Source organism: Cygnus olor, chromosome 1 (assembly GCF_009769625.2).
Source record: "Cygnus olor isolate bCygOlo1 chromosome 1, bCygOlo1.pri.v2, whole genome shotgun sequence".
Lineage (NCBI taxonomy): Eukaryota > Metazoa > Chordata > Aves > Anseriformes > Anatidae > Cygnus > Cygnus olor.
Genome location: NC_049169.1, coordinates 30,682,335 through 30,797,803, shown reverse-complemented (window position 1 = coordinate 30,797,803; position 115,469 = coordinate 30,682,335). Strand labels below are relative to the sequence as shown.

The 115,469-nt window shown below is 38.3% G+C and overlaps 2 protein-coding genes and 1 long non-coding RNA gene across 13 annotated transcripts; 1 reads left to right on the top strand and 2 right to left on the bottom strand.

Moving 5' to 3' along the window:
* Positions 1 to 11,514: 11,514 nt before the first annotated feature.
* On the bottom strand, positions 11,515 to 48,535 carry PNPLA8 (patatin like phospholipase domain containing 8). Of its 9 annotated transcripts, none has more exons than XM_040550833.1 (11): positions 48,454 to 48,535; positions 48,035 to 48,129; positions 46,383 to 47,600; positions 45,794 to 45,943; positions 44,431 to 44,582; positions 42,680 to 42,774; positions 37,081 to 37,252; positions 33,662 to 33,719; positions 31,143 to 31,337; positions 12,746 to 12,941; positions 11,515 to 12,383 (listed from the first exon to the last, which is right to left on the bottom strand). In XM_040550833.1, the coding sequence occupies exons 3-11, from the start codon at positions 47,502 to 47,504 to the stop codon at positions 12,109 to 12,111; spliced, it is 2,415 nt and encodes an 804-aa protein (XP_040406767.1). In that variant the 5' UTR covers positions 47,505 to 47,600; positions 48,035 to 48,129; positions 48,454 to 48,535; the 3' UTR covers positions 11,515 to 12,108. The 9 variants fall into 9 exon arrangements, with proteins under 9 accessions (XP_040406767.1, XP_040406785.1, XP_040406758.1 ...); XM_040550851.1 differs by having other exon boundaries at positions 46,383 to 47,236; XM_040550824.1 differs by lacking the exon at positions 48,454 to 48,535 and adding an exon at positions 48,337 to 48,441.
* Positions 48,536 to 63,498: 14,963 nt separating this feature from the next.
* On the top strand, positions 63,499 to 66,613 carry LOC121066947 (arg8-vasotocin receptor-like). The gene is made up of 2 exons (XM_040550799.1): positions 63,499 to 64,414; positions 65,469 to 66,613. The coding sequence occupies exons 1-2, from the start codon at positions 63,499 to 63,501 to the stop codon at positions 65,666 to 65,668; spliced, it is 1,116 nt and encodes a 371-aa protein (XP_040406733.1). The 3' UTR covers positions 65,669 to 66,613.
* On the bottom strand, positions 64,097 to 79,509 carry LOC121066954. 3 transcript variants are annotated; one of them, XR_005818039.1, is made up of 4 exons: positions 79,259 to 79,509; positions 77,392 to 77,508; positions 65,522 to 65,642; positions 64,099 to 64,184 (listed from the first exon to the last, which is right to left on the bottom strand). It is a non-coding gene; the product is annotated as an uncharacterized LOC121066954 (long non-coding RNA). The 3 variants fall into 3 exon arrangements; XR_005818037.1 differs by lacking the exons at positions 64,099 to 64,184; positions 65,522 to 65,642 and adding exons at positions 69,846 to 70,138; positions 70,679 to 70,762; XR_005818035.1 differs by lacking the exon at positions 65,522 to 65,642 and having other exon boundaries at positions 64,097 to 64,184.
* Positions 79,510 to 115,469: the final 35,960 nt, after the last annotated feature.

The following is a 115,469-nucleotide window of genomic DNA, read 5'->3' as shown; positions in this document are numbered from 1 at the left end:
AGGAATGTCAGAGGTCAAACCAGACATCCCCCGGAGCAAAGCTTAAAAAGGAAAAAAAAAAAAAAAAAAGGAGCTCTTCAGAATGGGGAACAATGATATCGAAAAAATAATAATCTTTCCTGGTTTTCTGGGAATGAGAAAGAGAAGATCTTGAAGCAGAACTCTAGTAGGAACTCATACAGAAATGCTATCATACATTTTGTCCCTATGGGAGTAAACCTACACCCTGATTCACAATCAATATTGTTCTAGACCTTCAAAGCAAGATGAGAGCGCACCTTCAACAAGGCAAGATGATTTGTCTGAGCAATCCCATGAGATCCCAGACACCTTCGCAGAGATGAGGAGGAGCAGATGCGGCTGAGTGCACAGCTGACTACTTGCCACCATGTGCCATGACATCTTGTTTTCGTAACGATAGAGACGTATACGTTGAGATTAGATACACAGCTCTGACACATGGACCTGCATAGAAGCTCAAAGATGTAAGATACTCACGGTGAACCTTCTGTGATCTGATTTTGTGACCTTCAGAGTAGATGACTGCAGAAAAGAGGGTAACACTAAAATACAGACTAGCAGGTATTGTTTAATGCAAGCTAAATGAAGGCTGCAGTGGTGTATCTCTATAAAGCTATTTGAGCATGTCTGCATCAGATTAGAAAATGAGCAATATTCAGTCATTTTCTAATCTGCTGTTTACTGTTGTGGAGAAGGGATTTATGAGATGCAGTGTGTTTGCTTTTACAAATAAAGTCTGACAGGATGACTTACCTTCTGAAGAAACTCTTTATTCTTGTTTCGTATTAGGTAACCGGGAAAGAAAAGCTGTCCAGGAACTGTCACGATAAACAAAGTACTTACTTCTTAGCTGCATTTTAGAAAGCTCTAAGAGAACCTAATTAGAAGGTCTGTTTGCTGCTTCATGCAGGCTCTATCTGCTTTGCAGTTTCAGAGTCCTTCTCTGCAATGAGGAGCACAAGTTGTCTTCTCTTAGTGTGCCTCTGGCAGCAGCCATAAACAGACTTGTGGTTCTGGAGAATGACCCAGCTGATGTCCTGGGACCATGCTCTTCTCGGAACAGGACTTTTACACCACCTTGCAGGACACCTCCTCTTGTGGTCCACAGTGCTTTGAGACTGCCTGCACATATTCCATGCCACCACCTCTATGGTGCATCCTTCTGCCCACACAGATAGCCCCTCTCTGTATAAACATGGCAGCACTGGCACGTTTTGGGACCGGTTATGCTTTTCCACTACTAAGGGGACAGTGCCCTCTCATGCTATAGAAAATTTGGTTACGTTTGGAACAGCAGCCTGCTTATCCCCATGTCACTCCTAGATGACAACCAAAAGTCATACAAGGGGCTTGTTGGTTTAGCAGAGCAGCATCATGCTTGTCTTTTGGCTTGCTCAGGAAACACGCTCCCTTTCTCAGCACACCTGAAAACATTCTCTAACATCCCCCAGCCCAACACTAAATCTAGCTGGGGAACTTTGCTGTCTCATTGTAGAGTAGGCAGAAGGTTGGCATGGGAGTCTTCTACTCCTGAACTGCCCAGGGCAGAAAGCAGAAGGCTCATCACCAGCTCCATGTGAAGAATTAACTCTCTGCCCATTTGATGAACAGCCCTACACGTTGGGCATTTGATGCCCAGGGATGAGCTCTGTTAGGGGTGCTCCTGGTAGAATAAGCTTACCGGGACAAGGTACCTACTGCCAGCTGGAGGTTGATTTGTTCTGGGGATTCTGCACTCCTGCAGTGTTTTTGCGATGGAGAACTGACCATGGGGACCTTCTGCAGAGGGATCTCTTCAAGCTGCCAGTCTTTCACATTGCCTTTAGAGTTTGGCAGTCTAAGCTCCACTGGAAACCAGACATTTCAAAGTAGCCTGGGGACCTGAGAAATTGTCCTTTCTGGTACTTTTAGTGGCTTTTAGCTGCCTCTGGGCTGTTGTGACCATGGGGTATTGTTTTCTGTGGCCAAGAGCTGCTTCTTTACAAGTAGCTATTGTGAGCAAGGAAAGCAAAGGCATTGTGTCCTGAACAGTAATGATCTCAGTCTTCTTCCTCATTATCTCCAGAAGGAAGAGAATAATATTTTTCTGCATGGCTTGCTTTTTAAAAGGACTGACTACTAATATGAAGTAGCTACAACTCTAATGTAAGTGAATAGCTGCTGAATAAGTGATTGCTGCCTGAGCACAGCCACCACAGCCCCCCGTCCATTCCCGGAGTGACCACGCAGCACAAACTGCATGGAAGTGATGCTGCTTTCTGGGTCTGCCATGGCAAGAGTACATTACAGCAGACTCCCTCCAGTTGCTGACAAAAGATGGTAGCAGCCCCCCAGTTTTGCTCTAACACATGCTGGGTATTTTCAGTTCGGGAAATTATTCTCTTTTTTAATAATGTTTGTTTTACGTTGAAATACGATGAGCCTGCTGAATTGGTTTGAAGAGAGATGACATTTACCTGAGAAGCTGCAGTGAGCTGAGCACTGCATAATAGATGAGGGAAAGCTTTCCTTTCCTCAAAGACCAATTGAAGTATACAGGCTAGATGTAAAGTGCATAGAAACAGCAAACACGCTGGAAATATTTCATCTTGCTTTTTTCTTTACTTTCTCCAACATACACCACCATATATATACATGTGTGTGTATATGAACCCACACAATATACAGCTGTTCAGAGCACACTTGCTTCCTGCTAATCTCATCTGAGCTTTCCTTACTGATCTGTAGCTCTTCCCAAGGATTTATGACATATCTAGAGTAAATTCATTAAAACACAGTCTACTAAAGAAATTTTATTGTCTTTCCTGCTGTATTTATACCCAGCGATTTTTCAAAGCTTTGTTCAATTTGCTTGGTGAGAGCTTTAGGTCAAGTATGCAATAAGAAATAAATCAGCTAGAACGGACAAAGTGCTCGGGTTTTGAAGTTATGACATGCTTATGTCTTAGTAAACTTTGCAAAATAATCCTTTAGGGCCAGATTTAGTAGTAGCATGGTTTTGTCCTGTGACTCTACGTTTAAATAAAGCTTGATATACCTGCCTTTCCTTGTAGGGGGAAAGAAATACTCCCTACCTGGTTTTTAAGCTCTCCAACATTTGTGATTTTTTTTTTCTCTGTGATGTCTGTCATCTTGTTTTATTATTAAGAGTACTCCATGTCTTCCTGCCTGGAAATGTATTCAAATGAGGTGTACTTACAGAACATATTTCCAGGCTGGACTGGACATATTTCTGATTTCTACAGAGCAGCCAGCAAGGAAGCACGAAGCGACAGCAGTTTTTCTGAGATTATGCCCAAGAGTGAACACAGAGCAAGTTTTTAAGAAATTACTTTGGGGAGTTTGCTATCAAAATTTTGAGGCATTCTGAAAGCATGCTAACAAACAATACTTACTGTGATGATTGTTACCTCATTCAATAATGAAATAACGGTGTGAGCACAAAAAGCTGTTCCTTTTTCAGTTTACAAGGTTTTGAAAACCAAGAAAGCTCTTAATTGTTAAAATCAAAAGTTTGCTGAGCTCAGGCATTGCATTTTAATGGTCTCAGTTATCTGTTTTGTTTGCTTTCATGGTTTAATATGAAAATACTGTATTACAGCTTTTTTCTGAAAGATAAGGATTTGGGGATATTGGTGTGTATTTTTTTATGCTACTGCAACTATATGGTGAGATAGCCACAGATGATAGTCTTACGAGAAACTGCTTAAATTAAATGAAATTGTAAATAAAAAGCAAAATTGCATTACTACTAAAGATTAAACATACATTACCAGGGATATAAGTAGGGAGCTGTTACAGAGCTTGTTTTATTTTTATATTGTTACGCTGAAATCTTATGTTAGCGGTTTCCCCTTCGTGAAGTCTGCCAACCTTATTAAAATAAATGATAGAATTGACTTCATTAAAGCTATTAAAAGCTTGGGGAAAAAAAAAAATTGTTATACAAGTAGCTGCAAAGAGTGAAGACCATCAGCCAAGTTTTGGACCAGGTGGCACACAAGGACTAAAAGGTGCGTACCTGGAGATACACGACTGCAAGCGTGGGAATGAGGAGGCTGGGGGCGAGGAGGCTGAACTGCGAACAGGTAGGACATGATTCTAGGATATGATTTCAGTTGCATTTAATTAGCCAAGATGTTTATTTCTGACATTTTTTAAAAAAACTCTCGGGGGACAGCAGCCCCCTGAGATCACACCTCAGTGATGTGGCCTTTTGGTGGGGCTGGGGCAAGGAAAGAGCCTGCTCACCTTGCTTCTGCAGTGTGTAAGGAGGAGGGACTTGGCACGTTTATTTTTCTTTGTAAATGATGTGATTACACAAAGAATATACTTTATTGTTGGCATTGAACTGTCTTTCAAATGGAGCAGTTCTGCAGGGTCTGAAAATTTGACTTTTGGGGCCAAATGGCAGAAGTGAAAAAAAAAGTATTTTTTTTATTTTTTTTTTTAATTCTTTTTTTTTTTTTTTTTCTTTTTTTTTTTTTTTCTTTGTGCCTTATCTAGTTGAATGTGAAAGGCTCCAGGCTTATATCACAGCTGTGCCTGGGAGTCCAGCCCTTAGCAAGAACAGGAAGCCTTAACACAGCCCCTCCTGCAGAAGATTAAGCTTGTATTTAACACTGGTCATTTTGAGAGCAGTCTTTTAATGGCAGAAAATCGGGACTATTTGTTGACCCAGCAGCATGTAAGTATTCTAATCTCTGATGAAAAATTAATGATGCTAATCAGTAATAAGCACTTGCCAGATTTTTCCTTCACCTGTCATGTGCCTTGTATTACTTCAGCCTCTGTCAGCTCCCTTTACCAGCGAGGCAAGGAAAGCAGGATAAATGAAATGCTCTGTAAGTGATGGATCAAAGATAAGACATAATCCTCACCTATTAGGCCTAAGGAGAAGGAGCTGCTGAGGGGCCTTTTCTGAGACAGAGTAGTTTGGAGGCATATAGGGTGCAGAACATCCAGATTTACTTCTTTCTATTAGGCAGCGTTGCTTCTTCTGAAATTAATTGCCTTTTCAATGTCTAGGCATTAAACTGCTTTTGCACAAGGGAATATAGCCCAGGACAACTGCTAGAAGAGGCTGAAGGAAGCATGGCTACCTCCATCGGCTTTGCTACCGCTGTGCTGTAAGCGCATCCACAGGATCCAGAGAATGGGTGCACAATGGAGCCAGAGGGAGGTGATTCCTCCCCTTGCTCCCCCTTTTTTCTGGGCTTTACAGGGTAGCAGGGTACAGGTATACAGCACACCTTTCCCCTCACGCACACTTCCATAAGCCTACGAATTCTGCTGTATATAAGGGGTTAATGAGCTCTTTCCTACCGCAAGGGTTAAAAGGGCTTCTGGTGGCCTTGGAGCCTGCAGCCCTTCTAATATTGCATTATAGAACCCCATCCATGAATTGTTTTTAAAACTTACACTAATACAGTGTCTTTTGCCCCGGTAATCATTTGCATAACTCCGCAAAATTCTGCACTTGGAACTTTTTTGTTTTCTGTCTAAATTTAATTCTGGTCAGTTTAAACACCCTTGGTTTTATGCAAGTGTTGTCCCTTAGTTTATTACCTCTTCCTTCTTGAAGTATTTTTGAACAAGAGCATATATCCTCTTCCCAGTTCTTGTTTTCTGTGATGAAACAAACCATGCTCTCTTCATCTTCCCTTTGGCAGCCCTTCTTTGCATCTGTTTTAGTCTGAATATCTCTTTCTCTAACAGCAGTGACCAAAACTATAATTATATTCAACTGCTGCTGTCTGCGCCCTGTGCAAAAGAATTGGTATCTTCAGATTGCTACTGGAATTGCCACTGGCAGGAAATACCTTAAAATCAATGCCTCACATTACAACATTTAAGTTTTATTTTCTTTCCTTTGGTAATGAATCATCTTTCAATTGAGATCTCCTTCTGCATAGATAATTAGAAACTAAGACATGGTGTAGGGGTGTTTTCTTTCTGATATTGCACAAAGGGAGATTATTTTATGTCTTTACCTTTTCATTTCCTGGTCTGGTCTCTTTCTTCCTGCCCTTTAAAATCAGAGCAAGGACACTATGTCAATTTTGCAAAGATTTGACATTATCACTTTCTAAATTAAAGTATGAACTTCCTGATTTTTTTTTCCAGCGTGCAAAGCTAGCAAATTCAAATGTGAACATTCATCTGGGCAGATGAACTTTGCTGTTTTCTCTGACAACGAGTAACCTGGTATGGTTATCTACTATCTTGTGATTTTTTATTTTCTTAATTTTAGATTCAAAATTCACATCAATGCCTCATTTTTCAGGTTCACTCCCATCTTCCTGCCCATGGAATTCTCCATGGTGCATCGATACACATCGATACACATTGATACACATACTTATTTTTGTAGCTGTGAATTCGCTGACTGAATTTCAGTTTGGAAACTGGATAAATGCACATCATTCCCACGGGTACTTCTTCAAAGCAGGATTCCTTTAACTTGATTTTCTGCATTATATTATTATTCCTTCCATTGTTGTTATATTTGTATTCTTCAGGGGCACTTTTTTCATTCTAGCCTCTTTTCTCCTTGAATTCATGCTGCTCTGAACTCCCATTGTTCAAAATATTCATGATCCCTCCTAGATTCACCTGTTAATTATCACGTTCGTCAGTCCATTGATTATTTAGAATATGCTAGTATTTGACCCACAACTAAACCGTCTGCTCTCTATCAATAACCCAACCCCCCTTAATTTAAAAGATTTTTTCCTTGTCTAGCCAGTTCCAATTTCCCTATTTCATTTTCTTCTGTTTTAGAGTATCACGTGGGATTCCACACCTAATGCCTCAATAAACTTCCTGAAAATAATTTTACTTTATACTCTCTGCTATAGGAACACATCCATGATAGTTAGGAATCCCTACAAGCTGCTAACGTTTTTAAAGTAACTTAAAACTAATTACAGTTAGAGTGATAAATCTGTTGTGCCTGCGCATTTTAAAGTGGTTTTGAAGGGAGCACAAACTTCTAATTAGTGCCTGATAGTGCAGCACTGGCAATGCTGAGGATCAAAGAGTTTAGTTTGAAAGGATTTGATACATGCATCCTGTGAATTTATACACACAGTGGCCTAAAACAGTCTGAATTAATTACTCTGTAGCTCAACTCAATTCTATGTGTATTTATAAAAAAACCCACACCTAGTTAGAGCAATAAAGAATAGAGGAAAAAGGGCTTCCAACAAAAAAAGCGTATAATTTGCAAATCCAGATCTTGCTCTGAAATAAACACCTCCTTCCCTTTCCTGAAGACAGCAATATATACAAAAATTAGCAGGTTTTGGCTTTTAAGATGAACCAGAATCCTTTCATAGAATGAACCTCATTTAAACACAGGTGTTTCTTGCTCTTAATATTTAGCCTCAACCTCATCAACTTAAGAGCTATGATTTTTTTTTTTTTACACATAGTCAAGAATGAACCCGTGTTTCACGTGAGATTTATGCACTATTGATGCTTTATATGCATGTGCTCCATCTCAAACATGTACATAGTTCCGGACCCAACTTCCCTTACTGCACACCAGAGATGAAAATTGAGCTTTACAGAGGTCTAAAATGAAGCTTGTGCTCTTCTCATGTCCTTGCTTGTGGGCTGACACTGGGATTTAGCAGCGAGAAAGCAATCAGTTGCAAGTACCATTTTGCCTTCACTTCTGTGAGCTGATTAAATGCATTTATGTATATCCATTTGGAAAGGACACCTCAACATGGAGACAAAGTAGACGTCTTAGCAAGTACACTGTAATTTCTTAAATATGGGATCTCAAAAGTCAGCCAAATAGCTGCACTCATCAGACTACTATGTGTTTAATGTATTCTTCTGAAAGGCTGATGAGAAAAGCCAAGGCTCTGCGCCGATTGTTTTTTTTTTTTTTTTTTTTAACAGAGCTGTGTAGTGGAAGCTTAAAAGACAGTTCATAAATTAGAAGAAATAACCCAATATTTAAATGAAGCTAATTTGAGATATTCTGTACGTATTGGAAAGACTGGAAGTCAGTCTTCCAAGTTTAAGTTCTTTAATCAACTTCTAGTAATGTTAAAGTTTTCCATGCAAAGAGCACTCAGAGAACTTTCGAATGAAGAAAAACTCCTGCATTACGGCAAACAGAAGTTATATTCCACCTGCAAAGTCATTTCATATTAAGAGACTAGATTAGCATATACACTTACCCACTCTCAACACTAGTAACTTGCAGATTTTATTCCTGTAAAAATTAAATGAAATTTTATCACTCTGTTCACTAGAGGTGTTTTTAAATAAGTGCTTATCCCAAAAAGCTATGACTGGAAACTTATGAATTCATAATAGTGTTGTTAATATCCCTATGGATGATGCTGTGACTTTCCTCTTTGCCAGGGGAGGAAGAAGTGTATTATGTATGTTGTTACTGGACAAGATCCTGCGTTGTCTATTATGATTTAGGATACTGGCAACACATCTCAATGCTATGCAAAGTGCCTTGATCGACTTTTTTATGCTTAAGTGATCCCTTACCAACTGGAAAAGGTTGATCTCATTTTCTTTTACTCAGTTCTTAGTAATTGGATTGAAGAAAGGAAGCTGTATAAAGTACAGTTGTACCAAGATCATAAAACTTAAGCTTTGTAACTTTTTTTTTTCCCTTCTCCCTTCCTCACAGACTGAATGACAAAGGCTTATTTAACCCTTATGCGCCTGTTTGTTTGCATTGTGAACTTTTAAAAAGAAATTGAAGGCTACAGCACCTTTTTGCTAATGGCACTTACTACATTTGTTGACCAAACTAAGTCATAAAATTGAGGGAACACTAGAAAATAATGGGTATGAGTACAAAAAAAAAATCAGAAAAGCACAGGTAAGAGTACTTCTCACATTAAAAAAAAAAAAAAAAAAAAAAGGAGTAGTCCAAATCAAATGTTTTCCTGCAAAGTCACAGAATACTATGCTACTATGCAACAGCTCCTGAGATACCAAAGGATCTCAGATCTCAGTTGTCTTCTTCCAAGTCCCTTCCTTAAAGGTAGCCTAAATCACATTTTTGATGATTTAAGAAGACAAGTACAGAAGGTGACTATCAAAGTGTTATTTTTCCTAAATAATGCAATGGCACTTGATTACTCCTGAAAACCAAATGGACAAATGCACTGCTTTTTGAGGAAACTGGACATTTTATGTAGTAAATAGTTTAATGTAGCTGTATACTAATAGGCAAAAACTGAGAAACTAGTCAAGCAGTCTTACTGATGGGTAAATGTCCCAGCGTGTGACAGCAGCTAATTCAAATTTCACTGCAGTCATATTAAATCATAGAATTATTAAGATTGAAAAAGACCTCCAAGATCATCTGGTCCAACCATCCCTCAACCACCAATATTACCCAATAAGCCACGTCCCTAAGCATCACATCCAGCCTTTCCTTGAACACCCCCAGGGACGGTGACTCCACCACCTCCCTGGGCACAGTCCCAATGTCTGACTGCTCTTTCTGAGAAGAAATGTCTCCTCATTTCCAACCTAAACCTCCCCTGGTGCAACTTGAGGCTATTCCCCCTGGTCTTATCACTAGTTATCTGTGAGTAGAGGCCAACTCCCAGCTCCCCACACCTCCCTTTCAGGCAGTTGCAGAGAGCACTAAGGCCTCCCCAGAGCCTCCTCTTCTCCAGACTAAACAACCCCAGTGCCCTCAGCCGCTCCTCACAGGACTTGCGCTCCAGGCCCCTCACCAGCTTCGTAGCCCTTCTCTGGACATGCTCCAGGGCCTCGATGTCCTTCTTGTAGTGAGGGGCCCAAAGCTGAACACAGTACTCAAGGTGAAGCCTCACCAGAGCAGAGTAGAAAGGGATGATCACTTCCCTGTTCCTGCTGGCTACCCTATTCCTGACACAAGCCAGGATGCTGTTGGCCTTCCTGACCACCTGGGCACACTGCTGGCTCATGTTCAGGCGAGTGTCAACCAACACCCCCAGATCCTTTTCCTCTGCACAGCTTTCCAGCCACTCTGCCACAAGCCTGTTGTGCTGCATGGGGTTGGTGTGACCAAAGTGCAGGGCCCAGCACTTAGCCATGTTGAACCTCATCCCACTGGCCTCTGCCCATCGACCCATCCTGTCCAGGTCCCTCTGCAGGGCCTTGCCACCCTCCAGCATATTGACACCTCCCCCCAACTTGGTGTCATCTGCAAGCTTACTGAGGGTGAGTTACTCAATTCTGCCATCCAAATAATCAATAAAGATAGTAAAGAGAATGGGCCCCAACACCGACCCCTGGGGAACACCATTGGTGATCGGTCGCCAGCTGGATTTCACTCTGTCCACCACCACTCTGGATCCGACCGTCCAGCCAGTTTTGAACCCAGCAAAGCGTGTACCTGTCCAAGCCATGGGCTGCCAACTTCTCCAGAATACCATGGGAGACTGTCAAAGGCTTTGCAGAAATCTAGGCTGAAATCATCAACAGCCTGTCCCTCATCCACCAGGCGGGTCACCCGGTCATGGAAGTAGATGAGGTTGTTCAGGCAGGACTTGCCTTTCATGAACCCATGCTGGCTAGGCCTGATCCCCCAGTGGATCCCCCACATATGCTGTGTGATTGCACTCAAGATGACCTGTTCCATCCCCTTTCCTGGCACCGAGGTCAGGTTGACAGGCCTGTAGTTCCCCAGGTCCTCCTTAACGACCCTTCTTATAGATAGGCGTTACATTAGCATGTCTCCAGTCACCTGGGATATCGCCATTTGACCATGACTGCTGATAGATGATGGAAAGCAGCCCAGCAATCACATCTGCCAACTCCCTCTGCACCCTCGGGTGAACTCCATTTGGTCCCATGGACTTGTGACAGTCCAGGTCGAGTAGCAGGTCTCTGTTTCCACCTGAATCATGGGGGGGTTATTCTGCTCCCCATCCCAGAGTTCCAGGAATACCCCGAGGATAAGTGGTCTGACTAGTAAAGACAGATGTAAAGAAGGCATTAAGAATCTCAGCCTTTTCCTCATTCTCAGAAGTCATGTTATTGTTTCTAAGAACGCACTTGTACCTTCCTGTTGTTGAAAATGTCGCTTTACTGATGTCCAGTATTGCCATTGCTTACCACACCACCATGCTCGATGCAAGCAGGAAGTTGCAAAGAAATGAGCAGTAAGATTGTAGTACGCTGTAAATAAAACTTTGCAACTCGAACAATTTCTAGAGAATTCACATATGAAAGCTAAAAGATAAAATGCATAATTTATTATTTCAGGTATCAACTGCTAAATTTCTCTTGCCTAGAAACATGTGAAGTTTGGCATCCAAAATTGAAGCTTCTATAATAAGCTTCTCACTCACATAAAATTTTCAAACAGTTCACTAGTTATTTCTTGTATCCTCTGACAGGAATAGCAGCTCAAATGAAATTTGGGGGTTTGGGATTATTTTCAAAATAATGAATGAACCAATGTGAAGTCATTGAATAAAAACAATAAGCAGCAAGTCCCCAGACTATCAGTTAATTTTGATAATTTAATATGCCATTTATAGTCATCCAAACATCTTACTGAATATGATTATGTACAAAAACATTGGAAATAATAAAAAAGAACTTCGATGTTATCTTTCAAACGTAAAAGTGCAATTAACACAGGAAAAGTGTTTGTAAGATGTTACATTTCTTTATATTAACTGGCTACGTAAGAGCCTCAACAGGTATATTGCCTACTCTAAAGCGAATGAAGATTTTATTTTTTGTTAATTTTGAACAAGGCTGGTAGTTGATGAATAAAGGCTCACTGCCACCATAATTATGGTACATACATTGAAAAATGTATAGCACAATTGTTTTCATAATTTTCAGTTTTTACCAACTTTAACAAAATTAAGTAGAACAACAGTAAGATCCCTAGAGTTCAAAAAATAATTAACACCATAAAACTTTATATCAAGTAAGTGTGCACAAAACAGCCATCCTGAACTGCTTTCACCAGAACTCTACGGACAGCTTTCCAGAGATGTTATTTACCCACAATAAACATTCTTCCTTTACAGTACTAGTTGAGTTTTCTGGAATAGGATTTACATTTACAATCTTCCATGCATTACATATTCACAATTTGGAAAGAAAGGGAAGGCCTTCATACATGTCAGCCTTTAATCTTATCCAATCATGAAACTTCTGTAAAGTCGATTTTTCTTGTGTTAATATTTTTGCAGCTTTTTTCAGTTTTTCTTCATTTCGTTCTAAATAACGAATTCCATCTGTCTGCAGCTGATTGAGTTTCTCTTTCCGACTTTCATCCAGAGGTATGTCTTCGTTCATAAGAGGGTTAAATCTGAAGTAAGTATCTGGTGGTAACAGTGCATCCAGCATGGTGTGAACTTCTGTATTTAAAACAAATGTACGAAACTGTTACATTTACAGGAGAGAGACACAGTCCTACAATCTGAACACCAAGTGCTTTGGAGTGACACAATGATTGTAAGTATGTGCTGCTTTGCTAAGTAAACATCTTTCCACAATTGCCTTATCAAAATAAATAAATAAATAAACCACACACAAAACACAAAAAAACACCTTTCTCATTAGAATTTTGCAAACAACCCTATACATGTTTTTTTCCTCTGGAAAATGTTTATCGTGTATTCTAGGACAACCTCAGTTATGATAATCAAGAATGATAATTCTAAGAATCTTAAAAAAAAAAAAAGTACAGTACAGTACAAATGCACCTTAAGACACTAACCTTCTGTATCAGTTGCGCTGCTGATAACGTTTGTGAGTTTGGCTTTCAGACTAGTGTATGTGACATTCGTCTTTCCTTCACTTTCGTATCGACCAGTACCCAGCGATATCAGACACTGCAACGGAACATTTGGCCAAAGGCACTTGCACTCGTGAACTGCCAGTGCAGAAGGATTATTTAGAAGCAAACCTCCATCCTGTAAATTAAAAATAAAGGTTTAGCATTATATATAATACATGGTCATAAAAGAAATTACAATGATAAACTAAACTAGCAATAGCATTAATATACAAAACTATTTCAGTGAAATAGGCATTGATTTCCACCTTCCGTGCAATTGTTCCGTTTGTGCTATGCAGCAGGTTTCCTGGGCTTCTGGACTCTCTCAGAGTACCTCTTAGGTCTCTGGTCAGTTCTACTGGTGTGAGTGTTGTACGGAAGAGATATGTTGAAACAGTACTATTCACTGGAAAATCTGAATGAAGTCATGAGTTCATCTTCTGAAGATCTTTAAGCTAAAACAGATAAGCTACTGAGAATTTTTTTAACCCAGAAGTCTGCATCTGAAAATATTTATTACTACTATTACAAGGTTATATTCTGTAACAAAATCCAAACCTGCAGATCCTAAAATAAAAAATGACAAGAGCTAAGGATGCTCTATAAGCACAGTAATTACATAGGATGCTATAGCCTGGATTTAAGACTTGGAAAAACAACAGAATGGTTTAGGTTAGAAGGCACCTATTGAGATCATCTAGTCCAACCCCGCTCCTCAAGCAGGGTCAGCTGCAGCATGTTGCTGAGGGCCACGTCCAGTTGGGTATTAAATCTCCATAAATGGAGACTCCAAACTTCTCCAGACAACCTGTTCCAGTATTTGACCACCCTCACAGTCTTCTTCTGTTCAGATGGAATTTAATGTATTTTAATTTATGCCATTGCCTCTTGTCCTTTCAGAGGGTACTACTGGGAAGAATAAGGCTCCCTTTTATTTGTACACATGGGTAAGATACCCTACGTAAGCCTTCTCTTCTCTAGGTTGAACATTCCCAGTTCTCTCTGTCTCTCCTCACGTGCGAGATGCTCCAGTCCCTTTGTGGCCCCGCACTGAACTTGCTCCTGTATGCACATGTCTCTCTTATACTGGGGAACTGGACACAGTACGCCAGATGCAGCCTCATCAGGATGGCAAGTGAAGATCATCTCCCCTGACCTGCCGGCACCACTGTTCTTAATGCAGCCCAGGATGCTGTTGGCCTCTTTTGCCACAAGAGTGCATTGCTGGCTCACGTTCAGCTTGTCCACTAGGACCCCAAGGTCCCTCTGCACAGCTGCTTTACAACCAGTCAGTGCCAGCATGGGTTGGTGCCTGGGGCTATTCCTCCCCATACGCAGGATTGCGTTTCTCCTTTTTGAACTTCATGAGAAGTCTCCAGCCTGCTGAGATCCCTCTGAGCAGAGACACAACCAGCTGGTATACCAGTGACTCCACCCAGGTAATAATGTATGATCCGCAAGCTTCCTGCAGGTGCACTATGTCCCATCATCGAGGTCATTAATGAAAATGTTAAACCATACTGGCACTAGTACTGATCTCTGGGATACATCTCTAGTGACTTGCTTTCAACTGGCCTTTGTGACACAAACCTCTTGGCCTGGCCATTCAGCTCATCTGCAATCCACCTCACTGTCTACAGTGTTATGGGAAATGATGTCAAAGGCTTTTTTTTATTGTTAAGGTAAACAATATCCACTGCTCTCCTCTTGTCCACCAAGCTAGTCACCTCATTGTAGAAGGCTATCAGGTTGGTCAATCATGAGATGCCCTTTGTACAGCCATGCTGACTACTCATGAACATGCAGAGGATTTGGGTTTCAAGATTTCTGTAGTAAATTATAGCAGAGACCAAGATTTTTTTTAGCTATTCAAAAATCAATACAAAAAAACTCAAAATATAGAAGAGAAAGAATATGGACTACTATAAGCATTATGCAAAAGCTCCTTCAACTCCCTACATCCTATACCTGACAACCATATTACAAGAATAGGAAAAAAAAAATGAATCAACTCAGCTCAATAAGAGTTTGGAATAAAAACTGTTTTGGAATCAGTGCACGCTTTACTGAAACTCCTTTTAACTACAGCTGTGCTAGATAAGTAAAAACAGGATTACTGAGCTTTGATTTTTTTTTTTTTAATTAAGCTTCCATTTCAAGCTACAAAAAGATCTTTGAACTCCTTCTGGACTACTGTCCACTTTGCTCAAAACACTGCTAAAATGAATAGTCTTTTCAGTGCCTATTATCGTTACGTTTAAATTAGATTCCACAAAGAAAACTAAATACAAGGATGTTTTTGTCCTTGATAAATTTCCCCATGAATCTTAATCTGAAATCTTAATACTTATCTTTGTGGTGCCTATTTTCTTTATATCCTAGATGAAGAAATGCTTACCAGATAATTTCCACTGAGCTTGTCAATATAATTTAATTAAACATGATTTTTTCCACCATGGGAAAGATTAGTGTTATCAAAATACACGATGTAGTTAATACTAGAAAATTACTGCATTTTTGTCAATTTGACAAATAAAAGACCAAAGGAATGTATACTACACATATCAAATGTGCACTATGATGACACTACCAGCTTCATGCAACTACTTCCATACTTCAACATTCTCCAATTTAGGTTTATTGGACTGACAGTAAATATCCACTCCTAGTAATTTTTGGACACCTTTAATATAATTTGTAGCATTTATATAGATATATGTAATTTTTGGCAAGTTTTGAGTAGGACTCAAACGGAAGGGAACTGATTTCTTTTCTTCACCTGCAAACAGATTACAATTGATAATGACCCAATCAATATCGTGTTTCAAATCAGCTTACTCTGTTAAACAAAGGTGTTCATCCTGTTGCTCTTCTGCTTACAATGATTGACTACTGAAGCAGTAAATAATGTTACTATAAACTGGACTTCTGAGGACTCAATGAAGAAAATACCGCAATAATTTATCTCAGAAAGCTCCAGAAAGCTTAGAACAAATTATGTCAAAGAATTAAATCTCGATGTAAAAAATATTGCACAAGTTGTAAAATTGGTTTCCATGATCTCACATGTATGTGAATTATAAGGAAAACTGTAAACAAACAAAAAATCCAGGTCTAAGTTTAAAAAAGTGACCTTTCTGATTCTGAATAATTGTTTGCTTTCTTAATCTTCATAAAATTGCACAAAAACTCTTCCCTGAGAAATAAATTGACTATCAATATTGAAAGACACTGACTATCAATATGAAAGATTGAATTTTAAAGAAAGTAACAATTTAAAGAAATCATGACATATCTTTCTTTGTGTTCGTCCTTGGGACACTGGAATACAATTCCAAGTGATTCAGTCTGCAGTTTCGTACAGAAGATACACTGAGATCACAGGGATCTTCACCGATCTTTGCTTAGGAATTCCCCTGCGTTCAGACTATCAATTTAATTTGGAGACCCACTGCATTTATTTGATGTCTTTATTTTTTTTCAATTCTATTTAATATTTATGTAATTTTATACAAAGTGATATAAATTATTTATAACTTACCAATTAAAATGTTTCTATTTTAAGTGTTAAGCTTTTTAAAGATATATTAACCAAAGTGCAGTATAACCAGGAGACTGAATGGCTGCTAGTAGTATGCAACGTCCCTTGAATAACACAATAGCTTCCTCTTCCATTATTACTTTCTATGAGCTTTCTTGCCACTTTGAAAAGTTTCATACAGTTAAACAGCTGGAGATAAATGATAAAATAAATTGGCCTTGTTTATTTTATCTATAGGTAGAGAGATGCCAGTTGGCCAAAATCTGATTCTTGTCTCTATTTCCAGAAGGACGTCATTCAGTTTATGGGTCCATTCCATTTCAAATGCTATACTTTCTTGGTACAATCTCTCATCTTTAATCCACCTATTTTTCAAGCTCAGATTTAAGTGTTCCACTTAGTAGGAGGAAAGAACTAGGATCTACGCAACACGCTTCTGCAGCAGGGAGGAATGACAAACCAAACATGGTAATGCAGAAGAAAGAAGTTTCACCGAGGCATTTAAACGTACTGATGAAGGACATAGACAGGACAGCCATGGCAGGGGAACGTACAAACCAAACATTAGTAAAATACTTTGTAAAAAAAACAACAAACTAGGTAGTTGTGATGTGCTATGGGGAAAAAGTATGATATCACTGAAAAGATATGGGAAACTATGTATCCTAGTGACAAGCTGCACTCAATACTTCATGTAATGGCAACTTCTATGTGCCTGAGTTTTCGCATTATTTTGTAAATAGTTTTATGTGTGTTTTACGATGTTTGAAAGTATGGTGATTAACAAATGTTGACATTAGCAAGACATGCAAAATGCACTGTGACAGAATGCAACCTTCAAAGTGTACGAAAATTGTTGTATCCCTCGTGTCCATTATCTATTTTAATTAAATATATTTTCACAACATTATATATAATGGAAGAGCAAACATGTAATGGATCCATGCTAGGATAGCACAATTCTGCTCTCCCAAAGCCTTCATATAAACAAAATAAAGTAAATAAAAAAACATTTTTATACCACATATAGCATCACAAAAATCTTGTTGACATAAAGTGATAGTTTAAATTACACTATAAGCTTCAGATGTAATTCCAGTTCTAGAAAGCAGTGTTTTGTGTGGTCCTAAACCTTTTCAGTTCCTAATAAATTCAGCTTCTTTTTGACAGACTAAAGCATTTCCAAGTACTGTGGTGCACCTTTTATCTACATTACTAGATAAGAGCCATACCACAGCAGTAATCTGTGTACATATAGAAAAAACAACGTGAATGGTTTATTAGACATAATACTATATTATCAACACACATTTGCATGAATGAATATTAATGACGGTAGGTTAAAAGCATAACCAGTAGGTCGAGTGAAGTGATTATTCCCTTTTATTAAGTACTCGAGGTCACACTGGGAATATTGTGCCCAGTTACAAGATACTGAGAAACTGGAACGTGGACGGTAAAGAACCACGAAGATGTTTTGGGGGCTGAACATGACAAGTGAGAAGACAGGCAGAAATATGGGTTCGCTCTGCCTGGAAAAAGAGAAAGCCAAGGAAGAATCTAATCAGTCTTTTACTATTGAAAGAGGGAAGAATACACAACCAGACTCTTTTTAAGAAGTGCAGAACAGAGTGCAGATAGAGAAAGCTGTAGAATCTCCATTCTGGGATATTTTCAAAATTCAGCTGGGTGAGGCCCTGCCCTGAGAAAGCTGCCCTAACTTTGAAGTTTACCTGCTTTGGAACAGGAGGCTGGACAAGACTACCTCCTGAGGCCTCAACCTCTTTCGATTTTCCTAAAGTTCTACTCTACTTGAAGAAATAGCACATGAAACATTGTAAAGGCATGTTATTTTAGCTGTAAAATCAACCCATTTTAAAAGCCATTCTTACAAGAAATGGGACTTTGTCAGTACCGTCAGAAGTCTTATAAAAACAATATATATGCAAATATGCTTTTTCCACTTGCTGCTCTTAGTTTGGAAATGAACCGAAACTTACAGGAACTCTTTAAATAACTGAAGTGCTGACCGACATCCACAAAAATGTGCAATTATCTGAAGTTCTGACTATGTGCTAGGCAAACAGCCAGAGTAGAGCAGTGCCTCAGTGTTTGTTCTCCCGTTCTTAGATCGTTTGTCCTTGACTACGTTTCACCGTCTTCTCTCGTTTCATTAGTTCTCAGTGTAATTGCAATCTTTTTCACTTCCCAAACATACATGAGTCACCCCTTTCCTTTGTGTTTTGTGCTGCTGCGGTCAATGCGCTGGCATCTCCTGTCCACTTCTTCATATTCTGAACTCTGCAAAACCAATCCACACTTAAGGCAACTTCATTTGCTGGCAGCACACTGAGCACAAAGCGCCAGAGTAGGAATGTCACTGCAAGCAAGTGCTGAAGAAGGGTTTATAACTTTCCTAATGACAGTTAACAGTAGAGAAGGCTTAAAAAAAATCCAGTAAAAGTAATTGAGGAATTTAAGAATCAAATCTTAAAACAGAGACATGTATAAACAAGCTTGCTTGTGATAGCAAAGCAATAAAGTCACTCAGACATTACTTTCAGTCTTTTGCCAAAGGCTTTCCAAGTGGCAAACATACAATTATTATGCTTTACTCAACCTTTTATCAAGTAATTCCTAAGTGAAGTTTATGAAATGTTCTCCCCTCCCCATACAGATTTTTCTAGAACTTTCCCAATGCAACTGTAACCTTATTTTTAGGGCCTAGTGTTGGTTAGCTAGAGTCTAAAGCTATAGCTAATATTTTCTACAAGTGTATTTAAAGTTACAAAATAGTCAGGGAAAGCTCCCTTGTCATTTGTCTACCAGATCAAATTATTTAAAGCCCCCAAAATTCACTTTTTGTAGGCACATGCTCCAATGAAATCTCTTTGCTGAAGATACATGGCTTACACGGTTCTAGTGATAAAGAAAAGCCTGGTTAAATATTGTCAATTTTTCCTTATTTATTTCATAATCAGAAGGAAGACACGAGGAGGTCTCAAAGAAAGCAAGTGCTGCAGACCACCTGGAGCCTGGTAACACAGAACCTGCTGAAAGTCCTGTCCCATATAAGTAGGTATGGTGAAAGCACATAAAATCACTACTCAGAGATTTATCTCAGTAATTTAAAACCAGTTATTAAACTGATGTTAAATAAAAATCGGTTTGAACCACACTTTACTATGGACTTTAACTGAAGTTCAAAATACACCATACGTTCAAAAGCTATCATTACATTTCTTAATTGTGTCAGACTCAAGTTGTGCCTTGTAATTGCTCCGTGTAACATCCTGTGTGCTGAAGTTTCACTTAAGTGATGTTAAGCTTTGTGGAGAAAATAATTTAGCATTGGGTGAAGGATATATGACTTAGGAAAGCCAAGTCTGATATTTGGAAGCTGAGTTTGTTGGCTCCATAGTAACCATTTCACCTCACTGCCTATGCAGACATGCTTTGCATTTTAGTTCACTTTTACAGACTTGCTCTGTTGTTTACTTTCATTGTATTTGTGGAAGAAGTGGAGACAGAATTAGTACAAAGCTATCAGAGGCTAAGACAAGACAGGCTAAGATTCTGAACAGACTTTTGACAAGTGTTTTTCAAATTCTACGTTTAAAATCAACATAAAAATCATGAACAGACACGGATTAAGGCTAGGGCTTACTGTTTCAAATGAGGAGTTTGAAGAGTCTGCACTTTTGCAAGTGACTACTTGGTTGAAAAAGTAAAATACTTATTCCAAAAACATTTACTAGAGTTTCCATAGATAAAAAGGTATGTCTTGCCGAGTCAACAGCAAATTCAGTATGTTTACATGAGTAGCAGCGAATGTTCTCAGAGTAGAAAACAGGAGTTAGAAACAGGAGGGTTGTTTGACTACTTGTAAGATCTCCCATACCGGTATCTTCAAGATTCAGATCCCAGTCAGTCCTCTGATTGCACTGGGCACCCAGCGCTGGCATGATACTATTTGTATATTCACATACGTCATGGCTTGCTCAGCCAAACGTCACTGGGCTACCAAATTACAGTTCTTAATACATACATTGTGAAAAAGGAGAGAGAGTGTGTGCATTCAGATTTAACTGGACAATAAGCCAGCTCCCACAGTGTTCAGTACAAGTATACTCTCCTCAGTACAAAAGTTAATGTTTAACAAACCAGGGTAATCATGTAATCTAATATTTCAAACTTTTTGTCTTATGGCTTTCCTCTTGTGAGTAGTCAGTCACAGCACTACTGAGGATGACTCCCAGCAAGCACAGGAAATCTTTATGTCCCTGCACAAACTATTTTGACCCTATAAAATATTGTTATAAGCAGTAAAGAGCGCATTAGTAGAACTGTTTCCTCTCTATTGGTAGCAATGGGAGGCAGTGCCAATATTCCTAACACATCTCTAAAAGGTACGGTGTACCAGAACAATTTGTTTTAGCTTCCTTCTAATGGTGGGTCTGATTTACTTTCATGCATGAAAGATGAGTGAGAAAACATTTTTTAAAATAAATCAGATTATCTCCTGTACAGCATACAATGACGTACAGTTAGCTCTTTATACAAATGCCTCATGCACTTTAAGAAAAGCCACCCTTGCCTCACAGCCATGCTAACAGAGATGTCACTGGGTCATCTATGTACAATTTATAATGTCTTCTGTGCAATGCTGCTTCCTAACAGAGGCCTTGCTTGGTGAGAGAGGTTTAATGCACTCCTCTTATACACCAAATTTCTGACTATTTCAGAATGAACAGATGTCACTACTTAAGAAGAGGCAGAGATGTTCCCTTAAATTTCCTCAAATAAATGTCTTCTGATCATTACTCTATAAGGCTATCAATTATTTTTTTTTCCCCAGACCCTAGAAAAACTAATGCTCAAACAACTGCTCCAGTGGCGACTGGGAAACGGATTCCACTTGAACTGGCTAATAGAAAAAGTCTTTAGAAGGTGATCATACAGAAAATTTAAATTAAACACATTTGCATTTATATTGTTAAATGGCACTAATATTACTCCTGTCTTTGACAATTAAAAAGAATTTAAAAGCTGCATTTGTACTTCTGCTACATCAGTTGTAAAAAAGAACACCCTACATTGAGAGATCACATTACATAAAAGATAAAAATATTAGTAACGATTGAAAGTTTATTGAAAAGGTTACTGTTCTCCCATACCGTACTTACTTTTCTAAAAATTAGCAGTGCCATACTATACTGTTTGTATACACACAAATATCATGTTAAATGCTTCTGAGAGCTACCAGTACTATTGCCATCATTAAACATTTAGTAATGTATCTTACGTTTTTTTCCCCCTACACTACCCACGTTTGCTCTTGACATTTCTTTAGAATGAATGGTTGGCTGCGGAAGACTACTAGGTGATTATCTTAAATTATTAACTCATCCCAGCTAGTCATTAATTCATGGAAAGTGACCAGCTGTTCTGAAGACATTATTGAATTAATGTTTTTATGTCAGATAAAGAAAATGTACTTGCATTGTACTGATGAAGATTTATTAGATATTGACAGACATCATGAAAAAATAAATAAAATGTAGTCAGATATTTCATTAAAAGCATAAGCCACGTACCACATTTAATTACACTAATTTAGCAATGTCACTAGGATAGTACATATTTAAACTGGTTCCCCAACAACGAACAAGAGAGGATTATAGAGTGCAACCCAAGAAAAAAAATAAGCTGGCCTGTGGTTGAATCTATACTAGCCCTAAACACATACCCCAGCTTGAGAAGCACAGGCAGTGTTCAAGATGAGTTTTGCCTTTCATATTGTAATTCCAAACTGAAATTGGGCTTCCCATATATATATTTTTTATTTAACAGAAATCTATGCAAGATATCTGAATTATTTAATATAATTTTATTCTTTATTTGTTGACTCAAACATTAGATTTCATTGCAATTGGAACAAAGCAGGTTCATAACTAAAGGATTTGATCTTAAAAGGGACAAAATTTGAGAAAAAAGAACTAATTATTGTAGATAATTGCTATGAAGGGTTGGGATTTGGATATGAACTAGTTGGTATTTGCAGCCCCAATGAGGTAGAGAGGGGAGAAAGAACTGAAGGAAAGGTTCTGCACCCAAGCAGAAAAATAACTCCTTTGAATAACAGAATCATATCACACAGAAAACCTATGGAGAGGGGAAAAAGAAAGTATTGAGGGTCAGAAAATGAAAAGGAATGAAAGATTCATTTGTTAGAACTTATAAAAAATTCTTAATGTTTTTATGAGTAATCTAAAGACAGAACAGGGAACAACTTAAAAGTGCCTATAATTCGTGCTATGTTATTTCAACTGTTCTTTTCTTCACATGTTTTTATAGAGATGGGCACATTGCAGAGGTTGGACAGTGGTTGCAAGGGTCGCTTTCCTTCCCTGTTCTGTGGAAGTATTATGTTCATTACTAATGAAGAGATGATACTATTCTTTTTTAAATAAAGTTTTTTTTCAGCTAAACAACACTTTCCTGAGTCCTGTAGGAATTTATTCTCTAAATTAAGCACATGCCTGGATGATGAAATATACCATGGATTTATTGAAGGCTTGATACCAAAATTGAATCAGAATTTTTAGATGAAGAAAATCTGGATTTATCAAGCACCTTACATACCAGACCACTGGAAAGTGATTAAAGAGACTACAGTGGAGAATAACCAGATGGGACAAGAGTCTATGTGAGTGAGGAACTCTTCGGCTGGGGACTGCTTTCTATCAGAAGTACTCGAAGACTGGTCTGGGTCTCATCCTCTTCACCGTTTTCTCAGAAGTACGTAACTACTAATCAAGTCTGCTACTACAAAGTTAGAGGCTTTGTAAATACAAAGGCTTTGGAATAAATACTGAATGACTCTGATGTCTAGGAAAACCCAAATGAGATGACATAACAAAAGTGCTCATAAACACAAAGCTGCGCTCTTCAGAACTCAGTTGGGTTCAGACCAAGAATGAGAAAGATCAGGGTGGAGCACCATCTCACAATCATCTAAACCACCTACACGAGGTAGCTGTTGAAAAGGCAACTGTAATTCTACGCTCTATCTTCCTTTGAAAAAAAGGAATTTCATGACACAGCTAAATCATCTAGAATACAGTGTTCCAGCTGATCAAATTTGCTTCTCTGAATTTTGCTTCTAATTTAGAAATGCTAATTTTGAATCTGGTGCATCAGTCAGCTTTCCACAGTATGTCTTAAGTCATGCCAAAACACACTGAATAGTCCAGTTTCAAGAAACATTACCCAAACTGCAGCAGGTGCAATGAAGGACTATTAGAATGATCAAGGGAACACAGAGCCTATTTTGCAAGACTGAGACAGCTTGGCATAGACAGACTAGCAAAATAAAAAAAGGATAAGAGTACTTTCCATATACACATCAGAAGTGTAAATACTACTGAAAGAACAGTAAATTCAACTGGAAAACAGTACTGGCACAAGGAGAACTTGTGTACACTTGCTATGAACAGAGTGAAAATCAAAATTTTTCTGGCCATTAAAAGATGAAGAAATATCCTTCTCTAAATAACCTTCTACTAGGGCAACGACAGCAAAGACAGCTTTACATGTTTATGAACTACAGTCATCAAACGCAGTCCATATACTTGGCGACTATGACAGAGGACTGGATTTGACCCAAGGGAAACTGTTTTCTTCTATACTCTTATCTTTTTCCCCTCCTGAGGAAATGCCAGCTGAAATAAATCTAAAGGGTTCTCCAGCCCAAAATCTAAAATATATGTGCTACTAAAACCAGCAGTGTATATATATACACCCAGTAAAACAAAAATTGGAAGATAAACAGTCTTTGAAGGGATCTCCAACCTGCTTGGGATTTGCAAAATTAGCACTACAGATAATCCTTGCAATGGAAGAGAATCTCAGCACAGGAAATAGGGCTCAGGGTACCCCACTCAACTAATGTAAGGGGACTTGGTATTAACCAACTTCATGCACGTTTTCTATACATGTTAAAAATTATTAACATCACCGTGGTAAGACCTGCATCCATGACAATCAGAGAGCAGTCTCCCAAACTATGCTATGGAAGGCAAATTAGAGCGCATGGCAAGTGGCAAAGCATGAAGTGATTGCCTGCAATACGCATCAGACTGCCATATATCATAAACAAGCTTTCCTTAAGGGGAGAAGTTATCGTGTATCAAGAATAACACTACCTTGTTAGGCTTTCCGTTGCAATGACTATCACGAGGCTATTTCAGATGGAAATATGCCCCCCTTCAAGTCAGCATTAGATGAATATTCAGCCTGACAAAGTAAAAATTACAAGCGATAAAAGAACTGACAGCAAGTTGTCCTGTATGATCTCCTAAGAAACGACGGTCAGCAGCATCAGAACTAGCGAGGAGCACCCTACATTGACTGGACAAATTTCTGAATTGACTCAGCTCTTAGTATTCCATTGTACCAGTCTCCTGATTTTACAAGGTTTATGTACAGTGAATATTAGCTGGTAAACTGTGTCAGTAAAGGTATATAGATATAGACTCGGGAGTCTAAACAAAAATATTTAAATATAATACAGCTTCTTTGGAAGTGACTGTCTTTTCTTTAATAAGCACTCTGAAAATTACATTTACAATAACAAAGTATCACTGGACCATGGTAGAAAAAAATTACAATGCTTCCAAGTTAAATGCCTACACGAAATACCCTCTCAATTTTGTTTCACTAAACAAATCTTCCAAAACCAAGCCACTTAGCAAGTCCCTGCAGGGAATCCTGCAGGGAGTCTGCTCTGCAGAGTAACACTGACACAGTAAACACAGCATTTTCATGAAGGCTGGTAAACCGCATCATCAGCATCCACCCTAAGAACTGATAACCAACCCTACAGAATCTGTAAGAGAAAAAGAATTGCATGTATCCATGTAGCTAACGCATTCCAGTAAATTTCTCTTCCTTAACCAGTAGGAGATATTACCTCAAAGGCTGTAGGAAAACGTGTATGGCAACAAGTAGACAGAGAAACAAAGAAATACTTGTTTCTATCATTGTGAGAACAAGATACACCTATTAAACCACAGCCTGTATAAGCTCTGGTGCATACTGATCACCGTGGCATATCCTAAGAATGAAAAGAACTCCAATGTGACCTATATTCTATGTCTTCTTAGAGCCTGGGAAGCACCCTTGAATCTAATTTTAAAAGCTACCATGTAAAACCAATTAGGGCAGGATCCACTAAGCAAATCACTTTTGAAGCCTCTCCCGTAACAAGCTACAAAGATGAAATGGCTTGGCAGATTTACCATCTCATAAAAGGAGGGGAAAAGATGAAAAAAATACAGCTTCTTATTTTTCAGACAAGGTGAAACTTGAAATTTCAGTTACCCGTTATTGTATTGTGTGCGTGTATATATATATATATATATATGTATTTATTTATTTGTAGGTCATATTCTCACCATACGTACTGTTACCCTTACACTAAAGCTCCACTAACAGACTAGCTGCCAATTTTTTAACCACTTCAGTATTTGATTTGCTCAAAGGTCAGAAAACATGGTTATTTGAACACTACTGTAAGTCAACACCAGCATTTCATTAAATGGAATTGTATTGCAGCAATGAAATCATGGGAAAGCACCAAGAAAAAGTCGTTTGTGTTAAACTGAGTATATTTTATTTTTAGAAAAATACATGGCTTTGTTAAATTCCTCCCCCTCCTCCTCATTGCCCTTTTAATTAATCCTGCGGTGCAAATTTAGTTTTTGCTGTAAAACCAAGTAAATGAAGTGTGCATAATGATTTTGTTAAATCTTAAAACTGCTCTATTAATTAATTGGCAATTTGCTCAGCATACCACACTGTCTACTGAAGTGACGTTATTGAATAGCTAAAAAGGAAATGCTTTTTACACTACAGAAGAAAAGAGGAATCTAAGAAATATCATCCCTCTGTGAGAAGTAGGGAAAAAAATGACTGGTTTTAATGGGACTGGGGAGAGGTTAAGACTCCCTCAATACTTCCTAAGTAGATTTTAATATAAAAAAGCTGACATGTGGCAATACAGTTTCAATACTGTGACATCATGACTTGGTCTCTCTTGACTTGCACGGTTTCTGGAGAAGCATGTTACAGGGATTAAATCCCTTTGAATACTAATGTGTTCCTCTTTTGAACCACAAAGAATATTAATCCTCCTCCCCTCATCTACCAACAGCTGCACTGTTTTTCCTTCTTGGCAGGGTGGAACAAGATAGCATGGCACGATTGACCTGAATGTAAATATTGCTATTTGTTTTCGGAACTGCTTAATTTTGTGGAAATTAGACTAACCTGCCGTCAGGTTATCAGCAGCACGAACAAGAAGAGAGGGTTTAGGCACCTAGAAATGTATTTCTTAGCAATTAGATCCAAACAGTTATAGAAATAAGTAGCTTATCAATAAATTAATGCACTACAATTCTCTCAAACATTGAGAGTGGCTAACACAGGAAGTCAGACTGGAATGTTCCCAGAGAAAGGGCATGCATGTGCGTACACAAATACGCATGCATGTATAAATATATATAGGTATGGGAACATCAGTGTTAAAGTGAACAGCCACAGTTCAGCCCAGGCATGATTCCAGCATATATGGCTGGTTATTCATTCTTAAGGATTTTATGCATCTTAACCCTACACAATTCTTAGGCATCTTCTTTGTGCAGTTTCAGGAAGGACACAAATTTCAACAAAGGCTAGGTAACAAAAGAGATTATGCAGACTGACCATAAAAAAATCCACTAAGTTCCCATTATCAAAATAAGTATTTTCATACATTTGAAGAGTCCTACATCAGGTCAACTGCCACAGTACCTTTCATCAGATATAAACGTACAACTGAGTGATAAATCAATACAAAGCCTGGCTTCCATATAAAATCCTTTAGAGTCCCAAACTTCAAAGTAAGACACAAATCCCATCATATTTACCATTCTGAGTTTTCACAGACATTTACCAGTACTTCTACCTTTCTCTATTCTTTGAAAGATGTAGGAATATCAACATTACAGAAGTAGATTATATATAGGTTAATAAGGAACTACCGTAGTTTATGTTCAGAAGAGATTACGTTGATGAATCAATACAAGTTTCCAATCCATTAAAAAATCCACCAAAATACCATCACCTTTCTGATACCATAGTACAGCATTGAATCCTCTGGCATACAATTAATGCGCACTATGCTGATCCACTTTACAAAAGTCATGGTACCATTGAGAATGCCTAATAATGGTATGCTTCCTTTATTTCTGTAGTTCAAAAAAAGTATTTCCACATAAACTATAGAATTTAGCGTCATACACAGTCTAGCCAAAGAACTTAACATGACTATAACAATGCACTTTTGCAATAATGATGCATAACAAAAATCTAATAGTTATATAAACTAAAACCCAGGATTGAGTTATTAACATACTTTAAAAATTCTAAACCTGAAATATTAGTAACAAAGCCACTTTGGCTAAATACTGCCTGTATTGGCTAAATACTGACTGTATTTAGGACTCTATTAAAATATATTTATGCATACATACTGTTTTCAATTCATCTTGTGTAGTTATTAGAGGTAAAACCCTTGGTTACCTTACATTTTCTACTGAGGTACCATTACATCCAAGCACGTAGGTGTAACAGTCTGCTAAAGGCATGGAAGCTCTTCCCCCAGGGCTAAAACGAGGTAATTCAAGGTAGCTTGATTGTGCACTGATGGAATTGAAATCTGAGATACAAATCAGCACACAAACTGTTATGTTATGTAGCATTTGTAATATAGCACCTTGCTAGCCTGTCCCCCATTAAAAAACAAGCACATCCCATGCGCTAAGAAAAATGCAATCTGAGGAAACAAAGCCAGGAAGGCATGGAAGACGACATCCTTTGGACTCTACAAGAATTCAAAAGCATTAAAATATCATGCTCGGGTGGAAGACAGATCTCTCAGATGATACTAAATAGAAAATTTAGCATATAGTTGTACTACAGTAAGTGGTTTTAATACTGAAAACATACTCAGTTCTCTATAGTTTACAAAGGTCAGCACCTCAAGAAGAATACAAAACCTATTGCCTTGGGAACTCATAGGTGTGAATTCTGTAGAATTAATCTAACCACATCCTAAGCCCTTGTTCTCTAGCAATTAAAATACATCAAGTAGCATTTTAACAAAAGAACACTGAATTTGTGAAACAGTGTTGGTAAGACGATATGGAATGGCTTGGCCAAAGAATCTCGAGTAAGAAAAAGTGAACTAGATGTCATTCTACCTCTGTGTATCTAAGAATACTGTACCTGACCTCTACTAACATTAATCATAACTTCATGTTCTCTGGTCTAGTAAATTGGACATAAAGTGAATACAGGTGGTATCAAATATCCACTTTACTGCATTTCACACAAGTCTGGCAATTCAAAAACAATATTAAAACAAGTAATTGTCTAAGCACTCTGTAGAAGTTAAACAACATACTATTTAGTTATTCTTCATATAGAAGCACACACAAACTTTGATGTGCTCTCAATTCAAGGGAAGAGGGGGCGAAAGGGTGAGAAGAGGCAGAAAAGTGCCTCACATAGCTTAACCCTGACCCATTCCAGCAGTTAAGGAGCAGCTTGGAACAACTCCAAAGACTCCCTTTCTAGCAGCTCCCTTTCTAGTTCTGCTTGGACAGATGGAAGATAACTATGTTTCGGGGCTTCAAACAGAGTATCTGTGAGACTCCCTATTTAGCTTTACAAGAATAAAACAACTTATTTGCTTATTTCAGGCCGTATTTGATTAAAATGCTTTGGGGATAACCAGATGTAGCATAAACAAGGGGGGAAAAAAAGGAAAGAAAAGGGCTCTAAACAGAGTGGAAAAAGAATATGAAGAAAATGGAAGTGCTCTCAATCTGGTTGATGCAGTAGAACTATCCTGCCTTCCATGCGAACCCTTGTCCCACAAGTTGTACAGACTTTTTACAGAGCTGAATGCAATTATCCCCATCTCCTTCTAGAGGTTCATTCAACATATAGCTTAACTTTTGAAATTACTGTTTTCAAACATGGTGTTTAATGAGTATTTAATGTTTTTGGAATGCACACACGAAATTGCCAATGTATGAACAGTTTCCATTCATTAACATTTAAAACTAGATAAATTCATCGAATCTGAATAAGTCAAGGAAATTACATTACATAGTAAAAAGATGTGTTATATGAAAAGAAACATACTAAGGCCTACAATAAGCTTTCTTGTTATCCTTTCCAAAAGCCTCAGCAACTGCAACAATGTATGTAACAAAAAGAAACTGAGCACTGAAAAAAAAATATATGTACATAAATGACATGTTGGATACCCTCAAACCTTAGTATGATGTATGACTATTAAATATATGCCTCATGCTGCTTATGAGTCTAAAAGCCATGTCCTGCACCTTCCTCAAGTATTTTTACCCTCTCATATGGTGATTTAGCTCTCCTACTTTATCAGTCTAGGCAGAAAATATGCAAGACTTGCTTTCACTTTCTTAAGAGGACAGTTGCAGACAAGTTTCAGAGAACTGTTCTCCCAAATGTGCTGTTTTTTTCAGGTTAAATTCTACCTGATTTGCTTTTGTATCAGCGCTTCTGTTTATTGACTGTTAATATAATGAAATTTTTATTTACATTCCTTATTTATCTGCTAAATTTTGGTACTACTTATGCACATTATGTTAATGAGATTACAAAGTCTTTTAATGAACACCATGAGAAATTGTGGATGTGATACAGGTACACTTATTACTGAAAATATGCTAGTATTGCTTTCCATTAGTTAATTAGTAATTAGTTAATGCTAATGCCATCATATTAATTAGCATGATAGGAACGTAATAGATGTTTTCTTTAGATTTAAGTGATAGAATCCTACACTGTCTTTGTTCAAGGTCTGGGGTTCAGTCATCTATCACACTCCTTTCTGCCACAGACCCGAAATACATCTTTTCTCAAATAAACACTAATATTTTTAAATAAGTTATGTATTGTAAAAACAATTTCTTTAAACTCAGAGTTATGGAACAATCAAGGAGCACTGGAGGACAAGAACAGAAAGACTAAAAAAATCTAGTAAGTAAAGTTCATTTGCCTCGCTCTTCACCACTCAGGGTCACCAATGGGAGCTATAATAAAGTAAGAAATCATTCACTGTTTTCAGGAGACATTGCTTTATCCTCTAGGGAATTTCTTATTCAGTTGTCTTATGATTTTAATCCAACTGCCAGAGCATCTCCTACTTTTTGCTGTTAAGCTCAGTTTATGAAGCTCTACACTGGTTCTATCAGTACAGGGAATTAGAAGTAGCCCATAAACAGAAGTTATTCACTAATAAAAGGAACACTGAAACACACAACTTGAATTTTTCACACCTTACGGTATCGTTAGATAGTAAGCCATACCATCTGTTTAGTGAAATAATGCTCAATGAAATACCAGTTGCAAGCAGGAAGTCAGAGGCAATTTACAACCCGTATAAAGTTTCCTTCCAGGCAGAGAAGAAAGGAATAGCAGAAGAACTTAAGTTTGTGTTAATACCACAAAGATTTTTAAGCCAATACCCTTCTACTTCTATAAGGGCTATACAAATCAAAAGTTTCCATTCTTACTCCTAACCTGCCCTAGATTTTCTTTCTGCTATGAAGGTATTTGCTTAGTTTTGATTCAGAAATTCAGACAACTTTCTTTTCCAGAAATAACACTGGAAAATATTTACTAAAGGATGAGATTTCAACTTACCTGATGAAGATCATTGCCCAAGACATATTCCTGGAAGTAACCTGGTGCAGCAGATGACGCTCTGATGGCCTGCCAGAGTTTATATTGACAGCCTCCAATATAATGAGACTTAACCCCAGGAAAGTGATTGTAGTTTCTAAAAACAAATGCTTTGAGTGGTGTTCCTCTGTTTACAATGGTGCTTACTGCAGCTACCTAAGGAGTCAGAAGGAGCAAAACAATTATAGTAGATAATAGTACGATAATGACAATTTCACAAACTATGAAATTCAATTTATAAATTTACTGAGTCTCTGGAATCCTTTGTACATATTTTATTAACTTTTTTTTTATAACGCTTATATAAATTTTAAGAACTTAAAGAAACAAGACAATACAACCTCCCTAAAGAGAAAGCTTTTTTAAATCTAACATTGTTTCCACTATTTTGTTTCCACCAATATCTATCCACTGATATTCAAACAAAAGCTAGTGTCATATATGCCATTAAAAAAGCTTCACCTTCACAAATAGCAGTTAATGCTAATGCTACAAAACAAAGCCAATTCTCTTTATGTTTGCTAGATACACATAAAAAATAATCCCTGCATATTTATTTTGTTGAATTATTTCAAACTCCAAGTAATCCAAAGTGCTCTAAAAGAACAATCCTAATGAAAGTGAAAAGTGCACTAGAAGTAGGTCTGCACAATTCTCACACAGTAACAAGCAAACAGTAACTTACATATGAAATACATATGTAAGAAACATCAATCAATTTCTTTTTCCTAGGAAACAATTACTTAACATTGCAACCTCTGTTAAAGGATTGCAGGAAAAATCTCTTTCAAAGGGGGAAAAAATCTTTGAAAGACTTTCTTTCAAGGTTTTTTTGTAAGGACATGGAAACATCATTAAGCCACATACATAAGTTTAAGTGAAAGGCCACAACTGTATTTCCATAAAATGCATGACTGCAAAATTCAGCACATTTTACAGATCTAAATGCATGAGGTGGGAGTACCTATAATTATGGGTGAGCATTAGAATTTGCAAGACCTTTTTGTGATGATGCACCAGACTGCCTGGCCCTGTTTAGAACAATACTCTATAGCAGACAAGTGGGTGTTCAATTCTATTTTGTGTACTGTTTTACAGAGTATTTTTTTGTGTGTGAAACATTACTCAACAGCAGTAGCAGCTGATGCTGTGATATTGCTCTATTCATTTCCATTCTTCAGCTACATAAGTAAATCATTTAATACACAGCAAGTTCACCTTCATAAAAAGGAAAAACAGAAGTATAACTTCTAGGTGAAAATGAGAAGGAAAATGTGTGCATGATTTATATGATATCATTTGATGGAGAAAAAAGTTTCCTGTTTTGTCAAAAGAAAAGCCTGGATCTCATCACTACAGAAAAAAACACTTTGGTAAGTTTTCTATTAAATTTTCCAAACTGATGCTTGATTTTTTTTTTTTAATAACCATATAGCCCACTTCTTGAAGTGAAAGCGCAACTTGTAAAATGCCAGGCACCTTTTGGAAAAATCCATCTCTTCATGAATTTAACAGCAGCACAGAGCACACAACTGTGCATTTTGATTTTACTGGCCCTGTAAAGAGTGCCAGCACTACAAAGTGATTACTGTGAATAACTAGTTTCAACTCTATTTATATTCACTTTTTATTACTGAAGAACATGGAAGGAAGCCAAAGATCCCAGTTCACAGATAACTTTCAAGTCAACATAGAATAGCTTCTCCCTCAGAAAGTAACATACCACTCCAGCCTTTTCATGTCCTTGTTTTAGGCATGGAGTAGGAACGCAATCAGTCAAGCATGTTTCTATGTTTAGAAAAATGTGAATGTCTTCCATTTAACAGTAAAGCATTGAATATACTGCTATGACACCAAAACACCTGTTAATTACAGATTGTTCTGAAATATGTGCTATTATATTTCCCTTCTTTCTTCACACCCTATCCTTCACCAAAAATACCCATGCTTTCTCATCTTTCACTCTTGTGCTGCTGCTGAATATAACACCCCTCCAACTAAATGGTGCCCTTTAGATGATACAGAAAGAGTACAGAACTCAAGCCCTACAAATGTGAATGGAGAAAACCTGGTAATCCAGATAAACTGAAAAAAGACTCCTTCCTGTTACTACACAGTAACAGATACCGCATTTGACATGATCACCAGATCTCCATCTCATCTCCAGATACTAGAGTTTTCTTGTATCCAAAAACAAATTTTGCACAACTTCAAGAGGCTAACTTAAGTATCTCTCTGCTTACAAACATACTCTGTCTTACAGTGTTAACTAAAACCATGAGAAATTGCTAAAGAAATTTAAATATCTAATTAATTTTTATTCTTTATAAGCATGGGCTATCTTATACAGATGCTTGCAGAGCTTATCGATACTCTTGCTGTTTATCCAATATTCTTCTAGTGATAATACTCTTACTTGAACTCTTAACAAGTACTTGTGGAACATACAGTTCACACTGACCTCAGAACACTGTACTTACCTTTGGACATTTGGAATTTCTTGCAGTTTCGATCAAAAGATTTGAGCCCATTTTTTCCCTACAAATAAACGTAAATAATGGAAAGCGCTCCATCAGTTTAGCATGAACAAAAGACATACATTTTTATAAACCCCAACTTCTATAAGAATTTTGTATTTAGAAAAAACAATGCTTGGATTTCACTTTACTAATCAGAATTCTGCAAATTAACTTCAAGAGTTAATGAAGTTAATTTCAGTTAACCAGTACTTCATACCTACTAGGCTGTTGGAAGTTAAGTCTGAAGAGTGACTGAAGTCTTGATTCAGTTACTCACTTTTTGCTACATAAACAAAAAATCAGCAGGATTACTCAACTACTTTATGAGAGGAAAGCAAAGTACTTCACAGCATTAAAGAATCCAAAAATCAATAACCTCATTAGATAGTTTTACAAGAATGAAAGTAACTCTCCTGAACCATTTTACATTATGCAAATAAAAGCTAAGAAAAGAAATGCACCACTCTGCATGATTTAGAAGAAAGTTGTAATCTCATTCTCCATAATAACAACTCAATATATATTTAGCATTCGTTTTTCAGGTGGAATTTTTTCATATTCAGTTTTCTAACCACTAACTAGAAGGTAGCCCTCCTGCATAGCACAGGACACCGGAGGATATCAGCATACTAGTTAATAATCTCATAGCAGCATCTATTTCAACTTCCATTTGCTTAGAGTCAAGATATAAAAGCCTATTGAGTGGGTGCTCATCCATAACAATTCCAAGGAGGCTTTCATTTAAGTCAGCAAGTTTTTTCTCCAGTATTAGATTTTAGTTAACTTTTCAAAAAAAAAAAACTCCTAGCTGCTCACTAAATTTCTCCAGTTTTCCCTCAAGATAGTATGAAAAGAAAAAAAGTGTATGATGTGAACAGACAAAAGAAAACAGAAAAACTGCAACTATACATCAAGTTCTTCTTATAAATGCAATTCAATACAACATTACACAGACTGATGTACAGATTATACAGTAAGTACAATTTTCTTCACAAAGTAATAAAAATAACTGATTAAAACCATTCTTCAAATTGTAATGCACGGAGTCAATAAGAAATGTTAAAATAAGTTAAAATAATATCTGAGACAAACAATTCCCTATAACACTGAATAAGAAGTTTAACAAAATTAGTTGTAATTTTCAGAAATGAAATTTATGCTATACCCCATGAATGAATTCAATATTAGCCTTAGCCTAATGCAACACTAGCTGAATTATTTTCAGCAAGAACACTTCTCCTGGAAGTAATCCCATCAAACGCTAAATGTACGCTGCATATCTGAATATTGGAAATTTGTACTCTATTTCAAGCAATGCTGACAAACCTAACTACCATTTAAACAGGGAAAAAATACCCTCAGCATAGCTAAGATTTAAATTTAAAACAAAATACAAAATAGTTTTCCCATGCAATTACTTAAAGTTAGATGTGAGCTTCTTATTTCCATAAAGAGATGCTACATGTCCTTTCAATTTCTTTCTTAGTTCTAGGCTGTGAGGAAACCTGCATGAAATCCTACTGTTTCAGTGAAGTGTTGTGTAGGTATAGCATCTCCCTTCAACACTGCAGAATTGGGTCAAAAAAGAGTAATTTGTTAATCACTAAATTTTATTTTTAATCCATGAATAATATAATTGCCTCGCTTTTGTCCACTGTCCATGAATAGAGTAGTTTACCTCCCTCGTGTTATATGCAGCTACAAAGAATAATAGGATTTTAATTAAAGGCACACAAAATACTTCCACACGAGGTAATCCTGGTCTTTGTAAGACTGTCTTTCAGTTGGGCAGGGGATGAAAAGAGGTATTTATTTGCCTTCCCTCTTTTCTGGGAAAGATAGGAACTTGAGATATCTCAGAAGAAAAGAGACATGATATTGGTATCATTAACATTTAACTTTCCTAAAAAATTGTAAATTCACAAAGGTAAAGTGCTTGGAAGCCTATCTTCACTTCAACAAAGCAGCAAGATGTTTAAATCTCGGGCAGCACGGGTCCAGAAAAAAGGCTTTCAATCCCATAAAATGCATTAACCACATTTCCAAAAAAAACTTGTTATTACTTATCCAAAGAAGCTTTTAACCATTTTACATTTTGCTTTCAGAGTAAGTTGTTTCTGTTCTTTCAGGATCACTGTCAGCTTCCACTAAAAACTACAAACAACTGAACTATTGTGATGGCTTTGGCAGGGATAGAGTTAATTTTCTTTGTAGAGGCTAGAGGCTCACACAACGCTGCTTTGGATTTTTGATGAAAACAGTGGTGATAACACACCAATGTTTTTAATTGTTGCAGAGCAGGGCTTATACAGAGCCAAGGACTTTGCAGCTTCTCGTGCTGCACTGCCAGTGAGGAGGCTGGGGGTTCACAAGGGACAGAACCAGGACAGCTGACCCAAACTGGCTAAAGGAACGTCCCATACCACGTGGCACCATGCTCAGCAATAAATGCTGGAGTAAATAAGGAGGAAGACGAGGACATTCAGACTGATGGTGTTTGTCTTTCCAAGAAACCATTATGTATGCCGAACCCTGCTTTCCTGGAAGTGGCTGAACACCTGCCTGCTGATGGGAAGCAGCAAATAAATTCCTTGTTTTGCTTCGCTCTCTTGCGCAGCTTTTGCTTTACCTAGGAAACCGTCTTTATCTCAACCCATGAGTTCTTGCACTTTTACCTTTCTGAACCTCTCCCCCATCATTCCTGGGGAGACTGAACAAGTGGCTGTGTGGTGCTGAGCTGCCTGCCAGGGTTAAACCACAACAACTATCAACGTGAATACCAATGAATGAAAATCTTAGAATTTGTAATAAACATTAGCCAATTTCTTCCAGTGATTTTTTCCCCCATATATACATTAACACACCTGTATACATATCTCTGAACAAATATCTTTTCATTGCTAACTCTAACAAATTGGATATTTTTTTCATTGCAATCCTTATAGCTCTTTTCACTTTTCAAAGGAAGGGGAAGTGGGCCAAAAACCTCAATAGAGCAGCTAAAATTAAAAATCCCTACTACAGCATATTATTTCATTTCTTGCTATGTCTCCTTAAAAAATAAAAAGGCACAGCAGGTGGCTAGTAAAATCTGTAGCAGATCTGTAATGAGTCAGATCAAGCAGAGTTGGCAAACAGACAGGAATATAATCAGAAATCAGTACACTAAAGCTTACTTTATTCCCCAGAAACAGAAACCATTACATTAAAGGCTTAAATGTTTTGGTAAATACGAAAACAGATATTTCAAAAGAATGAGAATACAGGCTAATCCTTTTTCTTTGTTTTAAGGATTTGCTTACCATGGAAACAATAACAAAAATGAAGGCTCTCAGACTTGCATTAAAAAATCAGGTTAAAAATAATTTATTTTTACTTACTTGAGCATTTTTTCCCAGATATCGCTGTCATAAAAGGCATGGCTCCAACCCATTTTGACTGTTCCAACAATTACATTCTGCTTAAAAACGTCTGATCCTAACTTGCGATACAGTTCTTCACAATCATCCAGAGGAATATGGAACAACCCCAACATAAAAGCTAATATAGCTCCTGAAAAGAAATATTTTGAAATGTTGAATATAACATGGAGTAAGATTCCTATGATGGATTACCATTAACACAGTTTATAGGTTAGCAGAATATCTATCTTGAAAAGGGAAGATCAATTGACATTTATATCACTAAATTACTGTTCAAATATCATAAACCGTGCTTTAGAAGGACATATAGGAGACAGGACGCATCTACTTTCATAAAGAGATTTTTGGGAAGTTGATAAATAGCATTATTTTGTTTTGCAGATTTCATCCTTGCAAAAACACACATGGCTGATAGCAAATTAATTCCACTGCTTTATTTGGAAAGAGAAACGAGTAAGAATAATCTATGCTGTAGTATTTAAAATATTTGGAGCATTGCTTGCTATCTTGAAACTCCTTGATTGACTGAAGAAAAATTCTAGGAAAATTCTGTAAGACAGCAGGAATTTTGACTGTTCTCAAATACATTTGGTGGCAACCATTTACAGTCACTCACTCAGAGGGGCCTTGCAGAGGGATCTAGATAGATAGGAGCATTGGACAATCATCAACAGCATGAAGTTCAACAAAGGAAAATGCTGGGTTCTGCAGCTGGGACAGAGCAATGCCAGACACAGACACAGGCTGGGAGACGAGCAGCTGGTGAGCAGCTCAGCAGAAAGGGATCTGGGGGTGCTGGTCGACAGCACGCTCAACATGAGCCAGCAGTGTGTCCTAGCAGCCAAGTGGGTAAATCGCGTTTTAGGATGCTTTAAACACAGCATAGCCACCCAGTCCATGAGGTGATTCTCCCTTAAAAGTAGCATTAACGTGGCCCCACCCTGAAGATTGCATGCAGTTCTAGTCTCCACAATATAAAAAGTATGTTAAGGGTCTTGAAAGTATCCAGATGAGAGCACCAAAGCTGGTAAAAGGGCTGCAAGGCATGTCCTGTGAGGAGAGGCTGAAAACACTTGGGTTGTCTAGTCTAGAGGCTCAGAGGCAACCTCGTTGCCCTACAACTTCCTGAGGAGAGGAAGCGCAGAGGCAGGTGTCGGTCTTTTTGCCCTCGTAACCAACAATGGGATGTGCAGGAACGGCACAAAGCTGCGCCAGAGGAGGTTCAGGCTAGGTATTAGGAAAAATTTCTTACCATGAGGGTGGTCAAACACTGGAATGGGCTTCCTAGAGAGGTGGTTGCTGCCCTAAGCCTGTCAGTGTTCGAGACATTTGGAGAATGCCCTCAATACTAGGCTTTAACTTTTGGTTACCTCTGAAGTTTTCAGGCAGTAGGACTGGATCTCTGAAGGTCCCTTCCAAAAGAACTTTTCTATTCATACATACTGCCATCTAGTGTGTGCCTAAAAACGGCATGACCTACCCTTGTAGGAACAAAACAGTTTCCAAAAAGGAGGACGGCAAAATACCATTAAAAAGACTTTTGAAATTTACAATCAATACATTGCTAAAATTCTTAGGTATGTCAAACTGAAAGGGGCATATACAACCTCTGAATCTAATTGTGCAACGCTGAGATATAACCGAAGCATCAAGAATAAATAGGACTAAGTTCTTTCAAATTTGGAAATGAATGCAATACATTTGAGTAAACTTAATTTCAAAAGGAATAAGTTCTTGAAATGAATTAAGAATAAAACACACATGCAGAAAGAACTACACAAAGCCATAGATGGCTTTAAAGGAAGCACAACTTCCAAGCTTCTTCCCTTCTCACAGACCCCATCATCATGACAGCAGTGTCAATGTATTGACAGTCTCAATTTATTAAAGCATAGCACACATCCTTAATTTAACCTGGGGCTACTTGTCACATTAAAGTTGTGTCAAGAGAAACTTACTCGACTGCCATATCACAATATTCAACTCAGACCAAACATCTATCAGCAAAGTAAGTTGTCCTAAATCACGCAAATCCTCTGCTACTTTATTTTCTTCTTTACTCTCCAGCACCAATTCTACAATATCATGTATTCACTATTTTCATGGATAGTTTCAAACTGAAGGGCAAATTTCATGCCAAATACAAGCTCATTTTCCTCACCACCACCAGAGAAACAGCACCAAAACCCTCACTCTGTGTCAGCACACAAGTGACAGTAGGTATTATCAGAGTCAAGTTGCATGATAAAGGGCTTTGCCAAAACCTGCTGCATGGTAACAAGACACTCACAGGAGAGTATGCTTAAAATCAAAGATAGAGTCCAGGCCCTACCTGATAGCCTAGTGAAAGAGCAGCTCGCACTCTCAGTCTTGACTGCCAACACTTCAGGGGAGAAAAAACAAAACAAAAAAGAACTGGGAGGCTAAGGAGCATATCTTGAAGGACGTGGGTAACAGGTCGCTAATAAGACACTAGATAGATAAGAATATAACCTGAAAGAAAAAGTATTTCTTCCTTATTCAGCACTAGTAAGAGTTCAACTGAAATGCTATATGTTGACCTGCATGATGTTCAAAAAAAAGTGGAGAAACTGAAAAAAATCCACAAAAAACACACATCAAGGAAATCTGTCGACAAGGAAAGCCTGAATAAACTGAGTATAGCAAAACCCTTCATATGCGTAAGAGGCTAATGCAAAGAGAAAGAAAAACAATTTCCCTGGGGAGTCGGGACAAGAGGAAACGTATGAACTGCAACAGTAGATTGACATTACATTTGGAAGTTTTGTTGTCTAAAGACAGCAGAGCACAAGTTTTCTGAAGACATCTGTTATGATTCAAAATCTGACAACTGTCGGCAGTGAAACATACTTAGTTGATCCATCCCTTGGGAAATGAGATAGCCTCAGGTCAATGTCAGCTCTATAATACCATGACTTGACTTATTTATGAGTTTTCCTGAAACTAGATTTCTGTCAGAAAGGTGTTCAAAAAGCATTTCAAAACTGGAAAGAAAATATGAGGAAAAAAAGAGACTTTAATACAGAGAGATGCCAACTTTGTTCCAGGACGCTCCTAACCTGCAAATCACCAAAGGCTGGGAGAATGCATAGGGGAACCAGCCCCATGTTGTTCTTGTGAATTCTATATTGCACAGGCTTTACATTAACTTTTCCTCCATAAAACAACATTCAGTGGCTATCGCTGTTTCATGGGCTTGCGGATTTTCTGGTGCTTCCATACCCAGGTATTGTGCTCAGCAGTAGGTAAGTGAGCTAAGTATGCAGGGCTCATTGCAGCATCATTACAGCGATCTTCCTGTGTGGCTGCCACATTTACGCCCCATGACCAACAGCGTAGAGAAGTACAGAGAAGCTAACTACAAAGACAGACTCTGATGTTGAAGTCACAGCAGACTGATTTCTTAACCTCAAAGGCAAAACAGCTGAAGGATTGTAAGAGACGTGAATAGCACAGCAGAAAAAAAAAAAGAACTGTAGTGCACAAGGGGTATAGCTCTTATCACTTAATACAGCACTTCTGTAAACCACCATTCATCCAGCTGCAAGCTTCTGCAAATCCAATTGGTACATGTACTGTCAACACAAACTGCAGTGGTAACGTACACAGCTAGCACATGCCAACAAACGCACACAACCTCTCCCAGCCAGGTACTGTCACCCATTGCATGTTGGACTGGTGCAGACAAAAACTTGCTTGAGGAAACAAAGCTTAGCAGAAAGAGTTAAGTATTAGCAGTTACAAACCCCAACATCTGGTGAGAAGGATTAAGAATAAAGTTAGTTCTAATCAGAGTAGTGGAATTGAATTGAGTAAGAACAGCAGGCTTATCTAGCAAAGATAAAACATCTTTATCATGATTAAAGATGACAGTTTCACTAACGGAACTTTTTTTTAATACCTTCCAGAAGAAACAACCCTTCACTGCTAAATAAATTTATCAAGGATTTTTTCAGAGACTATCAAAAAAAGTAAACCAGGCAATGACAGCGTGTCTGCAAACAAATTCCGTCTAGTAGACCTAAACATTCAACCCCTTCTCTACCATTTTGAACCTACTAAGCACATCTTTGGAAACACGGACAATGTATTTACCCACAGTGATCTGCATTTAATACATTTCAGAACTGAATTGTACTGGAGAATAAGTATACTGAAAAAGAGAATTTGGGTTTCAAAAGGAAACTGAGCAACTGAACTTCAGCATACCTCATGGTTTAAAACAGTAATATGCCGCCACCGGTCTAGCATAACATCTAAAAAGCAATGATAGTCTTTCTAAAATAAGCTTGTGTTTACAGTTTCCTACTTCCGAAGGAGAAGCGACTTATCATTGAGTCACAGAGTAATTAAGGCTGGGAGGGACCTCTAGAGATTGTCCAGTCCAAACTCCTGGTGAGACAGGAGTTTCAGTTAGAACAGGTTGCTCAGGACTTGTTCATCCAAGTTTTGAGTGTCTCCAAGGATGCATATTCCAGTCTGTTCAGGCAACTCTTCCCAGTGTCTGACCATCCTTGCAAGGAAAATGCAATTCCGGGTACCTAATAATCGTTTCCTGTACTGCAGCTTGTGCCTGCTGGCTTTTCTCCTACCACTGTGCACCTTCAAGAATAGCCTAGCTTCTCTCTATTTTCACTTCAGTTGAAACAGCAATAAGGCCTCCCTTAGCCTTCTCTTAAGGCTGAACAAACCCAGTTCTTCCAGCCTCTCCTCACACGTCATGTCCTCCATACCCCTAACCACCTCGGTGACCCTGTCAGACTCAACCAGGGTGTCAACGTCTGCCAACTCAAGAGCCAAAACTAAACATAAAGGGGCCAGAGACCTTTAATCTGCTAGGTACATTACAAGCCAGTATGTGATCAGCATTTTTTATTTTTTTTTTTTTCTACAAGGGCACACCGATGATTCATGTTCAACCTGTTCCAACAGGACCAGGTCTTTTATTGCTGAGCTGTTTTCTAGCCAGTCAGCACACACCACGTATATTAGACGAGGTTATTCCACCCCAGATGGATGACTCTGTGCTTGCCTTTGCTGAACCTCAGGCAGTTCCTGTTAAACCATTTCTCCAGCCTATAAAGGCTGATCTGAGCAGCGTCCATCGCTGTACTGACCCTAATATGGTATCATCCATGGTCTTAGTACAAATGTAGTCTGTGCCATTGTCCAGGTCATTAATAAAGACAGAAAAAATTACTGACCCAGTATTAATCTATGAGGAATGTCACTTTATTTTTCTGTAAATCCCATAAACATCTTAAGATATTTGTAACCCTGTGCAAAAAATCGAGGTTTCATATTCACTAAAAAAAATGACAAATCAGTTTGAAGTTTTAATCAAAAGCAACAAGCATGTCATGAATCACCCAACATTTTTACTCAAAAGAAAAAAAAACAACTTTAAAATTACACCTGTACTTTCCCAGCTTACACTCAACGTCAGAAACCTGGCAAATTCTGCAAAAACTACATCTATCTTCAGATGTTCTTGCTATATTCATAGCAAAATGCCAACTTGTGGACTGACAGTTACCTGTGCTTACACCACAAATGTAGTCAAAAAGATGATGAACTGGCTTTCCAGTAAGTTCTTCTAGTTTCCGTAGTGTCTGAAGTGCAACTAAGCCCCTGAAACACACAAAAAACACACATACACACATATTATGGCAGTTTTATCTTATATAGATTTAATTAAGCATGCCTTTGATTAATTAGAACTGATAAGTGCAATAACAAGAAGCCTGAATATTTCAGGGAATGAAAAAGTATTGGTATCAATACTTTCCAGTCCTATGCTAAAGAACTGCCTATGGCTAAAGCTGCATCAAACCAAGCACCACCTTGCCAACACATCCTGCTGAGATCAGCCCCTCCTTGCTACAAATTATTTCCCTTAAAACAAGTTTAAACTTGTATATTTTTCCATAAGCACTTAGATTTTAAATATTATGATAATCATACATTGTATTAACGTACTAGCCCCATATGTTTAAGATACTGCTATCTAGTGCAAACACCAGGTTTACAGAAAATAATTACACTTAACAAAAAAATCATATAATGGTTGAAGGCAACTCTATTTCATAATTATTTGCTGGCAGGATGCCAGCATGAAGAAGGCAAATTGAAAATAAAAGTCCTTATAATATCACTGACCTAGAAATCTAACAGAAAAATTAGAATTTTATCAATATATATAAGCAAGCGTTCACATTTTTATTAAAAAGTAAACACGCACACATGCATTATACTTCTGCCACAAGCATAATTATAATCAACTGCATTTACTTATTTGCTCAGTGTTGAGATTTAGTTTTACAGCTCATGTGAGCCTGCACTTGTAAGTGAAAGTATGTGACAGAAAACATCCTTGATAGCATGCTGTTATCTGTGAACCATCTTTCTTCCTACTTTGTGGTCCATGATGAACTTTCAGAACCATCCAAGCTGAAATTTTGCCATATGCTTACTCATTATTGAATGCAACTGATTTTGATGCAAATATGGAGAAACAAAAAGTTGGTGCAACTATTTTTGCTATGACTTCATACTCCACTCTCTATCAACAAAAATTTATGAACCAGTAAATATTTGAAAAGAAAATTTCTTCAAATGTGCCTGAAAACATAGCTTTTAATAAATGTCAGATTTTAAACACTGCATATGCTTTCGCTGCTATTCTTTACAAATTGTGATAGGTGAATAAATTCATGCAAAATGAGAGCACAGGTAACTGAGGACGTGTGGTACATCCATTAAACAAAAGCAGGTGTTGGTAGTGGGTAAAGAAATATAAACCAAAAGCACTGCGAGAAGGGTTTTCACCATTACCCTATTCATTCTTTCATGAGACTAGTCCTGCTAAGGTAGATCATCCTCCAGAAGGGTACAAGAACAGGTTTTGTCTTATTAAGCTGATGTAAACATTAAAGTACAAAATACTACCAGCAATTCCTGCCAATTTTGAATTACAGAGATGAGGAGACTAACTGAAATGACCGTTTAATTTACTCATTTCCAAAAGAAGAAAGGGTCAGTCCAAGAAGCACTTACATGCGTAGCCAACTTTAAAAGTAATTTCAGAGTCCCAGGACTATTAATCCACGGGAATTTAAGTACAAATGAATACAGAAGTAAGTACCCATGACTTGAACAGTCAAATGCAACAGAACTGTAAATCGGACTTTGCATGTTTAGGCACAAAATTATCAAAGAGAAACTGAAATTCTATTTACAGTTACACTATGAAGAGATATACAAGCATCTACTAAAAAAGAGTTTTACCTTGTTCCTCCTCCGTCAATAGCAAGGACTCGAATTCCCCAGCCTTTCACAGGGTCTGTATATCCAATTATTGCTAAAGTCTCTCTAACAGCAGCCTGAAGACTTTCGTCATTTGCTTGTCTCAGTCGCAGTAGGCAGGGGATTACTTTTTCCTACAGTTATGATAAAAGATCTTTGTATTTATCAAAATGCTTGTACCAAAAGAATTCACACTCATATTCACTAGTTTCACATTTTAGAATTAAAGTAGTATATGAGTTACAGGAAAACTTCTTTAAGCCTGTATTTACCCATCTCTATATCTAACAAGGGGAAGAAACGACTCCAGTATGATGTTGTACACCCCTTTTTGTTAAAAATAACCAGCTCTCTCAACTCAACAATCAAGCTGAAATTAAAATCCTTCTAATAACTATAAAAGCTAAGTTTACTGATATTTTAGGTTTTTAATTATTTAGCCAACAGTTTAGTTTTGTGGACATTAATGTCACATTTCCCAAATAGAAACTCAAGTACTGAGCCCGTGAAGTACAGCTAAAAGCACAGATTTTAATGAATAAATATCACACCGTTTCAAAGTAGAAAGTGCCTTCAAAGTATATTAATATCAAAACAAAACTTAAAATTCTTCACACTGACTGATTGCTAAATTTGGAATTATTATCACAAAGATATAAAATATTATAATCAAGATGGGAGTAGTGAGTGCACTCTCTCATGATAAAATACTTCATAACTATTCATGTGCACGTCTGACCAGTGCCCAGCCAGGGTAATTCGCCTGACCTGAAATCCATCCAGCAATTTTACAATCCCTGTCACCCATTTGTCACATCTTGTGGAAAAACACATGGATCTGACAAACACCTGATTGGGCTAGAACAGCCTACCACCCACCTCCTGTCCCCACTGCATGCAGGAAAGAGAACGAGCAGAACTAGATTACGTAAACTTCTTTGATTTCTACACTCCACTCCTGTCCTTTCTTTAAAGGGAGCATGCAAAGAAGCATCAAAACTGTTAAACATATGTAGATCAACAGTACAGTACATTCCCATCTGGTCAATTGCGAAAGAGAACACAGTGTACGACCTTCATCTACCACTAGAATAAGCTATATTATCTACCCACATGACAATGCTGCATGCTTCTAAATTAAACATAGCAATCTTAACAGCCTCAGGCTAGACTACTGATAGTTTGCATAATGAATCTGAGCGGAAAAGCTAAAAGATATTCACACCATAATCTTTACAAGAAGAAAATATGCCTAGCCCACAAAAGCACAGAAGTTTTATGTCATTTTATAAGAATACCTCTGTCAGATATTTATTGCTCATCTAAGCATAAAGATTATCTGCACCTTAATTGCAACTCCTCTGCTCTCTGGAAATTCCAGAAGATGATAAGTCAGTTCTTCAACCCTGCTGATACAGATTCTTCGATTAGAGGATCTTCGTAGGGCTTGAACTAAAGCTCGAGTTCTGTTATCAATACTCACTCGTGCAATGATCTAAAACAGATAAGAGTTATACAAAGAACATAAAGCTACTCTAAGATATGTATACAATTCGTCAAGACTAATTCCAAAAGGTTATTTTAAGATTTCACAGAAGTCCTGGACAGCATGTTGTACAAGGATTTCTTAAACAGAAGCAGGCCTTGTTTACCAGGAAACAAATAAAGAATTCTTAGAGCAATCAGACACCAAACAAACTGGTGTCAAGATTTCTAACTGGAAGAATTTTCAGGGCAACTCCGAAATGATCGGACCACGAAAGAGTATGATGTTACTGTCACTACAACCAAAAAAACAGCTACAGCTACAATGTATATAAATATGAACTATATATATACACATGTAAATATACACATCTATACAGACACATTCTTACATAAAACATACATATGCATAGAAATAAAATATGTAAAAACAGTAAACAAAGACTTGCCTTTTCTCTCTGAATGGACAGATGCTTTTCCCTGTCTTCTGCAGTCTTACTCTCTTTTGGTTTGTCTTCCTCATCCTTCCCAGACCCTTCTTGCTCTATCTGTTTACTCTTTTCTGGTGCAGCAACTTTTGTTTCCGACCTTAACTTGGGCACCAACCCACCAATGTAACTGTCTACAAAAGCTTGTACACTGTTACTGGGATAGGAAAGAAAGTTTGCAATACTTTTCTTAGTGGAAACTGGAAGAGCAGTACTTGTCTTTTCAGCATCCTGAGTCTCTGTTTCAGGAGCTAAAGGAGCTGCTGAAGTCACTGTCTTTTCTTCAGTAATTACAGTATTTCCCGATGAATCAAGCTTATTTGTCACTTCACTTTTAGAGTCCTGTAACAAAGCATTCCTCTTTTTCTCTTGATCCATTACGGAATTATTACTGAAGTACCAGTTGATATGGTCAGCTACAAAGTTGTAAGTCTCTCCAAAATTTGTAGATAGGTAGCTTATGTGAAAAAGGTGGGTTTTAGAGGCTGAATCTTCTGAAGTATCTTGATTAGCGCCGCTTGAGTTTTTTAACAGAGACTCCAAGCTTTCGTTTGCATCAGTGGATTTCCTGGCAGCTAGGCCTCTGTTGCAATCCTCCTGAGTTCTGGCATCTGTAACTTGTTTACCATTTTCCAGACTGGCATTGAGGTTATTTTCATCTGCATTACTTTTAGGTGTTTTTCCTAGAGTACCTGAGTGTGACTTTAACCAAGCTATCCGCGACACCAGTTCACTGTGAGTGCCAGACACTGCCTTTGAAACAGACTCTATAGTATTCTTAATTCGTGACATGCGACTGTTCACTTTTGTGAGTCCTTTGGAAGAAGAAGTCAACAGTTTAGAAACTCTGTAGTATAAGAAGTCATGGCTGTAAATGTGTTTGTTATACCAAAATGTCCTGCTTCTGGCCCATTTACACTGAGGCGCGCTTGTATGGAAAACTCTAAGATGAACGCCATGATTTATTCTCCAGAAGACTTTAGGTCTATACAAACACAGGTATTTGTTTCTTTGCTTCCACCAAAGACTTTTTGGGTTAATCACAAAGAACAAATATGTATCTAAAGACAAATGAACTGTCATTACTTATAAATAATTACACCTTTCCTACGTTGCTTGTCTACTTCATTCCAGAAAATATATTTCAATAAATAAGTCCCATATCATGGTGTTTGTTACCTGAAAAAAAAAAACAAACAGAAACCAAACAATGGAAACCCCAAACCAGCAACAAGTTAGACTGAAATCTCAGAGTTGTTTAAAGTAGGTACAGCTTATTCATTGCTCCAGTAAAGACGGACAAACATAATTACGTAATCCTGTTGTGATACCGAGTGCTGAGGACATTCAGTAGCGTCATCCCAACTATTTAATTTTAACACGATCTTCCTAAAAGGTCCGTTTACGTTCATTTTGAGGAATCATAGAATCATTAAGGTTGGAAAAGACCTTCAGGATGTGACAGCTGTCAAAATCACTTTGTGGCACATAGCAAACTGCTCGCTAGTCCTCCCAATAAGCAGAAAGCTGTACCTCCTGCTAAAACCACTTAGTGGCATACAGAAAACTGCTCGCTGGTCCATCCAGCAAGCTGCACCTCCTTGGCACCTTACCTCGTGCCAAGAGACAGCTTTCCAAGCGTCGATGACATTACACTGCCATGAAGGACTCCTCCGATGGTGAACGGGCACCGGTTCTCAGCACGACCCTTCGGTACAAAACCCCAGTTAGGCTGGACGAGGCTTTTACCCCCCGCAGGCACCACACGGCCCCCTCAGGCACCTCAGGGCTCCCTCAGGGCCCCCTCAGGCACTTCACGCCCCACACGGCCCCAGCACCCAGGCCGCAGCCCCACACCCTGTTGCCCACCTCAGCCCCAACCCTCACCCACGTTGTCCCGGGCTGTTATACGCACCCGGGGCGGGCAGCGGGGTTTATTTATTTATTTTTTTTCACCCCTCCCCTCCCACCGACGCCGGACCCGCCGCGCTCCTGCCAGGCCCGGCCCCCGCCCTCCGCCGGCCGCCCCCACCGCGGCAGCGCAGGAAGCAGCTGGGCCGCGCCACTGCGCATGCGCCGTGCGCAGCCCGCCGGAAGCGGCTGAGGCCAGAGTGGGCGGGGCGGTGCCAGGCGGGGAGAGGGCAAGGCAACGTGGGGGGTGCTGCGTATGCGCGGGGCGGGGACGTGCGGCGCGGAACGGCCGTCATGGGCGGCGGGGGGGGCGCTGTGAGGGGTGGGGACGCTGCAACGGGGCACCGCCGGCGTTGCTCGAAGTTAGTGGCGGTGGTCGGGAAGGGCGGAGGATGCCTGGGGTTCGTGGGATCCTTGCCCTGGTCGTCACAGAGGCGGTGGTTCCTATTGGGGTTTGGATTCCAGTCGCCTGTTTCTGCGCTTACTGATTAAAAAGAGTAAAGTGAATTTCTTTTCCTGGTGTTTTCTTTGCCCGGGGAAATTTATATTATTTGTGTGTTGTAGTTAGTATCAAAATCAAATGGATTGAACTTCCTCCATCACATTTCCAGCTCCTGAATATTGGATGAACCACAGAATATCCCAAGTTGGAAGGGACCCACAAGGATCATTGAGTCTAACTCCAGGCTCCGCACAGGACCACCCAAAAATCAGACCCTATGTCTGAGAGCACTGTCCAAACACTTCTTGAACTCCAGCAGGCTTGGTGCTGTGACCACTGCCCTGGGCAGCCTGTCCCTGTGCCCAACCACCCTCTGGGTGCAGAACCATTCCCTAACCCCCAGCCTGACCCTCCCCTGTCCCAGCTCCGTGCCGTTCCCTCGGGTCCTGTCGCTGTCCCCAGAGAGCAGAGCTCAGCGCCTGCCCCTCTGTTTCCAGGGGCATATAGCACACTGAATAATTTGTAGTTCCTTTTTTTGCCCCCTCTCAGATTTTTATGATTCTTAAGAGTAGTACAGAGGCAGTTCTCCTAAAGCACTCCCTCAGTGAAGTGCTCAGTGGCTCTGAGAGCTGCTTGTTGTCCAGGATCCCCATGGCACTGCATACCAGCATGTCACACCCAGTTGCTCAGATCTCCTCTCCAAGGCCTTCTCCAGGTTGCTGCTTTCTAGACTGCATCAGTCTTCTGCAGGTGTGGCCTGCACTCCCTTGTCCATAGATGATTACCTATCTGTATTTAGTGATGGCCTACTCCTGGCAAATGTTTTTAAGACTCGTGGGCTATTCTTCAGTTTGTTGGGTGTTTTCACTATATATGGTAAGGTTTGCTTTTAAACCAAATAGAATCATAGAATCATCTAGGTTGGAAAAGACTTAGAGGTCATTGAGTCCAACTCTCAGCCTGACCTACTGAGTCCCATCACTAAACCACGTCCCTCAGCACTACATCCACCCATCCAAGGATGGGCGCTCCACCACTTCTCTGCGCAGCCTGTTCCAGTGCTTGAGCGCCCTCTCCATGAAGACATTCTTCCTGATACCCAATCTAAACCTCCCCTGGTACAACTTGAGACTGTTTGCTTGCATCTTAACACTTGTCACCTGAGAAAGGAGACTGATACCCTCCTTGCTGCAGCCTGCTTTCAGGTAGTTGTAACGCAGGTAGCAGGTAGCCCATTGTTTTATGTGTTTCTTTAGGTAAAGGCCACTTACTGCTATGAGAACAACACAGTACGGGTAGATTTTAGGCTATAGTACTGGAGTAGTTTCTTTGCCAGTGGTGTTAGGCTAAGCAGCCTCCCCTGCCGCACCTGCCCTTCTGCATGCCCCAGGACTCCTCCTTGTTTGGCTGCGGGGTGAACTGGGGTGGATCTTGTAACATGGCTTAAGAAGCAGTTGCCCATCTAAAGCAACAGTCTAAGCTGGCATTTAGTAGGATAAATTACGTTCTTACAGCAACAAAGAGTTAGGCAAAACAAGACCAACAACTTCAGTAAGAAGGAAGTTTGGCCACAGGCTGCCCATGCATATCCTGCCTTTCTTTGACTGGCAAATTATGTGGTGAATAATGCGGTCCCTTTTATCTTTACATAGCTCTTCCCTGAACAGTCACCTTTCTCCCATAAGGTCTTTGTAAAATTCCTTTCTGTGCTTGCTCAGGCGTTCATTTTACCACAGAGATATGTACAACATGTATTTACCACAGAGATATGTACAACGTATATACCACCGAGATTCATACCTCTCCTAAGGAAAAGATTCAGGGATTTCATATTTCAAGTCTAATTGCAAACCCAGACATTCTTGCCACACAGGTCTCCCTGAGGATGGCTCGACCTGTCTGATCTGACTTGTTCAGAGGCCTGTAATTCATCAGGTTTGCAAAACAACCACACAAATCAGCAAAAAAACTAAGAAAACACTGGACAAGTAGGCACACATTCATGTATTCCCAGGCACAAATTCTGCATCCACACTTTCTCAAACAGTTTTACAGTTTAGCCTTGTCTTTGCTGCAGAGGTTACCTTAAGAAGAAATGATTTCAATTAATTTATCTAAAAGATAGACAACTCCACTAAGCTAATTTTGTGAGTTCTCCTAATAGTTAAAGGAGAGTTGATTCATCCCATTTGACTAACTGGCTGCTTTTTAGGTAAGAAAGGTGAATCTATCTGAGGCACTCAGAAGATGGCTATCTCCAATTACAGTACTTTTCATATAATATGTGAATGAACACATTTATCACATTTTGAGATGTATTTTAATTTTAATAGGATGTACATTAGCTATTTCAAAATTACTTTTGCTTCAATACTTTCTATGAAAAGCCTCAAAGAAGGATTTGTTGTGATTATCAAAATTTTGTTTGCTGATCTGTATTAGATTGCATACCCAGCTTAAGCTTTGTCAGAATGGTCACTTAAAATGTGACAGTTTCCGGTTTAGGATAATACTGAAAGTAGTTTGATTTTATTGAGTGCTGTTCCTGTAACTTAATTTTTTTTTTTAAAAAGGCTTTCAAAATGTTTTCTTAATGTACATGCTCATGCATGTTTTTGTAGGTAAGATGCAAACTGTAAATCAAATTATAACTCAAAAATTGTGGTAAATCTTACTGCTTTAATGAAAGAGGAATTGTTCTTTGGTGTACGTGATTTCTGCCATTTCAAAGCCAGACTATCATCTCCCTACTGTGCCCATTTATAACTACGCTATACTTTTAAATTTCAGTAATTATTTCTAACATTTACAATTATATGTGTGTCTTGGACTGCTGCTTGCGAAGAAAGTCATCATGCATTGCATTATGAGGCAGTTGGATAAAAATTGGATATTTACCAGAAGTAATTGTTCCAAAATTTGTCTTTCTAGGGTTCTCTCTTCTGATCTATGATATATGAAAGTTTTCTATTTCCTTGCGGTCTCTTTCACTATAAAAAGTGGAACAGATACACTGAAATTAATAAATCCTGGAATTCTTTACAAAATTAAATTTTACTCTTCATTGTTATTTGACGGGCATTTACATAGGTAACCTGAGACTACGTCTCAAGGATATAAAAAAGGTCTGATTTTTACCCCAGATGGAGCTCTCCCTCTCCCTCTCCCTCTCCCTCTCCCTCTCCCTCTCCCTCTCCCTCTCCCTCTCCCTCTCCCTCTCCCTCTCCCTCTCCCTCTCCCTCTCCCTCTCCCTCTCCCTCTCCCTCTCCCTCTCCCTCTCCCTCTCCCTCTCCCTCTCCCTCTCTCCATCTTCACATATCTCCCTCCTCCAGTGCTGCACTTTCTTATTTGGAACAGGCTGAAGCGTCACTGGACCATTGGGTCGACTCTTAACTCTTGGACTGAATTCTCAACTCTGTGACACTCCGCACCCTGTGGCATGGATCAGCATCGAAAGTGAGACACTGTCCATTACTTTGGACTCCTTTCTGGGCTCACTTCTGGTGGTGATCATTCTCTTCTGAGATTAGCTTCCTCAATTTGGCCTTTGAGGCTGGTATAACCTTGATGTCCTTTCTGGGGTCTGTTTGATGCATTTGGTACTGATGATTTTATGCATATATATATATATATATATATATATGATCTGCCATAAGTACATTTTTGATAAGTATAACATAAGTATAGGTTATAGTGTATAGTATAACTGTGCTGTTACAGTATAGATAAATTTGTAATCCACAAGTATATTCACTGCCATAGTATTACTGACAAGTTTGTTGAACCTATACTACTAACCTATATTTCCTGCTTTATTAGTGATTTTACTACCTCTAATTGCCACTACCACCCAACTGTTGCTACTATTAATCAGTGCTGTAATCTTAATATTTACCACACATATATTTGCTTCTTGTTAATATCTGTAATAGCTTATTGTCTATCTCTATATATTCACCTTACTAATCATAACATACTTGCTAATGATGATTTGTGGTGATCTGCAATAAATAGAAATTTTTAGAATATAAAACCTTCATGTCTTTGTGTATTACAGAATCCTACAAAAGCACTGTTATAATCTCCATACATCTGCAGGCCAAGTAACCCTTTACAGTGTGACACTATTTCAGTTTCAGAGACCAGTGACTCCAGCTTAGCTGAATTAAACCTGAACAGAACAACTTCCAGGGGTGAGATGTTAATTCTGTTGCACATATATGTATATATATATGCACACTTTCACTGTACATTTGATATAAAGGTATTATAAGTATGTATGCCATTTGAGCATATACAGACTATTTTTTTAATCGCTTGCCTATTGATTATGGATGGCATTCTGGAAATGCAGCACAATCATCTGTAAGACATTCAAACAAACTGAAAAAAAAATCCCAAGGATTTCAGAGCACTAGGACAAATTAACATAAATTGTTAGAGTAGTATTCTGCTAGTAATGGTATCTGAGATAATTGCTTAAATCTAACATCTTCAATTAAGCCTTAGGGAAAATGCTGTTTTCTGTTTTCATCAACGTAGCATGACAGGCAGAAGCTGTGTAGTGCTTCCATTTTTTCAGCTTTCTAAATGCAGAACACAGGCATTCTGCTTTTTAACGCTAGATGGCAGACAAAAATGAGAAAACATTTCCTTTTTTTCAAAGATCCCATATTGAAAAAGTAATTTGCAACTTGAATGAGCATACACTGAAAGTTCTCAAAATAATAAGAATTAAGACTATTGGACTCAGATACTTATGACAGCTTGGACACTTCCTGCAGCCTTTCATTTGGATGTATTTTTTTGGCACAAATACTGCAAAAAATCAAGTGGAACATTTCTACATTATTTTCTTATTGCTTTTTTATCTCAGTTGCATCCCTTCAATATTTTTCTCTTGTCAAAGAATGACTGAAATTCTTGAAACCTTAAGAAGGCTTAAAAAACTCAAATAGAAGAAAAAATTTCAGAGACAACTGTCCTTGCCAGGTAGTCTCATGGTTGTGTAATTGCCGTCAGTATATTCAAAAAGGAGGCAATATAAAACCTTATATAAAACTTAGTATTTTTAATCTTACATCAATTTTCTAAAATAATTAGGCTTCTTTGCTCCTTATTGAATCCCAGAAAGTAATACAGAAGTAACATTTATTAAGGAGGAAGCTCAATTTCATAGAAATTGCTGTACTAAATATTATGTCATCAGTTCGCTTATCAGCCAATTAATATTTTGGGCTGTTACCCCATTCCTGTCCCAGATGTCTTCCCAAAGAAGTGTTTGGCAATTCCTTTAGCAGGAGGATCAGAGTCCCTGAGAGTACATCCACGCTCAATCATTTGTCAAAATGTAAATTCATCTAGCTGTAGCACTACACTAGTGTGACTGCTCGCAGGCCCTGGGCTGCTGTCTGCACCATGGAGGCAGCATTTGCTCTTTGTGTATGCACCAGGTTCTATTAGTTAACGTGAGAGTCTCAGATTGCTGTGCAGAAACCTGCTTTGCATTGCCTATTATGCACAGATGTGTGCTGCATTTGTAGGACTGGTAACCAGTACAGACTTCATCGTGGTGTGCATGCACAGTACTGGATCTGTAACAGGTCACAACAGATCAAACCTGATCTTTCCCTCTTTGTGCTGCTGTTGTGGCTGCACAGGTTCCATGCCAGCTTGGCTGCCTTCAGCAATGCATTGTGCAGTGCATGCAACCAAGTAAACTATAATCAGAGAAGACTCAAGTTATTCTCATTGTGTCTTTCGTATAGGGGTTGTACCAAATGAGAAAAGTAAATGTACTGGAGCAGAAGGTAAGTGCAAAAGTAAATGTGGCTTTTCTGCCTCATCGTTAGGAAGTCACCTACAAGGATGGCCATAGCTTCTGGTCTTGGTTCATCAGATTCTTCTCATTATACAATAGTTTTTGGTGTAAAATGCACGTACAAGACTAAACACCAGCATGACCTTCCCCTTCCCATGAGAGTGTTTTAGCCACAAGGCTGTAGAGCTACGTCCCTTTCTCATAGAATCATGGAATGGTTTGAGTTGGAAGGGACTGTTAAAGATTATATCTGGTTCCCATGGTTTCTTCTTGGTTCCTTGAATCTTCCATTCTTTTCTGCATAGTCATCTAGTTTCAACAAGAGGTGAAGAAAGCATTTTATGCTCTGCATTGCAAATAAAACAATAAACAAGAAATTATCTTAGGGAATCAGAAGTAAGTATTTAAGCCTTTTCAGGCTGAAAATAGCACTGAACCAATTCTCTTGCATCACCTGGGCAAATATTCTGTTCAGAATAGTGTTATACAAGATATTGTCAATGACCTTATTCCTTTTCCTCTTTTCTCCTATTCCTGCTGTTCCTTCTCTCCCTACCCAGGGATCTTCATTTTCTTACACAGTTTAAAGGAACTGGATGAGTCCCAGTGTGTTCCTTGAAGGAATAGTTGTAAGACACCTTTAGAATTACAGGCTCCTCATTTTCAGTGGGTAAAGATACCAGACTCTTGTTGGGAGTTAAGACCTTAGATTATAGTCTGAATATAGGATTTCAGCTATGCATCCTCCTGTTTTCATACTTTGCTACTTCCAAGCAGTTTCCTGCTTCCCACACAATATAAAGAGTTTGGATCCCTAATCAGGGTTTGTGATTCTATTGGTATATAAAGTTCTTTATAGCTAGCTTTTATTTCCTGTGTCTCCACAGCTCATAGTCACGGTCTCTGGCCTTGACCAAAGCTTTTGTGCATTCTAGAAATCAAGCCGCTAAAAATAAGAATGTAGTAATCAAATAATTATATTGTAATTATGAATAATGCAGGAGATTACTTAGAATTTGTAATTCAGTCCCATGCTAGAGGTCATATTACAAATCCTTTCCAGCCCACTGTGATTACTATAATAGTTGCTCTGTTATTTTTCAGCACTCGAGAACTGATAGAAGTGAATTTCATTACTGCAGCATCTGGTTGAGAGATTGTGTAAGTGTCAGACAACACTCTTGGCATGAATGTAAGAGGTCAAAGCACAGTCTCTTTAGGTACACTGGAATTAATTCTCTATCCTCATTGTTTGCTATTGCTGATTCAGTATTGTCTGAATCAGACAATGAGAAACAGACTCACTGCTATTTACTTTATTTTTAATTCAAACATTGAAATAAGTCTGACCTTTGCACCAGGCCATGAAGTACTATACTAGGTTCCATCTTAGCATTTTTCCCTTTGTTCAGAATCTCTGTTTATAACTTCTAATCTGTGGAAGAAGTACTTTGTCATTCTTCTTCAAAACCATTCAATCTCTAAACCAGAGCTCCTTCTCCTGAAGTTACACATTATTTCTCCATTTTTCTTAGCTCTGTCCAGAGCCTCAGTGAGGCTCCTGTGGGTATCCGTATCTGTCAATTGTTTTCCACAGCACTGGTGGCAGGTGACCTGGCAGGCCATTTAGTATCTTAATGAAGAATCCAGACTGTCTGGAAAGCAGCAAATGAAAAAGATAGGTTTTGGAAGAAGCCTACGTACCTAATTTATAATGATTTATTTATGTCTCAACTTAAAGTAGCCTGATGAAAGTTGTCAAAATACTAGTAAAAGCTTAGTATCGTACCACTAAACACTATTTATTGAAGTTGCACAAATTTTTACAGCTGCTATGAGAAGAAGGTGTTATTTAGAGAATGATCTACAAGCTGTGGAAAACAATTCTACCACCGCAATTCAATTACTTGAATTAAGCAAACCGGTTATAGTCTTCAGGCCAAGTGGGACTCACTCACTGCTGTCAGTAACAGCTTTGAAATCAGGAACATGCACAAAGGATGAGGTCAGCACTGTGAATAATAAAGTTTAAAGTTTTTTTTGAAACAGGTTAAAAAGTTATTCTCTCGAACATAATGTCCTTAGGGATTAAAAAGAGGCACGCAGTAATTTACGTAGTTAGTGTTACTGTTCTGTGACGAGTACCTACAATATACGACTTCCAAGTTGGAGGAGGTCAATACCTATTGTTTTTTCTCCAGCTTTAATGCCCGTGGAAAATTCCTACTGCACTTAGTTTAGGAGAGTCTTGCTCCAAAATATTGCCTAAGAGTAATAATAGTAATTTGATGTGTTGCAGTCCAACATTTTGAGGATATAAAGACGTTTTTTTTTGTTATGTAGGCTTTAGTCTTACTGAAGTAACTCTTCCTTCCTTTAAGTACACCATTAGCACACTCATCTGAACACAGTTTTACAGAAAATGAAAGGCATCCAGGTTGTGTATAGGGAAGCAGCTTTTGCACACACATACATATATGAGCACACATGCACACGTGCACACGAAACATAGGCATGTGCACAACTAAGAGCCTAGTCCACTTTGAAGGGTTTGAATTTCAATTTCACTATATAAATAAGTTTAGCAGGATAGAATGTTGTCTCATGTTCACTACAATGTTAATTTTAAAATTTAAGGTAGTTTATAGTATATCTGGATTGAAAATTGATGAGATTTTGGATTGTCCGGACGTATTTTATAATAGTCTTTTGGCTTTCCTAAAAGTTCTGCTTCTTGCTCAGAAGTTCTTTTGTCCAAATCAAAGCTTTATTCTTTCTGAAGAATAGAGTTATTGACACTATTCATCATTTTGTGCCTTATCCTGTTGTGACAAGCGTTAGTAGCTGCCTGCATTACATAATTGAATATATACTCTCTGCAATATTGTTTTCAGTATATTTTTCTCTGTCTTTAGTCGGCACCTTTGATTTCTCTGTTGCATTTGAGGCTGCTTTATTTCCATAGCCCCTCTCTAATAACTTTCTGACTATGTAGGGCTGGAGTGAATCATTATGCCTGGTCCAAAGAATCTTGTGTGTTAATGAAACAATTAAAAAACTGGTGTTTTTGTTTGTTTGGTTTGGTTTGGGTTTTGTTTGTTTGTTTTAAAAAGAAACCAGAACTCTAAGAGGATGTACCAATACAGCAGCAAAACGGTGTACATAATTTTGGTCCAGTAAAGATGACTTACAATGAAGTAGTTTATATGCCAAATCTAGGAATAAACCATGTTTTAATATCAAAAAAATATGAATCTACCTTGTTCTAAATGCATCCATACTACAGGCTAAATCCTTGAACAGTACTCATATAATTTTCACTCATCTCGTAAGTGAAAGAATCCGTGTGCTAGAAATTGTACTACTTCCAAAAGGAGTTACATTTTTTTGCTACTGGTATACGTTTACGCTACTTAATGCTTTTCCTAGAATGTATTCTCTATCACTACAGCAATTTCAATGCAACACTATGCTAATTCTTTTTATCTCCCCTATATTGCTAAGTAAATGTTTTATATAAAAATATATTAAGAAGTCAATATCTCTACTATATTCTTGATAACTGAATCTTTCACTTCACACTCATCTTTTCCATCCTACAGGCTCTAAGGTAGCTGTTTTTTACATTTGGAGGTTTTAAAAGAAATAGAATCACATCACCACTTAGGAAATCAGCTTTGATTTCTCCATAATCCTTTGGCAATGTAGCCAACTATGCAAAAATTTACCTTTCTTAATTAACTGGTCTTTGTGATTTAATGAGTACAGTAGCAATAATCTACTAGTTCTTTAAATCTACAGAATCTCACAGGGAAAAGAGGCAGACCTGTGTTTCTTAAGTCAAAACAGGCAACAGTGTTTTCCACTTGATCTTTTCTTAAATAGGAAGTTTTTAGAACTTGTTTATGCATTCCAGAATAAAAGAGTGCAATCCTATTATCTTCACAAGTTGTATTTAATAAATAGTGTCTGCCATGAGATGAAACAGCTGATGATTTTTAGAACGCTTTTTTTGTTGTTGTTGCTTTTAACACTGAAATGCACATAATTCTACTTCAGCATATATTTCTTGCCTGGCTTGGCAAAGAATATCTGCAATACATTGAGCAATTCATGCAGTTTTTGGAAGACAAATATTGTTTAGTCTGGCAAAGATTTTTTTCAGGAGTAAACTTATACCAGCCTATAAATGCTTTAAGAGCAGCTACAGAATTGATGGAACAAAATTCTTCTCAATGGTGGCAGATGATGCAACAGCAGCCAATGTGGGAGTCTCTGAATGAGCATTATGAAATAATTCTTCACCAAGAGCACTGGAAGAAGCTTTCCATAGAGATAGATTTTCTGTACTTAATGGATTTCAAGACTTGACTGAAAACTGTGTCTGACCTGAATGAGTGATAGTGCCACTTCAATAGGCAGTTATACCCTGGAGGAAGACCTCAAGATGTCCCTTCCAACCAATGTTTCTGTAATTCTGTGATTTTATGATTAAGGTACTCAGGCTAGTACAATCAGTATTGTTGCCATAGGAGAAATTATGACTGAGATTTGCCTAATCCTAGCTTTGAAAATATCTTCTTGAAAACAAAGTGACTTGAAGTCATTACCCAGCTACAGGTACAGAAAAAAATGCTTACCTGACTTACATCTTATATAGCCTCAATAAATTAGGATGGATTACCTGACAGTGCCACAGATATAAAGTATCAAATGCTAGAGAAAGGATAATGGAAGGAATGATTGTTTGAATAATGTTGGAATTTTGCAAATCACAGAAATAACAAAACGGTGGGCTATATATCATTTCCAAGATAAATTTGAGAACTAATACACTGAGGAAAGTACATGAAAAGATGTTAGAAAGTTAACTATTTCCACAGTCCTTACACAATGGTAGGGTAAATCCTATGCTAAATGAATCTTGGGCAATGTCACCAAGGAAACTCAAAGGGTACTCAATACCTATGTTTAAGCACTTATCTGAAGGCTTGATATGTTTTTTGTGTGTGATGGGAGTTGAGAGACATAGCTCACATGTAATCCGTAGGTCAGAGGAATTAGTTATTCGCCTTTACTCAGCACTTTTTATACCGTGTCTGGAATACTGCCACCAGTTTTGGAGTCCCAGTACAGGAAAGATGCTGATGAGCTTGAGTGAGCTTGGCATGGGCCCATGAAGATGGTTGGAGGGCTGGAAGATATAACTTGTTAGGGGAGGCTGAGTGTGTGGGGCTTGTTCTCTGCACAGGGATGAGGGGGAGAGAGGTGATGGTGTCTCCTCTCTTGATCTCAGTAAAGCCCAACAGTAATGGATGTGGTCAAAAAGCTGTTTTAGTAAGGTAGGATAAAAGGGACTGCAGGTAGCAAGTAAATCTTAAATCTTAGTTCCTTCAGACGTTGGGAACCCCTCTTCTGTGTGGTATCAGAGAGATCTTCCCTGAGCACGTTGCACACATCCTGTCTGTGAAGAGGTCCCTCCTCTCTTCCATGCCATGGAGCCTCGTATTTTGTGTAGCAAATCATCATATATCTTCTCCTGACAGGCTGGAACATCATCTGCATCATACATTCACCACTAAAGCACAGGCTTTAAGTGCAGGGCCCAGTAGAGCACATAAGGAAAGATTTTCCACAGTGACTATAATTGTTTAGAACAGGCTACTCAGGGAGGTTGTGGGGTCTGTGCTCTTGGAGGTTTTCAAGACCTGAGTGGACAAACCCTAAGTGAACTGGTCTGAATTAAGTGTTGACCCTGCTTTGAGCAGGAGGTTGGACAAGAGGCCCAAGAGGCCTTCCAGTCTGAAGGACACACTTCAGCTGTGTGATTCTGGAGTTCTGAGCAGACACCTCATTTAAGTGCATTAATCTGTGAGCTGAATCCCTCCCTACTAGCTAGCTGACAAACATTAGATGAGAGCCCATACTGAGAAAATCAGCAGAAGTTAATTAAAATGTGTCTTCCCACACTACTGAAAGTAAATAATTTAGGGAAAGAATTTAACTTGGACAGATATGGTTGGGAATGAAGCAAAGCTGGGCAACAGGAGAAGGAACTATCAGAGTAAAAGAACAGCTAAGACTGCTTAAACATTTTCATCTGTTATTCTGTTTTTCGTTTCTCAGAGTTATATTCCCAGAGTGGAATCAATTTCAGTATAACATTATCCTAAATGTCAGCTAGCATGGATGAAAAAACTGGAAAGGGCACAATTATAAAGTTATGAAACCATTAACATATATTGAACTAATTATATGCAAGATGGAGTGGAGTCTTACATCACTAGGACAGTTTGTACGAGGAGCACTACCTCCCTTTTTATAAACATGGCAAAGGCCGACGTGTTGCAGTGTGCTTGCCCTTCAGCCCATGTCCACATACTGGGTCTGACACCCATTACAGCACATGTGCTGCCCAGATGGTGTGTGCTGTGTCCATGTGCACACCTCTGAAGAGCTGTGTGTTCCCAGGGGTCTTGTTCTAGGTGTAGGTGATAAAGCACATTTGCTCGAAATACGTCTACCCATACACTAAGCCCTGTGAAAATCATACAGATTTGATTCTGGTACTGTATTCTGGTTAGTCTTCCAATACTATCCCAGAAGTGACTTGTGTTTCATATTCTAGTCTTTTTACATATAATTCCTTCATCATCTTTCAGATCACAAAGTGTAAATTCATCTTCCATGCCTGACCCTGAGCTTAGTTTTTATTCAGCATGTTCCTGCTTCAACCCACTTAGTCCCAGCACTGCCTGGATGGAGATGTTTACCCTGTCTCCTGCTAGAAGAACAAAGACAACACCTGGCTTTTTGTTAACTCATGGAGTGAGGATACCAGGGTAAATGATTTCGGAGCACACACCTGAAATTTTGTCTCCATCTGAAGGCAGAGTTGGAGATCAGCCAGCCTGCTCTGCAGCACAGTGTCTGCAACCAGAATAATTGCCAGGGATTCTTGGGCTGTGGCCAACTCAGTTATTCTCCTGGAAGTTACCAAGTGAAGGGAGTGTGAGGGTAAGTGCAAGAACTTTTGTTCCCTTACTCTCTTGCCATGCTGTTTTCCGCTAATTGGGATGGATTACAGACCGGGGGGGAAACTAAAAAGAAGCAACCTTAGGAATCCAAGTTTGTTACAAACAGGCTTCCAGTTACGAAAAAATAATAATAAAAAATCAGGTATATTAGATTAAGTTGTTATGATTCATAGCCTTCACAACATGGTCATAAAGAAAAGCTGTTGTAGGCTCAGGCAGCTGCAGCAGTGTTCAGATAAATCTGGGATAAGGACTCTAATAGCTGCTGTCAGTGGCGAAGTTTACCGAAGCTGTTCTGCTTGTCTGTTGTCTGCTCTCACAGTCTTACTCTTGCTTGAGATATTAACATCAGTCCCGTGCTGGGATGGAAGGGGCAAAGAGACGGAGAGAAAAGGGATCTCACTGCCCTTATAAACCTTTGTAGTTCAGCATCCTGTTTATGAATTTTGCCCTAGCCCTGTCTGTTGATACGTGAACACATTCAGTTTCAAGATGTCTATTCATCTTTCAGCTGCTTTTATAACATAGTCATGATCACAAAGATAAATCAGTATAGATGTATAGCGTACTATACATGCAGTGTATATACTTTTAACCTTATCAGTTTCCTCTTCAGAAGAACTTCAAATTAGCAGTCCCCTGACCTTATCCAAAAGGATATGAGTGCTCTAGCTTCAGACGAGGTTGCAAACCAATATGTGTTATCTTTCATATTGAATTAATTTCTTTTATTAAATCCATCTTTTTGTGATTAAGAGGACAGACTGAGGGAGAACAAATGAAATTAAATCAAAATTGTTATTCTTATCTGCCACTACCAATATGCAAAAGTTACACTGGAAGATTAAAGAACAATGAAATTCTTGTGGTCATGATATGACTTACTACTCAAAGATAAAGAGGATCAGATAGCGAAAAATGATCTCTCAGCCTTTAGCACTAGTAGTATAGAGACCCTAGGAAACTGTTTCCTTGTACAGACCTTTTCCTCAGTTGGATTTCCCACTGAATTTTCACTTATTTTCCTATTAAATTCTCAGTAGACTCACAGTCCCATTAAAAGTAATTTATTTCACATGTGTTATTTTTCATTTTGCTGAGAAAAAAAAACATCCAAGGCTTGACTCCCTTCTTGAAATAAAAAGATTATTTTTAGGGCAGTTAAAAGCCCTTTTTTTTTTTCTTTTATTTTCTTTTTTTTTTTTTTTTTCCTCACTATAAGGTGACTTAGATACTCCCCCCTCCAAAAAAATAATAAAAAAAAAAGCTATGGAAAAATGTATCTCTTTGTCTGTGCTGCGTTTAGGATGTGGTCTTGCCCCAGGAGCCCAGAGAAGTGCAGTTACGATGCATCTGAGCTCAGGGGCCCAACTTTCCGTCTACGTCCAAACATTCCTTCTGATTAAGCTGAAGCACACACTCCTGGGTTGCGTAAAAAATATCCGAGCGAACTCTCATGAGTAATATCGTTTGAGCATGATTTTGGCCGCAGCTATTTACAAGTTCGGCTTTTGACTGAAGTGAGTAATTTAATTATGTCGAGCCTGTGAAGTTCTCCTTTTATTTATGTATTTCACCCAATTGTGTGGCTCGCGTTGCTATTGGCTCGGGTCCCTGCAGCCTACCAGATGACTCTGGAGTTACATAAGGCTCGACTCGGAGCCTATATAAAGCCTTTTTGCACTCCAGCAAGAGGCAGAATTTTATCGAGACACAGGTCCAGTGTTTTGGTTCGCACAAGCAGGAGGAGATTCGCTCGAAGATATCCTGAAACCTGAACCTGTGCTGGTTTATTCGCCAGCCAGCACTTCACAGCTGTCAACCTGAGTCGCAAGTAGCAGCTACTGTGAGTAGCTTCCGTGCACTATGAAGAATTTTTCATTTCCTATGCAGGATAGCACACATCAGACTGAAAGTCCTTCTACTCACAGATTCCTGAGTTTGACAAATAAGTCAGATCCTGTTGGAAGACCAGAAAGAGATGAGCAATTAGCTCAAGTAGAGATTGCTGTACTGGGGGTGATATTTCTGACAGCGTCTGTGGGCAATTTTATTCTCATTTTGGTGCTGTGGAGAAGAAGAAAGAAGCTCTCTAGGATGTATGTATTCATGCTTCACCTCAGCGTAGCTGACTTAGTGGTAGCCTTTTTTCAAGTACTGCCTCAGCTTATATGGGATATTACAGATGTTTTCATAGGGCCAGATTTCTTGTGCAGAATTATCAAGTATCTACAATTGCTGGGCATGTTTGCCTCCACTTACATGATAGTGGTCATGACAGTGGACAGATATCAAGCAGTTTGCTACCCTATGGTCACTTTCCAAAAGAAGAGAGCTCTGTGGAACATTCCCATTTGCACCAGCTGGTCTATATCCTTGATTCTTAGCCTACCACAGGTATTTATCTTTTCTAAGACTGAAATATCTCCAGGTATCTTTGAATGTTGGGCTGAATTTATTCAACCGTGGGGCCCTAGGGCATACGTGACTTGGATTTTTGTAGTTATATTCTTCATTCCCTCAGCCGTCCTTATCACATGCCAGGTTAAGATCTGCAAAATAATCAAAAGAAATATATATGTGAAAAAACAGAATGAATATGAAGTAACAAATCAGAAGCAAGTCCTGCCATCCCGAGCAAGCAGTGTGAACTGTATTTCAAAGGCTATGATCAAGACTGTAAAAATGACAGTGGTGACGGTTGTTGCATATGTTCTCTGCTGGTCACCTTTCTTCATTGCACAGCTGTGGTCTGTGTGGTTCCCAAGTGTCATTACTGAAGGTAAGATACTCTCCATCCTCATTAATAACTTCATAGCAGGCTAGCACATAGCTTTATATGTGGACTTTGCTTTTGTGTAAAAGTTATCTGTGATCATTTGGCTATGATTAAAAATAAATTACTGTATTGTTTATCTATTGTACTGAATTAGATACAGAGAACTTCATATATTATGTGATGAAAACATCATGTAAGTAAGGGTGTGTGTGTTTTGAGTGGTGAATGATTCTGTGATTAACAAACAGCACTGTGAAAGTAATGCTCTGGCAAGGATTCAGTTCAGACTTTTGGAGGTTTCAGAAACTATCACGGCAGTATTTGGGGCTCTTGAGATGAAAATAGATGGTTAATTATTCAATGTAATAAAATAAATATTTCTTATTTAATGTATAGAACAGTGGTGTTCTAAGAAATCTGATTTTTTGAATATTGAAATCATGTTGATGAGTATCTGTAGTACACTATAAGACAATTAAAAGTCATGAAACAACTCTTTATAAAGAAAAAAAAAAAAAAAGCCTAGTAGATGTATCAAAGAACACCATGCTGGAAACAAGATTAATCATGTCAAACTTATACTTGCCTCTTTGTGAAAGGCAGGCTCTCTGGTAGGTGAGTTTATTTAAGTTCACCTATTGAAAACTTAAAGATATTAGCCCTAAAATATATAAATAATAGCTGTGTCTGATAAAAAAAATAAATCTGATCTTTGTTTTAAGAATTCTTTCTATCAGTGTGAATTTGAGTATTACTCTACATATATTTATATCAATATCTGTTTCTGTGTCTGTACAGCAAGTTAGCAATTGCTTTTAAATGTAATGCAGCTACATCAAAAAAGAGTTGTAAAGAACTATTTAACTCTGAAATGCATACAATACAGTATGCTTTATACTTTAGACAGTTAAAAAATGGAATTGAAAACATGGGATTTTCCCAGTATTACTGTAACATTAATATATGAGCAAGTACACCATAAAGCAGCAGATTGTAAAAATGTTACTTGCATGAATGCTTTATTTACTCTGTTATCCCTTTAACTACTTCATTCCAGGTTCAGCATTCACCATTATCATGCTTCTTGGCAATTTAAATAGTTGTACCAACCCATGGATTTACATGTATTTTTGTGGCCACATCCCATATTGCACAAATAAGCAGCTGGAGAACACCTCAGCTCAAGAAGAGTCGGTGATCACAGGAAGCATTCATCTTGTAGACAGAGACCCTGAGGAAAACATTACTTCTGCATAAATGTTGAACGCTTTTTCTTGTTTTGTTACATTTGCCATGTTTGCAGGACATATCAATATTTTACCATCGTATCTTGTTTTGTGGATAAGGAAGCTGGAAAATTGCCTTTTGTTGTATAAATATATTTTTCTGCAGTTCTGTAGCATATGCAGAAGTTTCTGTGTTGTGCAAACTTGAATCAATACTTCCATCACCACTGTGTTATCAAAATGAATTCTTGTAAAGACTGGCAAAGATACATAAAGTATCTCAGATATTTCATGTCATAAACTACTTCTGTGATTCTGGATTTCTAAGTAACAATTTTCTATAACTTAACGCAACAAATTGAGACATAGTTGGAAAGGAATCTGACATAATTAGACTTGAATATGTTTTTAAATTGAATTGTTTGTGATTCTAACGTGATTGGGGGACAGCTTGACAAATCTTGAGAAATAAGCAGAAAGTCCTTTTTTTTTTTTTTGGCCAGCTGTAATTAATACCTGTTTTTATTAACTCCTTATATACATGTATAAAATTCTGAGCAGCTTACAGTCCTTTTATAAAAAAGAATTCAGTTTCCTTGTGACACTGACAACCTACTTCAGTGTCTGATACTGTTGTGAATCACAGAAGGTCAGCAGCACAGTGATGTTCCAGGTTTGTGGCTTCCTATTACAAAGCCGTCAACACGGGATTTGATCTCCCACGCATTTCTTGATGTGCAAGCAGTTAGCTGAAACTCTCCACACATATAAACATGTATACATGCCTCAAATAAAAATAAGCACTAGGAGTGTACACTCCCATTTGGCATTCTGCGTATTTTTACGCAGGTTGTATTCAGACCTATTTGTTCTGGCCTGTGGTTTATTGACAGAATGTGCTCAGAACCCCTTCAGGTTCTAATTCAATCATTTCACCTTTGTGGTAAAAATAAATCTGCATATCTTTATTTCAAAATGCCATTCGCTTGCTAGTGTGTGGGTGTTTTATGCAGGTAGCTATTTATTCCCCTCCCAATGTCTACAATCTAATCCCAGCAGAATGGAAGGAATATCAGCAAGGCTCTTTCAGGTGTGACCAGCGCTGCATTCACAGAGATTCTTGGTGATGCTTGCATATCATCTGCCTACATTATATCAATGCTATATCAGTGCTATTCATGCATCATTTTTATGACTGCTAGCAATCTCAATCTCATATTTCAATGGAAAAGCAAAAGATTTTTTTTAATAGCCTTTGAGTTGTACTCAAAGTAATACTGAGTAAATACTGATTGAATTGTGAGAAGCGGCAATGTGTAATAATAGTTACACTTCAGGTTAATGTGTGCTGATATGATTGAATATCCTCTCATTTCTATTTCCCACATAGTTAGGCCAGAAAGGGGTACCGCTGTTCTTTAAGGTGGAAAAAGCTAGTGTCCCAGTCCAGATGGCTAGAAAAGTCTCTAGCAAGAAGGAAGAGAAAGAGGCTGGGTGAAGATAGAGCCAGACAGGAACGGGATGAATCTGTATAAACACTCTATTATAATTGAAATTTTAATTTTTTATTCATCATTTCCACCCCCCCCCCCCCCTTTAATTAATGTTTAGTAATTCTACTCCTCAACATGTTCCCAGTTAGATCAATTACCAAACTTAAGTGACAATTTCCTTGTTTGGGGTACAAAGGTCCAAAATGTAATCCGTACTATTGATGGGATATTTGTTGTATTAAACCATTCCCTTTCCAAGACTTTATTTCAAATTAGCTCTCAGTTAGGTTGTCCCAGTTGACTTAATCCAGTGGTTAAAGATTTATTTTTTTTTTGGTCTTTCTGCTTCCTTCAGTTACAGTTAGTTATATAGTAAAACATGCAGTGTTATAGTGAAGTGTAAATATAAATGCTTCAAGGAATGACCTGTGTCCTAGTTCTACTGAATTTGCAGCAAAACGCATTGAAAGCCTCAAAAGGTATATATTTTCATGGAAACAGGTATTCAGATTATGTGCAAATAGTCACCCAGATCCAGAACTGACATAAGTCACAGTACTGTCCACAGACTGCCATGGAGCCATTTCCATTTACACCAGCTGAGCTGGTCTCTGAGAGTAAAAAAATGTAACTTCTGCTGCTTACATTTCTGTGGCGCTCATATAGTTGTTATTGGATTTATAAATAATTTGGTAGAGCTTGATTTCTCAAATAACTAGCTCAATGTCTTCTATAAAACTCTTAGAGCAATATTAGACGTCAATATTTCAGGTATCTTGATCATATACTGAATGAAATGCCACAAATTCTTTAAAACAATCCATGAAGGATCACCGTCTGTAATGTTCAAAACAATGATATTTTAGGCTCTCAGAAGTTTTATTTCTCATTTTTTTAATTCCCCCCTCTCCCCCCCCACAAGGATCAGTCCAGATGCTAAGAATAGAAATAAAGGTTATTGTACCACAGTGTCAAACTACAGGATATGAACACTTCTACATTTATTCCATCATGATGTATTTGAACAACAGTTATTCCTGCTTATTTATTCATTCATTTATTTATTTATTTATTTATTTATAGCAAAGTGGATTGGGCTGCATTTTCCAGATCCAGATCATCATCTACTCCTTGCTTGTTCATCTATACTTGGGGGAAGATAAACTAAAATGAACTGTGCAAGGGAGAACCCCTCAGAAGACCCAGACTGCCCCAATGGCTTGCCCTGCCTGCCACAAGGGCATCACTGTACCCTGACTGATAGCTTTTTTTTTTTTTTTTTTTTTTTTTTCATTTTTCCCCGATTAAGTTCTCTGCCGGACTTCCTTTACATTTTAAAGAAGAAGACATTTAAAAATATTATAAACTTTTTTCTTTTGCAAATTTAGCATTTTTTTTTCTTGAGAGTTATATTTTGAGTATCTTGTGCTCTCATTTGCCTTTGCATTTTGATTCTTTAGCTGGACTGTATCTTTTCTAATTCACTGTCACTTAGATTTCCAATAGGCATCAGTGTCTCATTAAGAGGGATGACTGAGACATTCCTGTAGTCTGGCCAGGGTGTTTACTCCATACAGGAGCATCAGAGACTTGAATGTACAAGTCTTTTCAGGTACTATGGAAGCACATGCAAACGAAAAAATCCAGTTATCAAATGAAAGCATTCCTCACCAATGCTTAGATTCCAATTTCTTGTGTAAATAATTTATGAAAGAGAAATGCAGAGTTTACAAGTTCATACTCCTAAAGTAAATAACTATGTTGTTGATACAGGCAGTGCTATATAGCTTCTGGGTATCTGTTTTTTATTTTGCTGTTGTTGTTTTGTTTTGTTTTTTAACTTGCCAGGGTTTTGTTACCAATTAGGAAAGGTGCAGTTCAGTAAAATACTCAAGTTCTTTCCTGAAAATGATTGTGTTTTGTTACACAGGTAACAAGAATCCAAGATCTATCAATTACATGTGCATTTACTACAGGAAAAAAAATAGAAGGAAAATCCAGCATATTTTCCTGTTTTCATGGTATATTTTTATAATTCTATTATTCTACAGAACCACTGCTGTGTTTTCATTGCCTGTCTCAGTTCAGATGCTTGAAAGTGGTGAATACTGAAGTCAGAGGTTTTGGACATTAATATTTATCTTTAATCTTGCAATAAAATGATGCTGACAAATTTTAAGGGTGGTGCCAAACCAATGTCCTGCCAATTTCACTTTGATCATGTAGTTCTGACAATAATAACTGATTATCAGGTCAAATAAAGTTCTCCTGTCTCCGTGTTACTGGGGGAAGACTGGCAGCATAGTGTACAGACCCAAGCTGCAATTGGCAGAGTTTGTTATGTGAGGCAGACGTGGCATGCAGGTATGGCTGTATTGTCTAGTTCCCAAACACATGGCTGGGATAAAAGTATCCTGAGGAGCAGGCACAAGTTAGCTATTCTTAGCTGAATAGTATCATGAGCAAAGGCAAAGGAAGAAGATCCAGCTACTCAGTTCTTGAAAACCAGTTAGTGTTGGATTATTCAAAATAAAACAAACAAACAAAAAAGAATAAGCGAGTAAGCCACTTTCTGTTGTCTTCATAAGCTAGGAACTTGGCCCTGAATAGCCTGGGTATCTACGGGAAGCATACACGATTGCAAACCAAAGGAATCATATATGCAGTGACACAGGATTGCAAAGGAAAAAACTTCAAATGGCAATTGTATGAGCGTAACTGGTCACAAATTTATTTACTACTGTATTGGCTGATCCATACAGATTTGAACTGAAGGCGAATTGCACTGTTAGAAAACCAGAAATAAAACCTGACATAATTTACACCACCACACCAGAACTCCAGCTGCCATCCTAAAACCCTGCTGCCCAGTCCAATGTGTGCCAACCACAGGCTTCTCTGTGCCCTCATGGTCCCAGGCAGGGCCTCGTGATCTGCAGTACTGTGCCTGAACTGTATCCGCCCAAATCTCATGTAAAGGTGCCTCGGGCTGCTTTCACTTGACCTCTCTGAAACAAAAGGATAAAAGCTGCATCTTACTCTTGGGCTTGTACAAGGCTTCTGCTATTGACACTTGAGGGCTTCCTGAGGGTCAACTCACTAAGAAAGCAAATTCTGGTCATCTTTACAAGCCCTTTGTAAAATCTATATTAATTTGTACTTCATTTTTACAGGAACAAAAGAAATAATGGGCTTTGAGTGAAACTAAGCAAGCCATAACCCCCCTCCCCTCCTGCTTTCTTTTATTGCCAGCACGGCAGACCAAAGCATATGCCTTCTACCATTAAGTGACAGCAACTAGCCTATTTTATCATCCAGTCCATAATGAACTTTGGATGTAATGAAACTTTAATGCTTCTTGAATTTCCATCCAAGTGTTGCTCTAGAGATGCAGTGCAAACATACCCAAGTGCTATAGCAGTCATCAAATGCTTTTTATATCATGTGTGACACTCTGAAAGAGCTTCAGAATTGGGGATTTATGCTTCTTGTATCCCTTGTTCTGCACTCACTAGCACTTATGATTAATATTTAAAATTGTACGTTACTCATATTTGAGCAGCAAATCTAAATTCTGATGTAACAACCCATGAATCAGTGGGACCTTGTGGAGGAAAAATTTCAATACGGTCCTGAAAAGAAGTTTTGGAAAAAAAAAAAAAAAAAAAGGTCCTGAAGCTCTATGGAGTTTTTGGCTGGGAAAATGGGTGCTACTAGTGACAGGATGCATCACTGTGTATCACAGTAACTATTTTTTCGAGAGAACTGATGTAGTAACAGAGAGAAATAACAGATATGAGAAAGATCTGTAATTGTATTCTAATCATTGGCATCAGCATCATCATTATCATAACTATTATTTAAATGAAATCAGCATATAACCTACATTCAGTTTTAAACAAAATACAGACTTGGCAGAGTACAACATATTTAGAGCGGTTCTGAAGCTGAAGTAGTATGAAAGACATGATTTCAATCACAAAGGCAACTTTTATCTCTGATGTTGCTACTTTATTTAGATAATAAAGCATGGATATTTTATACTGTTCCAAGATTAATGTTCTAGTCATCGAATTCCATGAAGCTACCCAAAGGCAAATTTTGTCACAAAACACTAATTTTTTTTTCCATGTTTTTATACTTGGTCATGTACACATTAAACCAAAAATTGTTGCTTATACTGGTCTTGTATTCCTTAGCCTATTTTTGAGTTCAGTTTTTATCTATATCATCACCTTTGAAGGGAGACTAGGAATAAATTATCTGCTAGCTATCACAGTCTGCTGGAAGTGTTTGCCCATGTCCCTAAGCGTGTTAACAGATGTCTGGCCTCAAATGATTTAATGCTAAGTGGCTCCAGCTTTTGACTTACTGATGGGAAAAATTGTACTTCATCATAGAGAATACAAGCCTTCTGGCAAGCAGTCATGATGTGAACACGCTGCTTATTGATACATTTAATACAAATTCCAGTCTGCTGGTAATGTGATTCATATTCCCAATCCTCTGTTGACAAGATTGATACAATCTCATGTTCTGAGGTGGCATGTGTTCAGCTGTAACTATCTGTTCACAAAAAATGTTAGCAAAACCTCAGGAAAGAAATCCACATTTTCTTCTCAGCACCTGGGTATCTTGGAGTTTATTGCATTTGCTGTAGAAGAAAAGATTAAAAACTCCACCGTAACATTTGAGCTTGATATGTTTTTCCATTCCCACAGAGTAGTAACACTGGATTGTATGACACGCACACGTAGACTGTATTAAAGGAATGAGATGATGGAAAATCTAACACTTAGAGCTCCAGAAGTGCCTGAATGTCAGTATGCACAGGCTTAATGCACTGCTTAATCACATGGAGCTGCTGTTAGGCTGCTCGGCTGCTGCTCCCGCAGACTCTAGATGGAGCATGCCCAGCATGGAGAATTTCCTGGCTGTTTCTCTCTGATGAGGATGTGTGAGATCAAATAGGAGTATGATGTGGTATAAAAGTCCCCCTCAGCGTGCAGTAAAAGTGCACATGCAAGAATGGTACACAGTGGATGGTGGAAGCATATTGTGTTTATTTAGACTGCTAACAGTGACAACAAAAGATGATCAGAAATGGACCACATGTATTACTAACGAGGATGTCTGCCTGTAGACACATGCACTCAAACAGGCAAAGTGACCACCAATTATTTCAGGGAATGTCCATATTGAAGGAACTAGCACCAGCATAACCTATTGTGCTTTTTTGATGAAACAGTGCACTGAATATCTGACTGGTCGTGAACAAAGTAAAGCAAGGGATTAACATGTGGAAAGTTGACCCCTTAGCACATACAGGGGTCATACTGGGTGCCACGAGCTGTTTCACTTCCCTGTCTCCCCCTCCTCTTCATTTTGTGGGACTAAGAAGAGAAGACAACACTTTGTTGCATCTCTGGCTCTGGGTTTGTTATATTCTGGAGATGTAAATATTTTCAGTCAATGACTTACAGAGGCTCCTTTTGCCTTCCTTTTGCCAACGCAACACAAGGCAAACATTGTCTAACCACAAAAACATCAATGCAGATGTTAGTGGATAGAAGCAGTTTAGTGCCTGGCATTCTGAAAATCTAAATGCACACAAATATCCCATATTAATTAAGAGGAACGTAGTACAAGCACCTCTCTGATGTCCTCTCAAAACATGTTTTCAACTGTTACTGTCCGTATCTTTCGACTCCTTTTTGCAACAATGCCACCTTTGTCTGATACTTTTAGTAGGAGCTCCCTAATGATTCTGTGGTAGTAGAGGGCTACCATATGACAGAGATTTTGTTCTGCTGAAAATGAGGCAGTTAAGCTCATCTTACTCATAGTTTAATCAATGACTGTCTCTAAGCTACAAACTGTTGAATTTTGTTTTTAATTACCCTGGAATATCATAAAAAATACATTTTAAGTCACTGAAATGCAGGAACTGAGCTGACTGAAAACCTGATTTATGTATTAATTCATTAGATTCAGACTTTCCTTTAATAAAGATTCTTTTCTGTAAATCAAAGCAGATGAGAGGAATATCATAAATGTAAAATGAGGCTAATCCTATTGAATTTTAAGCTGTGTTGAGGCTGATATAATTAATTCATTGATATACGACAAAGAATTAACCTAAGACTTTGATCAAAAGAAATACAGTGCTTTATATGCATTATCTATACGATATCTGGAGGTACAAAAGGACTATCCATTGAATGCTATTGAATACTGGTGTATGTTTCTAATGTAAGTCCATCATTCTGTAATTAAAAAAAAAAACACAAGCATGTAAAATAGACATTTACATGTAGATTTAATTTTGTGATTTGATATAAACTGCATAAGTTGGAACATTGCTTTTTTCCATACGTGCCTCCATAGCTAAAATATTGTCTCTGTTCCCAGGTTAACAAATCAATGAATTACAAGTCTGGACATGCATTTGTGTCCTGGGTAGAAATTTACAGTTGATTCAGACACAAATATGCTAATTGAACTGCATTCAAATTGATTCAAATTGTTCATCAACCTCCTGCATCTGTAAGAGAAAGAAATTTTGCAAACAATATTATTATTTTTTTCCTGGGAATTTCAAAATTTTTGTTAATACCAAATATTATGGAAATATATTAAGACTGTGCTGTGTAACTAGAAGACAATGTCACAGTGTAATAGGGTAGAAGCTACCTTTTCTTTACCTTCAAAATTAATGCTTTAGCACTGCATACTTTTACATCATTGTTAAATGATGATTTATTTTGTAATAATGAGAATGAGAAAATAGAAATGGAAATACTTCTTCAGATTTTACTCTTAAAATCATTTTAAACTCTGCTAATTTAAATTCTACTCTTCACAGAATGCCTCAGAACTCTAAAAATTAATAAGTTAGTTTTATTAATTCTAGTTATTTCAAAATGTCACACCCCTCTGGTGTAAAAGGGAATGCAAATGATTTAAATGAGTGTTCATTACTGGCACCAACTTTTACACTTGACTGTGCTCGCCCAAGGCATGCTGCATGATTGGGAATTGAATGATCACTGAGAAATTAAAATGCTTACTGTATCATGTGATGGACAAATTAAATTAGAAAACAGGCCTTGCTTAAAAAGTAAAATAAAATAAAATAAAAATTAATATGAACCAAAGTCTGAAACCAAGTACAGACACAAAAATTCTGCATTCAACATAAAGACAAGTTGGAGGGTCTCATAAAGCTTCTTCAACTCCAAGGCTATTTTACAGTGGACAACTTATTACAAGCCTGAAAATCCAATAAAGTGCAAAAATGATTATTGCTGAATCCTACAAAATCCCTATTAACAACAGTTCTATCATATCTCTGTTTTAAAGTGAGGTTTGACAAAAGGGTATCCATATGAGTACCTGTGGTTCCCTTTGGTTTCTGTGGAGAAAATGGTAATATTTCATTCTGGGTAGTCTTTAAAACAGTATTAACAAACACCTTAATGTGTCAAATATGCCTAACTATGTTTATGCAAGTCTTAGAACCACTTCCATGCCAATGTCAACCTAACTCTCATGTGTGCTGCCAGATTTTTGGTTGCTGTGTAATTGAGCAGCACATTTGCAGCCTGTCTTGATACCAAGTAAATACATTTAAGGAAGCATAGACTGTAGAAAACAGTCAGTTACTAAGCAAGTTTTCTGCAACACATATGCTATGGAACAGCAAAATATAGCAGAATAGGTTTGAGGGTCAGTGAACAATGCCAATTTATATGACATAATTACAGAAGCATTTGTGCTATTTTTTTCCTACCCCCTGAGAACATCTACAGACTGTTTAGTAACTATTAAAGTTTGCAATTTGTTCCTTGGCATATGGACAATTCAAATTTTAAGCTGCTTACGTGCCTTTTTTTTTTTTTTTTTTTTTTTTTTCAGTCTGTGGTTTGAAATCACTTGTTGCTTCAACAATCTGGCAATTCTTTTGTCCTAAGCCTTTTTTTTTTTTTTTTTTTTTTTTTTTTTAATGAATTTTGAGAGTGTTCTGTTAGAAATAAGATTGTAAAGACTGAATCACACTCTCAAAGCTAATGAGTACTTAGTGGGTGATAGCAAACTCCTACTTTTTGGGACTCCTAGTCTGAGGTCTGGCTGAAGACATGAGGATTCAAATAATGCAAGGGTCTAGAAAAAACCTTGTGAGCAGACCTCAGGGGCTGCCCTGATGTCTGGAACACTCTACATCATATGCAGAAGATATTCTTCTGCAAGGGGTATACAACCATATAACTGGATTTCTGGTCCTTACTTGTTTGTTAGTTTGTCTAACAGAGAGAGAATATTAAATAAACCATATCTTCTCTTCATTATCACCCTATCTATTGGTCTTTGTATGAAAAAGACCTTTAAAACAGTCCTTTAAAGTTGATTACACTGAGTGCTATATAACGGATAGATAAACTCTATTCCTTCCATAAAATATTTGCTTTCTTATTTAATACTAAACACACCATTATCAGAATGAAATCTGATATTGATAGAGATTGTGAATCCTTTTCTGTTATGCAATAATCTGAAAGAGTCAATATTTTCCTAACATAGATTGTTGTATTTTCACTATGTACATCAGCTATTGAATACAAAGGCTTCCAGGCTGTGCTTTCAGCAGTCGCAGCCCAGATACAGAAACATGACTCCTGAAGAGTAACACTGCACTGAGAATTAATGCTAGCAGGTAAATGAGAGTGCGTTTCTTTCTGTTTTCATCAGCTACCCATGGTACAAATAATGCCACGAAGCTTTCCTGTATCTTCAAGTCACATTGCAGTGTGATGTACAATGTGTATTTTAGATATCCATGGTTGAATGGTTACAGAAAGAGGCCAAGATATATGTAATATTATCAAAACATAGCCTTTGAAATGTAAGTCTCTAAAAGAACAGCTTATTTATTAATGCTTAGAGATTAATTACAGGTATAATTTTAAATACAAGTCAAATATACTATATTCTCATTCTTAGAGTTGTGTTTGTCTTCCTGAACTTAAAAACAATGGGACTGAAATAGGTGGGAAAAGAAAGAAGTGAGAAAAGGAGGAAAGGAATGAAGTCTTTAAAATTTTGCTTTAAATAAAGAAAGACATACAATGATCACGGAGAATAAAAAGGAATGGTACCAAGGACACCAGTGAGTGCATATCCTCAGAAATTTAACCCAGCTTAACAGCTTCAGGTATGAGCTTTCTTACAAATCTCATTGTTTTTTGTATATGTCTATTTGGACAAGCATTTTTGTAAGAAATTTGTCATATAACGAGAATATGAATTCTTCTATAAAATGTTCTTAAATGGAAACTACAACAAATTTTAAGAGCATGAATCTTGTAAGGTTGTCTCAGTTCTACTTTTAATATTATAACAAGCCAGTCTACATCAAAGTAACTGGGTAGTAAATAAGAATGCCAGTATAACACCCTTTCTTTCACTGAGCATGCCATACTTGTTTTATCGAATGTCAATTAAATGAAAAGAGGCTCCTCAAACTAATAAGGATCCAATTGCACATTGAGGATTTGTCTCTGCTCTTTGTTTGAAGAAACTGAACTGTAGAAACTAGTTTCATCCCTGAATTTGATTACAAATGTGCTAGATCGCTTTTGGTAACAACACGGTAGATTGCAAGTGGTGTTTGCCCCAGTTCAGCTATGACAATGAGCTTCAAAAAGGAAGAATAAGTAATGGTGGAATTTAGAAGCCAGCTCAGTTAGGTACTGTGAAAGCAGAGAAGCCGGGCAGAGGCTGCTGGAAGCCTGGGAGATGTCTGGCAGGCAGAAAATGGAGTTGGGAAGTAGCTTTCTAGCAGCAAAACACCAGTCATACCTGCAATGTGTATTTCTGGGACTTGGCTGCAGGTAGAGTTCAGATGAACTGTCCAAACAAGACAGAACTGAATATTTGCTGTGTTTGTGGTCAAGCAGGTCAAGCATGTGCTTACTTGAGGAAAATAAGAAGGCTTCAGTAAGCATTCATGAGACCTTTTGGTTCACTTTGGGTGAAAGGTTTCAGCTAAAAAAGTGTACGAAATAGAACTGTGAAATGTCAAAATGATCAGTTTTTCATTCAAAGATATCAATTTCTGAAAAAGTAAATAGGGATTAATCTGTAAATGGTTTGTTTTCAATTTTATGTTTCAATAAATTCAGAGAATCTATCTGTTTTGAATTGATCTTGATTTGTTGTCAATGTCCTAGTTTAAAAATTATCCATTTTTTAAACAGCTCACCCTCTGGGAGAATAGTTGGCCCACTGTATTGCCAAATATGAAAGAGCTGGGTATGCCACAGATTTCAGAAGAATGCTCTGGGATCACTGGGTAGTTACGCTTCAGCCCTCATACCATCTGTCAAAATGACCACACAGATAAGTGAGTGCTCAGCAAACATAGATAGTGTTATAAGCCCTCTAAAACTGTATGTCTGTGTCAGTTTTGTGTCCTTCATGCTGTTACTTCCAACTAATATTCTGAAGTATATTTCCGCTAGAAATAGTTTTCTTCTGAATATGTATTAAAATCTGCTTTATGTGAACAAGAGTTATCGGTTAAAACTTCTTGGGCTCAAATGCAAATGAACAGGGAGGTAATAACCAGCCAACATGGTTGTTGCATCCTAAATCTCTCATGGAATAATAATATATAAAAGACCTTCAGTGTATAAATGTTGCCTGTATGCTTTGAAATTTATCATACCAAGTGGCACACAGGCAATATGAAGCGAAGGTTCCAGTACATGTGTACTTCATGGTATAATAAAAAAAGACACAATATTCTTCCCACAGGAAATGTCATGTACAGGAGATAGCATAATTCATTAAAAAGGCACCTCCCTGAGAGCTAAATCCTACATTGCAACATTCAATCATTTCCTCTAGAAATTTGTCTAAATATTGCATTTGATGCTGGTTCCTTATGAAGAACATCTATATCTAAAATTAAGAATTTGTACTAACTTTCACTAGGATTAATTTTAAATTAAAAAGGTCTAGGTATTGTATCATAGAATCATACAATAACTTAGGTTAGAAGGCACCTCTGGAGGAGATGTAGTCCAATCCCCTGCTCAAAAGAGGTCTAATTAGTTTGGGTTGCTCAGGGACTTGTCCGGCAGAGTATGCAGCATAGATTATAAACTTAATCAATCCTATTTTTGGCTCAAAGCCCTACATTTGTAACTAGACAGGACCACTGGTAGAGAATTTAATGAAGCTCATTTATTCTGTTTTTCCTAGTTAATTTCTAAGACCATGATACCTGTGCATTATATTTCCTAGGCATACTTGAGTTATGCCAATATACAAATAGCCAAGAAGTTGTCTCCTGTACTGGATTTCATCATAGTTTAATCTTTACGTTTGCACCTGAACTACAGTTATGAGATGTAGATGTTGGAATACTGCAGAGTTCTAACAAAAAAAAACACTGAGTTTGAATAGCAGGACCTTCTTGTTTGGATAAGACTAAATGTTCAATGGATAAAGAAAGGTCATGATATGTTAGAAAGAAAAAACTTTTTTTTTTCTTTTTTTCTTTTTTTTTTTCCTGTGACAGGGGAGAAGACAGCATTAGAAGCTGATACGTTTATCACTAATCGTCTGACAGGTAGGCTAGATTTTCACAAATGGTGGAGTCAAAGTAAAATGGCTAAAATCCTTGTGACAACCAAGTGACAGATTATTTCTTGTCCTTGTCCTTGTTTCTTTGACACAGATTTGTGAACAAAGGAAGTGTGATAAATATTTCAAACCTTTATTTCATATAAACATTAAATATTAATGGGGTTGGTGATTTATGTGTTAAGATCTTTCAATTTTAAACCATTTCCTTTTTCTAGTACTTCGAGGAAATGAAAGGAAGACTATAATTTTATAGAGTTTTTAGATTAAAAAATACTCAGGGAACTGTTAGAACTTCTGATTTTGACAGTAATGAATCAACAATCATTTTGACCTACCTCTTCATTTATTTTTGTTATTTCTACTGTACCTGTTAGAAAAAAGCACCAAATAGTGATTGCAATGAAGTCTGTTAATAACATTTCTGATTTTTTGGCATAAATAACTCAATAAACTTGGTGACTGGCCTTTGTACATACCTTAACTATGGGCAAGTCAAAACCAGTGGGTTTCTTTTGCATTTATTGCTGGAGGAAGCTGCTGGACGTGGCTCTGTAGCTGGTTGCTCTTTGCACAGAGTTGTGTCTCTCGTATTTGTGTGGTAGAGTTCAGCCAAGCATCCTGGGGACAATCCCAGCACCCTGATGTTTGGACTAAGGTCATGGAGCACTGTTTTACCTGCATCTGACACTCAGGTTCAACAGGGAACATCTTCACAGAGGTTTCCCCAAGGCTGATTATGAGGCTACTACACGCAAATAAGGTGTGACCTCACAGCTTGCTTGCTGTGTCAGCAGCACTTGCAGGGGTGCTGACAAAGCCCACCCTTGGCAGGATGGCCCGAGCAACAACTGTTGTCAGATGGGAGGCTGTGTGTGCTCTCCCCCACATTGCATGAGAGGGTATCTGCCCAAACCGACCATGCTGAAGAGGAGGAGAATTATCAGCCAGGGAGGACCAGGGAAGTATGAAGAGTCTTCTAAAACCTCATGAAGTTCAACAAGGCCAAGTGCAAGGTCCTGCGTCCTGCACAAGAAGGACATGGAAATATTACAATGAATCCAGAGGAGGGCCATGAGGATGTTCAAAGGGCTGGAGCACCTCTCCTATGAAGACAGGCTGATGGAGTTGGGGTTGTTCAGCCTGGGGAAGAGAAGACTTCAGTGAGACCTTATAGCGGCCTTCCAATACCTAAAGGCCTACCAGAAAGCTGGGGAGGGACTCTTTGTCAGGGGGTGTAGTGATAGGGCAAGGGGTAATGGCTTTAAACTACAAGATGGTTGGTTTAGATTAGATATAAGGAAGTTCTTTACTGTGAGAGTGGTGAGGCACTGTCACAGGTTGCCCAGAGAAGCTGTGGATGCCCCATCCCTGGAGGAGGTGTTCAAGGCCAGGCTGGATGGGGCTTTGGGCAACTTGGTTTGGTGGGAGGTGTCCCTGCCCATAGCAGGGGGCTGGAACTCGGTGGGCTTTAAGGTCCCTTCCAACCCAAACCATTTTATGGTTCTATGTTTCTAAGTAAAGGAGCCAGCTTGAAAAGCAGTGTAACCATGAATCTTTCTAATAGTGGGAAGAGAGCTTGGAGTGGGAATGGAGTGGTAGTACAAATCCAGTTTGATGTTCTTAAAAGCTGCCTCACCAGCATCGCAAGCTCTGCCTCTGCCTCTCCCCTGTGGATGCAATGAGCAGCCTGTGCCCAGCTACTGCAGTGACAAAGTCGGGTGCACCAAGCAGGGAGCTGGGGCATGGTTATATGACCTTGTGGAATGATCTCTCAACGGTTTTGTAATTAGTGGGCTGCAGGGTGCCGCATGTAATGTGGAGCAACAACACCTGCAACAGCAAGGGTATGCAAGTGGGGAAGCCCCTGCTTCCAGGAGAGTCTTGTGCATGTAAAGCACCTGAATGAGGGGATATGGCATTTGTGTGCAGTCAAGTATGTTTGTGTGCTTTTGTGTCAGGGGAAGTAGAGCTTTTAAATGTTATTCATAGAGGGGTGTTCAGAAACTTGTAGGTGTATGTTAACATTTCTTAAGTGACTGATATAGTGATATATCTGTTTTACTTCTGGTATGATTCTGAGTGGTGCTGATACTGAGCTCACAGACTGGTGATTAATTATGTGTAGCCAATAAATCGAAGAACTGCTTTAATCTTGGTTTTGTCTAAACTGTCTTTTCCCTATGGCAGGTGTCTATTAAGACAGCACGGTCACTATATAACAGTTGAGAAGTATTCAGAGGTGATGTGATTTCAGAAGTGATCCTTTTGGAAGCTGAGAGTATCTGCTTTCAGCTAATGCTGTACTAATCTTGCCTCCGTGGAGAAGCTGGGAAGGGAATACTGTGATGGTTACCTGCAGGGCTGCAGTGTCCAGCTCAGGGGGCCTCTCCCTCTGTCAGCCAACATTTCTGTAGGAGAATGAGTCTGCTCTGCTTCTTGTTTTCTCTTGTTCCTTCCACCCACAGTTTCTTTAAATTAATATCTTAAAGTCAACATAATTACAATCCGTTTCTTTTGCCTGTCTTTGTATTTGACTGTCATTTACCATATTCTTGTCTTCCTTCTAATCCCCACCCTCAATCTTAGCTGCTAATCCCAGAATGTCTCCAGAAAGCTCTTCTGTCTTTCAGATTTCTTTTATCATTCTGTCTCATTCCTCTCTTCTCTCAATTAATCTACAGCACACATCAGGAAGATGAATACTTCATTTCATGGCTAGTGTTATGTGAAATCTTCACTGGGATTTGTGTGGACACAGATGGGGACATATTCCTACCAAAAATGTCGTTTATGGTTTGCAGGCTTGACTGAGGGGCAAGGGCAAAACTGGGTGATTGGACAGCTGAAATGGATGGCAAACTTTCCAGTGATATGAAGTCTGTTATATGTGTGTCTAAGACTCCTATATATGCATGTATGTGTGAGGTAAAGTCTGGCTGGATGGGAGCAGCTTTGGCATCCGGTATTTCTGGGATGGCCAGAAAAGAGGTTGGAGAGGCCGAGCATTTAGCTGGTGGGTGGCTGTGTGGTATGGAGTCTGCCTATGCCTGCAATTTGGACCATGGCAGAGATAGGTCTTCTTAGGGACCACTGGCACTGAAATCATTGTGGATTTTTGCCTATGATGTCCTACAAATCTAAATCAGCTGACAATGAAATTTAGAAAATTTAGAAAATTCAGTCAGTAAAACAAGCAGAGCAGCTTATGGGGCTCATGTCTGGAAAAGTGTGTAGGGATGAACTGTTTGTTCTTTATATTACAAAAAACATTTACACACTGTCCTGTAAATGGATTATGTGATATTCTACAGGGCAATACAAATAAATCCAGCTCAGGCGAAGATACGCTGAGCTGGCTGCTTGTTGAAAGCCAGAGAATGCACAAACATATACAGACATAGGCATAAACACAAATGCTACTTTAAATGCTTAAATGCTAGAGAGGTTCTTGGGAATCTACTCAGGGTGGTATTTACAGAGCTTTTTCATCTCTCTGAATATTCAGCTCCTGTTAAAATGGATGGGAACTTCTGAACTTAAAAAAAAATATATCTGTTAAATGGATGGGAACATCTGAACTGAGTGTCTGTGCTCCTCATCAAGTTCAAGAACTTCATTGCTAATTACTTGCCTCAGTTTCCCTCTTTGAAAGGGGAATAATCATTTTCCTTTCTTCCACCTCTTATCTCTTACTGTTGTTTTGGAGCTGGTTTATCTCTTCAAGTAGGTACATCAACTAGGACAGTGTGCTCCCTAATCTAAGAAAGAGCTTAAATAGTACAGTAAGGTAAATAATGAACAATAACAGTAAACAAATGAAGTCAAAAACTGGTGATTCTGTGCAAAATGTGCTCCTCCTGAAGTAGTTATTCCATATGGCAGGGTTTTCATTTGTTGAGAAGAGCAGTTCCTTCCTCTAGCTGCTACTAATATTATATCCCCAGCCTCTCCATTGTGCTGACACTGACTCTGAAGGGAACTGGTTCAGGAAAATAAATTCAGAAAACTACTTTTTTGCTGTTTGTGTCCTACTGGTACTTTTTTTTTTTTTCCCTTATTTTCTTTTCCTTTTTTTCCTTCTTTTCTTTTCCTTCTTTATATATATATATATATATATATATATATATATATATATATATATGTGAGAATGAGGTATGAGAAAAGGCCAGCAGCAGACAAAAAATGTTCTGGAAGCTGTCATTGAGGGTGTGGAAAAAGGAGGGGGATGCTTGTTTGCACAGCATTTGGCCCTACACCAGATTCATCTGATATTCAGTAAATATCAGTCATGAACCCACAGAAGTAATTTAATTTTGCATGTAATTTGGCAGAACTACAGTTTGTCTCCAGAAGAGGTGGGTCCATGACCTTTTCCTCATTCCTAGCTCTCTGTATCCTTCCCTATCTTGTGTTGGATCTAGCATTCATGTTCCCAAACTGATCTCATTTTTTAAAAAACACACATAGGAATAATGGACACGTTTTGGGTGTGTCTGTTAGCTTTCTGTCAGATTAGGTGGTTGTACTGATTTTTCTCATGGTTCTAGAAATATAGTACTAATTTGATGGGAAGCTAGGGAAAGAGTAGTCTGAACAAGACTTCAGTCAACAGAGACTTGTGAAAAAAAGGATTTTCCATGTCCTCTTTATGACTCGGTAACATTCAGGCATGACGTACAGCTAATACCTCAGTACCGATGCGTACTCATTCATTTTTAGTAGCACACTTCTGTGTCATGTAGAGTGAATTTCATGTGGATTTGGTGCAGAATAATCCTGTGGTTAAGGCTAGATTGGCTGGCCTGTAGTTCCACAAATCCTCTTACTGTTTTGTGAAGATGGGTCCCGCAGTTGCCTTTTTCTAGTCATCACTCCAGTCCTTATCTAGCTCAGTTAGGAATTTAAGATTTTCTTCTTTAACCAAGCTGGCCTTCTTCTCTGCCTGCCAATTTTCTTGCAGACTGGGATCAATTGTTCTTACACATTGTGGAGATTGTCTTGGAGGTCAACCTGCTCCCCTGAGCACTTTTGCCTGCGAGAACACCCCCTAAGAGGATGGGTTTAACAATTCCCTGAACAAGCCTAAACCTACTAGTCTAAAATCCAGGCTTTTCAGTCAGAGTTTTTAGAATAATTTAAGTAGAGGGGACCTCTGGAAGTCATCTGGTTCAAACCCATTCCCAAAGCGAGTCTGATATAGCTCAGGTTGCTCAGGACCAAGGACAGAGGTTCCACACATTTTCTGGGCCATCTCTTCTGGTGTTTGACCACCTTCAGGCTCTAAAATCTACTCAGAATTTGCATTGTTTTAATGTGCATCTCTTGTCTCTCAACTTATCACTGAGCACCTTCAAGAAGAGTCTGGATTTATCTTCCCTGTATCCTCATACTAGGAAATCTGCTACTTACTTACCTTTCTCATGTGCTCAGGATCCACACTGCAGTCCCTGCAGCCAAAGATGCCCACAGCTATCACATTCCCAGCCAGTTCTTCCTTGTGTTTGAGTAGCAGGTGAAGCAGAGTACCTCCCATGAACAGTACCTGTGTGAAAAAAATCCTTCTCAAAACATTCCATGAACATCTCCATTCCATGGATTATGAATAGCTGAAAAAGTTTTCTTATTTTAACCAGAAATTGAATGATTAAAGCTTGACGAAGTTTACAACTTGGACAAAGCAATAAACAACCCCAAAGTACACTGTTTATTAACTTGTGGCACTGACATCAACAGCATAGATATACGTAATTTGTCAGCATTTAGCAGTAATTTACAACTCCAGTTATAATCTGAATATATTTCCTGTCAGATAGGTATTTACATTGAGAATACTAAAATCTATTTTTGTAATGGACTGACCATCATTACCTCATTAGAAGCTATTGACAGTACACGTCAGATCCCACAAGTTGTTCTTTTTTAATATCATGACACATGGTCTCAAAAAGGACACAGTTCTGCAGTCAGTCATTTAAAGCAACTAACAATCATTTTATTAATGACTATCATCATTATCATTAGATGGTCCTGCAGAATTTAAAGTCATGATGACATCTACCTGATGATGGTTTTAAAAGTGTTCACAGATAGTCCAGTTTGTTTCAGATGATCTGCTGTTTAGCTGGTTAACTAGCACAAAGGAAATAACATGAAATTCAAGGCTTCTGCTCTTCATGTAACATGAATGTGCACTGCTGTTGACTTGTTTTCTCACCAGTCTTTAGTGAATCCATGTATAAGACTTAACTCACTAGAAGTTCTGCAGGGAAGCAGTGCAGTGAAATACAGATCTCTGGCAGTCTTTCAATTCTTATGTCTATTTTTAATTATTTCCCAACTAGAGCACAGTGGGAAACACAGGACAGAAATATATTTGGATATATTTAGCCAGGAGATTTACAACTGTTAGGAAACTCCAAATAGTACAGAATGTGACTGAGTGTTCCTCAGCAACACAGGCTACTATGGGCACTTCTGATCTGCATTCAGCTCTTTACAGCAGCTTGTTACAGCTGAACTCAGGGCTTTTATATAACTACATTTAAATGTCTAAATACAGAAAATCTCAAAGATCGTCAAAAACACTTGAGGGTGAAGACCATCTTTCCCTCTTTGGATGCTGTGGCATACCATTAGTGTGAAAAGGAGTTTCCTGAATGTTTTATGTGTACTAATTTCTATTTAAGGATAAACTAGAAAATCAAGAAATGTGCAACTCAAATGGGGCTCTGAAAATTCGCAGCTCTTTCTAGCCTTGTTCTACTTGTACCTTAGCTTCACATCTATAAAGCAGGGCTTGTAACACTCACTGTCTCATTAAAATTTGTGAGAATACATTTATATGTATGCAGTGGTTAGATATTGGAAAGACAAGTAGCAGACATGAAGTCTGTGAGGGAGGAATTCCCCTGCTCAATGCAAGGTTTGATTGGCATGCAACACCCAAAGTATTAAGCCGATCATCAAACAATAAGAGAAATTATTTGAATACTGTTTCCCTATGTACTGAATAACACAGTGTTCCCAGAAAATACAGCAGTGATCAAGCATTAAATTTATTCCCTTCTATAGAAATATGGAAGGTAAGGGTTTCTATGTTGTCTATCAATATACGTCATGTGGTGCCCATTATGATTATCCAAATAAGCATACAGTTGATGCTAGTTCATTTAACCATTTGATTTTCAAGCCCTAACATTCTTAAACTCTAGAGGCTTTGCATGTGTGTGTATGTGCAGAGTGGAATAAAATTTAGGCATTTGAATGTAAGTAAATATATACAGATGGGAAGTTAATTTATGTTTCTTGCCTTGAGATTATTCTTGTCATTAGCAGAATCCTGGCCAAATGTGGCATAGTCTGCAAATGACAATATTCACAGCCTCATGATTTTCTGCCTTTAGTAATGTTTGTGTTTTATCTGAGTTTTATTTTTAATGTTATCAGCAATGAATCTTTCACTCACACTTAGTTCAGTTACTATTGCAATAGCAAAGATTTTCATAGGATATTTCCATCTCACTAGATTAAAAATATATCAGATTTGTGTAATGAACTATTACTCATTGTAACCCCTTTTGGAGATGTTCTTTGTGGTCAAATATGGTCAATTCTTCCACAGGAGTAGCCATTTTTACATAGCACAGGGGGATTTTTCAATAAAGTATTCACTGATGCTGACAGGACACAAAAACCTGAGTTTACTTGCAGTTATTTGAAAATGTCTTCCATAGGTGAGTGAAATTAGATGAATGGTACTGGAACTTAAGATCTGTAACAAAGGGGTCAAATGCTTCTGTGGTTATTTTTCACCCTGAACAGATGTATAAATCTTTTCACATTCATGCCTCTCTAGAACAGAGATTTTTCTGGTTTTCTGACATTGCATCTGCCAACATTTCAGATGTTACTTTGCTTCTGTCATTGCACCATTAATGCATTCATTTATCCACCTGGGTGTCAACACATGGGTGCTATTTACTAGTGACCTTGAAAATGTAGAGTGCTATTATATTTTCTTTTTCAAGTATTTCAGATGTACCATTTGCAGTCAAATAAATCAATCCCATCTGTCCAAAACTACTGCAATTACAACCTGTATTTCCTATCATTTGTTTGCGGAGATAAAAGCTTAATTATACCTATGTCTCTTAGTTGCACATTTGTCCTGTGTCTGCTTCTGTTTATTTCTAAGATATTTAAGGTACCACTCATGGTCTCCCAGAGACAAAATAAAGTGTATGCTGCCCAAGACAGTCAATTCAGCCAGATATTAAAATTATTTTTGCTTGAAATCTCTCCAATGGAAAGATATGTCACAGCAACTCATTACTGAAGTAGTTCTTGTAACATTAATTTGTTTAATTTGGCTTCTGCTTGTCCCTAGCTCCAAACAGAATATGATTTAGGAAGGGCCCTCTATTATTATTCTCAGACATGCATTTTGATATCATTTGTCACTGCTGAAGGGGAATGAGAAACTCTTACCAACCTCCTTGGCAGTATTTTCAATTTCTGGATGAAACAGATGCATTTGGGGAAGTCTGAGCTCCGTGTCTGGAGAGAGGATATGCTGGGGGCAAAGCACATCTACAGAACAAAGTGAGAACTATAGTCCTTTGATAGAAATGTGGTTGCCTGAAGCAGACAGTGAGAACTGGAATATGTAAATTTGTAAGTCAGAGAAAATGTCAAGCAATATAAAAGCATTTTCCTGTCAATGGTCTTAGCTTGTTACCAAAGTGAAAAGGCAATACATGACTTTTGACTTCTTATTATGATATGCCTAAATGGAAATGAACGTTTTTTATAGGAAAAGTGCTAGCCTTTTACAGAGAACTGAATTTGTTATGAATAAAATGGCCCCTGAGACTTGAGTGTTGTATGCATTAGCATGGACACATACTGCGGCTGCCAGCAAGAGGAAGGGATCCTTTCTTAAGTTTTGTTAGCTGATTTTCTTCTTTGTTGCTCTTTTACAGACTAATACTAGAACTCTTTATTTTTTTTTATTTATTCCACCGCATTTTACATGGTAAAAGCATTTAGGCACTTTCAGTTTTTAAAGCTTCTGTACATAAAGTTTGCTTCATGGAGTATTCTATAGAGGGGAATATTCCTTGTGCATTGCAAGTCTCATCTGAACACTCGCTGTGTCTGTAACAAGAAGTAGTTCTGTAGGAAAGATGAAACATTTTTACATTTTTTACTGCCAGAATATATGGAAGAAAGCCTAACATTAAACACTAATTTTTCTTTTGAAAGCTAAGTCTGCAGACTCATTTTGACTGTATTTCAGGTGAACTTCTCGATATATTTTGCTGGACTTGACTAATGATAGCCACGTTGATTTCCCAAGTCACCCAAACCTGTCACATCCCAGTGCAATGGTTTATTTAAAAAATGTCTTCTCTCTCTCAGTGTAGGGATACTGGAACTGTGGAAAAACATATATCAAAATAACTTTAGTAAATTGATACATTTTGCTTTCATATACAAACTTGTCATTCTTATAACCCTAACTTTTTTTATTGTGAGTCTGAGATTTCCTGTAGATTCCCTTCGTTCTTTGACAGCTGCTGCTGAGATTCTTTATAAATATTAATGATTGCTTCTCATAGAGACTTTTAAATCTGCATCACTCCATAGATGTATGGCAGTGAGTTCATTTATTATTACTTTTTTTTTTTTTTTTTTTTTTTTTTTTTTTTTTTTTACCATCAGAGAAGAAAAGGCTTGGTTCAGGTCTGCTTGCTGAGTTTTGTTTGTATTCTGGGGCTGTCTTCATGCTATTAAGTGAGACCTTCTCGCAGAAGAAATTGAAAAGCAATTGTGTCTTATTCTGCTTTGAAGAATATGGTCAACATTGCGGTGCTCTCATACAGGGCCTTAGGTGCCTTGGTATCTCAGCCTTACTAATGCAGTCTTTCTTCTGAGCTGCCATGACATTATTTCTCCAGACTGCCTATGGGTGTATTTCCTCCTTGTCTTTTTCTGGTGCATTTGGTCTCATGGTCTTGTACTTGCAAACCTCAATGTTGTTACACTGGATTTGCATGGGAGGTGACAATCACTAGTGTGAGAATTTCACACTTTATTCCTCTTTCCCTCACCTCTTGTTTTGCTGGTTTTAGCTTATAGCAGAGGAAAAGAAAACACAGTGCATGGCAAAGTAGATCTCAGTCATTTAAATACAGGATAAATATTAACCTATAAAACTTACGTACAGGAGCTTAACAGCCAATGGATTTGCAGCACTTACGCTTAACTAGCATATTCCAATCAGTGCAGACAGCATCATAGACTGGAAAAAGTAACAGTGACTTTGAGCAAATCACAATGGAATGTACTGAGAGGAAAAGCATGATGAAAATGATCATCATCAGCAGCAACAGCTGCACTGGTGAGAGCATCCAGAGGAGGACTCTGTGAATGCTCTTCCTTGCTGGCTATGGGGACAGCTTGCCTGTCTCTCTCTCCCACTCCTTCTCCTCTTTCTCCCTCTCTTCCTTTCTCTCCCCTTGTCCACTCCTTCCAGCCATGGAACACCATAATAAATGTTTGTGCATGTGGAACTGTCTTGCCATCATTTGTGCAACACCACCATTCAACAGTAAGGTGCTCCTTAAATGTGGATCTCCACAGTCTTAGCCCAGTGTGATGGGCTTTGCAACTGAAAGGACATGATGACTTCAGAAACAACTAAAGGAGCTGAAAATATTACGTATTTCTTCCTAGCTTCAGCTATTTTTATTTTTATTTTTATTTTTATTTTTATTTATTTTTATTTATTTATTTTTTTATTTTTTATTTTTTAATACTGAGAGATACCAGGGAGAGTGGGTAAATAGTGGTGCTGCTCCTCATATGCACTGCTGAGTGCAGTTCACACCCTCCAAGTGATGTGACATGGCTGTATGGCTGTCGAGCTTCACCTGCACCCATTGTGGCAGCTCTTGGCTCCAGGAACAGCTCCTGGAAAGTATTGCCCAACTAATCCAAAACTTTCTCAGAGAGAGCATAAACATGCCTGATCTATTTCAGTGATCTTAAGTCACTGCTGAAAGTGATTCAAACTAAGTGTGCACGTGTCAGCGAGTGTGCTCTGACATGGATCCACGCTCTATCCCAGTGCCCTGCTGTAGGAGCTGCAACCTGTAGTCCAGAGACAGAAGTGATTATCTGGGATATCCACTTCTCAGGCAGCTGAAGTTTAATTGAAAGAGCTCCTGTGATCCCTCCCATAAATTGTTACAAGTTGGGGCAGTTTCTATGTATGAGAAGTTTGATCCACCAGAGTGTAGTATAAAGCTCACTAATACCAGGACTTTTACACAGTGCTGAAAGACTAACTGATTTAGGGATCGATCCAGAAAATCCAAGCATTGATCCAGCAACTGTTTCCAGTGTGATAATAAAAGTCAGTTAGACACAAAGTGAAATGCGAAACAAGTGAAATGCTGCAACTCCTGGGAACATTTTTCCCTTTCTTCCAAAACTTGTTTACTCTGCCCAGCAAGAGATCCAATGCTATTGGAAACACAATGTCTAAATAGTACTTTCTTTCTTTTTATAATTATTATTTTTATTTTTTTCTAAAAGATTGGTCCCTTTGGAGGACTTATTTTTGGAAAATAGTGGGATTTTCATGGAGGTTATGTCCTTGACCAAGGCAGTTCTGGACATTTGTACAGGCCTGAACCTCAGTCACAGGCAACAAGAGAATATTTAGACTAAGAAGACTCCAATCAGCAAGGGGAACATTTCAAATACGGGTGGAGGGGCATGTTCTCTCTTTCACGTGCTTAAGGCTTTGACATGTAAACCACAATTTGTCCATCTAAAAGTAAGGAGATACCGAACCAGATTCCTGATAGTGTCTATTCCAGTCAATGGACATATCCAGAAGGCAGTTCATCTCATCTTTAAGTAGGTGTCTTTGAGGTGCTATGCAAAACCTGATTTGGAAATTGCTGTTATTCTAAAGTGATTATAATGTGAACCGGGGATGACTAGTTCAGACTTTTACATCTAAAAATAGTTAAGATGAATCCCACAGACAGTACTTTTTGTTGTTGTTTTTATTTTCCTCTATTTATATATACATATATATACATATATATATCATACAAACTTCCCTTCTATTGCACCTGGAGTAGGTCTTTGAACTTACTTCTGAGTAGATATCACAAGGTATGCCGGCATTGACCATGATCTGTGTAAAACAGCAGTCAACGAAAATTAAAGGGTAATGAGAGGTTGGTCCTTAGAGATTTGTATCTCCCATTGTCTTCAGGTAAATGATTGCTGTAGTGCTCTGCACAGGTACGTGATTTTTAGAAGCACAGGCTCCAGTGAGCCAGGCCGCCGTTAATACACATATTCAAAAGGAAAAACAGTTATTATTATTATTATTTATTTATTTATTATTATTATTATTTACACCAAGTGTTCCTGTTGTCCAGGCTCTGAGGCATTTCAATTTTAGCTCCCCAAAACCAGAAGTAGAAAAGTTAATATTAGGATTTTAGCTCCCCAAAGATTAGGTGGTTTAGCCAAGACTTTTGCTCTGGGCTACCACTAACTTACAATGCCATAAGCCTTTGGTAAGTGCTTTCTACTGCATTCCAAGTCCACTTCATATCCTGAATACCTCTCATCATAACTTAATTTCTGTAAAGCAAAGAAGCATTGAGGGAATTATAGAATTATTTAATTAGCAAATTCATGTGATGATGGTGGTTGTTTAAAAGGTTAGGTTTTTGCTTTATTTACAGCTCTGACAATCTTGGTGTATTACGATTGATTGCCATGTTCTTCTGACATCTATGTTGTTATGACAACTCAGATAAGGAATTACATCAGGAGGAAATTTGCTTATTCAAAAGAAAAAATGATTTCATCACACTGAGTATAAGGGACTAATAAAAATATTTAGACATCAAAGTTATTGTGAGTGTGCCTTTGTGGACATATCGAGCTGCTCAGCATGTGAAGAATATCTCTCATATATATGATATTCTTCTCATTGGAAAGAATTTTAGTTGGTACCAACAACTGTTTTTGCAGCAATATTTTGCCATATCACATCATCTGGGTAATGAATGCATCATAAAATTGGAAACATTGGCTTTGCTGCTCAGTTTCAGTTTTGATTTGTTTCAAGGAACATGCTTACAGTCAATAAACCATGAAAGCAGTTGAATGTGACACATTAAACTTTCCTGTTATAAATAAAAGTATCTTTCTGTGACAACAGCAACATCAACAGGTCATGGGACAAAAAATTTCCTGAGTAAGTCAAAAACATGTGAAGATGTCATCCTGCTGCCTCCACTCTTTGGTCACTATCTGCAATCCACCAAGGGAGCTGGGAAACGTGTTTCTAAGAAAATTGAAGTACACTGTCTGACTGAGGGCATGGCAGCCCAGAGAACACACATGTTCTTCTTCAGCACTGTTCCTAATTTAGTGTTGGACTATCCCTGCAGGACTAAAGGAAAGAAACTGCAGTCACTTCATTTAGCCAGACCTAATCATGGTCAAATGAGACCTCACATGTGACGCTGCCCTCTTTGTTGGCAAATGTACAGCTAAAGGCTGCAACTGATATCTAGTGTCTTCAACCCAAGTAACAGGAGGAATTCTACTGTAAACTTATATTTTAGAGTTACTAAGTTGTCATTACTGAATTAATTACTCTATCAGTTGTCCTGGAAGGGGATTTTGACATGAGCACCTTGGAGAATACACAGAAAAACACAGATACATTTCTTTTCAGTGCTCTTGTTTTTGACACCTCTGGTGATCACTATCTTGTAGGAGGGTTATGCTTTTGTAGGGAAATACAGGCAGATTTCTAGCTCAAATAGCTATATGAAGGGCAATTAGTTAACATGCAGGAGGTGCTTCACTTAGGGATCATAGTGCTTTCTGCCTGGGAAGCGTAGCTGTGGGGGAGTATGAGTGTTGAGAAGCTGAAGAGATCTGTACTATGCTGAGAGTGAAAAGGTCAGTGCCTCGAGTTTTTTATATCTTGTTCCTGGGAAGAGCTGTCTTTTCTGAGCAGAAACCCCAATTAATCCTGAACCATTTCTGTCATAGATTCCATACAGCCCCTAATGAAAGGAAAAAAAACTACAGTAAGTCACTTCAAAGGATTGGTCATCTCTCCAAATCCTCCAAAACATTGGTTTCTTTTGTGGCTTTTTTTTTTTTTTTTTTTCCCCTCTCTCAGGTTTTCTAGCACTGTGCAATTTTTATTTTTATTTTTATTTTTTTTCACTTTCCAGGGTAGGACAGACATTCTGTCAAGAGCTGGGCAGTGCCATTCTCTTATTAGTTAGTTTTTTTCCTTCTTCTTCCTTTCCCTTTGATATTATTTTTAAAAGGGCTTTTTTTTGTGTGTGTGTCCTGAGGCTGTGATTGCTATTCTCATTTTGAAAATGTCATACCATTTCATTGTGACATTTTCAAAATACAGATTATTGTTTACTTCAGAGCAATAATTTTATTTAACACTGACCTAATTTTGGAGGCCTGCCTGATCAAAGCATGTGAGCTATCTGTGTCTGTCATGGAAATAAATTTTGGTTGGCCAGATCTGAAAGCAGGATAAGGGCTTACAGGTTTCTTCAAAGTTGGTAGCTTGACAGAGAGAGATCCTTCTGGTGGCCTGATGGAGAGGCAGGAGAATCCATGCCCACGATTACTCTTAAGATACCGATCTATAAGGAACCAGGCTTCATTGATACCACCACTTGTGTATTTTTGGCTTTATTTTCTGTTCTTTTCTGGTTCAGCAGCTAGACCAAAATACCCATTTACTCAAAATAATTCAGAGTGACAGTATTAGAAATGCCTTACCAGACCCCATAACTGGGTTTTGTGCAGGTATCCTTTTGAAGTAGGCATTTGTGGTGTTCCTCATCTTCGCTGCACGGAAAAAACTTTTCTTTTACTCACACAGGACTGTAGGAATGTATCCACTATCTACTTCCATCAGCAGACTTGACCCTCCAGCCTATAATAGCCAAGGCCTTGACTTTGTCGGGAATTAAACATATGCTCACTTGTACTCAGGGAGACATGTGGAGCAATCTGACAAGTGGGTACATAAGGCTGCACATGGCGTTCCAGTACAACCTCCATGTTGACCTCCTTCGGCAGTCCCTCAAACTTATACCAGATCTCTTCTCTGGTGTTTCTTTCCCTCAGGGATAAAAGAAAACAGATACAGAATTCTAAATACATGGAAGTTTCCCCTTTTAAAATGTTTTAGAAATTTTCATCTCAGTCTGGAAGAGGAGCAGCAGCAGACTTATATAATAATTTTATTGGAGATAACTGTCTTTTTGTAGTCAGAAAAAAGCCTGGTACCTAATTTTGCTGGTTTTGGCTATGCTTTTTCAATCTGTCTAGTTAGGCAGTACCCATGAACTGCATTTCATAAAAGCAGCAATGGATTTAAAATGCAGTGAGGGAGATTTAGGTTGGATATTGGGGAAATACCTTCTAGCAGGGATATTTAGGCACTGGATTAGGTTGTCTGGAGAGGTCAAAGAATCTTCATCGGTAGAAACTTTCAAAATCTTGTTTGACAAATGTCTGCCAGGGGTTATTTAGTTGATTCTGCCTTATATAGACCGATAAGTAAGATGACCTTTAAAGTCCTCTCCAGCTCTATTTCCTATGATTGCTAAGAAAGGAACAGAATACATGGAATGTGAGCACTCATGCCCCATCCTAGGTACTATAACAGTAGGGTTGTGTAACAGGGATTAAAACACTCATCTTCCTGAAGCCCCAAGGTGCTCTGAAATAATCATGTGTGCTTTAGAATACAGATGAAGTATCATTATTAGATAAAAAAGTTAAATTTATTTTAGATGTATAAAAGGACACATTGTTAGTAGCCTAGCAACAGGCTCGTCATCCAATATTGTAGTGCATTTAGAGGTGCACAGATGTGCTTGAATGAATAAAGATAGAAAAAGTAAAAATAAGCTGGATGCTCTCTTGCTTACTCATCTCCGTCAACAGCATCAACTGCAAAAAGTTTCTGTAAGGTATTTTTTTTTTCTTCATGTCAGCCAGAGAGCCTTACTGGTTTCCAACAGTGCACTCAGATGGGGCAGGATAATGTCATTAATGAGGATACTGTGAAGTAACTGAAAAACAGAGCTCTAGTAAATGAGATACTGCAGGTAAAGCCCACAAGGATTCATTTAGCTCCTTAACTGAGTAGCCTGGTTTTCCCAAGTGGTCAGCACAAAGCAAATATCTTTTTTTTTTTTTGTGTTTCTGAAACTCTGATTTTTGATGTTAAAAAAAGAGGGGGGAAAAAAAAAGAAAAAAAAAGGAAAGGAAAGGAAAGGAAGAAAGAAGGGAAAGGAAGGAACAAAGGAAGGAAGAAAAAGGAAGAAAGAGAGAAAGAGAGTGAGAGATAGAGTGAGAGAGAGAAAAAGAAAGAGAGAAAGAGAAAGAGTGAGAGAGAGAAAAAGAGAGAAAGAATGAGAGAGAGAGAAAGGAAGAGAGAAGGAGAGAAAGAGAGAAAGAGAAAAAGAAAGAGAGAAAGAAAGTGAGAGAGAGAAAAAGAGAGGAGAAAGAAAGAGAAAGAGAGAAAAAGTGTGAGAGAAAGATAAAGAGAAAAAGAGAGAAAGAAAGAGAGAGAGAAAAAGAGAGAAAAAGAGAGAAAGAGAGAGAAAGAGAGAGAGAAAGAAAGAAAGAAAGAGAGAAGGAAAGAAGGAAAGAAGGAAAGAAAGGAAGGAAAGAAGGAAAGAAGGAAAGAAGGAAGGAAAGAAGAAAGAAGGAAGGAAAGAAGGAAAGGAAAAGAGAAGGGAAGGGAAGAGAAAAAGGGAAGGGAAGGGAAGGGAAGGGAAGGGAAGGGAAGGGAAGGGAAGGGAAGGGAAGGGAAGGGAAGAGGAGAAGAGAAGAGAAGAGAAGGAAAGAGAAGAGAAGAGAAGAGAAGAGAAGAGAAGAGAAGAGAAAGAGAAGAGAAGAGAAGAGAAGAGAAGAGAAGAGAAAGGCACTCTGACAGACTCTAGGCATGAATAAGCCATTTTGTTGTTAATAAAATGAGAAATACAGTAGAGTTCAGATTGTCTTCAGATAGCTGTGTCCAGTGTGCAATAAATAAGAGCAGGAATAAGGACAAGCTTGTTTTTCTGTGGAGAACTACAGCAATGGCTCTGAACAAAGCTATATAGCAGGTGTATAATTTTTATACCATTCTTCAAAGAAAATAAAACATATCATTGAGACGTTAATAAGTTAGGGGTGAATGAAGGGAAAGAAAGTAGTCTTATGAGTTTGGTGGATATCTGAAGGATTTTGAAAGGCTTTGTCTAGAGGAGGTGGATCAATAAATAAATAGACACTTACTTCTTTGCCTTTTATTCTAATATGCAGTTAAGGAAAATAAAAGAACATTTTTGAGATATTTGTGACAAGTGCAAGATAACCTCTCCTGAGATGGAGGAAACTAAAATACAGGCAAGCATCAGATTAATGACAAACCTTTCTAGCCAGAGAAAGGAGGAGATACAGATGCTGAACAGAAGGTATAACATTCCTCCCTTCGGTGACTGTGCAGTGTACGTCCATCCATATTCAACACATGGCCTGCTGCATTTACAAAGCAGGCTTCAAGAAGAATGCCAGGAGGCAGGACTGGTAGGGAGCCGTTGCACTGTACTTCAAAGGGGGTTGCATTTTTAAGCACTGAGGACAACACTGCTACAGGTTTTACACCCATCCCATTTTACAATATATCAATACATTGCTTGACTACAACATTAGCTGGAAGCCTCCTTAGCAACAATCTATTGTATAATGGCAGCTAGTGATCCCAAGCTGGCAAAACTCTCCATACAGCATTAGTTTTGAAAGTGCAGTGAAATTAGTGCCAGAACCCTTTTAATTCAAGACAGAATTAATCAATTATGTGTTTAGCTCCCTCTTGCTAAATGAACTGGGATAACAGAAACTGATCTTAAAAAGCCAGAAGGAGGTGGTTTAAAGGAACATAGAAAACAGAAATTTGTCCTTCAATTATTATAACACCTGACTAATACTCACAGTGAAAGGGTAGTTACTGTCAGAATCTTTTGCTGCTTCAGTAAAAGTGGTTTTAGGAAGAAATTGCTGACTGTCCATTTGTGTGGGGTCAGTGAAGCTGCTTTTTTTTATTTTATTTTTTGGAGGTGGGGTTAAATATACTGCTTTAGGAACAAGTATATAGTCCAAGTGATATACAAAATAATACAGTCAAGGATGTATGTCCTTCAGAGTAGTTAAAGACATACAAGAAAAAAACTGCTTACATGAATACAAGTAAACTATACTACAGCTTGATTTTATTTTCAACTACTTTTCTTCACAGCTTCTGCTATATATACATGTAAATGACATACCAGAAAATCTGTCTGACAACAATAAAACTATGTTATACTCCACATTCAGTCTGGGTCAGGGTTATTTATAGGAAATTGTTCATGGGTCCAACAGGAAAATGCAAGAGAGACTGACAACTCTGCCATGCCTTGGAGATAAGACATTAGTCTTCGTTTGTCTTTTCACACAAGCCCAAGGAGCAGAGGGAGATCAGTAGTTTGGCAGCTGCAGGCAGCACAGATTTTCCAGTGATGCACATCAGCTTTATAATGCATGTGCTAGTGGAAACAAGGAAATGAACTGACACAGTGTCATATTTAACTCCTGAGCCATTTCAGATTTTATTTCTGAGGTATACCTTCCCTCCATTACATAGACTAAAAAATCATCTCAGTCCCTGCCATATAGTTCACTAGAAGAAAAATCCTACTTGTCATCACAAGCATAATCTTTTATTAGTTTATAGCTTTGTTTACAACAAATCTAACCTCTGTATATCTTCTTTGCTGAGGAATCCCATGTACAATCCTTGCAAAAATATTGAGTCCATCTTGAAAGGATATAGTGGTATCATTAGATGATATTTTTACAAGACAGATGGCATACAAGGTGGTAAGCTAGTGATTTCCATTGGGATGATCTGATTAGATACATTACAGACCTGCAGACTGCTCTTGCAGATAATGCATATGTTCAGCTGTGCTCCTTAGGAGATGACATGTTTTCTTGTGTTTCAGAAGATGGTGATATCTGTACTCACCACCCTGCTGGTGAGTACGAGCATGCCTCTGATCACTCTCTTACTGGCAAAAAATATGAGGAGAGGTAAGTTTGGACTTGGGAACAAGCTCAAACCAGCTCTAGAAATGCAGTGGAGATCCTGCCCTGTGTTGAAGTGCACGCTAGGAGCAATAATTCACTTGAATTATTCTGTTTCTCTAGTTGCTCAGGATGGATAAAAAGATGTGACTTCATTCACAGGGACGAAAGGAGTTGAACTGCACAATATACATCATTTTGTTTTCACATTTGTTTCAACTCTGCAAACTTTGGTGCCATTCTGACAACAACTGTCTCATAGTACGGTCTTTTAGTATCCATTAGATGGCAAATGCTCTTATCTAAAAAGGCTTTTGTCATCTAGACCAGATGGTATAATTCATTTCTGTAATGAATGCTTTTTAATGTGGACATTATAAAATAAAGACATGACAAATATACAGAAGGATGGCTGGAAGAAGTCATATATAACTAAATGGTTCCAGGAAGATCAGATATGTCATTTCTGTACTTTATGTCAGCAGAAATTACTGCAATTTCATTGTCTTTTTTTTTTTTAATTTTTTTTTTTGTGGCTTTACAAATGCACTGGGTTTAGTGAGCTGAATATACAAAAAGAGCACTTATTTTAACAAGTGAAATTAGGAAGTAAAAGCAAGATCTGCTGAGGGACCTTGTGGACCTTACCATAAGTTAGGTGGCTGGGAGAAACATGGATCCTAGAGCACTAGTTTGGGGTGCATACATACTCAATGCAGTGCAAAACATTGGTGTCAATGCCCATACAAGCCAACAAGCAAACACTGCAGAAAGAGGTGGACATGAGATTCTTCTGTTCCATGAATTTGTCTCCAAAGCTGTCTTCTATTGGCGATGCTTGTCACCTTCTTCTTCTTCATCTTCATCTTCTTTTTTCTTTTTTAATTTTTTTTTTTCTCACTCTCTTCACTGACAAAACTTTCATATGTGATACTTGTTTGCTTGTATTGGTGGGCCCATGAGGTGGGCATTTAGTGTTTCTAGTTCTCAAATTATAGTCTAGAGATAAGAATACTTGTCCACAAAGTGAGATACTTAAGTCCAGTTTTCTGCTCAGATCGTGGGACTTCAAATTCAAATGGCACAGCATAGAAGAGTGACCCTATGAACAGTTGAGTTCATTTATTCCTGCTGGAAGTTTTAGTGAATTTACTCAAAGCTGTCCTGCAGTGTTCAGTAGTCTAAGTAACAGGTCCACAAAGGACCTTTTCTAATGCTTGCATGTGTGTATGTGCTGATATTATTTGAATAGAGAAGTAAGATAACAGAAATGTTGCTAGTTACCAATACCATTAACAGTATTAGACTTGTACAGGGAAAGAACTATGTAATTTAACTCAAAGATACAAGACTTTCCCACCAAAGAAAAAAGTAAAAAAAAAAAAAAGAAAAAATATTTACTCTGCATCTTAATGAGTGATTAACCTATTAATATTCTCTTCTAACTTTTTTTTTTTTTTTTTTTTTTTTTTTTTTTTTTTTTAGGGCAAGTGGAATGAAACAGCTCAGAGCTAACTACAGACTCTTTCAGATTTACTGTGGACTAGAATGCCTCAACTCCTGCTGAAGAACTCATGTTCTTTGAGAGACATCCTTAGTCTTGTTCTTTTGGGTTCTCTGCCTTTTGTTTTTACTGAAATATTGTGTTTAACATGAATATTGATGACATTACAACCCCTAACCTCCATCCCAGCCTACTAGGCCCAGAGACTGTTGCATACAATGCCACATCAAATAGTGTCAGACTACCCATGTACAGAAGATAAGAGATTATTCTCTTCTGTCTGATGAAATGAAAAATGGATAAAACTTCATCAGCTTCTCAGGCATTTTGCTGTCCTTTTTTCTTTTTGTATGTGTCTTGAAGCCTTCTTTAAAAGTCTTCAGTATACTATAAAGCTTCACTTCTACAGAGGCTTTTATTTTTTCCAGCCTTCCACTAGGAGAATTATCTTGGTTTTATTCCTGGTATGTCACGTCTGACACTCCTGATCCCATGTTCAGTGATCGCAAAGAGCCAAAGGTCCAACAGAAGTATACCTCATTCCATGTTCTTAACTCACCTGAATACCCTTAACAAGAGTCTTAAAATTGCAGGTGCCCATTGATTCCATACTTAATTTATTTTCTTTTTTCTTTTTTTTTTTATTTTTTTATTTGGAGGTGCCATTTCTCCATTTAATTGTTATTGACATAGACAAGACAACTGATTTACTGAGATGTCTTCTGAGTGAGACCAGTTTTGTTTAGGGAAAATGAACTTTCCATAGCTGCTGCTTAATCATCAGAAATAATACCATTTAACAATCATTCATTTATTCCAGGCCAAGTTGTTAGCTTGGGAAATTTTAATTATTTCAAGAGAATGCAGTCAAGAGCAGTTTTATTAAATTTAGTTTCATGTTTGTTCAAATGTTTAAGAATTTCTTCTGTTGGTTGGACAGAACATTTAATTGGGCAGACAGAGCACCTGGAAAGGCTTCAGTTTGCTGAAACACTCCATCTACAAATGCACAAAAGCCCCTCTCTCTAACCAATAGCTTCAATAGTTCCTTCCTGCCTACACTTCAGATTCTGTTTACCCCCCATTCATAGCCATAGTAAAAAGGTTGACAACACAAACAGAAGATCAGGAAGATCTGGACTACCCATTCTAGAGGCATTTTTCCTATCAACCTTAAAGAGAAAGATGTTTTAGGGATCTTGGGAAAGTCTTGTTAAAAAGATAAATGAAAAGACTTGCTGAAAGGATGAAATGAAGCCTCCTGAAGCCAGCTTCCTCACTTCCTTCCTTCACTTCTTCCTCACATCCTAACCACTGACACCTTTAAGCCCATGCTTGCTTTGGTAGTACATCTGCTTGCACACACCATAACCACGTCTCAAAGGCATGATAAGACTGAAAATCTTCCTAGATTTTCTTCGTATCTTCATATCCAAACATCAGACTTGATGTTTCCTTCTAGCCCACAATGGATGCCTGTGGAGGGTGCTAGGTGTACTCAGGACTTGCAACTGACTACAAAAAAACATAGAGCAGTGTACTGTTGAAGAAGGCTCCTTTAGTCTCCTTTTGTGACTGATTTACTTCACTCTTTGTAGCAAACATAAAGCTGCCGGTTAAACATGACAAGATCGCAGGTCATTCTAAAGTAATTAAGCATGATTTTAAGCCACAACATTGACAAACAAATATATATTGGGGTCTGGAGATTTGCTTGGCTTTTTTTTTTAATTATTATTTTTAGTTCATGCTAGGGATATTTTATCATCCCTTTGCTGAAACTATGAGAACTAGAAACTTACCAGAGGCTTTCATGCAATGACTTAAATACAGAAACTTGGTCTTTAATATGTTATTTATTGCTAGACTTTCAAGAAAGTTGCAGTGACTAAAAATAATTTTGTCGTAGAGGTGTTTATGTGAGTGTATGCTGAATCAGGAAAAAAAAAAAAGAATGCCAAGGGGAGGTCAGAACTTCCCTCTTGATGCATTGCAGAGTGGAGGGTGAAAACCCCAAAATGTGATTTTTAAGTTCACATATCCTAACCTTCCTCCACTGCTTCCTCACCTCCTCCTCAAATCCTGCCATTTTTAATTTGTTTCAAAAGAAAATAATATGCTCCTTGGAAATATACTCACACATTTAGTGATACAACATTACTAGCAAAAATGTTTTTTGGGGGGCAAGTGAAATGAATAGCCCTGAGTATTCCCTGACAAGCTGTTTGATGCCTGGAGCTCACACGTATAATTATCCTCTTTTTTTTTTCCTGCCTTGGCTATTGGAATAATGATAAAAGTGTCTTTTTGTCTCCCAAAGAAAATTTGAGGGGGAAAATGGCATTCATATAAGTCACATCTCTTATGTTTTTGAAGAGGTTTAAGGGAAGGGATTTTTGAAAGAAGCTTAATAACTGCCACAGAAACTCTACAGACACACTGCTAAATAAGAAGGGCAAACTAATGATATCGACAGGGACAATCTATTTCAAAGGAAGAAAACACAGCCGATAAATATGTATCTAAGCAGACTGGAAAGAACTGAAACAGTGGAATATGTCAGAAGGAAATGTTTTTCTTGTGAAGCACAATAGATCTTATTTAGTTAAATAACTAGCGTAGCTTATTTAACTAAGCAATTATTTTTACTTTCTCTCTCTTGTTTGGCAAAACGAGATTTCAGGGCAGATATCCAAGTAAGGGGGCTGAACTTTCACGGCAAGCAGTAACAGCTGGTAAGCTAATCAACTGAGTCAATGTTTCTAGTAAAGATGTTCCTCTACATATGCATTAGCTATCTATAAATATTTATTACAGGCATCCAAGTTTCACTAGCTGGGAGAAGTAGCAAGTGAAAATTAGAAGTGGTGTTTCTGGTCTATCATTTCTATTTGGAAAAATATCCAAAGTAGTTTCTCCATGTGCTGTTTCCTATGCATGGAAAGGGATTTCTGTCCAATTAAAACCAATGGAAAAAAATCAGAAGGAGGATTTAGCTTTTGCTCTTGGTAATTTCAGAAAACATGGCACTGCTGTGTCACCTGTTAAGAAGGTGAATTATGCACTTTTTTTTTTTTTTTTTTGAATCTAGACCTCTGTGCTGGCTTGTATCGATATTCCCCCCTTTTAGAACACACTTTCCCATTGATCAAAAGCTAGATTAAATTCTTTACATATTATCTATCAGTGGTAACAAGAAAGGAGGCAGGTGAATTGGTTCTGTTATGCATATGTTCATTAGGTCACAGCAGAAGGGTGAAGAGACAATTTATAAAGAAATCTTATTTCTTGATCCAAATTCTGCTAAAAGCAATGAAAATGAATGGAGGACTTATATGCAAACATCCATTGCATAACTGAGAAGATTGGCCTAGAAGAGAATGTAGAAATCAACACACATTCAGGAACAAGATCTGAGGTATACTGAAAAATGTCATTATAAAAATAATATGTTTTTTTTTTTCTATTATACTCCTGTACAAAACTAGGAAGATATGTCAAAGTAATGTGTAACACCTGAAGAACTGCGGGAGAATAAAACTTTTAAAAATCAGATTGCTTTAATACAACCCTAAAAGGCCTTAATTGTAATAAGATCCTCTGTGGGACAATAGCGTGTGTATGTGTGTATGTGAATGAACATTTTTTCTGTATTTGAACAGCTTACTATAAACTTTTTAGTTCCTGTGTTACAACTATTAGCTGGGGTTCCAGGCCTTGATTATATCTAAATGAATAATACCTGAATAATTGCAATGGTTGAATGTTTGCAAATAGAAAGAGTATTCACTGTTAGATTGCATTGTGAATATTAATGCATATTAATTCAAGGGGCAAGCAAAGAGATAAATTCCCAGTGCTTTAAAGACATTTATTCTTGCCATTCCTTATGATTGTATTTTAATATGAATTGAAGTGGATTTGTTGTCAAGGAAGTTTTTATCAAAAGTTCCTGCAAAATTGTATTTTTCAATATAAAAAACATTTCCTGGGGAGCTTATAGCTCAAAGTACCTAAGCACAAGAGATAAAAAGGGCTGCAAAAATGTAAAAGCACTATGTGGTTCCTCCTTGGTTATTTGGAAATTCTAATTATGTCAAATACACATTCACTAGCTCCAGAGAAAAAGATCCCAATTTCAAGCTGTTGTCTGCCTGCTACATGGTTCCTTTAGAGAAGTCTCATCATGGCAGGTCTTTGAGGTGGGCTGTGATTCTGAGTGGGCTGGTCTGGTCTCCACAAGTACGGCAGTGATTGCATTTCAAACTCAGCCTCAGGTTGAGCATCCTTACCCTTGCTTTCCCTAGGCAGGAGGTACGAGGGATCCACCACACCTCACTGCTGGGCTGTTCACAACCCCCAACAGCAGCGCTGCACAGGATGACTTGGAGCAGCCTCCTCTTTGCCTCCCTTTCCAGACCCTCACCTCCAGGAAATGCCTCCTCCTCCTTCAGCCACTGGTCTCTGAAAGCTGAAAACTGTTCTCCAGCAGCATTAAACTCAGGATCTGCCTTTCATGAGGCGTTTGTCTGAGGCTGAAGGCATTAAAGGCTTTGTATGCATTAGTACATTCACAGGCTAAGCTCTGGTATGTGCTTGCCATCTGCTAAAATATTTGCACAGATTTTGGCCCAGTTCTGGCCCCAGTCATCCAGGGCTTCCCCAGCAGTATCTGGGCTTGCGGCAGCTGGCACAAGCTGGACACCATTCCCAAACAGCCATATATTAATATTGTTGACATCAGTATTTAATATAGTACACATTAATATAACAAAAATTTTATTAATATGACTATAATATTAACATTATCTACCAATATTAGTATATGTGATGCTAATGTAAGTGCTCTGTCTGGGGGGAGCCTGGGCTGTGCCATATTGCTTGTCACAGGACCAGGTAGCACCTCCCTCTCCATTTCACTTACCCACGAGGATGCGACCACAAATCCCAGCAACCTGTCTCTAGGCAGACCAGTGACTTCTGAACTGCTGAAGGTTACGTTAACTTCTGAAAGCATCTACCACAACACAGATGCTGAAGCTAGAGATACCTGTGGTCACTTTATGACAAAAACATGAACCCTGCTGCTATCTGCCTGTTGCCAGCAGCATGGCTGGGAGTCACCGGCCCAAGGCTGGCTTCTTTTCTATTGTGATGCTTTTTCAGCTGGCTTTTTCTTTTTTTTTTTTTTTTTATATATTATCATTAAAATTCTTAGGAGGGCAAATAAGCAAATAACAGGCATCGTTTCCAGCTAGAGAAAAGAAACACATAGCCTCGTCAGTAAGTCTTCCGTGGTCAGTGTTTGCATATGTGTGCAACACTGCTAGGGATCACACTGGGGTCTGACTCAGATTTGTAAACCACAGAAAAAGCAGGGGCAGGAGACTGGTAAAATAATACTTGTTCTGTCAGCTGTCCTAAAACACACTTAATCAATTCCCTTTATCAGGACCATGCAGACCTCGTTTGCCAAGAGAAATTAGCTGCAACTAATTTACAAGCAATGAGTAATAAGCAATTTATCTAGAAGCTTACAACTGTTGCCTGGATACAAATCTGTTCAAATGTGTTTATATATAAAATGCTTTCAGGGTATTTGCAGCAATTTGGATTGATGACAAATTGTCGTACAGAAAGCCAGGGCACACAACACAGTGCCTTTAGCCTCCTGTATGGCTCAAAGTGCTGTCCTTACGCCACTACTGAATAGGCACAATGAGGAGCTGCCGGCTGTTGGGCACTGTCTGGTGGCACAGCCCTTGCAGCCTCTGAATGTGGTGCTTGATTTGCCTCTGGAGGCTTAGGAAGGTGAAAGCACAAACAGCAGACTTTCATTTAATCAGCTCTCTACATTTATTAGCTGCTGTTATTTGGCACACTAAAATGCTGGAGAAAACTAAAAAAAATGAAACAGTGGGTTAATAAAGGGTACTCTTAGGAGCTGAACTGTCAGAACTGATTGCAAGGATGTTAAAAATTTATGAGTAGGAACAAAAAAGCACAAGTAAACGTGAAATGTATAAGTGTACAGTCTGGAGAGGTGTTTTCAACCAGCTTTTCTTCTCATTCTAATGCGTGTTTGCATTGCCAAAGTCAGCCTCTGTACAGATACGTGCAAATAAAATACTGGAATTCCCAAGGTGAACGCCGAGCTGCATCCACATGTCCAGCAGCTGAACTGAGTCCCAGAAACACAAGGCTGTGGTAGGAAACAAGGAAACCTCCTTTTCAGAGATTTGCTGTTCACTCAGATTAGACCCACACCCTGATTTTGGTAGAATGAGCGGTTTGATATAACTGTGACATATCTGGTTATGAGCTAGAAGATCTGTTCGATTTGGCAGGAAAAGAAAGAGAAGTGGAAAACAAAAGAAAGAAGAAAGTAGCAGTGGGGACAGCAGTGAAGCTTCTGCTGCATTTTCCCTTCTGAATTTATTCCCTTTATTTTTGAATTTCATTAAAGAAAGAACGCCAGCATGTCCTTTGGGAGCTTGGGCCGACAGGAGAGGAACTTACTTTTGTCAGTTTGTGATATTCCTCAGGTTCCCTTTCCCTGGCACCTTCCCATGCAGAATGTGGGCAGACTGGGTAGAACAAGTGGGTTCCCATGCCTGAAATCTTCTGCACATTACTTTATGTGAAGACAATATATGACAGAAACAATAGAGTTTATAATATTTTGTTGTTTGTTTTAGAAGTTTCTAATAATCAAGATTTTCCTTTTCAAAATTCTACTTAACATTTTCACAAACTTTAAACAAAAAAGCAAGTGAATGCATAGAATAAAATATTTTTTATCCACTATATTACGCTGCTTCCCTCTGTCACCTTCAGCCTTTGTCTCATTGGCATGCATTTCCTAGGTTTAAAAGAGCCAGACAGTGACAGTGTTAAAAGTCACTACCAAGTCACTTTGGCCATAGCTGCATGGAAGTAGGACTAACTAAAACGTAGGCTGTGTATATTTTGTGCTCCCAATCCTTTGAGTTCTCAATTGAATTTTGATATCTCATTTTCCTGTTAGTATTTGTGGATATATGTATAACACCATTGCCGGCAAGTCAAATTAATATGTCATTCTTTGAAATACACTCTTATTCCGCTAGGCTGTTCTGATAAGGAAAAAGACTATACCATAAAAATCAGTACAGCCATATAGAAATCATCTCTTTGCTTTCTCTTGGAAAAAAATACTTTTCTTTTTTTTGGGGGGTGGGGGTGGGGTGGGGTGGGGTGGGGTGATGTTTAGAAACATGGCCCCAGTGGTCTCCTTTCTGGTAAAACGCAGTCAGCTCTGCATGAGTGATGAAAGTACTGCCACTTGGCTCAAATACTTAGCCAGGATTCAGGGCCTTGCTAGCAAGGTTTTCATTGGAAGACAAATTCTTGAAACATTCAAGTATTTCTTTGGCACGGCTCTCTTTATCTACAGAAATGCAGTCAGCAGTGCATTTCCCGCAACACAGACAGGATGAGCAGCAGGAGGTAGGTAGTCTTCTCTTTCAGAAGCCCAGGAATCATCCCTGCCAAGCCCAGAACAGATCTCTGTTGCCTTTCCCATGGTGGAACCATGCATCCGCCACTGGCTCTGTGCCAAGAATGAATGCAGTAAAATGTTCCACTACTTTTTTTTTTTTCTTTTTTTTTTTTGCTTAAGAAACATCTTTACCTGCTTGACTCACCTTCTATTTTGCCAAATAAAGCTAGTTTGCCAATCACTTGGGTGCTAGTTGCTCCTCCTTAACTGCTGACAAAAGAGCAGCTTTCTTCTTTTAGCTTGAATAAGAAGTGGCTGCTGTGCCACCCTTTCAAGAATGGCAGATCAAAGGCAGCACCTTCTTAGCACCTATCATCACTTCAGAGCATCAAGTAATTGTTCACAGAAACCTTTGGCCACATCTCTTTAAGGTACAATATCATTTCCACAGCTTGAAATGAAGCTGCTCACTTTGAAACTGAAGAACACTCATCCAGACTTCTAAATGTGAGAACACAGGACATTTTATTAAAAGATTGCATTTTATGGCTAAATTAAATCCTTTGGAAATTTTCTCCAGGATAGTCTTCTGTTTTAAAGTCAATGGCTAAAAGTTTTAAGTTGACACATTAAGATGCAAAGCAGACAGAAACCCAACCTTTGCCTGTAAATGGTAGAAAGTGCTAGTGAGTAATTAGGCAGGAAGAAATGAAGACAGTAAAAGAAAAAAAAAGTTACTGCTTTTTTTTTTTTTTGGTCAAATTCTTTAAGACCCTTGAAAAAGCTGTATTTAAAATGAAGAATGAAGAAAAGCAGCTTACCCAAGTATGCAAGAGAGACAGCTGCAGCTGAGAATCCATGCAAGTTTAAGTTCAGGTGGCACAGAAGGGCTGCTGCCTTTGCCCAGTATTACCTGGAGCTCCACTGCATCACTGTACCAAGTCGTGGAGCTGACATGTGCACTAAGGGACCCACAGGCATGAGGGAGAAGGGTGATTTGCTGCTAAAAGACAGTGAAGAACGTGTGTAGGTGATGAAGCCATTCAGGAACAGAAAAGGGTTGGAGGGAATCCAGCACACTGCCACTTGATTTCATGCCCACTGCAGCTGGCTATGGTGCAAGGCGGATGTTCAAGCTGTGCTCAGTGGTGACGCTGTAGACCTGTCTGATTGTTTGTTGGGGGGCTTGGGTTGCAGGTTAGAAGAAGGAGACTCTACCATTCTTACGAGGAACAATGTGCTAAGTGACCCTGCTTGGAAGGGGGATGGACCAGGTGATCTCCAGAGGTCCCTTCCAACCTTGGCCATTCTGTGATTCTGTGAATTCACTTTCAGTATATCTGTACCGATAGCTTCAATGATACTGTCAGTGTAAGATGAAAATTAGGAAGAGGAATCAGCTAAAGCAGATTTTAGGGGCTGCCTTCTTCACTGAGAATTACTAATTCATGGAGTGTATTAGTGCTGTTGCAGGTTTTGGAAGAAAGAGTAAGCTTTTGTCCTGGGGAACTTGAATTTTGTAACAGAAATAGTTTTGATTAGCTAACAGTCTTTAATATCTTCCAATGTCATGATAGAAGGCATCAGCAAAGTGAAGTAAAAGCACAACCTGGAATTTAGAAATGACTTCAAGTTACTCTTCAGTTACTAAGTTTGTTCCTGGTAAGCAAAATATAAATGGAAAATTGACAAGAGTGTGCCTTATGGTAGAGAAAAAATCTTAATCCAAGTGGATGTGCATTGGTTAAAATTACACGGGAAGTGCTGAAGCAGACTACACAGATATGGGCTTATTGATGTTCTATTTCATGGTGTCTTTTTTTTTTTTTTCTGCATCTAGTTTGACTCAAGTTTCCAGAGATACTTGTTTTGACAGTTTGAAGAGACTTTAAGACAATACAAGGGTTTCAGTTCTGTGCATGCCAGCATATTTTTCCATATTCTAAAGCATATTAGATGAAGACTGAATTTTGATTTCTGTAGAAAATAAAAGTATGTTTTATAGTTCCTTAACAAAACAGCTCTGGAATTATTACTATTATATGACAGCTATAAAATAAATTTGTTTGTTTATTTTTATTAAAAAGCATGGAAGATATGGCAAATGCCCAAAGTAGGGGTTTTATCTGCAAATATTCCTTCGGTAGTTGTATGTATTGTCACTAATGATCCCACTGAAGCTGTTCTTAAATGTCATTAATGAAGCATTGTTTTTTCGATGTATACAAAGTCCTTTCAAATGCATTCCATTTGAATAGTAATTAACATTTACCATAATAATTATCATAAATTAATGTCAGAGCATTGGAATATTTGTAGCAGCTAAGGTCGAAGGTCCACTTAATCTGGTATTCTGTGTCCAGGAATGGCCATAAGTGCAAGAACAGGATAAATGTGTGTGACACTTCCTTCCTATTCTCCTGGATGTAATTTGCTTACTTAGAGGATCTAAATAGTAGCCAGGTGCCCAGCAGGTGTCTTTCCAATTCATTGTCAGTGTCCTCTTGAGCCTGAGCAGACTATTTGCATCCCATGTCCTCTGGCCAAGTTCCATGAAAGTACTTGTTCTAAAACAGGTTCCATCCATTGCACAAAGCACTGCCTGCTGCTGGACATTTCAGACATTTGCAAGAGATGGGAAAGAATGCCTGTTCTAAAGAATATGTAATAACAAATATGGGTAGTCTCCTATTTTCCATCACATGTGTACATGTAGTATGTGTATTTTGCTGTAATCTTTATGTCATGACACCCGTAAGATTGAAACCTGCCATGCACTACAGACTTGACAAACAATCCAATATGTATCTCCATGGACAACATAACATCTGAGTAGCTCCTGTGTTTTAGAAGGAGAAACAATTGGCCAGGTTAAACTCAAGAGCAAGGCTTGACACACTTGGAAATAACCCATATGGCTTACTGCACCACCTCCACAGCAGTTCTCCACTGGTGGTCTTCTCCCCTCCTTGTGCAGGTGACAAGGGCTGGACCCCTCTGTGTTGTGGCCAGTGGCTGTTGTGGCTCTTCATGGGTGAAGAAAGCTTGGGTGTCGGAATTAAAAGAAAAACTCAAACAAACTCTTTCCAGGCAGATAATACTGCAGATGTACAAACTCTCGTTTTAGAAAGTATAAAAACAGTTGTTCTTCGTTGGCCATGAAATTCAGATGCAAGAGGAAAAACTTGGTAGCCTGTGGAGCTGTACTGGGAAGTTACAGAGAGCACAGCAGTTGTCCTGGCATACATACTCATGTTCTTCTGAAGATGGCAGCTGCTCTGGGCTGATTAGCAACTGTGAAACTGCTTGGGTGCAGGCCAGACTGATAAATAAAGTAACTCTTTCAATACCAAATCTGCCCCTAGATGTTAGAATGGAAATGTATCAAATTAACTGTTCCACTTTATTTTCTAGCCCTACTTACAGGAGTGTCACCTAAAACAAGAGTAAGGCTCTATAATGCTGAAATGTGCTATCTAAATTTAAAGGACTTTTTAAAGGAACTCTGAGATAAATAAGTAAATTACTTCAGACTGTGGAATGAGATCAGAATGACCTCAGTCCAGTTAGTCAAAAGGGATCTTCACTCCCAATCTGTTCTGAAAAATACTGCTGGCCGTCAGCAGTGTCCAAAACTGTTTTCATTTCAGCCTTCTTAGCTAAGCTGAGCTGTTAAACAGCATGTTTGATCCCCAGAGCAGAATTAACATGATCCTAGCTGCAGTGGTTAGCCAGGAGTATCTAGGTTGCCCAAAGGAGCCACAAAAGCTGAGCATGCTGAAGAGAGGCTCCTCTAAGCTGTGACACACAAAGGAAGTCATGAAGGAATAACACTGACTTCAAAGATAAGCAAGTTGCTACGAAAATTAAATCCCATTGAGTATGATGACAGCTGGGGAAACCAAATAAGAAGATTAGTTGAAAAATATAGTAGTCATAAGATTTAGCAAGTTGGCAACCCTCTATTTGATCCTGGAAAGCATTTTTGAGATGGTGGGGAAAATAACAACTCAAGGATATTTCCTAGGTACCCTCCATCATGGCATAAAACTGATTTACACTTAAATACTAATGGCAAAGAAAAAAACACTAGAAAATAAGGGAAAGATTATTTTCACTTAAGGGGAAAGTGTGTCTGCAAGGCAATTTGTTCTCAGAGAAAACTAAAACCAAAAGACATCATAAAATTAGTGCCCATCAAAACATAATTTCCTATGGGCTTGCAGATTGCCAGAACCTAAACTCTAACCACATCATCCCGGTACAGATCTCATGGTTTGATAGAGGTGGCAAGCTACTGCCTGCTCCTTGTGTTTGAGTATTGCCATGTCTTATTGATGAGCTTGGCAGCTGCTGACTTGGAAATCATGTTGTGCTGCTGGTGGTGATGTCTGAGCAGAGCTGCTCAAGCAGAAAGGCTCTTTGTGTGGAAAACAGCATCTATTTGCAGCCTACTGGACTCGGTGAGGGTAGCTCAGTCTGTTAAACAAGACAGCTTGCATATTATAACATCCGTGCTGCTAAAAGCACAGGTTTCCTTTAAAATCAAGTGTTCAGAGGTATTAATGTCTGTGGGTGTGTGCTCCAATGAAATAATTAGGATGGCATATGGGAAATAAGAGGATTTATCAATGACAAAATCTTTCTCTCTCTTTCCATCATTTAAGTTCTCTGGTATGTTTCAGCCTTTTCTGGGCAAATACTGTGCTAATTGGTTTCAGTTTCCCTGGGGAAAGTATCTGACCTTTTTTTTCCCTTCCCCTGAGAACATGTTTTCACACTTTTAATCAGAATATGCCTCAAGTCAGAGGAGTCTGTCAAAATACACAATAAAACCTGGAAAGTTGTAGTGGCAAGTTGGCTTTTTCTTTTTATAACTCTTCATATTTTTACTTTTTAGGAAACAACTTCAGCCTGTTCATAAACATATATCCAGATATATTTAAGTATCATTTGTGGAGATTTTCATGATTGACTTCTTAGACTGAATTAGGGAACTGGCAGACAAAGGCAGGATTTTGAGTCATTTTGCAGCCCTGGGGGATGCTATCAGAAGGAGAAGTGGTGCTGCTTACCCCAAAGAACATCAGCTGATACTCAGGCCCCTTTTTATTCTCCCATTGATATTTCTCTTTCAGAATGAAAATCACAATCTGAAAACAAAGCAGGACTTAGTATGGGAGGATTAAGCTGTTCCACTGCCACTGCCACTGTTACGAATGGATGTTCCTAGTTCTCTGTTAATCACACAGGGATGTCTCTAATGCCACCAAAACTTCAAAGCCTGCATATTATAAGAAATGGCAAACAAGAGGCTCTACTGCCCCCTTGTCCTCCATCCTTTGACCTAGTTTTCATTCTTTTTTTTTTTTCCTAGCTAAATATGGCAATGGAATATTTACAAAAGAATCATAAAAAATAATAATAAAGCAGTAAGCATATTTATGACCACAAAAATAAACTGCTAGTGCTTAAGTATTTGTACTAATTCTGAGAAGCTGTGTCAAATAATGGAAATTTTTTTATTTTCTTTTCCTTTCCTGCTAACTGGAGCAGGTACAGAACAGTGCTTGGCAGCCTTTCCGTTGATTATGGTGTGTTTTGCATCATCATGATGCCCTCCTCACCCAGCAGAATTGGAGCTCTGCATGCCATCCTAAAATCAGAATGACTTTGCTCAGCCTTTAAGTAGTAGGGCTGGGACATGACTGGATGCCATTGCTATTATTGCTCCATGTCATTTTATTTTTCATTGATGACATGTTCTCACTAATGGTAAAACCAGAGAACATTAAAAAAAAAAAAAAAAGACATAAAAAGACATTTAAAAGTCTTCAGCCGAAAAATATTGGTTGCTTGGTCTATACACTCTTGTGAACATGAGCACATCGTGCCAATATTATATTCAGAAATGATAGGGAGGAACTTGTTCCTTTTATTTTATGCAGTTCTTGCCCATAAAGCAGAGAGCATCTTGGTGTGGGGCTGCGGGCCAGGCCAGCACCAGGGCCCTTTCCTCCCTCTGATGCTGGCGGCGAGCAGCCCAGCCCAGAGCCTGTTACATCAGGGCTGCAACTATAGGGCGGTAGGGCTGCTTTGAGAAGGGTCACATTATGTGCCCTCCACAGTTCTGGTGGAACCAACATTTCTGGGATTTTTTGGTTTTGTGGTCTGAGGCTAAGATACTAGACTGGCATTTGGAAGCTCTGGGGTCTTTTTGCACCTCTCCCAAGGGCTTCCATCTCCCTGAATGTCTCCAGCTCTGTAAATTAGGGGTGCTAAAAACATCTTTCTGTTACTTGCTAGCTGATCGGATTCATTACTGGATATGTTTTTGCGGGCCATAGTCCCTGAGACAAGTTCCTTTTGTAGTAGTAACGCAAATTACTGCTAACCCCCCTGGGCAGTTGTGCTGTGGTTGTGATGGGTCATGGGAGATGGAATTTGGATAAAAGTTGAATATTTTATGTTACTTTGGCCCCCACCCTCTCTTTAACCACTTTCAAACTATTTTGCAACGTTTTATAGTCTCTTCAGGATCACGAGTTAGTTCCTTTTCTTCTTTTGTGTTTTTCATTTTAGATATATGTTTTGGCTCAAGTTTTAAACAAATGTTTTCAGTTACAATGCTTTCTATCAGTTTTAAGAGTATTGTTTCCCTCAGGATCAAACGTTCAGAACAGAGCTGTGTTATACATGAAATTAAATCATCTGAATATTTATTAACAATTACATGTCTAAAGAAAATATTACCTATTTAGGAGTTAAAAAAAAAGTAAAATGGAAATGTGCATGATGTGTTCTTGTGGAGCTGCTCTAAAAGCAAAGAGTTGGCAGTAGAGGAATAATGCGTTTTGTAAACTGTGTGAAACTGGCAGATTATCTTCAATGGCTTACAGAGCTGTGTTTTGAATGTAGTATTTCAAGAGTTACTGTTCTCACTTTTCAAATTAATAAAACGTCTTCACTGTGAGGGGGAAGGTTTGCATTTCTTCCTTTAGGAGCTACTTCACAGTGACTTCTTCCCAAGAGAGGACGTGACACTGAATTCAGCGGCGTGCAAATATTTGTCCTTTGCTGGGGTTGCTCCAGTGCTCTTTGGAGCAAGCACTGATGGCAGGCGGCTCGGAGGCAGCTGCTGGTGCATAGTGCCCTCATGGGGGATTGTGTTTCAAGGGGGGATTCAGGGAGATGAATTGTCTGCAGGGAGAAGAGGGGGCAGCATTTTTCAGAGGAAGCACTGGGAATGTTATCTGAATATGAACAGTTTTCTGCTCTCTTGCTATCTCAGATCTGCATAAGCTTTTCCTTAGTATAGAGCTGGAGTGTTTTGATACTAAATTGTGTCAGGTGACAAAGGTACCAGCCCTCTCTTCTAGCATTTGTAGAGTCCTCCCAGCCCCTAGACTGTATAAAGCATGCTACCTGCTCCTACCAGCTATTGCTCTCCCTTTGGGGCAGGTTGTGTGTGGGGGAACATGCCTGGGCTAGAAACAGTATGAAAAACTGTATGTTGAAAATTCAGCTTCACCTCCATCTTATTCTGTGTGAGGAGGCTGGGGAAAAGGACAGCAGAAATTTGCAGTCCGTACTTTGCATTAGAAACAGCAGCAGTAAATTTCATACAGGCAATGAGGTCCCCAGTGCGTCATCCCACTGCTTGCTGGATCCAACGTACTGCTGCCTTCCTGAGAGTTACTCATGGAGTTTCTTTCATAACAGAAATGTGCTTTTGCTGTAGAGAACAGGAAATTACTAGTGTAATAAATAAAGAGTAGCAAGGTTGGTTTAAACTTCAAAAAAATCATGACTCTGTTTTTGTTTACAGTCTTCACTCAGATCCCTTGAAAATCACAAATCTCCTGGGAAGAAAAACAAAATGAATAAGCACTTAGTGTTGTTAATATTCCTGCAGTTCTTAAGTATTACCGGCTTCTGCTTCTTGCTGCAGAAACCTGGACTGTTGTGCATGTGTCAATATTAATTTCAAATTGGACATCCACAGCTACAACAAATCTGAAAGATAACTTGTTTCTGTTTGAACAGCCGTCAGTTTTGCTGATTAGAATGCAGTAAAGGGAGTTTCCCAGAAGGCTATTGATCCTGTCAAGGTTTGAGGTATCATGAAACAGTGATTTCCAACATTTCACAGTGTTAGAGAAGTCCTGCAAGAAAAGACAGGGTATGTTGTTCTGTCACATGCCTTTTTATTACTGCTTCATGTTCCTTTGCTAGAAAGTGTCATAGAAAGAATAAAATGTGTGTTTGCCATAGATGCTGAGAAACATTTTTTTTTGTATGCTTAGAGGGAGAAGGTATTGATATAACTAGGACTTGTTCTAGCAATGCTCGTTCTTTTTCTTTCTTTTTCTTTCTTTCTCTTTCTTTCTTTCTTTCTTTCTTTCTTTCTTTCTTTCTCTCTCTCTCTCTCTCTCTCTTTCTTTCTCTCTTTCTTTCCCTCTTCTCTCTTTCTCTCTCTTCCCTCACTCTT

Excerpts from the sequence above, each read along its gene's own strand:
- PNPLA8 (XM_040550833.1), bottom strand. The coding sequence starts at position 47,504 with ATGACAGTTCATTTGTCTTTAGATACATATTTGTTCTTTGTGATTAAC. Across the intron at positions 37,253-42,679 it reads CATTTGTGGTGTAAGCACAG|GAGCTATATTAGCTTTTATG; the intron begins GTAACTGTCAGT and ends ATTTCTTTTCAG. Across the intron at positions 33,720-37,080 it reads ATCTGGGAAAAAATGCTCAA|GGAAAAAATGGGCTCAAATC; the intron begins GTAAGTAAAAAT and ends GTTTATTTGTAG.
- LOC121066947 (XM_040550799.1), top strand. The coding sequence starts at position 63,499 with ATGAAGAATTTTTCATTTCCTATGCAGGATAGCACACATCAGACTGAA. Across the intron at positions 64,415-65,468 it reads CCCAAGTGTCATTACTGAAG|GTTCAGCATTCACCATTATC; the intron begins GTAAGATACTCT and ends ACTTCATTCCAG.